At 35.4% G+C, this 142,854-nt stretch overlaps 12 protein-coding genes, 2 long non-coding RNA genes and 1 pseudogene across 22 annotated transcripts in view; 13 read left to right on the forward strand and 2 right to left on the reverse strand.

Annotated features, from left to right (window-relative positions):
- LOC148921554 (uncharacterized) overlaps positions 1–485 on the forward strand; it is a 3,805-nt gene extending 3,320 nt beyond the window's left edge. Inside the window, exons 2-3 of the mRNA XM_089041575.1 lie at positions 1–25; positions 105–485. The exon at positions 1–25 is cut by the window's left edge and continues 38 nt beyond it. The gene's annotated coding sequence lies outside the window, so the exon portion shown is untranslated. The remainder of the gene's footprint in view (positions 26–104) is intronic.
- Positions 486–4,326: 3,841 nt separating this feature from the next.
- LOC103326939 (alkaline/neutral invertase E, chloroplastic) lies at positions 4,327–11,330 on the forward strand. 2 transcript variants are annotated; one of them, XM_008229209.3, is made up of 7 exons: positions 4,327–4,556; positions 4,863–5,713; positions 6,845–7,010; positions 7,147–7,358; positions 8,931–9,424; positions 9,503–9,551; positions 10,481–11,330. In XM_008229209.3, exons 2-7 carry the CDS (start codon positions 4,994–4,996, stop codon positions 10,796–10,798), a joined length of 1,959 nt encoding a protein of 652 aa, XP_008227431.1. In that variant the 5' UTR covers positions 4,327–4,556; positions 4,863–4,993; the 3' UTR covers positions 10,799–11,330. The 2 variants fall into 2 exon arrangements, with proteins under 2 accessions (XP_008227431.1, XP_008227420.1); XM_008229198.3 differs by having other exon boundaries at positions 4,880–5,713.
- A 1,193-nt stretch (positions 11,331–12,523) lies between these two features.
- LOC103326956 (protein-tyrosine phosphatase) lies at positions 12,524–14,889 on the reverse strand. Its single transcript, XM_008229221.3, has 5 exons — positions 14,344–14,889; positions 14,043–14,178; positions 13,807–13,874; positions 13,617–13,703; positions 12,524–12,895 (listed from the first exon to the last, which is right to left on the reverse strand). Exons 1-5 carry the CDS (start codon positions 14,713–14,715, stop codon positions 12,815–12,817), a joined length of 744 nt encoding a protein of 247 aa, XP_008227443.2. The 5' UTR covers positions 14,716–14,889; the 3' UTR covers positions 12,524–12,814.
- Positions 14,890–15,119: 230 nt separating this feature from the next.
- LOC103326966 (serine/threonine-protein kinase D6PKL1-like) lies at positions 15,120–20,132 on the reverse strand. 2 transcript variants are annotated; one of them, XM_008229233.2, is made up of 3 exons: positions 19,793–20,132; positions 16,907–18,849; positions 15,120–16,174 (listed from the first exon to the last, which is right to left on the reverse strand). In XM_008229233.2, exons 2-3 carry the CDS (start codon positions 18,622–18,624, stop codon positions 15,328–15,330), a joined length of 2,565 nt encoding a protein of 854 aa, XP_008227455.2. In that variant the 5' UTR covers positions 18,625–18,849; positions 19,793–20,132; the 3' UTR covers positions 15,120–15,327. The 2 variants fall into 2 exon arrangements, with proteins under 2 accessions (XP_008227455.2, XP_088902719.1); XM_089046593.1 differs by having other exon boundaries at positions 16,907–18,837; positions 19,793–20,130.
- Positions 20,133–33,439: 13,307 nt separating this feature from the next.
- LOC103327779 (protein kinase G11A) lies at positions 33,440–37,883 on the forward strand. The gene is given in 3 exon segments (XM_016793367.2): positions 33,440–34,115; positions 37,050–37,768; positions 37,771–37,883. Coding segments are annotated over 3 exon segments (1,389 nt in total). The 5' UTR covers positions 33,440–33,516; the 3' UTR covers positions 37,842–37,883.
- A 2,044-nt stretch (positions 37,884–39,927) lies between these two features.
- CYP71 (cyclophilin71) lies at positions 39,928–47,916 on the forward strand. Of its 3 annotated transcripts, none has more exons than XR_016127156.1 (14): positions 39,928–40,280; positions 40,658–40,743; positions 41,535–41,623; positions 42,711–42,950; positions 43,074–43,195; positions 43,695–43,770; positions 43,940–44,047; positions 44,162–44,338; positions 44,461–44,678; positions 45,314–45,446; positions 46,513–46,736; positions 46,869–47,022; positions 47,207–47,371; positions 47,542–47,916. XR_016127156.1 is itself a non-coding variant. In XM_089052819.1 (13 exons), exons 1-13 carry the CDS (start codon positions 40,051–40,053, stop codon positions 47,288–47,290), a joined length of 1,941 nt encoding a protein of 646 aa, XP_088908945.1. In that variant the 5' UTR covers positions 39,928–40,050; the 3' UTR covers positions 47,291–47,477. The 3 variants fall into 3 exon arrangements, 1 of the variants encoding a protein (XP_088908945.1); XR_016127157.1 differs by having other exon boundaries at positions 47,773–47,916; XM_089052819.1 differs by lacking the exon at positions 47,542–47,916 and having other exon boundaries at positions 47,207–47,477.
- A 9,423-nt stretch (positions 47,917–57,339) lies between these two features.
- Positions 57,340–61,256, forward strand: LOC103326984 (histidine-containing phosphotransfer protein 2-like). Its single transcript, XM_008229255.2, has 6 exons — positions 57,340–57,732; positions 58,342–58,469; positions 58,567–58,635; positions 60,063–60,134; positions 60,778–60,850; positions 60,995–61,256. Exons 1-6 carry the CDS (start codon positions 57,673–57,675, stop codon positions 61,040–61,042), a joined length of 450 nt encoding a protein of 149 aa, XP_008227477.2. The 5' UTR covers positions 57,340–57,672; the 3' UTR covers positions 61,043–61,256.
- A 5,324-nt stretch (positions 61,257–66,580) lies between these two features.
- On the forward strand, positions 66,581–70,652 carry LOC103326995 (histidine-containing phosphotransfer protein 1-like). Its single transcript, XM_008229266.3, has 6 exons — positions 66,581–66,972; positions 67,588–67,715; positions 67,817–67,885; positions 69,314–69,385; positions 69,957–70,029; positions 70,403–70,652. Exons 1-6 carry the CDS (start codon positions 66,910–66,912, stop codon positions 70,448–70,450), a joined length of 453 nt encoding a protein of 150 aa, XP_008227488.1. The 5' UTR covers positions 66,581–66,909; the 3' UTR covers positions 70,451–70,652.
- A 1,711-nt stretch (positions 70,653–72,363) lies between these two features.
- Positions 72,364–76,643, forward strand: LOC148921555 (uncharacterized; annotated as a pseudogene).
- A 1,130-nt stretch (positions 76,644–77,773) lies between these two features.
- On the forward strand, positions 77,774–80,108 carry LOC103327801 (histidine-containing phosphotransfer protein 2-like). Its single transcript, XM_089043142.1, has 6 exons — positions 77,774–77,921; positions 78,290–78,420; positions 78,530–78,601; positions 79,024–79,095; positions 79,224–79,296; positions 79,538–80,108. The coding sequence occupies exons 1-6, from the start codon at positions 77,859–77,861 to the stop codon at positions 79,583–79,585; spliced, it is 459 nt and encodes a 152-aa protein (XP_088899268.1). The 5' UTR covers positions 77,774–77,858; the 3' UTR covers positions 79,586–80,108.
- Positions 80,109–84,379: 4,271 nt separating this feature from the next.
- Positions 84,380–86,425, forward strand: LOC148921556 (uncharacterized). Its single transcript, XR_016123143.1, has 6 exons — positions 84,380–84,522; positions 84,812–84,942; positions 85,046–85,123; positions 85,703–85,774; positions 85,870–85,942; positions 86,059–86,425. It is a non-coding gene; the product is annotated as an uncharacterized LOC148921556 (long non-coding RNA).
- An 8,762-nt stretch (positions 86,426–95,187) lies between these two features.
- LOC148921557 (uncharacterized) lies at positions 95,188–96,936 on the forward strand. The gene is made up of 6 exons (XR_016122834.1): positions 95,188–95,347; positions 95,463–95,592; positions 95,695–95,763; positions 96,317–96,388; positions 96,479–96,551; positions 96,654–96,936. It is a non-coding gene; the product is annotated as an uncharacterized LOC148921557 (long non-coding RNA).
- Positions 96,937–106,862: 9,926 nt separating this feature from the next.
- LOC148921558 (histidine-containing phosphotransfer protein 5-like) lies at positions 106,863–108,778 on the forward strand. The gene is made up of 6 exons (XM_089043911.1): positions 106,863–107,003; positions 107,311–107,441; positions 107,548–107,625; positions 108,157–108,228; positions 108,325–108,397; positions 108,514–108,778. Exons 1-6 carry the CDS (start codon positions 106,944–106,946, stop codon positions 108,562–108,564), a joined length of 465 nt encoding a protein of 154 aa, XP_088900037.1. The 5' UTR covers positions 106,863–106,943; the 3' UTR covers positions 108,565–108,778.
- Positions 108,779–130,407: 21,629 nt separating this feature from the next.
- On the forward strand, positions 130,408–132,857 carry LOC148921559 (histidine-containing phosphotransfer protein 5-like). 4 transcript variants are annotated; one of them, XR_016122376.1, is made up of 7 exons: positions 130,408–130,545; positions 130,642–130,772; positions 130,883–130,951; positions 131,321–131,392; positions 131,483–131,555; positions 131,817–131,931; positions 132,181–132,854. XR_016122376.1 is itself a non-coding variant. In XM_089042092.1 (6 exons), the coding sequence occupies exons 1-6, from the start codon at positions 130,480–130,482 to the stop codon at positions 132,226–132,228; spliced, it is 459 nt and encodes a 152-aa protein (XP_088898218.1). In that variant the 5' UTR covers positions 130,408–130,479; the 3' UTR covers positions 132,229–132,857. The 4 variants fall into 4 exon arrangements, 2 of the variants coding, with proteins under 2 accessions (XP_088898218.1, XP_088898220.1); XR_016122379.1 differs by having other exon boundaries at positions 132,251–132,851; XM_089042092.1 differs by lacking the exon at positions 131,817–131,931 and having other exon boundaries at positions 132,181–132,857.
- A 2,306-nt stretch (positions 132,858–135,163) lies between these two features.
- LOC103327006 (large ribosomal subunit protein P2B-like) lies at positions 135,164–136,980 on the forward strand. Of its 2 annotated transcripts, none has more exons than XM_008229278.2 (4): positions 135,164–135,313; positions 135,603–135,692; positions 136,416–136,642; positions 136,764–136,980. In XM_008229278.2, the coding sequence occupies exons 2-4, from the start codon at positions 135,605–135,607 to the stop codon at positions 136,788–136,790; spliced, it is 342 nt and encodes a 113-aa protein (XP_008227500.2). In that variant the 5' UTR covers positions 135,164–135,313; positions 135,603–135,604; the 3' UTR covers positions 136,791–136,980. The 2 variants fall into 2 exon arrangements, with proteins under 2 accessions (XP_008227500.2, XP_088911245.1); XM_089055119.1 differs by having other exon boundaries at positions 135,200–135,313; positions 135,571–135,692.
- Positions 136,981–142,854: the final 5,874 nt, after the last annotated feature.

The raw sequence follows: 142,854 nt of genomic DNA on the forward strand, positions 1-142,854 counted from the left end.
GAACATTGCCAACGAAAAACTTGCAGTAAGTGCCACGATTTCAACTATGTTTTCACCAATCAAAATTTTATATCATGGAAACTTCTAATAATTATTTGTTTTAGGTAAGAAGGAGATATGGTGGAGACCAAAGTAGCGGACAACAGAGTATGCAATTAAGGCAAAGGAAACAAGCAAGCAGTTCCCAAGGGCCTTCTTAATCCCAGGCATCTCAAGTAGTTGATGCTTCGCAATCTCAACCATCTCAAGCAGCTGATGCTTCTGAATCCCAACCATCTTAAGCATCTGAACCTGCCAAACTATCTCGAGTACAACAACGTAGAAGGAGAATGAAAGATCAACAGAGGAGTCATTTTGTCAAAGATCTTTTTTTTTCATCCTTGAATGTTGTGGAAGACTTTAATGGTCCAGACATGTTGGGGAAGACTTAAATGTTGTGGAACACTTTTTTTCATCCTTGAACCTATTATAGTTTTGCAACCTGTTTTGGTTTGTGCATATATTCCTAAGGCTATTATGGTTGGAACCTATTTTGGAACCTGTTTTGGTTTGTGCTTATATTCCTAAGGTTGTTATGGTTAGAACCTGCTTTGGAACCTGTTTTGATTTGTGCTTATATTTGATTTATGGGATTATTGATGTTTGTTATGGATAATTGACCATTTGATAATTGACCATTTAGTATGTCACCATTTGTAACCTCTAAACAAGTTACCATTCATATCATAGATCAAACTTAACTATCATTACATTACTTAACTAACTAGCATTACATTCATGTCACCATTTGTAACCTGTAAACAAATTACAATTAACAGACTTAACTAGCATTACATTACATTACACCAAATTACATTACATTACATTACACTAACATAACTACTGCCAAAGTGCCTTACATTATATTAGCATTTGTTCTCAAATTAAATTTGCCCACTAAACTACTGCCAAAGTGCCTTACATTACATTAACAATTGTTCTCAAATTATAGTGCCCACTGAGCTACTGCTAAAGTGCCTAATTCATCTTCATGACAAACACCACCAACCAGGAAAGCAACATAGCAGCCCACAATATTTTTGACTTTGCTCGAATCTTTGCATTTTCCTTCTCAACCCTATCAATCTTCCTCAGCAAACCAGGTATCAAAGACTTTGAACGCTCACACATTTCTGCATAAAACCACTGAAAAAACCTACATCCTTTTTCTCCACTTCCATGTATCAACCAACAACAATGACTGAAAATTTCCTAATAAAATGACTGAAAATTTCATCAATCACTGACAATTTCATCAATAAGAACTCTATCAATTTGTGATGCCCAAAACAATGACTGAAAATTTGATCTTAAACATGCTTACCTTTGACTTTGTGCAGACTAGAAATCTCCGCTCTGGGTTTGAACTGGTCCAAGAAGTCTACATTCGTGCTAACTTCCCACAATGACACCATTGGGCATGCCTTGCTTCTCCTTGCTTCTCTTCTCTTTCCATCAACCCAAATCTTCTACTCCACAATCTCCCAATTTCAAACTCCACCTTAGAGTTTTATAAACCCCTAATTTCTTCTCCAGCTTCTCCCAAAATCGAAGCCAACCTCAAATTTTCACAAACCCTAAGCCCTCTTCTCCAATTTCCCATTCTCACCCAATTTCCCCCTTTGTTAGAACTGAGAAACCCTTATTCGAAGAGGTTAAATGTCAAAACAACGTGGGGCCCAACGTTGGTAACGGAACGTCTAAAAAACTAAAGGAAACGGGTAACGTGAGACAATTTTTAAAAGGTTGGGGGGGCATTTTGAGACATTTGCAAACACATGTGGTAATCTGAGACAAGTTCGAAAGTACAGGGAGCATGTACATAAATAAGTCATTAATTTAACTGGACCATTTTACCCTTATATTTGATGTCAATATTGACAGAATGTAACAGTAGGAGCAAAGCGCCAATTAATAAAGAAGTTGTGGACCATTTGAACGAATAATTTAGTTTATAGACCAAAATGTAAATCAGGCATAAGTTTGAAGACCATTTGAGTAAATAATCCTTTTATTTAATACTATCAAATGTGAATGAATTAGAGATCGGATACTGTCCGTGGGATGGCATGATCACATTTTATACTACGTCCAAGTAAAACTTGCCACCTCCACTAGCAAAACCGCTCCCTCTCCCCAGAGGTTTGTCTTAAGGTTTTGGAGGCCTTCGGCAAACTACAAAAATGTGGCCCTCAACCTTTTTAAATGATTTATTTTTCCTGAAAGAACTTTGAGAAAATATTATATGAACTCAAATTTAAGATAGTAACATAAAAAAGACAACAAACAATATCTAATTTACAGTGTACTCAACAAGAAAGGGATAAACAAACTTAAATTCTTTATCAAATCTCAAATTCTAGTACAATAACACAAATTTGCTTACACATAAGCAAAAAAATTCTTCAAATTTGTGAATCTTCACTGGAAATTTGTAAATTCTATAATAATTTCCCAAAAAACAAAGCATGAAATTCAAAACTAAAAGAAATCATTAATCGCCATACCAGTTAAACGATTCGAACTTCACCTATCATTGAATCATTGAGAAAGAATTGATAAAGCGAAAAAAGTGTTTGTGGTCAGGAAGTTTCTTTTCCATAGTTAAAAATGTGAAATTAGGCTCAATATGTTTTATTTCTTACATTTATTCGAGTTTGGCTTTTCTTAATTTTGAATTAAATAATGAGTAATGCTACACTTACCACATTTATATCCCACATTTTCATACCACATTATGTGGCAGATGAAGTGGATAATCACATCAATTAAAAAGTGTCAATAAATCATAAAAGTTAAGAAAACTTTAAATTAATTTTAATTGATGTGTTGTCCACCTCATCTGCCACATAAGGTGGTATGAGAATGTGGTATACAAATGTGGTAAGAGTAGCATTATAACCTAACATAATTTTTATATATAAATTTGTTTTATACAGTGGCATACTAGGTATATATAGGGATTTATATAATATAAATTAGAGACCTAGGTACCTTGCTTACCTGTGCGCAAGGCCTTATTTCCCGTCAATGTGCGTCAGCGTTCCCAACATTGGCAACTCTCCTTCACCAGCCTCTCCATTTCACAGATTTCTTTCTCTTAATTAACAAGGAAATGACAAGGACTTATAGCTCAAGTGGTAAAAAAGTATTTACCTCTGCGCCTAAGATTCTGTGTTCGAATCTCCCCTATCTCAACATCGCTTGCATCCAAACAATAATAATAATAACTAGAAAATGGCAAATTTGCAACAATTGTTGTTGACAATTGCTAAATGAGTATGTCTATGTCCTGGGAACCATTGTTGGTAACTTTGCTAAAGGAGCATGCCTAAAGAATTCTATGTTTTTCTTTCTTCTTTTTTTATGAAAGAATATGTGAAAACTTTGTAAAACTTGGGAGGCTATGTGAAAATATGAATACTCTCAAGAGAAGATATGTACTTCTAATTTAATAATTGATGTTAAATTTGTTATTTGAGTAATTTTTTAACAAAGCATAAGTTCAGGAAAGATTGAGAGGGTAGGCTTCTTAGTTGGGAGCACTTTTACTCATTACTTTAACCTAAGATGTATGTTCACCACTCTTTTCAACACTTATTACGTGTCTATAAGCATAACCATAATAACATAAATCAAAGTAAAAATTTAACTATGGTTAGGCCTATGGACACGTGTCCTATATTAAGAAATGTGATGAGTATACACCTTGGGTTAAAGTGGTGAGCAAAAATATTTCCCTCCTTATTTAATCCGATGATTGAACCTATATATGTAGAGACTGCTCACCTAATTCCTTGGGCTATGCCCCCATGCTATTTTTGTACTTGTTTTGTTTCAATCCATTTCATCAATAAAGACCATCGGCTTTCTCTAAAAATAATAATAATATTGTATTTAAATAGTATATCCGTGCGGCTATAATGTTGAAATAGTCTATTTACAAGTAAAGCCGCACGGCTATACGTCTATGGTAAAGCCGAACGGCTATACTTTTCAAATATGATGTTTGTACAGTAAAGCCGCCCGGCTATACTCGTAATAATTACAAATTTATAAATAAACCCAATTCTAGACGTGTATTTATAAAAAAACTCAAGCACTATTTAAACATAGAAACATATCCAAAATCAACCTCAAAGTCAACTTTTTGGGTGTGTTTATAAATAAGTTTTGAGTGTATGTAATGATAAATTTTGGGTGTGTTTATATATTTAAATAATACTTGAATTTTTTTATAATTTCAACCCCCGTATTTTAATAAAACCCCCTAATAATAATCAGTATTCAGTGTCTCTTCGTTTGGAAAGCGAGAAAAAAGAAAACGGAAAAAGAAAGAAAATATCTTGCAACATTATTTTACCAAAACATATCTTTGCATATTGACAAATCCGAAGTATATATACCTTCCTCTTTTTTTCTGGAAGAGTGAAGAAGTTATCGTTTCGCTGCGTATGACCGTCGCTGTGGTGAGAAGCTCGACAAAGTCTGCTCTCTTTTGGTGTTTGGTTTCTGAGGTAAGATGGGAAAACAGAAGAAATATATGGAATTCAACAATCCAAATTCTTGTTTTTGCCAAGAAGTTTACTTTCTTTTTCCTCATCAGTCAGTCTATATATTTTTGCTAAGAAGCCTAATTTTTATAAACAGGGTTATGCATGAACTGTTGGTATTGTCAAAATTTTATATTTTCTGCGTTTGATTATGCACAAGTTTGTACAACCTTTTGTAGAACATATATATTTGTAGAAATTTTTAGGTGAAGCAGATTGAATTAGAATTATTGAGCACGTTCATTTCAGTGGTTCATGAGTGAGTTTCAGCTTATGTATTGATGTAGGAGCCTAAGTCAAGACAAGAAAAGGAATTGAATATCAAGTACTTAGTGGGGATTTCATCGTCAGAGGTATTAAATAAAAGGTTTTTGGAGTAATTAATCGTCTGCAACGTCCTAATGGCTACTTCGGAAGCTGTTCGACAAGTACTATCTGGGCCATTACCTCGCCTTGGCTGTTTTGATCTATCTTTAAGCAATGTAAATGGAGTAATCTCAGTTCAGTCTGGTGTAAATAATACACGGAAAAGAAGTTCAGTGTGTGCCCAAGTGCATAAACATTCGAGAATTTCACAGGACCGCTGGAGAATATGTGCGTTCCAGGCTAGAAACAGTGTTTTTCATGGAAAAAATTATGTTAGTAGGTCGAATTCGATGAGTTGCAAATGTCAAAGGGCAGAAAGGCTTACTGGGGCAACTGCAGAAGATCAGCATAGGGACTTGCTAGTAGACGACTCAGATAAAGCAACATCGATTCCTCCTAATGGCATAACTAGTCCAGGTATTAATGAATTTGAGGTGGATCAACAACTGAAACATGAAGAGGGAGGTTTTGGATCAAACGGTAAGCCGGCTACAGCTGGAAAACATAAAGCTTCTACACAGAAGGTTAGGACCAATTCGATTGAGGATGAAGCATGGAAATTACTGAAGAACTCCGTGGTCTATTATTGTAATAATCCTATTGGAACCATTGCTGCTAATAATCCAAACTCTACTAGTACTCTGAACTATGATCAGGTCTTTATTCGTGACTTCATACCTACTGGGATAGCTTTCCTTTTAAAAGGGGAGTATGATATTGTGCGGAATTTCATTCTTCATACCCTTCAGTTGCAGGTAAAGTATTCTCTTCCTTGAGTATCAAATCCATCATTACTAACTGTTGCTTACTTTTGACTTAAGTTCACCTGATTTTCATGTTTAATTATTTGATTTCATGCGGTCGGTGGTTTTGTTCCATTTTCAATCAGTTGATTCATCTATGCATGTGTGGTTGTGTAATATTTAAGATTAGTTTCCAATGTGGATGTTATGACTTAGGGACTCGCTCCCTACATCGACACAAGACTTCAAATGGGTTGGTCATTATTGGAGTTTGTCATAATCACTTGATATGGTCTAAATGGACCCAAAACACAACCAATATGAGACTCAGCACGCACTTGCACACACAGAGTTGGCTGTCATAATATCCCTAACGTACTTGTCATGGCCTACAATCGAAACCTGACATCCTTATCAGAGCCCAATTTTGTTATGTTGCAATGTTTTCGAACCCATGGAGTGGTAAGACTCACCATATCTACAAGAGATCCCAAAAAACTAGTCACCTATGAAGCTCTTTATAATCGCTTTACATGGTTCCAAATTTCAATTCACCCAAATAGACAACCAATGTGGGACTCAGTCCACTACAATATAGGACTCAGCACACTAGCACAACCCACACACAAATAGAATTGGCTATCACAATGGAGGTTTATTCTTTTCTAAAAACTGGCATAGCTGATGAAGTCTTCCTCTTTTCCTTATTTCCTGTAAATAAACTAACATAGGCATTAATATTATGTCTTAACCTAGTTGTTGTATCCACTTTAAATTTTTCATTATTTTTCCCATAACAATGAATTTATTTAAAGTCTGCACACCAGATGTTTTGTCCATTTATATATGCTTTGACTTCTAACATATTGTTACAATATCTGGAAAAGAAAAAAAAAACACATACTAATAACATTTCATGCTTAAAGAGGGGCCCGTTATATGCAATCTCCCTTCACAACATGAATTCTGTTACACATGTTGGCTTTCATTGTACTTAGTTTAATTTGTTTCTGTCATTCTAGTGAATTGCACTCCCTTTTAGCTTAATTTGTTTCTGACAATTTCCATTCTAGTAAATCACACTGCTTTTTAAGTTTAATTTGTTTCTGTTCTTCTAGTGAATCTCCCTCCTTTTTATTACAGAGCTGGGAGAAAACCATGGATTGTTATAGTCCTGGTCAAGGACTAATGCCTGCCAGTTTTAAGGTTCGCACTGTCCCACTCGATGGTGATGATTTTGCAACTGAAGATGTTTTGGATCCGGACTTCGGTGAAGCTGCTATTGGTCGTGTTGCCCCTGTTGACTCTGGTAGGTAGCTCATTGTATTTTATAATTTCTCTTTCAAAATATATTTCCGGTTATGGAGGTATTAACATTTTAATATTTCATAATTCAAGTCTCTCACAATGGTCAATGATTCGACGGATTTTGATCTTTCTGTCAGGGTTATGGTGGATTATATTGTTACGGGCATATGGAAAATGCTCTGGAGATCTTTCAGTCCAGGAACGAGTTGATGTGCAAACAGGGATAAAAATGATTTTGAAGCTGTGTCTTGCTGATGGTTTTGATATGTTTCCAACATTACTGGTCACAGATGGTTCATGCATGATTGATCGCCGCATGGGAATTCATGGCCATCCTTTGGAGATTCAGGTAAGTATTCATTTTATTTTTATGAGTGCCTTTTAAATAAATTCTTTTATCTTCTTGTGTACATGGAGTTTTATTAGAACTCCTCCTTTTTTGCTTATTTCTTGTCAATACTGTTAGAGTAATTCCTATTTGTTTTACATCCCTACTACAACTTTGCTATTCATTGGGGTAACAGGGTGCTTCCCTATCTTCTCTCTATTTTGTTTCTCCATTTGTAAAAAAGTTAGCATGCTTTGCTTTGGGCTTGTCGCATCTGCATGCCTTCTGCATTTGGCCCCTAACATTAAGGATATTCTGGAATTATCAGAGACGCTTAAATTTTCATTTCCTGTAAACTAATAAATTTATTTACTGGTCTAATCATAAGGAGAATTATTTCCAAAGTCACAGAAATTACTTTCAAGTTTCCCCATAAGCGTTGTCTGTTACAACCTCGGGATGCAATATCAAATAAATGGATGTAGTTCTGACCAAAAAATAAGAATAATTAAGTAAATAAGTGGATGTAGTTATATGATTATCATAATGGTATGCAATAATGGATTTCAAACAATTTGGAAAAGCAATAGCTTCGGGTATACATATTGCTGCATAAGATGATAATGGAGATCATTGTATTACCATTGCAATTGCCAGAGTAGGTTTCAAAACATCGTTTGTTGATTACATCACCTATTCTCACACTGGTCGTTGCAGTTATTTAGAGGACTTAGTGCTTGTTTGATAGGGAGGACTAGAGTAGACTAGCAAAATGCCTACATTTCATGTGCATTCAAGGCATAATATGGATATTGTTGGCTAACTTGGAGGATTAAGGAGGACTGTCTATAAGAGGTTGATGTCTAAAACTTATCCCCCTAATGCCCTTGAAATGGTGGGATTAGGAGGGATAAGTTTTAGTCATCAACCTCTTATGAATAGTCCTCCTTAATCCTCCAAGTTAGACAACAATATCCACATTATGCCTTGAATGCACATGAAATGTAGGCATTTTGCTAGTCTACTTTAGTCCTCCCTAGCAAATGAGCCTTGGAGCATCCACAATGGGCTCCCTAACCCACCTCCTTAGACAAATTTTAGGGAGGAATTGGAAAAATACAACTCCAACCATGCTCTCTATCCACCTCCTAAAATATAGAGACCTCTAGGAGCTCCTAAATCTGAGGAGAGAGAAATGACTCCTAGTGGCTTCCTATAATTTAATGTTGCTTTGTTTTATGCATATTTTATACTTTTAATTAATACAAACTTTTTTTTTTTGGGTATAGAGATGGACTAATTTATTGAATTAAAAAATAATTATAGTATCTATTACTCTCTAAACTATGGAGTATGATTGGAATTCAAATTTTATAGAGAGCTCCTAAAATAACTTGTGTGTTTTTAGCTAAATTTTAACTAAAAAATAGGGAGCATGATTGTAGATGCTCTTAGGGTTTAGGCAGAGAGGAAGATTTTATTCGGGTATAGAATCTGATTCTGACCCATGTTTGTTGACATGCATCTTTAAGTTTACAAACTTTGTGGCTGTATTTATATAATGTCGCATGTCACTGTTGCATGTCCTTGTAGGCACTGTTCTACTCAGCACTTCTTTGTGCACGTGAGATGCTTGCTCCAGAGGATGCATCAGCTGACCTTATGCGAGCACTAAATAATCGTCTGGTTGCATTATCATTCCATATCAGGGAATATTACTGGATTGATATGAGAAAACTCAATGAAATTTACCGATACCAGACAGAGGAATACTCATATGATGCTGTTAATAAGTTCAATATCTACCCCGATCAGATTCCATCCTGGCTGGTGGGATTTATGCCAAGTACAGGTGGGTACTTAATTGGCAACCTGCAGCCTGCTCACATGGACTTTCGTTTCTTTTCTCTTGGAAACTTATGGTCTATTGTAAGTAGTCTTGCAACATTGGATCAGTCACATGCTATATTGGATCTTATTGAAGCAAAATGGGATGAATTAGTGGCAGATATGCCGTTTAAAATATGTTATCCTGCTCTTGAAGGCCAGGAATGGCAAATCATCACAGGCAGCGATCCCAAAAACACGTAATGCCTCTACCTTGACTTTTGAAATTTCTTCTATCCTGGTTCCTAACCCCTCCTTTACTTGATTTTATGTTGTAGTCCCTGGTCTTACCATAATGGAGGTTCTTGGCCAACATTGCTCTGGCAGGTAAGTTTTTTATTTGGGTTTGAGTGAAAACTTTTTTCCCCTGTTGCCCTTGATCTTGCTTTGCACTGCTGGATTTTTAACTCCCGATTATGCCTGCTCTATGCCAGTGTTTTTTTTTTTTTTTTTTGGGTCAAAAGTTTGTACCAGTTTAGTATCTGTATTACCTCATACGGCTTTTGTTTTCGACAGATATCATGCCATCATGTAAGAGCATTTCCAATCATACTCCTTAGGACTATAAACTTATTTTAGGAGCTCTTTATAAAATTTCTACTCCAATCACATTCCTTAATATAGGGAGTTATAATGACTCAGAATCGCTAGAAATAAAGTGTTATTTAAAATAATATTAAAATAATCATCATTAATGATGAGGAGCCATTGGAAGACCATTTCTCTCTCCTTTGATTTAGGAGCTCCTACAAGTCTTGTTATTTCATGAGCTGGATAGGGAGTATAATTGGATTCGAATTTTTTTAACTTCTCTCCAAATTTTAACTTAGGAGCTGATTTAGAGAACCCATTGGAGACATCTTATTTTTTGTACTTGCACTCTCCAAGATATGATGTCCTACAAGCAAACCAGGTTTTCAATGCTACCATTTGGCTAGTGCGCCAACTTACAAGGAGGAATCACTTATTAGGGGAAAATACAAAAAATAAAATTTGGAGCCACTATATTTTTCTTTCTAAAATATGAAATTGTTCAGATTCACCATGAAACGCATGGAATGTATACTGTGTAGCCCAATTTGTTAAATCTTATTATGCTTATGCAGAATCCCCATTTGTGTTGACCATAAAGCCAGATAACCATAAGAATCCTTGCTTTTGTTGAAGGGAATGCAAAAGTTCCCTGTTAATTTCCACAAGCATCTAGCAGTGACTGATTATTTATGTTGTTAACATCAATATGGGGCTTGTTTCAGCTTACTGTGGCATGCATAAAGCTTAACAGACCAGAAATTGCAGCAAAGGCGGTCGAGCTTGCTGAGAAGCGCATATCTCTTGACAATTGGCCTGAATATTATGACACTAAGAGAGCAAGATTTATTGGAAAACAGGCACAGCTGTTTCAAACTTGGTCAGCTGCCGGATACCTTGTAGCAAAGCTCCTCCTCGCCAACCCAAGTGCAGCAAAGAACCTTGTGAATGAAGAGGATTCAGAGCTTGCAAATATATTTTCATGCATGATAAGTTCCAGTCCAAGGAGGAAACGTGGTTGGAAAAAACAAATTTTAGTTTGAAGCAGAGAGGGATCTGGTGGAGAATTCAACGCAAACATTTCTGAAGTGAACCATGCAGCCGCGAATGAAGTGAAGTGTGGGACAGAGGTTTAGGATTAGTTCAACTGCAACCAAGGATGAAAATGTCGGCCGATATCCCTATATATCCCTTTTTTCAGGTGTAGATACAGATACAAGGGGGTAAGCCTATTTCTTCCCAGAAATTTGTCTTCAGTTTTGAAAGTAATCATAGGTCCTTGAATCAATATCAAAAACCAAGCTCTAATACATAGTAGCTTCTCCTTTCTTCTCTCCTCAATCATTTCGGCTATCTTTAGCTCTTCCTCTCCTCTCTTTGGTTGGTCGGTTTCTTGTGTGTTTGATTTTATTTTTCACCTAATCTTCTATCTCTCATTTCCTTTATCATTAAGTCTGATTCTTGTAATATAATGTTGGGTTATGTTTGAATAATGTTGTCTTTGTTGTGTTAAGTTTAATTGTATTTATCTTCAGGATTTTCATCGCGCATTATATATACATGTACATTTCATCATATGCATATCTTATACTTAGTATGTTTTGAATTTTATTAGTTCAATACATTCATTGATAATGTGCTTAACATCTATGAAAGTTTCAATTCAAAGTTCCTTGTTTTTAAGCCATTATCTGTCTTTTTTGTCAATTTTTCCCGATACCTAAAACGACATCGATATATCCCCCGAAATATCTGTAAATTGAAGGCCTGATAATATTTGTGTCGCCGATATTTTCATCCTTGACTGCAACAGACGAAGTCATATCAGTATCATTGTACAGTAGCTATAAACGGCCATTTTTGTGAACAAAATTTTAGTTTTCATAATGGGAAGAGTTGTAAAAATGATGATCTTGTGGTCAAGTAATATCCAATATTCCCTTGAATTCATCTTGTTTAGTGTGCCTTCTGATGGATCCAAAGATTGGTTAGATGAAAATGTTGATTATTAGAAACCCTTGATGGAAACATTGGTTTTTGTTTTTTTGTTTTGTTTTGTTTTGGGGCTAATGGAAACAGTGGTTGACTACAGTAAATATACAGAGGGTAGCATGAGCAGAATTAAAGGAAGCTAACAGCTAGAGGGATGAGCAAGAAACAAGGAAGTCCAACGCCAAGAGAGGAAACGTCGAGTTAAAGGTTCCTGTTGACAAACCAATGCCTACCAGATAGCAAAGAAAGCAAACTTAAGCCATCATAGCATGACCAACGTGGCAAGCAACTGAACCCTAAACATTAGAAACAAACTGACGAAAAGGAAAATGCCTAATATCCCAGTTTTCTTTCCCAACTTAGATGGTAGTACAATGTAAGAATGCCACTTAGGAACAAATCAATCTTACACAATGCTAGAGTACAAGCCCTAATGGGAGAACAGAAGTGCTAACATTTTGGAACAACGAGAGACAGTTGTTCCCAATTTATTGCTTCAACATGAGGTAACAAGAACGGAAGCAAAAGACTTGCATGGGAAGTATAACACGCCCTAAAAAGGTTGGATAGAAGATATAGCTGATGCATCTGATTCAGTTTAAGTTAAACAATAAATGTAAAAAGGATAACAAAAAACATAGTCCAATAATTAGCACCACAAGAGAGAGAGAGAGAGAGAGTCAGACATAGATAAACTAGTAATAGAGTAACTTTTCATTTCTTTTTTTGTCGGGTTAAACTACTCGACTCAAAAATTGACAGTGATATTCCATAGATAAACTAGTAATAGAGTAACTTTTCATTTCTTTTTTTGTCGGGTTAAACTACTCGACTCAAAAATTGACAGTGATATTCCAGTTGCATGATTAAATCAAGTTATACACCAATTTTTACAATGACCCAGCGAAGGTAGCAATAAATTCAATTTGAAGCTACCGTTCACTTACAAATGGCAATATCGATCTTATGTAACGGCTTCAGATCACGAGCAAAAAGCTGCTTTACGCAACAAGCATTATGCAAAATGGCAATTTTGCTGATCAATCCAAACCGGCAATGGATTGAGTTCAGGAATCCAAAATGTGTTTGTTCTCAGCCAAGATGCTGTCCAACAATGATTCACATGCATCTTCAAGTAAATCCAAAACCTGCAATATCATGATGTTTCATAATTAGTATCAACTCTAAAAGTACCTGAATAATTAGCATGCGATACCAGTTACGCAGCCGAATTCTCCCTTTCCTCCCCGTTTGCTACCAGTTTCTTCATGTATCTTCTATTCAAAGTAATATAAGCAGAATCCAATGATTGATTGTTCTTTATTGAGTTCTTGGCTGTGACCTGATCTGCTTCGGATTGGGGTTTTACTTTCTTTCTACCTTTCCCTATGGCTTTCTGGGAGTTCTCTAATTCTCCCCTTTTAAGCAATATTATGAAAAAATGAGCCACTGGATTCTAAGTTAAATAAAGTTAAACTGAGATTTGAATTTTGAAGAAAGGAGAGAAAACGAGTGGGAGAAAAAGGAGAGGATCATCTTCCTACTGTTTAATTGACATAAATCCGAAAATTTGGGATGTCTTGCTGAATAACTAAAAAGCCACCCGCTCTATCTCAATTGTATTCTAGTAAATTTAATTTGTACAAGACGCTTAACAAAGTTTGACAGAAAACTTTTAGCAATAGGGTTGCCACTTTAGACAAAGTAATTCTTGACAATTTCACTAAATTCCTCACATGCATTTCACAACAGATAAAACCATTATGATAATTGCTGCCACTTTAGATGTATGCTCTTTGATTTCCATTGCATCAAACATACATCCATGATAAGATCAAGAACAATGGTTAACAGGTATTGATATATTACCTTCTCAAAACCTTGCGGTCCACCATAATAAGGGTCCGGTACTTCAGTTTCATCGTGTTTCTTACAATAAGAACACACTAACCTAACCTGCATGATCAATAACAACATAAGACAAAATAATCAAATTCATATCAATCTACATTGTAGCATCCCCGTTCTAAGTACTAAATAATAAATACAAAGTACAAACCTTTTTATGAGCATCCTCGGGTAGAGGTTCCCTAAATTTCCACCTATTAAACGCCTCTATTATATCATCTATAGCCAATATCAACACCACAAGTTAATAAAACACATCACACATATATAAAGTTATAAACATGTAGGACTATTTGAGTATAAAAACATATAAAGGGCTGAGCCAAATTTCCAAGAAAAACAAAATGCATTTGATGGTTTCTTATATTCCATGTATAATGAACCCACCTCGGTTCTGATTGTCCATTGCAAGGATAAGATCGAAATCTCTAAAATCAGGCAGCCGGATTGGCCTAGATAAAGAAGTTATCTCAATGCCACGCCTTTTAGAGGCTGCCCTCATTCTTGGGTCTGCTTGATTTCCCTTTTAACACCAATAAATACAATCAGAAATTTGGAATTATAATTCACACAAAAAATAAAATGAAATATTTGCAGCCTGGCTTTGTTTGTGACGTCCATTTTCTTTACCTTCCTACGTTTTTTTTCAGCAACTAAAACAGCGGTTATGGTTGAAAATAGCTCCTACCTCATGGTAATCAATGGTTCCAGCAGAGTCAATCTTGAACTTGGAATCCAAACCCCTTTTCTTCACCAAGTCCCTGAAGACCCCTTCAGCAGCTGGGCTTCTGCAGATGTTGCCCAGGCACACAAATAGAACAGAGAAGGGCCTGGTCTCTGCCTCCGTGGATGGGGAAGAAGCCGCCATTGATGCTTTTGTCACAGACCCAGATGAGAAAGAGGTGCTCGATTTGAGGGAATGTGAACGAAAGATTGATTTTTGAAGGGATGGAAATTGGGGAAGATGAAGAAGAAATGGGGTTTTTAGAGAGGGGTGGTTGGAGGAGTGGCAAAATCGTAAATTTGAAGGGGTTGCTACTCTACTGTGCAATACCCTCATTCTCCTAGGACACAGAAAATACTATGGAAATGTGTTGAGTTTCAGCTTGGGTAGATATCATAGAATAAAGAAACGCTTAGCGTAAAAAAGAAAAAAAGAAGAAAAAGAAAAATATAGACCATACAAACATTTTGAAGAAGCTTATGGATGTATTGAATTGTGCACATGCACATCACGAAACAAATGTAACTGGGAAAGAAGAAAAGGATTGAAAATCTTTGGAGCCATGAGAAAGTGGGCCTCTTGAGCCGTTTGGCTAAAAAATGAAAGTATTAAAGGTACGTGTTATAATATGAATGGATTGAATACACTACATCAACATGTTATTGGTGTATCGAACACACAATAACTTCTCGTTTATAGGACAAGATGAAGCTGCAAACATGAGCACACCCTGAGTGATATGATAAAAAGAAAAAAGGAAAATGCTAATCCGATTTCCATTTCTCTCAGCTACTGTATCAGTATCCATATATCATACTCTACAACTAGCCACCAGTATTTTTGAGTTACATTTAATTTACACTATAAGCTATATTATCAGTTAAAAAAAACCGATGAGAAATTTCGGAAAAAGAAGATTTCAACTTTCTTCCCCATATGAAAGTAGAACTAAAACAGCTCAAAGTCTATATGCTCTCCTATACCCTCCAACTCCTTGCCCTCCTGTTTCTGTGAAGCAGAGGGTGCACCAAATCCAACATCACACCACCTGGGAAGCTCGGGCGGTACTGCACACCGAATCAATGCCCAGTTAAGGCCTTCAAAGAAAGGATGCTGCTTAATCTCTGCAGCCCCTTTCACTGATCCTAAACGATTTTCAGGGTCCTTTATTAACAGGCCTCTGATCAGATCTCTTGCATGAAAACTCACTATAGGGGTATTTGGGAACTTGAGACTTTTTGACACAACGTTGGCCAATGTGTCCTCATTTCCTGACCCCTTGAAGGGTGTCCTACCATATAACAGCTCGAACAAGAAGATTCCAAATGTCCACCAATCAACAGCACTCCCATGACCTTCTCCTTTGATGATCTCCGGAGCAAGGTATTCATGGGTTCCAACAAAGGAGTTGGATCGGGCACTAGTTGGCTCCACTACAAGCTGTGGCAGTGGGCTGACCTGGGCAGCAAGCTCGGATTTTATTTTCCGAGATTTTGCAGCAGCAGATAGAAGTCTGGGAGTGAAGCATGAGACTTGCCAGGATGGTTGGAGGCAAAAAGGATCAATGCAGCTAGATTCAATGCAAGGGCTTGACATCTTTTTTGTGCTCTCCAAAACAGGAGACGATGATTTAAGCAGCGTTGGATTGACAGCACATCTGAGTGACAAGTCAAAATCTGTGAGCATGATGTGGCCATCTTCTCGGACCAGGATATTTTCTGGTTTCAAGTCTCGATACACAACTCCTAGCATGTGTAGATACTCCAAGGCAAGGAGGACTTCAGCGACATAAAACCTATAGATACAGGATAAAATGGCTGGAATTAGTTTAATGAACATTTAAAGTGCTGGAGTACAATTATGTTGACGACAATCAATCATGTACTTAATAATAACCAAGAAAACAATGTCAAACAGCTACAAAGTCGGAAAATAAAAATGTCAAACAAACAGTGGTAGGACATTTCTTAGCTCTACCAAGTTAGCTCAAGCTACTAAAAAAACCCTAGCATTTGAGGCTAGTCATAGGATACAATCTTCCTACAGTAATCACCAGAATCTCCATGAATTTGCTAAGGTATGTCAAACTAAGACAAATGATAAGTCCAACGCTGCAAATCTAAAAATCTGTGGGATTTAAAATTAGATCCCAAGATTAAATCCCAGGGAATTAATATAATCTATTTGACATACCAAACATGTGTGCACATGGCCATAGTGTGCCATCAAGCACAAATAACATCTGCCTTAAATATTTTAATCTATTCTGACTGGTCAATATGGAAACTCAATGAGAAAAAGGAAGATAACATAGATCAAGTACTAGGATCAAACAACTATCAAATGAATTTCCCAGATATGGAAGAGCAAGGAAGAAAACAAAGATTTAACCTACTAAATACTAATGTCAAATGCATGCATCTTATCATAGTCAAATTTTGCATTATTTTGCAAACCTTAAAAAAATTTAAAAAGAAAAAAGCACAGGCACAATTAACTAAAACTGGACCTTAAGAAGAAAATGCACCTGGCTGCTTGTTCGCAGAAACTCCTGCCGGGTTGCTTTTGCCGCAGGACATGCAAATCTCCACCCGGACAATACTCCATAACCAAACATGAGAGCTTCTCTGACACACAATGGGCATATAACGTAGGGAGAAACGGATGATCCAGTATTTCCAGTATCTCTCTTTCTGTTTGAGCCCTAATCATTTTCTTCCTGGTAACCAAAAACTCGTTGTCCATCACTTTCAAAGCAAATACGCAATTTGTTCCAGTTAGCTCAGCAAGATAAACAGTCCCAATGTCCCCCGAACCAATCCTCCTAAGCAACTTAAAGTGCCTCAAACCTAAGGTTCCATGCTGCTTCTGAACATGATGGATGGCTTCCCATCTCAAGTCTCTTGACATGTGAGGCCTCTTGCCGCTACGACCAGACCCACTTAGACTGCTTTCCTCACTAGTGCTTGTAGTGCTGCTATAGTCACCAATGCTACTTTTTGAGCTTTGTGAGAAATCCCCCTTTTCTCTTGATCTTGACCTCTCATCGACTTTCGTCACTATAGATTTAGTTCTATTACTGCAATTCGAAGGGAAATCTGGTTTGCTTGTACCTCTATTAACAAGAACTGAATTCATTTCTTTGCTAAGACTTGTACTGCTGGACACCAGAGATTCTTTCTCATTTCCTTCCCTTTCATGCTTTGGGGTACAGTTGTGTGTCTGGTCCTTTAACTTACTAGTACTAGGGCCTAAATCATTATCAACTTTCCGATTATCTGATGTGGAACTACTGGAGCCAGAACTTGAATCCTGCTTGACGTTTTTCTTAACAAAGCTTTTGCTCCCGAGGACCGGCTTGATTAAATGTGAACTACTGGCAGAGGATTTGCTTACCTTACTACCAGTGCTGGAGCAGGATGGAGAAGCAGCAGAGTGCAACCCCTTGTCAGAATTTGAAGTATTAAGTGGAACCTCAGTTGAAATAGAAGCAACTGCACCCATCTGCATAACTTTCTTGCTATGATGAAAGTTAGATGAAGAATCTGTGGATTCCAGTTTTCTATCTTCTCCCTTCAATTTCTCACTTCTAACTTCGGTTGAAAAAGGAGAAATTTGATCTTGTGGTGCTAATCTAGTCAAGCTAGCATCTGGCATCAGTGCATCAGCCAAAGTCGTGGCAGGATGAACCTGTGGCTCTGATTGCATGGATCCAGGATTCTTCTCAGAATTTTTGGATGCTTCTGGTACAAGGGAGACCTCTACATAATTCCCTTTAACTTGATTCATAGGAAGGCCAGACCCATTGGCCTCATCTACCACTGCCCTGTACAACCTTTTGATAGTTCCTGCTTCTGAGACCCCAGATGAACGACCTGGCCTCGACAGTCGCTTCATGGCAGCCATCTCTGATGCCTGAGAGATGCATAATCCTCTCAATGCTTGCTTCAAACTCACAGGTTCTGAAATTCCAATACCCGATGCATTTGATGAACTAACTCTCATTGGCCTTTTCATAGCACTCTTCCGCAAAGCATCTTTGCTAGCCTCATTCGACAGACCTGAGATCCTAGCTGAATTTCTACTGTCAATGGCCTGAAAAAGCTGATTAATATCATCCTCTATGGAATATTTATTTCCTGATTTTAGCATGCAATGCTTTCCACCTTTCTTGTCCGTTTTTGACTGAGAATCTACTTCGTCTCTTGATTCCACAATTTCACATGTAGGGCGCATTGTACTCATATTTGATGGATCAAATGAAATACTGCAGAAGATAGTAATAGCCCTGCAAATTCATACTAACCCAATTCTGACAAAGCAACGTGAAGATATCGGAACACAGAAATAGGAAACAGAGGCACAAATCCTCTGAAATTTGCTAGAGCCATAAGGATGTGCAGACTTATATGGCCCACTAATAACCCTTTACTAAGTCCAAAAGGAAGCATCCAAGGCCTGCCATGATTGCTGCATTTCAGTTTATATCAAAGTTGTCAAATTACATTTTCTAAATGTAGCAGATATTTCTATGCTTTATCTCCACAATACTACAATTAGGATAAATATACCACACAAGCAATTTATATAGGATCAAATGTAAAATCAGAAGGTAAAGCGAAATTTTCACTGATCTCACTCCAACCCCAATTAATTAGAGGTACAAAACCCTCTGTTTAGTTTTATTATTTCAAAATGTCACGAAATCCCCTGCCCTTGGGGGGTGTCCTCGACGAGAAATGTGTACTAGGCTATGGGCGAATGTGTTCAAGATTCCTTCAATTTTAAGGGAAGATCCAAAAGAATAAAACCCAAAAAACAAAAAACAAAAAAAAAAAAAAAATCCAATTTGATCTTCATACACAAGAAGTATGACATATGACACAATCAAAGATTGGAATTCCCAAGAGTTTTGACGATAACAACATTGAATTTCACCTGTGCCCAACATTAATTGGCCGGTTACCGCTTAACAGAAAGAAAAAAAAGTCACTAAGTGCAACTCCCATACTTTGGAAACTACGAAGAATGACAAAGTCACTTAATGATAATACCTTCAGAACAGAAAGCAAACAACAATCTTCCACACACATAAACACAAACCTTAATATCAATCAACCATAATATACACGCAGAAACAGACCTAGACTAAGATAGCCATGTCCTGTCTCTACTTTTGAACATGAAGCACGATTGGTGTAAATTAAAGGCCCTTTTTTTTACACTCAGATCTTTCGAAAGAGAAAATTTATAAATAAAAAATAAAATAAAAACCCATCATTTCAAATAATTCAAAAAACACACGCAACTATCAAAATTATTGGGAATCATACTTCACTGTCAGTAAATCAAAATCATACAAAAAAGTTATATTAAAAAACAAGTATAAAATACAAATAAAAATAAACCATACCTTGAACATGAGCTCCTATGAGGAAGCAGAATGAGGAAGATGATTGTGTATTGCTGTTGATGGAGGTGACGGATTTAGGGTTTGGAACTTGAGACCATTTTTATTGTTGTTGTTTTGATATTTGATTTTATTGGGTGAGTTAATGAAATTAAAGGGTGGGTGGGTGGGTGGGAGGGTTAGGGCACGAGAGGAGCAGTAGGGGCAGTGAATGAGAGAGAGAGAGAGAGAGAGAGAGAGAGCGGAGGAGAAAGAGAAATGGAAATCACGAGAAGTGCCCTGAGGGTGAGGGTGTGAGAGGTTGAGAGAGAAAGCAGAGGAGAGACAGCTTACTGTTTGTTTAAGCTCAATTTTCAAATGGCGGAAAAACACTGTTTATATATATCTTTCCACACCGTACGCATCATGACTTGACAAGGATACAGTACACAAGGAACACATAGATTCGCTACTATTAGTGTGGGACACAGGACTCCTCTGTGGAACCCCCCCGGGAGTTCTGCTACACCTGAGATACCTTTTATTTTTTTTTAAACTCGGCAACTGTTGTTCATAAGATTTAGACTCGTGAAAATGTCACTGGAACACAAACTATTAAAAGTATTTACCTCTAAAGTTCAGTTCATTAATAAATGTAAATTATATTGACGTTGTAATATTTTCTTTAAATCAATAATTTTTTTATTTGAAACAATTATTATATAACACCAATTAATTTTTGGTCTAATAGTATGGTTTTGTCTAATTTTGAAAACCCCTATCCCACGGATTTTTGAAAAAAAAACAACATAATCTAACTTTTGCTAGGACGTGAGCTTAAGGGGGTGTATCCAGTTCTAATTTTTAAAGATTTTTTTGCAGAGTTAAAAAGATATTCAACTGTGACTTTTAAATAATATTTAAAAAGTTAGTGGTATTTAATTGTGACCTTTAAAAAGTAGTTAAAAGTATTTAAAATTGAGATATTTAGTCAAATATCTATTCTTGGCACTAAAACTATAAATAAACCCCACACCATTTAATTTCTATAAACATACCCAAAAAAGGCCTAAAAAATGACAGATTGCCATATTGAATTTAATTTTAATTATTAAATTATTTTGATGCCCTATTAAGTGGTTTAGGCTTTTTTATGAGGTTTTTGGGTTAGGTTTGTTTTAAGAAATCAATGGCAGTTTTGTAATTTAAAAGAAGTTACAACCTTTTTGTTATGTTGTAAATGAGCTTTGACTGTGTTTCTAAAGTCCATTTCATATAGGGCTTTTTTATAATTTGGACTCCTATATTGGGTTTTATAGTTAATCTCCCTTTAAAATTTTGGTGTTATAAAAGCTTATTAAATGGATGACTTTTGCATACTTTTAAGGCTAATTGTTAATAGCAAAAGTCTTGTCAATTTACTAATAACTTTTATCAACTCTATGAAAGTATTTAAGAATTTGTCAACTCTATAAAAATCACTCGCTTAAAAAAAGTCTTTATAAGTATGGATTGGATACACCCCCTAAGTGTTCTACCACTCAAATAGAAGTTTCGTTTTCTGTCTAACGATTATTGCACAATTATTAAGTGCATACTCACCATTTGGCACATACAGACAATACTATAATGAACTTAGTAAGCTTACAATACTAATATATTGGAAGTTGTAGTCAAATGCTTAATACAAGATTACTTATGGGGGTGTATCCAATCCATACTTATATAGATTTTTTTAAATTATTCTATTTTCTCTAACTTTATTTCTACCCCTATATGAAGGACTTAGTTGCAATTTGCCCATGTATATCTCATCATCTTTGTCAAATCATGACTTTTGTTTGCTATTTTGCGACTCTTATTCGCTTGTATGCATAGTTGGATCATTGGAGGTTGATTCTTCCCCGTATATGGCCTTTGTTCTATAGGTTCTTCTTGATTAGATGTGGTCGTTATATGGCAAGGTGACTTCAGTCTGTGGTGTTAGTCATGATTTAGGCTTGTAGTTTAATTTACGGTTTTGTTTGTTTTGGGTTATGTGAATTTTGATACGAGCTATGCTGAATTTTGTTGTTTTTGGTTTTTTTCATTGCTTACCCAGATTTTGTTCGATTTAGTTTTCCCTTTCGAGTTGTTTTCCTTTTTGGTTTATTGCTTTTGTAGACATGTTGAGATTCATGTCTTGTACACAACTTTGATGTATTGCTGAAGTTTTTTTTCAATGAATATCGTTGTTTGATCATTTTTTTTTCAAAAAAATCCTCTCTTTAAATATCATGTGTTTAAAATAATATGTAATATTTGTATCACAAACTTATTGAGGGAAAAATTAATTATCTCAAAACTTGATATCATGAAAAGTTTATGGATACACTAGCATGTTTACGTATCAGTAATGCAGAAACTAAGGAATCGGAGAATTTAGGAATCGGAGAACTACTGAATCGGTATGAGAAGAATCATTCACATTAAGCTGTTTACTAAACATATGGAATTAGCTATGGAATGGGATTGATTCTCATTGTTATTGTTTACTAATTTGCATGAATTAGAATCCAAATTAATTTTAGAATTATGGTAAAGTGATAAGGGTATTTTTGGAAGTTATTAAGAGAAAACAGGAATGGGAATCGTATCGACTACTTCCCCCTAGTTGATCTGATTCCTAGTTTTGAGGGAATGTGATTACGGATTTTGAGGTGGGGCCCACTTATTTTTAATTCCTGATTGCAAGTAAACGCAGGAGAAGTCAGGAATGGAAATCATTCCATTTCCTCCTATACCCATAACTTTTCTGTAAGGCTTTTCAAGCCTTTATTTATAGGGTTATACAGTCTAGAAATATGGAGTACGCATGAAACAATTCAATCTGATTTATACAAATAGATTGAATATAAATTCTTAACAATTTTTAAATTGCACCATTTGGAAGTAGGCCCCAAGCTTGATGGACTAGCCCGAGCTCGGCCTTATTTTTGGGCTATAGGTTGGCCCGACCCGATACTATAGGCGGATTTATCGGATCCTAGTCTATCGTATGAAGGATAAGGTCCAGGCCATGATTTGTAAGTTCATGGGCAGCACAGCCCAACCCAATAATTAAATTAATCAATAATATACTTATAGAATAAACTAATATTAATTACCCTTTCATTCAATTAGTTATGGATGAACTACACACCCATCTCCATTTGCACTAGCATACCCAGAAATTTTTTTAGCGGAGGTATAATATTGACTAAGTATGAAAAATGATTTTTCGGAATAATCATTTTCTCAAGATAATTTTTGGCGGCTTTTATTCCTTACATTTCAAATAAGAAAACTTGATTTTATGAAATTTTAGTATGAAGTATATATTGACTTAATGAGCCATCATTTTTAGCCTAAATCGTATTTTGCACTAAAACCGATTTTTCATATTTTGATTTGGTGGGAATTTGATTTTCTAGTATTTTTATTTGAATCCAAATGGGAGGTACTTCCTTATTTACATTGTAAAATGTTGAAAATGGAAATAAGGTAATTTGTATACCAGTTGAGCAAATGGGCAATTTGAAGCATCTACAATCATTTTTCCAACGAGGGAGGTGCAGCTGCACCTCCTTATGCGCCTTAATAGGTCCACCACTATCCATTTGTATTCTAAAGTTCTCTAGTTCCTCTTTTGGGAGATGCAATTTCTTGTCATACTGTATCCCTAACACAGATGGTTCTAAGGATTCTAAATTGTATTTGTGATGCCCACGGATGCACTTAAAAATACTAGTATTGTCCTCCACTTCTATAATAGCACCAAATAGCAACCAAAACACAGCTCCTAGAGCAGATCCTTGCACATCATTCTCTTTAATTTGGTTATGCATTGTTGTCTATGAATTATTACTTCTTGAAAATTCTTGTACATTCATGTCCTGTTATGCTCACAACTCATCTTCCTACTATGCCTTTAGTTCAGCTTCATGTTGCATTTTCTATACATCAATAGGTCCATTTTCATGTTCATCTTGTTTGTCGTCCGCTTTACTAATCTCAAGAAATTGTGCTTGCATATTCCTCGCATGTTGCATCTTCAATCTTTCCTGTATTATACTAAGAGAAGTATTAAATTCTTTAAAGGGAGTTTCACTAAAACACCCAAAATGGGGGCTGAAATTATAAAAAAAAAAAACAAAACACTTTATAAACACACCCAAAACCCATCATTACACACACTCAAAACCCATTTATAAACACACCCAAAAAATATACAATTGTTGATTTTAGGGTTGATTTTGGGTGTGTTTCTATGTTTAAATAGTGTTTGAGTTTTTTTATAAATACATGTCTAGGATTGGGTTTATTTATAAATTTGTATTCTTTAAATTTATCTGCATAACTAGGCTTAAAGCAACTACTACATATGTTTTAGTTGTCAAACAAAGTAGGGATTCAGTTATATGCTCATATTTTTATTCTTATCCAATATGGAGGTATTTATATAAGGAAGTATAATCCTAAATAAAATATTAAATAAATCTAAATTACAATAGAAAATAAATCTAAATTACAATAGGAAACAAATCTCAATTATAATAAGACTAGACAAATAGGTAAGTAAACAAAACCCTAACATAGTAAGGAACCAAAATCCTAACTAAGTAAGGACTCGCAACCGTAGTTCCACATACCAAGGTTTGATAACTCCACAACGAGTTTTACGCCTTCAACATTTTTTAAGGCTCTCTATTTCATTGTCTGGAAAACCTAATGCCAAATTTTGTTCTCCTATCTCTTGCATGCCCAGTGGTTCTATAAAATTTAACATGAATAGGAGTTTTTCGAGGTGGTGTTTGAACTGCATAACAAGCGTGCCCATGGCTAAATTCACAACATCATACCACCTCGGCTCATGGCATTGGCGGGCCCTTGAGCCCAAAAATTCACGGGCTTTTGGTAGGGCCTAGACTTAGCCTATTTAAGATAAGGTGGGCCTAGCCTAGCCCGTCCAACATTTAGAGCCGAAAAACCTAGTAATTCATTATGATTGCATTTAATTCATTATAATTGGCTTGTTTCATAGGACCATATAAGCTCGGCACATTGGCCCGCTTATAAGCCCGAAAATTCTTGGCCTTTGGGTAGGGAATAGGCTTCTGTTTAAGATAGGGCATGCTTGACCGACTGGTTCAAACTTTAGGGTCGAAAAAGCCCGTAATTGAGTAGGATCTAGGCTAACCTCTCCTAGAGTCGGGTTGGCCCGAGCCACAGTCCATTTTATAGGCCTATTTTGAAGTTACAAGACCAATTAAATTGAATAGATGTCTATTTTAGGATTGTAAAAATGAAAAATTTCTTCTAGTCGGTCCGACTATTATAGCTTTCCCATGAGTGTGGTAACACTTGATTATTACTCATGCCCTACACACTACACACCAAAGTTACAAACCATGCATGCCCTATAGTTATTTCAAATATATACAATATAATGTTTTTTTTTATATAGAAAATTTAAACTTTAATGTCAAATTCAAATCCATCCTTAAAAATTTCAAAATCCAAGCTCTCGAGTTTGGAAGATGTCCCTCTTAATTCGCCTAATAAAAAGAAAAACACTTTCTCCTCTTTCAAAAATATATGTGCGTTGTCAAATCTCATTCAATTTCATCTTTTCTATATTGTCATCATCCATCCTTATTTACTCGCCCACCTATTTTTTTTATCTCATAAAAAAGAACAGTAATTTACTTTTCTTCACCTCTTCCGTTCTTCATACCCTTGAATCTAAAAAAACCAAAGAAAGATTTTGTAGACTTTGACTCTTTTTTTATCGATTTTTTCAATGAGAAGTACGTCTTGTTCATTAACATCTCGGAAATATTCCGCTCCTTGATGATGAATTATAAAATAAACCAAGATTTTACCACTTACATTTCTTTCTGGTTTCTTTTTATGAATACATCAGCTAAAATATTTCCAAAAAGTCAAAAACTATTGAAACACCTGTCTTGTATGTTCTTTCCAGTAGTTTTTTTTTTTTATTTTATAGGAAAAGGAAATGAAACTAAATAATTTAAAGGTGGATGGGTAAATGAGAAGGGGGGAACAACAACACTACTCTTAGCAGTTGTTTTAAAAAAAAAAAAATTTAAAGAACCAGCACTACTCTTAAAATTAATTAAGACAAAAAAAAAAAAAGGAAAAAGTTTAGAAGTTTTTAACGATTAATTAAGAAAAGGGATTTGAGATTTGAGTGGGTGAGTTCTTAATTAGTGGCTGATACTATTAGGCATTTTCAAAAAGAGTAGAGGGCATGTGAAGCAAAACGGTAAAAGCATGAGAGACAGAAGCCCCAATCCAAATGCATCCTGTCATTCTAGTAAAAGAAAGAAGACCTAGATCGATTAACTTAATCCTAATGATAATGGCAACATTGTGGCCAAACAAAGAAGACCCCAATTAACTTTATGGGCTGAAAAGAAACAGGGTAAGTTCATCTTTGCTTTCTTTTTCTCAGTTGGTGGAAGCTTTATTGTTTTTAACCATCATTATGCATGATTTTACCCCCTCTTTGACGGATAAAGTGGGATTAATTATGGGGTTTGAAATTTTGAATGCTGCTAATTCTATAAAGGTTTATTGATCATGTCTGCCCTGTCATCATTATTAGAAGAGGGAAAAAGATGCATGGCTAACAACTAACAAAGCTAAGATCCATGAGGCAATCCTATAGTGAAAATTTCCTCTACGACTACAATGAAAAATCACATGTGAAACGGTCGTCGCTTGAATAACGAAAAAGAACCTTTTCGACATGATTTTATTACTTAAATTGCGTTCGTCCTTAAAATCTTATGGTGTGTTTGAATAAGGGAAAAAAACTTGGGATTTTGACAAAAGTCAGATTTTCTAAAAATATCAAATAAACCAATTTCTGTGTTTGGATAAAAACACAAAGAAATTTAGAAATTCCAAGAGGAAAAAACATGGAATTTGGAGGTCATAAATCCCAACTTTAAATTTTATCTAAATAATCGTCATTTCTAACATTCTAATATGATAAATGTTAAATTTCATGTTTAAATCCGTTAGCCAAACGGTAGGCTAAGGCTAAGTCTAAGGCTCAGGCCCTAGCAACCCAATCGGTATCTAAAGCCCAAAAGGGTGATGAGAACCTACAACAATTAGAGTTGAACACTATTCAATTGGAGATTGATACAGAGACAAGGTTAGCAGGGCTACCCCGTCAATTTCAATGAAACTAATGGATTGGAATGTGCGGGGGCTTGGGAACCCCTACACATTTCATGCTCTAAGACAATTCTTTAGAGCTCAAGACCCCCTTTTTGTGCAAAGACTCTAGCTAACCTTTTGATGATCATTTTGCATGAGATGATTTCTAGTGTTCAAAACGCCTTTGTTCCTATCCAGTCCATTTCTGATAATCTCTTGCTTTTGAGCCCATGCTTTCAGTCAACAAACGATGACGAAAAAGGAGCCAAAGGTTGTTGTGATGCTTGATTTCAATATGGGATATGATCCAGTTGTATTTTCTTGTTGTCTTTGTTCCTAGTTTGTGTCTCATTGTAGTCATGCTAAGTTTGCTCTAGGTAGTGTGTCTTCAAACGCTTGGCTTGAAGGGGGTCCTCTAAGGCCAATGTGTCTCTACTAGTTGACGTTATTATTTTGGTTTTGTTTTGAGTTTTATTTGTAGCCTTTTATGGAGTGTGTGACACTCTTTTTCTTTCGTCTTAGATTTTTTTCCATGATATTTTATAAGGCAAGGTTTTGATGAGGCCACATTTGTTTGCTCAAGTCTGTAACCTTTGACAACTAAATGAAACCTTAATATTTCAACAAAAAAAAAACCTGTTAGCCAAACAAAAACTTCACAAATTTTAGAACATTAATTTCCATCATTTTAAACTAACCTCTCCACACGCGCTTCCGCGCCTGCAAGAGGCTTTTATAAAAAAAATTTAAATTTATTTTAGAATTAAAAATAATAATGGGTAGTTGTGTTTCATAAAAATAGGACATATTATCTAATTTTATTTTAATATGAAAAAAGTGAATTTACCATATTATCCTCATTTAAGTAATAATTTCAATTCTTAATATTTGAATTAACCAATGACATTTTCTGGTATTTTGAATGTTTCATCATTTTCTGCCTTTTACTTTATATATATATATATATATCATTTTAAATTCTAGAGAAATTTGCATAAATACCACATGAACTTTCAGGCATGTGCGTCATTACTACCTGAACTTTTAATTTTTATTTTTAACCACCTGAACTTTGTAAAGTGTTGCAATCCACCACCTACGTCTAACTCCGTTAAAGTTTCAGTTAAATTTAAGGGTATTTTCGTCAATGAACTATAACTAAAAATAATTATATAAAAATACAAAATTAAAAATACAAAAAAAATAAAGTTAACGTCCTTATCTCTCTCTCTCTCTTCTCTCTACTCCATCGTCTTTATTCTACCAAATATCATATCAGATTGCAATGGCCCATAGATTTTGTTTCCCTCCTATATTTCCTTTTTTTTAAAAAAAATTTATAGCCAAAGCCTTCCTGCATTCATTTCATGGCTTGCACTATTTGTTCAAAGGCTTGTCCTTCATTTCAATGGAAGTTTGCATATAGGAAAGAAAGAAAAAAAATTCAGACTACAATTACTCTCTCTCACTCTCAATCCACCAAATTCAAAAAATTTAACATCAAAGCTAGAATTTAAATTTTTGGGAAGGAATCAATTGCATTCCTGGTATATATAAATATCCCAAAAAGGTCCTAAACTTAACAGAAATTTTAACGGAGTTAGATGTAGGTGATGGATTACAACACTTTACAAAGTTCAGGTAGTAATGACGCACATACCTGAAAGTTCAGGTGGTATTTACGCAAATTTCCCTAAATTCTATCATTTTTCTGAGTACTTTTAAATATCCTTATCCAACGCATCGTTTGTTAAGTATCAAAATCCTGAACAAAACATGCATATTGGTCTTGCTTAGGATTGGGCCAGATTATTACATTATTCAATACTGAAATGCCCTCTCCAACCTTGTTTGCGTGCACAGTGAAGATGAGACTGAACATTTACAAGACAGGATCACAACGAAAATGCATTCTCCAACCTCTGGTAAATATTGAATGAGAAATAATAATAAAATAAATAAATAAAACCATTAGCTAGTAAAGATAACTCAACTTTTCTTGACCACTTGGATTGGACTGGATTATTACTCAAAAGTAAATTGAATTTGATTATTATACTAAATTAGAAATAATAAGCTTAGAATTGAGCTTTGTTTAGTGCAACATGATTGGGCTCATTAGACCCAGACTACACGGACCTCCAAACCCAGAAGGGGCCTTGGGCCCAATTAATTCAAGCACTATTTTGTAATTCTGTAGATTCTCAATACAGAATCTACAATACACTCAAAGCTTTATACTCTCACTAGGTTTTTCTTTTAGTTGGTCTATCTCTTTGGAGGGACAAAATACTCACAAAATTTTACCAAAGTAAACAAGGGGCGTATATATAGGCTTTCCTAAAACCCTAAACCACATATGTGTTTCGACCCATTAATTTTGGATATGAATATAATGAAAAGATTTAGAAAATTAATGTGGAATAAAAACCGAAGCCGATCAGCCCAAATAAGAATCTTAGGACCCGTTTGCTATTTCAATTTTTAGTTTTCATTTTTCAGAAAATGAAAACTTATTTGGTAGCTTATTTCATTTTTCAAAAAAAGTGAACAAAAGTTGTTTGGTAACATATTCAGTTTCCAGTTTCCAGTTTTCATTTTTATGTGGAACTTGGAAATGGAATTTAGAATGAAAGTGCATGTTATAAAGAGTTTGTAGTATTTTTTTGGTGAATTTTTTGGAATTAGGATGATTTTTTGGTGAATTTTGGATTTGGAGGTCCCAAGGCAATTGGATTGGATTGGGTCCATGGGCAAACGCAAGAATCGAGCGGCTGGGTCCAAGTTGGGAGGTCCCAAATACCAAATTTTGGTAACTAAAGTGCATTTCATGTGTTGTGATATAAAATTAATGAATAAAAAACGAACGCAAAGAAAATGAAAACAAATACTGAAAATTGAAAACATTTTCAAATTATTTTTAAAAATAAAAGTGATTTTAAAAATGAAAACGAAAAATGTTACGAAATAAAAAATAAAAACGAAATATGTTACGAAATATTATAGGACTAACAAAGAAAACGAAAGGATAAGGCCATGACAGATCCCCTGGGTGTGATGATATATCCTTTTCTGTGTTTCAAATGCGTGGCAGTCGGCAAACAACATTCCATGCAAATTATACAAATTTTGATGTCTAAGTGTGGGAATAAAGCGAAACATGCAGGCAAAATCAAATTATTTTAGTTGACACATGGACTTAGAATTAATGCAATTTAGATCCCACCAGCTCTTTTGCCAATAGATGGTCAGCAGCACCAGGATAGTCCACGACTTCACGTACTATTTGGACTTGGATCTGTGAACCAAAACAACAATGGTGTCAATTATGGCTGCAATGCTGATGCTGTTGGTAGCTTGTCATTAATTTCATAATTTTGAAGTTGGCATGAGTATTTGGACTGACTTTTGGTGGCGATGGTGCAGATCCATATGGTGGTTGAATGGTTGGTTTTAGGGTTTTGATTAAGCACAGTTAAATGTCCCCGTTGTTATAATTCACTTGTCAATTTTGAAAATGGAAAGCACTCTTGCAGAAACAATTTGTACTTATTAAAGCTAAATTTGTTATAGAAAACAGATCATAGTTTAACTCCATGGGGATAATTCAACTCTCACTGACTTCAAAAATGCCAATTTTTCTAGACGTTGGTGGAATTGGTTGGTAGAACGATTGTGGGATGAATTGTAAATTCAGATATTAATCTGCTCCTTGGTTTAATCGTTACACGATGAGTTGTGGTGTCAATTTGTACGATCAGAGTTTGCCTTCTCTTTGGTGTATACACTAACTCCGAAATCACTCGAGAGAGTGCAAAATAGAAGGAGATAATTTATCCTCGATAAAAGAAAAAAGGGTAAAAATAGAACGAATGCGAGATGAATTGGTTTAGGGTTTAGAAAGGACAAATCAAAGTTTGCCAACTTGGAAAATGATGTTGAGAGGAAACTTCCTTTAAACAAGTGCCATTATTACTATCGTTATGTGATTCTGGCGATAAAAGTGGAATACATATTGCAAATAATTATGTCCAATAATTTCGGGATTAAACAAGTTTATGAGTGAATCTAACACATTAAGAAACCTTCTTCTCCATTGGTCGGACAAAATAATATATATATATTTTTTATGTTTTCAATATTTTATTTAATAAACTTTTGGAAACAAATATTTTGTCCCAATCAAATGCCCGCAGAAACTGCTAATAAGTTAAAAAGTGAAAGAGACATTGATGGAAACATAGATAGTTAAATCATGAAGACCAACCAAAAAAATTAGTTAAAACCATAAAGTTTTGGTCACCCAAATTATATTTCTAACCACGAAGTACTTGTCCTCTTGCCTTAAAAAAAAAAAGTAAAAACAAAAAGTAGTTCACAAACAACTTTGTCTCTTAAACACTTGAAAAGCCTGCTCTTTACAAATATTATTCAAAGGAAAAAAAAATACATGCTTTGGCTTATTCATAGTGCAAAGCATGTCTTACAACAACAACATAGATTATGATAAATAAACTTTTGGTGATTGGTTTGGTTTGCACCAATTTTATTTGGCGCGGCGAATATTACTTTAGGCCAAACACTTTGAATTATATAATATGCTTTGAAAAGTTATCCCATGGCGACAGCTCTTACATAATTGTTTTTTTAATGCGAAAAAAGAAGACAACTAGCAGAACTTAGACCAATGGCTAATTAGTTGAAAGCTGGTTGGGCGAGACTTACTTATGAAACTCGACGATACAAGTGAATTTCATTAATAAAAATAAAAAGCTACACATAATCAGGGGACATAATGAGTATTACCCTCAAATACATCTTTATACATAAATAAAAGCGTAACAAAAATTATAAGTAAATACAATGTAATACAAAACAACACTATTAAATATAAAATTTTATCCTACAAAAAGCTTAGAAGTCTTAAATTCTTCAATTATCGCTGCATTATTGATATTATTAACAAATTCTCTTTCATATATGCTAAGTTCATATGTACCTTTTTTTTTTCTCTTCTAAAAATTCTCGGTCGGGGCGGTCGCCTAGCTGAAAAAGGGCTAGATCCACCCCTAATTTAGACCCATGAGATGAGGGCACACAGATCCAAAAAGGTCTAAATAATAAGAGTTTACAACAGGCAAGGGCAACCTACACACCCAAAGTTTAGAAGGAGAAAGAGAATGACCCAGAGCTGGCCCCTGCATAATTATGAACTCTATCATGGATAGTCTTCTTTCTGCACAATATAATTACTATTTTTCTTGTGCACATGCACGCAGCACGTTGCATCCAAGCTTTTGAAGCTAAATAGGAAGGAAGTTCCGGTCTCGAGAAGCACCCCCACCCCGCGTCTCGTGCGGTCGTTGCTTCGTTTACCAAAATAATTTGGACACCGTGCTTCGTAGAAAGCAAATGTATGGGCAAATCACACTTCAACACATGGGGCTTTTCTTTTGTTTTTCATAAAAACATACTCGATCTAGTTTTCTTCTTTTCTTTGGTTGACTCTTGAAGCTTCTCTCTGTTTAGACATGTGCATTTCTTGCGGTTTAAGTGATAGAGGGGGTAAAAGGGCACCAACCTTCTAGCCAATTAGTTAACCTGGCCAACGGGTTATGATTAATCAGTGATCTTAAGTTCTAACATCCATGACACTAAGACAGTGTGTGAGAAAAATTCCTCTCCCTTGTAAATTTAGAAGGAAAAAAAAACCACTTAACCTCGCTCAAATAATATTTTTTCTTTCTATTTTGAAAGGAAGACTTAAATCGAAATTTCATTCTCTTATTGATTAAAAGAAGAAAAAGATTCTAGCAAAATGAAAATCAAAGTTATGCCAATGAAAAGAGTTTCTATACACTAAATTTTTTGCGATAGAAATTCTTTTCATATTGGAATAATTGTTTGGGATATACAAAAATCAACATGGTGCACCATGTTGGACTTTTCTACTAAATTATTTGTAGAATTTTTTTTAAAAAAAAGAAAACGTAACACAATGTATTTAATTACAAATGTCTTTATCTATCATACTCATTTAATCAAAGCAAACAACCAGAATCTATTCACGATAAGTTCTAAGTTATTTTCACTATAAATTGACTAAATGTATAAATGTATAAAAGTAGAGTTGATTTTTAACTATCTCATTTATTCTATTACAATAATTTTTGCCTTGTGAAAAATTAAATGAATTTTTAATAGCATAATGTTCTTTTATGGTTTGTATTGTTATTGTATTTGTATTGTATCCATCCACCATCTAAGTCTTCAATGATGGGATAATAAAAATTTAAAAAGATTAGGCATTGTCCACACAAACAAGGCCCACCTTCAACCCCCAAATTTCCAAACAACCCAAACACACCACAAGGCCCAAACCCAAGCCCAACAACCACCTCTCCCCTCTCCCCCATCCCCTTCAAAACCTCCTCACTCCCTCACACACTCTCTCTCAGACACACCACAATCTCTCTCCTCTCTTACTCCTCCCCTCTCTCTCTCTCTCTCTCTCTCTCTCTCTCTCTCTCTCTACAATGGAGCCGTGGCTCGACGACTTAGCCGACGACCTCCAGAGCCTGAGCTTCACCTCCACCACAACCACCAACACCGTCACTGAAACCAAGCGCAGCACGAGCTCCGCCTCCGAATCCACGCTCACGGCTTCCGCCTCCTCCTCGGCGCGCATAGCCCCCCCGTCCCTCGTCTCCAAGCCCCGACCCGCCAACTCTTCGGACCCTCTCTGGTCCGCCATCCACAAGATCCGATCCGAATCCCCGACCCGGCAGCTCTCCCTCTCTGACCTCAAATTCTCCGACCGCCTTGGCTCCGGCGACATCGGCTCCGTCTACTTAGCCGAGTTGAAGTCCGGCGGTGGGCCCCAAGGCCAGGGCGGGGGCGTATTTGCGGCGAAGGTGATGGACAAGAAGGAGCTGATCAGTCGGAGCAAGGAAGGGCGGGCGAGGACAGAGAGGGAAATATTGGAAATGCTGGACCATCCTTTTTTGCCCACGCTCTACGCGAGTATCGATGCTCCCAACTGGCTTTTCCTACTCACCGAGTTCTGCCCCGGCGGCGACCTCCACGTGCTCCGCCAGCGCCAGCCGCTCAAGCGCTTCGCCGAGCCTGCCGTCAGGTGCGCACGTTAGCACTGGCTCTTCTTCTTCTTCTTTCTTCTTAACTGCATTAATGAACGATCGTTTATTTCCTTTTTAAAATTTTGTTTTTTGATTTTAATTTTTTACTTGGTTTGAAAACAAAAATATAAAAAAACAATTGGAGGGAGGGGATTTGTTTGATTCCATGCGTTTGCACGGTTCAGGCTTTACTGACTCGCTGGGCCCGCACTCTCGTTTTACCTGTCAGTTGGTTGGTGGGGCCCACTGTCGTTCAACCGCGGTTTGGTAGATTTTGGGATTGGATTGAATGAGCAAAAATTTACAGTGTGCTTGACGTACACTGGATTATTGTTTGAGGGCTGGGTAGTTTTCGGCTGCGGCCGAGTACACGTAAGTACGGTAGGCTATTTCCACCCTGAGATGCCAAGTGGCCGATTATGGGGTAAAAGCTTTGATGAAATTTTGACTCTTCTGTGCTTATTTTTTAATATTTATTATTTTTGTGGTCGAAAACACATCTTATGTGCTTGAAAGGCCAATAATTACATGCACGTACAAAAGCTCAGTAAGTTGAAGTCCAAGGCATCTTCCTCTTTTAGCCTTTTCCTTTTTTTTTCTCTGAGAGTACAAGGTATCAGTTGACATGTGACATTTTTTTTGGTTGAAATTAATATGTTACATCTACCGAGCATGTAGCAATAACGAAACATATTAGTTTTAGTGGTAGAATACTTATTTTATATTTACGAGAGCATGTGCCAATAGTACTTAACGCAGCTAAATGGTACGTAAAATATTAAGTATAATAAGTTTGGAAGGTCAACCAACCACTGGTTGGTAAATTATATATAACTACTGTTAGTTGAGTAATAAAAAGGCCTTACATTTAAGGATGACCCTATAATTTGGTAGAATAGTGTTTTCATTTGTAATTAATTTATCATAAAAGTTGCAAATAGACTTTGATAAACCTTAAGCCCTTAAGTTTGAAGACACCATAACCTGGTGCCCAACTAACAGATGAAATGATTAATGTTGGTTATGGTCTAAACTTGATGTCTTCTTCTCACTATTAAGGGACTTAGATGCAGTGTGTGCCCAGTTGCAGTTGGTTGAGCAACAACCGTTGACTTTAAAATCAGAATCACTTTGGTACCTAAAGACTGACCCATAATTTTAAGCCATGATAAGATCAGTGGGGAAGATTTAGTAAATTTTTTATATAATCTTTATAGCAGCAATGACAATGAGGGTGTATATTAAAATCTGAATTCAAGTATTGGGTTCAGTTAACTCCTTGCAGGATTTGTGGCTTCTTTTCCTTCAAGTAAGGATTGCTGAGCTTCTCTTCATCTTTTTTCCCATATTCCAAAAGTACTCCCAACCCAAAGCATATGATATAATTAAGAGCATGGGCCAGGGGACTATGGGATTTAGGAAATAGGAAGGGCAACCAAGTTGTTCAACTCCTAGGTGTCATTTTACAAAGAAAATAATACATAAACAAAGTAGGTGAGGCAATGTGAATATAATAGAATTATTATTTCTGTATGCTTTGCAATTACTTGATGAATATGTGAATATGGAAAGTTGTTGTTGTGTGCCTTGCAATTATTGATGATGTATTTCTCATATGTTTAGACAAATTTGGAAAGAACACAAACCACATGGAGACAAGCACAAAAGTACTAATCTCATCAATCACCATTATGCAATTGCTTTTTACTATCAATTAGTTATATGCAGCATTAGGTGATGGTTGCAAATGCCCTTTTACATCATTGCAATTAATTGCTTGCATGTGTTTTGATAATGTTAGGAAGTGAAATATAAAGGTAAGGAAGAAAGGTGAAATATTTGTTATTTCCTCTCCTTTTTTTCCTTCTTTTCCCCCCTCTGTTATCTATTTTCTTACCAAGAAAAATGATGAGCTTCTCTTCATCTTTTTCCATTCCAAAAGTGTTCCCAATCAATCACATTAAGAGTCTTAATGGGCCAGTGGACTTTTTTTTTAATCTTTTATTTTGTCAAAGGTACCAAGGGGGAGGGGGATTTACTCACACACACTGGTGCATAGGGACTTTGGCATTTATGAAATAGGAAGGGTATGGGTCTGGTCAGTTGGTGCTAAGATAGAAAATTTTTGTATGGTTTGAAATTATTTGATGAACATATGTGAATGTAGAAAGTTGTTGTGTGCCTTGGAATTGAATGATGATCCATTTCTCATATGTTTAGACAAATTTGGAAATGCTACCAAAAGCCACTTACATGTATTATGCACATGCTTTTCCTTATCAGTTAACATCAATTCTATGCAGCAGTTGAGTTGGGCATAGTTGCAAATGCATTTGACTATCATCTGCATTTGCGTGTGTTGTGATAAAAAAACTTTGAGGTTTCAAATTGTTTTCACAAAGCCGTTAGGATGTGTTCGTGTAATTTCACGAAAAACTTCAGGGGTTACACTACGTTTCAACTTTCATTGCTTGCCATTTTATATCAAATAACATTTTGCCAAGCCAAATTCCAGTTAAATGCAGACAACTGAACAAAATGTTGGCTATATGTTGGCAGTATAGGTTACAATAGAGATTATGTGGTTGGTTGTGTGTGCCCTATACCAAATCCCATGATCTATTAGTTGAAGGAAAAGAAGATCCGTCCTTGTGATATTGTTAGAATATCAAAAGTCTTTATTTATTTATTTATATCATTTATTTTTTATTATCATGGAATCAATCATAACGTAGTTGATTACTTTTTCATTAAATAAATTAGGATTAATCATTAAGTTTTCCCCAATGAACAAGTATTAACCATTATAGGATACTTATAATTTATGTCTTTTTTAAGTGCTCCATAATCAACGGATTATGATATAACAAATCATGCGAGTTCATGATTAATTAGTTACATACTAACAGTTATTTTATCTCATGATTTATTAGGTTCTACGCATCAGAGGTGATTGTGGCTCTAGAGTACCTCCACATGATGGGAATTGTGTACCGTGATCTGAAGCCCGAAAACGTGTTAGTTCGATCGGACGGCCACATCATGCTTACGGATTTTGACCTGTCTTTAAAATGCGACGATTCTGCATCAACGGCTCAGATCATCTCTACCCAAAACACCCCAATTGCTGCACCACAGAAAGACTACTCACTTGATCCACCCCCATTTGCCTCATCTTCATGCATTCTTCCAAATTGTATAGTTCCTGCCGTGTCATGTTTCCACCCCAAAAGCAAGCGCAAGAAGAAGCAGGGCCTTCGAAATGGGCCCGAGTTTGTGTCCGAGCCCGTTGATGTCCGGTCCATGTCATTCGTTGGGACCCACGAGTACTTGGCCCCGGAGATTGTGTCCGGTGAGGGCCACGGCAGTGCAGTGGACTGGTGGACATTAGGGATATTTATTTTTGAGCTATTTTATGGCGTGACACCCTTTAAGGGTGTGGACAATGAGCTAACCCTAGCTAACATTGTGGCTCGAGCCCTAGAACTTCCGAAAGAGCCTGCCGTGCCGGCCATGGCCAAGGACCTCATCTCACAACTGTTGGTTAAGGACCCAGCTAGGCGACTGGGATCGTTGATGGGTGCATCGGCAATCAAGCGGCACCCATTTTTTCAAGGGGTTAATTGGGCATTGTTGAGATGTACACCTCCCCCTTTATTCCCCCACCATTTACCAGACGAGTTGTATCTGATCAAACTTGTCCTGAGAAAATGGAATATTATTAGTCACAAAACAAATAAATAAGAGATATATATTGCGCACTTCAACCCCCGTTAAAAAGACTTTTCATCTCGCATGTTGACAAAATAAAAACAAATTTTGCACTTTTCTTTTTTATCAACATTGAGTAAGTCAGCGGTTTGAACTTTGCACATTTTTAACACCCGAAAGAGAAATATCACTAAATTAAGAACACGTTGGTACAAAATTTGACATTATTGCGAGAAATGTTTTCTTGCCCCGACATTCTAGCATTATATGTTTTCAATTGGACAGGTCTTTTTCAATAATAAAAGTTTCATTTTCATCGCTATTATCTCAATAATTGAAAAAAAAAAATGAATTAATAATCCCTATCCAAAAATTTAGCGTAATTTATGTGACTAGTTGTGGTTTGGCAGTTTTTTTCAATAGAACTCTCCTTCAAACCGACATGTACTAAAGTCAGAATATTTCCTAGTCAGTGTTGGAAGAAGCCTCGGATCCCGACAATATGAACTTAAACAAATGATATTGACTTTGGAAGGCTAAATGAATATACGGCTGGCATTGGCTGTCCACAAGATCAAGAGGCCCCCCGGTGGCCGGAGGAGCCATTGGATTTGGAGCGTTTCAGTGCTGGTCATGTGTTGGATGGTGAAATTGGAGGGCTTGATTTGAAGAATTTGTGTGTTTGCTTGTGGAGGCCATGCCCCTTCCCACGTGCAGTGTTTCATTTGGAGGAAGAAGGTAGGGTTGGGGTGGCAAGTTTTTTTGAGAGTTACCTTTGTTGTTTCACTCCTCTTCTTAAGAGGAACCTCACATGATGTTCTTTCGGTTGCTTGCCAAGTTTCAATCCTCACCAATAGTCTTTTATTTCTTCAACATGAGTAATTTCTACTTTTGTTTTGCATCTCCCAATTCTTTTTTTTTCTTTTCCAAATATGATGAGAGATGTGATCAAAGTAAAAATGTAATACTTGATTGGAAAATGACATCTTAACTATACTCCTTCTTTACACCATTAAAAGAATAATAATTTAGTTTGGGATTTGACTTTGTCAGTGTCATATTAATTGGTTTTCCAAAAAAAAAAAAAAAAAAAAAAAAGAAGAAGAAGTAGGAAGAGGCTTGTAACTCAAGTGATTAAGCGATTTACCTCTGCACCTGAGGTCCTAGGTTCAATTAATTCCTGTTTCAAATATCACCTGTATAAAAATTGAAAAAACAACACAAAATGTTTGAAGTTTAGTAATTTATAAATAATAATATGGATACAAAATTGTGTAGATTTTAGGATTGTTTTTAAGTCACAATTTATAATCTTGTATCACGAGCATTTTAGTCACCACATATGTAAAAATGAACTTCTCATAGACTCAAGGGAATCAAGACTAAAGTGTAGAGTTAAGATTTGACTTGAGAGGAAACTAGAGACGCATAGTTATACATAAACGGTTGTATGTAAAAATTACTCAGAGCATCCATAGTGGGGATGTATATGTTAAATATACACACCGAGTCACCGGAATTGTCTCCAATGGGGAGATGTAAATGGATGTAAATATACATTACCACTATGGGGATGTAAAATAAAATGTATATTTACATCTATTTTTACATCCCTTGCAGGCGGGACCCACCCGAGAAAAGAGAAGAAAAATGAAGAAAAGTCAACATAAAAGGTTAGGACTCACGGCTACACCCTGAATTTACACCCTTCCATTAGAGCAAAACATATTTACACCTCCGAAGGTGTAAAGGGATGTAAAAGTGACTTTACACCCCCGAATTTATATCCCCCCACTATGAATGCTCTCATAATTGACGAGACCGAACCATGATAAGCTTTTCGATGTAGGTTAGAGAGTAAAGCTCTTTTTTGGGGCAGAAATAGAGTAAAGCTTTGGGTGTGGCAATCTAAATAAAAATCGATCATGGTGTAGGCTCAAAAGGCCCAATTCTTCCAACCAACTAAAGGGGTAGGCCCACTCTTTAGCCAAACCAGACTACAGGCCCAATAGAATATGCGCTCTAGTCATCGAACCGGCAACAATCCGGTTCGCTTCCCGGTTCGGCGAATTTCGAAAGCTTTCTTCTTTTCACAGATTCGAGCCAATTACGAAAAGCCTGATTTTCACGCGAACAATTCAAAGCTTCGTCTCTTGAAGCTCTACTGTTTCAGTGTGATTGCAGTCTTTCGTCTCGAGCAAAAAACCCTAGGAGCAAGCGAACATGGGGGAAACTGAGAACGGAAAAACCCTAGCAACAGACGTAGAGGAACCCCAGAACGGAAAGCACGTAGCAACAGACGCGGTGGAGCCTCAGAGCGGCAACGCAAGCTCTGCCGTAGCGGAGAGCGAGGAGGAGCCCCTGGTGGGCCCGGGACCAGCCCCTCGCTCTCGGCCCAAGCGGCCTCTTCAGTTCGAGCATGCCTACCTCGACGCCCTTCCCTCTGCTCAAATGTATGCGTTGATTTTAGTCCTCTATGAGTTTATGGATTGTTTTTTTGGTCCAAATTGTAGTTTCAGTTTGGAATTTCAGTGACTGTTGATAGAAAATTATGTTTTAGTTTCAGCATATAGGTTAGAAAATGTACTTGCTTTGATTTGGCTCCATACAATCCCTAAACCCCGTAAACCCTAAGAAACTCAGCTCATGTCAATTAAGAAATCCCATGTTTTATCTGTATTTCTTTTCCTTTAAAAGAACCTAGGAGTTGAAACGAAACGCTGAAACCTATTCTTGACAATGACGTGTCTGCCAAGAGCTTTTGTTAAAACTCAAATTTGGAATTTCAGTGATTGTAAACTCATGTTTATTTTTCTGGCGTGACAAACAGGTATGAGAAAAGTTATATGCACCGTGACGTGGTTACACATGTTGCTGTGTCTTCGGCGGAATTTGTTGTAACTGGAAGTGTTGATGGTAATAATACTAACTTCTAAGATATTGTTTTGCAAGTCCTAAAATCACTTCGTAGTCTGCCCTCTGTATTGTGCATTTTATTTGCTACTTTTTCATTTGTCGCATAGTTTAAAATAATGAATTGGCTAATAGCTATGTGTCATACGTTAATTTTGGAATGGCTTGTTGAGATTCTATCAGGAAGTTCTTTGCTTTCCCAAGGTTTTAATATTCTGGGATAGTTTCCAATTTATTACGGTTGTATATACAAGCCATACTAGTAACATCATTCCTGGTCGCATTCACATTGGTGAGCATGTGGCTACTATAAGGAGTTTTGCATATGTTCTACTAGTAGATATATGTCTCTATAAGAAAGGGAAAGAAGATGCTTTAGCCTATTTCTACTCCTATTATATTAGGTCATTTAAAAAAAATATATTTATAAAGTGGAATGAAAGTCATGCATTGTAGAAGAAGTGTGTATTTCAGTCAGATAGGGTTTGCATAGCTAGCATATTATGTCAATAGTGACATGCTGAGGTATCATGGAATGTAGTCTCCGACTTTCCTAAGCGTGTGATGCATATAAGTTTCCTTCTGCCACAAGAATAGTATTGCAGTGAAGCTCCAATCTGAATTTATATTTATTTCCCTGAAACTAGATGCAATCTAATTTATAATACTACCCACACTGAAAACTTGACGCATATTACTCCTAGGGCATTTTAATTTTGGTTGTCTTCAGTTCGTAATTTGCTTAAATGAGTATGACTCCATTATTTCTCACTTGTTTCATCTTTTGTCACCAGGACATTTGAAGTTTTGGAAGAAAAAGGCTATTGGCATTGAGTTTGCAAAGCATTTTAGGTCCCACCTGGGTCCAATTGAAGGCCTAGCTGTGAGTTCTTCCTTCTTACATTACTACATGTGTACCAATGCCCTATCTTACTTTTAGATTGATTACTGTTTTGGTACTAAATCCAAAATGGGATGATTCTGAACGTGGAATCAAACCTAGTTTGTCCTTATAGAACTGAATGCATATGCTGTGGAATCTTAATTCCGTATAAATTCCTGCCTTGATTCTGAATTATTTTTATTCTGAATGTTGGCACTCATTGGAACACATAAAAGTTGAATATAGATCTCCTGTTGTAGTTTGTGGCTGCAACTTGGGATTTCTGAATTTTCTGTAAAGACATAAGACCTGAATACGTGAATAGGTTGCATCAATCAAAGTTAGCTGAAATGCTAGCTCTCTTAATTGATAAGGTATGGTTTATCTATTTCTAATCCTGCAAGATAGAGGATATGTTGTCACACAGACAAGCTCTGTATGTACAGTCTACAGTGTAGCAAAGTAGTGGTCATCCTTTTATTCCTTGGTTGCTGAATCCAATTTTCTTTTCATTGATAGTTTTTGTGCTAAATAAAATGACTTTTGATGTTGTGTCCTCTAATTTTGGACACTGAGGCCTTGTTTGGTGGCTCGGCCTGGACTGTATTGGAATTGAGTCGAAGCCAGTCCTTATGAGTCCCATCCCTCTAAATGTGACTTGTAAGACACAATATGTTGGACTGTTGTCCAATTTATAAGTCCACTCCCAGGATGTATAAGTTCACAGCCAGGAGATTAGTCCAATTTAATTGAATAGTCCATTCCAGGTCGAGCCGCCAAACGAGGCCTGAAGATATTGAAAAATGTGTGTCCATAACTAATGTTTAGTTCTTCATATATTGTGGACTTGCAAATTTTTCGTGTTGTTCCTAATGTTCATGGCACATACAAGAGATACATCTCAACATGTGTGTGTTGATATGTGAGGATATTTCGGTGTTTTGTATTGATTCAGTTTATTGCACACCTATTTGTTTGGGCGAGGCAACCTACCTTTTTGCACACTTATATGTTTGTGTGTTTTGTATATAGTTGTCAAATCATCCTGTTATTGCAGTCATCAACCATGACTTGTTCAGCTATGCAGGTTAGCGTTGATGGTTTGCTTTGCTGTACAATTTCAAATGACCACTCTGTGAAGATATATGATGTAGTCAATTATGATATGATGGTCATGATTCGAACACGTTTTGTTCCTGGTGCTGTTGACTGGGTCTACAAACAAGGGGATGTCAAAGCCAGGCTTGCCATCAGTGATAGAAACTCGTCATTTGTACACATTTTTGATGCACGAGCTGGTACAAATGAACCTATAATCTCTAGAGAGGTACGTTGCAGCGTTGGAAGGGGCGTTTTTTTTTTTGCAAAGTTCTATTGTTTATTAGAAAAATATGTACGTAGGTTAAATAAGTTGAACCTCCAATTTTATTTTTTATATTCCATTCCTCAGATACACTTGGGCCCAGTGAAAGTTATGAGGTATAATCCTGTATTTGATACAGTGATTTCAGCTGATCAACAGGGAATAATTGAGTATTGGAGTCCTGCTACGCTTGAGTTTCCAGAGGATGGGTATGTGCTCTTTGGCATGTTAATAAAATAATTGTCCTTTATCACCATCTTATAGACAATCTGTAGAAATACATAAACTTTTGTAAGGAAAACTATACGAGGGAGGTTCATATGATTTTTGGCAGCAGCACTCAAAATTTCTGTGTAGCTTGGTTTGGTTAGAAAATTTGGTAACACTAAAGTCCTATAGTTGCAGTCAGAGCAGATAAATTTACCAATTATTGATTACTTTTATCATAGCTGAATATAACTGAGCGCATCTTTTTAGAGAGTAGAGACTACTTGTGCACATTCAACATGTGCTGCTGTTCAGGACATTGGTGGTGATTATTTGTTTCTTGCATGGTTTTGTGCTCCGTTTTCTTTCGTCTTATTAGCATAAAAATAACACCAATCTGATTAGTTATATTCTTGAATGGATCACTATCAGGTATTTAATTTGTCCACTTCCTAATAGACATGGATGTGTAACTGTAGTGCTTTCATGTGGTGCGTGCAGGGTGAAGTTTAGAGTGAAAAGTGACACCAGTCTTTTCGAATTCTTGAAATGCAAAACTACTGTTTCTTCTATTGAGGTACCATATGCAATCCATCTCATAAGCATTTACGCCTAGAAGTTGATTTTTGACTCCTTCAAGCTTTAAATTCTCATGATGAACTCATTCTATTTGTATGATTAGAGAAAGCTTAAACTTGTCTATTGTTTTCTTTCATTTTTGTTAAAATACTTTTTTGGCTCTTCAGGTTAGCCCGGATGGTAAGCAGTTTTCAATTACATCGCCTGATCGCAGGATACGTGTATTTTGGTTTAGCACGGGTAAATTGCGACGAGTCTATGATGAATCTCTTGAGGTAATGTCAATTTGTTACATTGATTGTTTTTTATAATTATTTTAGTTTTTCATGTTTTTGAGAATAATTTGGCTTTTAGACACTGTAATTGATCAAGTATCTTGTGCTGATTAGGTGGCCCAAGATCTCCAAAGAAGTGATGTACCTTTGTACCAACTGGAAGCTATTGACTTTGGGCGAAGAATGGCTGTTGAGAAGGAAATTGAGAAAACAGAATCTGCCCCACAGGCAAATGCAGTTTTTGATGAAAGCTCAAATTTTCTCATATATGCGACTCTCCTTGGGATAAAAGTAAGATAATACTGTCATGTAATTGGGTTGTACTGCACCCCCATCACCTCCCTCTTACTTCTTCATCTTAAAATTAAAAATAAAAACTAATTCATCCTTTTGATTTTGTTGCGAATTTCTAGGTGGTAAATTTACACACTAATAAAGTTGCCCGAATTCTTGGAAAAGTGGAAAATAATGATAGGTTTTTGAGAATTGCCTTATATCAAGGTGACAGAAGCAGTAAAAAAGTTAGAAAAATTCCCGCAGCTGCAGCAAATGTGAATGAAAGCAAAGAGCCTTTGACGGATCCCACTCTCATATGTTGTGCTTTCAAGAAACATAGAATCTATCTGTTCAGGTACTAAATACTTCCAAAAACTTGTAGGACACTTGTGTGGGATTGGTGTTTTCTTTTAAGAATGTATTTTTGGCTTATTTATGTTAAGATTTCAGAGTGATGGACCAGCAGCCCACTACTAATTGGTCTAACATTGATACGGCCCCTAACTTAATCACCTGTATAGTCTGGCATGTATGGGGATTTATACAAAAGGCCACAATGTTAATAGTAGTGGAACCACACACTTATATATTATATTATATTTTTTCAAGTTTCCAATGTGGTATTTTTACAATCTTCAACAATTTAGCTGTTAGCATATTATTTCATGGCTGATGATGATCAGATGCCCAAGTTATTATTGTCTGCACATTATTACATGGCTGAATTTTTGTAGCCTAGATTTGCGCTTGGTAGAAATCATGATGATGGTAGCAGTCTTAAGAATGAAGAAATTGGGTTATGATTTAGGATAATTTGATTGATGTGTTTATGTAGCTACTGTGGGATGCATATTTTGCTCTTTAATGTGATATTTTACCTCAGTAATATCAAGATGACCCTTACAGTTGATTACTTTATACGATGGAGTTGGTTCACTGTGATTCTACATTTTTTATTGGTCCGATCTGACTTCTTTGAGTTCTGATCAGTCAGAGAGAACCAGAGGAGCCTGAAGATGCAACTAAGGGAAGAGATATATTCAATGAAAAGCCTCCTGCCGATGAACTCTTGGCTGCATCAGATATTGGCAAATCAGTCACAACATCTCTTCCTGACAATGTGGTGAGTTTACTTTCTCTTGTGTATCTTGGATGTGATGCTTTTCTCATCCATTTTTCTTAATTTTGCAAAGAATAAAGCTTGAGTTTCTTATAATCTAGTGAAATTTATAAAATTAAAATTAAAATGGTACACTGCATAATAAAATCATAAGAAAAGAACTTGGTAAAGTCCTTTTTGTTTTGTTTTCTTACTATGCTGTTGTCCTCAAATTATAAAGAGAAGGGGCGAGTAAAAGGATAGAAAGAAAAGTGGAAAGATGGGTTTTGCGTGTTTTTTTACTATGCATATTTGATTTTCCCCTTGTTTCTTGACATGATGTCATTCTCAATTTAGAAAAAGAAGGAAAAATAAAAGGAGAGGATAATATCAGACTTATTTGGTTTTGTTCTTTTGCAAGACATACAATAAGGAGTCAACAATGCATTTCAAAACTGCACATTACTTATTGAGAATGACACATTACTTTTTACTACTAGAAAATGCATTTCTTGACTGATTACACATTACTTATTACTACTAAAGAAAACGCATGTTGAAATGTACAGCTAGAATTTCACCTTGATTTTCTTAAGTGGACAAAAATAATGCTCCTCTTTTGAAGAGGAAAGTTCTTCGAAATAAGTAATGCAAGGAGTGTTATTGAATGCATTCTCAATAAGTACACATTACGCATTTCAAAAGAAAACTACATATTACTTGTTTCGAAAAACTTTCCTCTTCAAAAGAGTATTTTTGTCCACTTAAAAAAATCAAGGTGAAATTCTAGTTGTACATTTCAACATGCGTTTTCTTTTTGTTATGGTTCAATTTTATATTAGTTTTTTGAGCTAGAATGTAATTACTAAGTAGATGAACAAGATACCTGAATTATTAGTGGAAGGGCAATTTTGTGTCCTGTTATCTTTTCTAGATATGTGAGTTTTCCATCTTTGTCAATTATTTTAAGTAAAAAAGTATATAAAATCACTGTTTTTTCAAACCTTGTATAAAATGAATAAATTCACGCTTTCTGGTTTGTCATAGGTGCCTAACTTTTCCTTCCCCCCTCTTATTATTATTTTTCCAGATTTTGCATACTACGATGGGTGACATACACATGAAATTGTATCCAGAGGAATGCCCTAAAACTGTGGAGAACTTTACAACACACTGCCGGAATGGCTATTATGATAACCTCATATTTCATCGAGTGATCAAAGGTTTCATGGTACAAACAGGAGATCCTTTAGGAGATGGTACTGGTGGGCAATCTATTTGGGGAAGGGAGTTTGAAGACGAGTTTCACAAAAGGTAATTTTAGCTATATTCATAGACAGAATTATAGCATTACATGAGATAGTAATGAAGTCAAAATTTCTGCTTTCTTGTTATTATAATTCTTTGGCTGAAATATACATTGATGTAATGTCTGTGTTCCTGCAGTTTACGACATGACAGGCCTTTCACCGTATCGATGGCAAATGCGGGAGAGAACACAAATGGATCACAATTTTTTATCACCACGGTGGCTACTCCTTGGCTTGACAACAAGCACACAGTTTTTGGCAGAGTTATCAAGGGAATGGATGTCGTACAGGTATTGTTGAGCTTTAACTTCTGTGTTTTTCATCTGTATGTACTGTCTTTCAATTAAAATGCCTGGAAAATATTTATTGAATATGTCACTATTACGATGATAGCGTTCTGTACCTTAACTCCTCATTCATGGCTAGTATGACGTGCCCCAGTGTGACTAGCATCTGATACTCTTCTGTTGGCAGGCTATAGAGAAAGTGAAGACAGACAGGGGAGACAGGCCCCAAGTAGATGTGAAAATTCTAAATGTTACTGTCCCCAAGTCTTAAGATTCTCCCTTCCGATGATGTTCCGTTGGAAATGGTTGGAGGTCGTTTTGTTGAACCTTGCCTGTAAAAGATTGCATTCAGGTAAAGCCTTGTTTTATTATCCATTTTTCATCTGTGTTTGCCCTCTGGTTATTTTTGGCTGCTTATGCAAACACTCTTAATAATATAAGGGTGGGCTGTTCGTTTACTTGTTTTTACTGCTGCAAATGGTGTTTTCACTGGGATTACTTAGCAAGTTTTTACTTTTTCAGGGGGGAAAAGAAAAGAACCTTCATATGGTCTATGTTTTGGTACGATCGCCTATCAATCATGAAGAAGTTGAGCATGTATTATGTGGGATTGCGTCCAAGTCGGAAAAACATTCTTCTACTTGGTTGTTTGTAACTTCACGTATTCTGAAGTTTGATTAGTTGCTACTGTGTTCCTTGTTAACCCTTGTTTTTGGAGTGACTTTAGCCAATTTGAAGTTTCATCCTTTGTAGATTGTTGATTTCTTTCAACTCAAAGGCTATGCTCCCTTGGACACGTACGCTTTGTGTTTACTCTCAGTCTGTTACGGGTCTTGAATCAGCGACTGTATTTTTAATTTTTTTACTGTAAGCTTAATTATTATTTTTCCCCCTAAATCTCACGTTGGCTCCCCAAACCCAGTTTGTTTTACTTTATTCTTTGAACTTTATTTTTGTGTCATGCTTTGCTAATTTCCGTCAACTCTGTCAAATAATCCGTTAGATTTAGTGTAGGGTTGTCTCACTTTTTTGTTTATGTGTAAACTGCGCCACGTAGACAAAAATAGAAAAAGAAAAAGCATTTTAAATAATGTTAAAAGAAATAAGTTTAAAAATGAGAAATAAAATAAAAACTGAAAACAAATTAGAAAAATAGAAATTACTGGACGGTCGAGGACCAAAACAAATGCGTTCAAATCCCCTCTCAAATTTCAAGCAAGTACTTCTGACAAGATCTGACCCAAATTCTAGTTTGGAATTCAAGCCGAACCCTGTGCGTGTCCGACACTTGGCGAATGTTGGGCACAAATGGCCAAATTACCCTTCTAACTAGAAACCAAATTTCCTTAAGTTTGACTTTTTCCAAAAATTCGGCAGAGTTTTCCCTTTAAATTGATCATTTCTCCAAAATTTTCACTTGTTAAATAAGCATATACATATATAACCCAACTGTTCAGCATGCATTAAATTATATCCAAGAAATCAAACATCATATCATTCTGGCCTCATGCCTCAACCAATCAAATAAATCATTCTGCTAATAAAGTTAATCTCAACTTTCAGAATATCAATAGTACATTAGCAATCTCAAAGACTCCAACTCGTGGCTGCACCTTGTAATATTAGGCTGCCTACGTACTTTTACTAAGGGATCAAGTTACACATAGTTCTTTCCCTTTAATAATGTAATGAATATCTTATTCATTCATCATATTGCCATGTGTTTTGCAAATCAAACTAAATTCTCATGTGTGTGTTATACTCAATCATATTCATAACTCTAAAGCAATACTTTGTAACTTCCCAATACTCGTATCAGTCATATACTGAATATATATGCTATACAATGAACTCCCTCCATTTTAGTTTAAGAACATCTCAAAACTGAAATTCTCTCCACCTAGGTGTACCCCCAATTTTTATCTATCAATTCCATTAATACCGTCAATTCCATCCTCGCAGGCCTCAGAGACACCAAGTCTACTCAAGCCGCAATTCTCGCAGGCCTCGGAGATACCACTTTTATCCGAGCTGCAAATCCTCGCAGGCCTCGGAGATACGACTTCTATCCGAGCCGCAATCCTCGTAGGCCTCAAGGGACCATTGGTCAGCTTGAGCCGCATTCCTTGCACCACACGGTTCAGGAGTCTTTGAAACACGTGAGGCATTATTTATAAATGATACTGTTTCAAAGCAACTAGGGAGGTACCCTTGTGGTGGGTTTGAAAAACCATGATATGATCCTAATAACTCAGTCTTTGATCAGGACCCGTTTACATGGTCGTTCTAACATTTCTCGAAGGATAAAACTACCCCGAAAGACTCATGGTCAACCAAGGGGTCAAACACCTAAACTTGATCAACCGGGCCCGAGAGGCCCACTACCTCCTATCACAAATCCGGGAGTCCCTAAAGGTTCCAATATGCCTAGGACACATGTCTCGAGAGATGGTCGGATTACCCTCGATCGCACAATCGGACAATTATTGTAAACCTAGCCCTAGGGTTGGCATTTCCGTAGTATCTGGGACTCCGTTTTACGATACGTTGAGTCTTATACGATCCTGGAATTATTTAGATTAACATATATGAAATTGACTATGATCTAACAGTTCAAACGTATCGAACCAGGAAATCGCACAATAGGCGAGATTCGTTCGGAGTTCAAACGTTGTCCGAATTGAAATATGAAAGTACCTACACGCTCGTGAGGACTAGGAGATCATTTTGAAACTCTAAGCCGGTCCAAAGCACGGCCACACATTGCCGCACGTCTGGCAGCGCGTGGGTGTCATGAGTAAATTTTGGCTGCCGGAAAAATGCCAAACTGCCGGCCCAAATTCCTATTATAGGTGTAAAACCCCATTTGAAACCACTTTTGTTTTGGACCAACCCCGAAAAATGATTGGAAGTGGCCGGAATTTCAATTTGAAAACCGGCCAAATTTCAATTCATATTTCGAGTTATCTAGGCTACAAATCGATCAAATCCTACCCAACCATCAGCTAGAGCTCGAAAAACAGGTGGAAAAGCATACTTTATTCGACCGGTTTGGTGGCCGGAGGAGGGAGAAACGGCCGGCGAAAGTTTAAGAAAAATCTGTCCAAAACCGCCTGTTTTTGTGGCTGATTCCGCCGACTACGGTTGCGGATCGAGGCGGCGAAGAGTTGGAGCTGGAAGAGGGAAGTGTGGTGGTTCATCTGGGCTCGATCTGGCTTGAAAAGGTGGCCGGGGTTGGGAGAAATCACCATATGAAGTTGGTTAGTCGAGCTGCCCAAATAAAGAAATCCTGGGTTTTAAAAAAAAAACTGAACTTCGGAAGAAACTAAACCCTAACCTATTTCTTTTTTACAACTCCGATTCGAGCCCACTATACCAACGGTCCAAACGGAATTTCCAAATTCCTTCCCGAACTTAAAATGACCTTTTTGCCCCTTTTTATATTAAATAATATCTTTAATTTTCAAAAACCTTAATTAATTCAAAATTATTTTATTTTATTGTTTACTTCAATTTATTTTCTCTTATTTAAATCATTTAATCTCCCCCAAATAAAGTCAACTCTTAAATCATTTCAATATTCTTGGAGTAAAATTGTCTTTTCCTTGAATAATTTAATGTTGAACTATTAATTTTAAGATCGGGTTGTTACTACTTCTCTTTTAAAGTGATCCTATGGCGTTGTTTTAAGTATTTTCATTTTCGTACCCTTTAGAGCAACTCTACCAATTTGCCATTAGCCATGGCAAGAGGGGAGTTAGGGTAGCCACTATTCATGTGAATAGTGGCTGCCCTTGCAAATAGTATTTTATGTTTCCACCCGTTGCCATGGCTAAGGGTAGTTACTATTCATTTTTTTGTTTTATTCACAAATTTTTTTACCTCAATAATTAATTTGGATAATATTTTCGAATAAGATTTTCGGGTTCCTACGTGTCAAGACTATTCATAATCGGATAAAATTTCCGGATAAGATTTTTGGGTTCAAATTTCGGATGAATTTCAAAATTCAAATTTCAGATAAATTTTTGGGTTCAAATTTCGGATGAATTTCAAAATTCAAAATTCAGATAAATTTGGGTTCAAATTTCGGATAAATTTCAAAATTCAAAATTTAGATAAATTTGGGTTCAAATTTTGGAAAAATTTTCATCCAATGAAATTAAGCCACGTGGCATCTCTATCTTGCCAAATTTTTCTATAAAACCAGAGGCTCAGCTCATACCTCTCACACCACATTTTTCTCTATTTTCATTTATTAGAGTTTAGAATTCATTCTCCATTCATTCTCAATGGAAGAATATAGGAGATGCTTGGAGAAGCAAGAGCGAGAAAGAAAAGAGAGAAACCGTAGAGCCGATGAAATCAATGAGTTGCAAAGACAAGTCGATGAACAAGTTCTCATAGCAGTGGCAATGGAAGAGGAAGAAAACCAAGGTCGCCGCCGTGGTTCACAAGTCGGCCGTTGCCGGAATGTGAACAGACATAGGCATTCTCGGGGTAAGAATCTTTTGGAAGATTATTTTATCCCAACTGCTTTGTACTCTGATGTTGATTTTCAAAGGCGATTTAGAATGCAACCCCATTTGTTCAATAAAGTCATGCATGATATTTGCAATTATGATGCATACTTTGTTCAAAAGTGTGATGCTGCTGGGGTTTTGGGGCTTCTTCCCGAGCAAAAGCTTACATTTGTTATACGAATGTTGGCGTATGGAGCATCTGCTGATCAGGTGGATGAGGCTGCCCGAATGGGGAAGTCCACTACGTTGGAGGCTTTGGTAAGATTTTGTGATGCAGTTGAAAATCTGTACACTAGGGACTACTTTGCGTATACCTACTCCCAAGGACCTCCAACGGCTTCTACAAAAAGGCGAAGCTCGAGGATTTCTAGGAATGATTGGTAGCATTGACTGCATGCATTGGCAATGGAAGAACTGCCCAATTGCCTTGCAAGGTGATTACGGAAATAGAAAAGGCCAAAAAAGTATCATCCTAGAAGCCGTTGCTGGCTTCGACACATAGGTTTGGCATGTCTTCTTCGAAGTTGCCAGAGCCCAAAATGACCTCAACGTCCTGGGTCAATCTCCGGTTTTCAACGATGTTTTGAGAGGCCAAGGCCCCAATATTACCTATCAAGTTAACAATACAGTCTACCAGACGGGGTATTATCTAGCTGACGGTATCTACCCAAGGTGGACCACATTTGTCAAATCCGTTCTGAATCCTCGATCCCAGAAGCAAAAATTATTTGCTACCTATCAAGAGGGATTCATGAAAGATGTCGAAAGGTGTTTTGGCATCTCTCAAGCTCGGTGGTTGATTGTTCGAGGTGCGGCCCGTATGTTTGATGAGGAGATCCTCCGAAGCATTATGATGACTTGCATCATCCTTCATAATATGATTGTGGATGATGAGTATGATTATGATGCTGGAGAAGTCTACGAACCGGATCCAATGAACACGGCCTTGACCCGGATTTATGAAAGGCCCATGGGGCCAAGTGGAGAACCGTTTGAGCCGGAACCGTTGGTGAGGGACTATCGTTTCATGACCCGAATGATAGATCGATATACAGAGATGCAATCTTCGTATATTCATGAAAGGCGTCAACTTGACTTGATGGAGCATCTATGGCGGTGAGAGGGAATGATGGAGTATAGATGCTTTGGTTATGTTTTATTTACTTATGGTTTGATTGTGTTGTTTTTATTGCTTATGGTTTGGTTGTGTTGTTTTTTTATTTATTATTGTGCCTTGTTTGTAGTTTTTTTTTTAAATTTTGAACTATGTTTTGTTTGATATATGGAATATGTTGAATAAAATGGTATTTTATTGAATGCTTTGTTTATTAAATAAAGAAATCCAATACAAGTCATTAACAATTACTACTACTAAAATAAAACACATGAAGTACACCAACTTTAATACAAAACATGAAAAATAAAAATACATAAAAGGTATGCCAACTAATTTAATGGTTTTGATCATTTAACCAATCTCTGTTGTTAGGCCCATCATCTTGGAAAAGTCTTCTTCTCATAACATCCCTTCGTTCTAGCTTCCAATATTGTTTTGTTTCAGGGGACATATGGCTTGTATCAATCACCATAGTTTCCCGATCCGTCTTCTCTATATCTTTTTTGCGCAAATACTCCTTTTCTCGTGCACACTCGGCTTGAATTGCCACCTCCATATCTTGGCGTTTCTGCTCCATTTCAATTCTTATGGCGTTTTGCCTTGAAATTTCCTCCAAAAACTTTGAATTATGATTGCTTGAATTAGCCGCTTTCTTTGCCTTCGTAGCCTTTCGGCCAATAGGTCTCAGTTCCTTTTGGATGGGTGAGTCTTCACTCATAGGGGAATCGAGAGGTGAATCCAATGTCGTTGAATCACGGAGAGGCGTCTCGTTTATCACAACAGCGGGACCCGTGGGAATAATTATGAAGTGTTTACAATATTTCACCACCTCCCAACATTCATGATGGGTGAAACTTTTTTTGCCACCCCCGGTTGCACCGAACCACATCTGTGCTTGAATCAGCTATTTAACAAAAAAATGGAAATGTAAGAAATATTTAAAATATATTGGATATGCAAGTAACAAAAAAAAAATAATGGAAATGCAATTAACCTTACAAATAAATTGGAAGTGCAAGAAATATGAAGAAACAATTGGAAATGCAATAAATATTAACAACATATTGAAAATGCAAGAAATATGAAGAAACAATTGGAAATGCAAGAAATATTAACAAAATATTTAAAATGTAAGAAATATTAACAAAATATTAAAAATGCAATAAATATTAACAACATATATATATTAGGACATTAAACTTAATAAAACGAAAATTACAAAATACTTACCTCGTTAGTACGATTTTCTCCACTTCTATACAAGTTCATCGCTTTTGCCAATGCATCTCTCCATTTGGCCATCTCTTTGTTGAGAAGTTTCCACCTACTCGATAATGCCATTTCCGTATGAGGCGACTCCAGAATTTTTTCGCAAAATTCGGCATGAATTTTTTTCCACATATGGAAAAATTTCATCTCATTGCCTGTCACGGGACGATGACAAACTCGGAGCCAAGCCTCACACAAAGAAACATCTTCCATGGTGCTCCATGCCCCTCCGGTTTCGATAGAAGAAGCCATAAAAATAAGAAATAAAAATACAAGGTGAAAGAGATGAAAATGTTGAGTGAAGAGTGAATAAAATGTTGAGTAATAGTAGAAGTAGAATAAAATGTATGAGAATTTGTGTTGAAAGTGAAGGGTATTGATAGGTATTTATAGGAAAAAAATCAGATTTTAAAAGTATTTTTTAGTATTTTTTTAAAAAAATTTCAATTTTTTTCGTAATTTTATTGTTGGAAAAACGACCATTGGATGAAGGCTCAGTAGAACCAAATCGGAGCGCTGAGGCGTGACACGTGTCTTCCAGTGGCTTTGTAAATTCATATCCAGACTATCAAATTCATTGCAACAACAGCTAAGAGCCACTCCAGCGGTGAAGCCCAGCCCGAGGTTGGGGGAAAAAAAAATAGCCAGTTTGAACTTTTATTTCACCCAAAGCTGTCTTCAATCAGAAAAATATCAGAGGACTTGAACATTATCAAAATATGTTTTGAACTGATTGGAAGATAAGTGGTTTTCTAGGAGAATGCCACAGGCAAATTTTTTTTGTGCCGTTTAGGAGTTCGTTGCAATTTCAATCAGGGTTTAAAAGCATGTCCTCTATAATGGAGAGTTAAAATAATTCTTTAGATTTATGTAAATTTTAGAGACTCACTTATATATGTACTTTATTTTGTCAAGTTTTCAATGTAATTTTTTACGTTCTTCAAAATTTCTTACATTAGTTTGGTAAATTGCCAAAATCTAAGGGGAAATGATATGCAAGAGGCATGAAGCTTAGGTGGTTAACAATAATTAACTCTGCACTCGAAATACTGTGTTCAAATTCTCTTCCCATAATATCGCTTGTATAAAAAAAAAAAAAAACCAATATATATCTAAGGTAGTGGAGTTTGAAGATCATGCATGATATATTTAACTTAATTGATGCTATCTCCATCCAGTCACGCTCCGTCACGTGGAATCCTTATCACACGTGGCAAAATGTGATTAGTTGAGAATAACAAAACAATACTATCCCTGATATACAAGGGTAGCTGATTTTCCCACTCCCCATTTCTCCATCTACACCCCTTTTGCTTTTTAATACTTTTTAATCAATTTTTTTTTTTTGTTCTTTCACTTTCCTATTCTACTCTTACCTTACATTAATTTCTTTTTACTTCACTTTTATATTATTTCTTTTTCCTTAGACATGGTGGACAATTGAGTGCAAGGGCGGATCCATTACTAGGTTGGAGTGGGCTCCAGCCTAGGGGAAGATTTTTAAATATGAAATATAGTTAAGTTTATTCTTAATCCAATAAATATTAGCCCACTACACCAAATAAATATAATAAACCAATAATAGTCCAATTTAAGTAAAGTAAATTATAGCTTTATTTAAAATAAGCCCACTCCTAAAGCATAAACATCAATCCAAACCTATATAAATTTGATTAGAAGTAGAACTCACGCTAAGGCTCTACCAACTTGACCTATTCTAATCGTACTGATATTGGGTTACACCCACAGAGAGCAAACATCAAAAAAATTCTTCTAGCCACCCAAAATGCCATATTTGAACCTTGAGAGCCTAGAGGAAATAGCTCTCCTCCTCTAAAAAATTGTACCCACCTATCTTCAGTGGGTTCTTCAATCTTGGTAAGTTTTTTTCTTTTTTATATGTATTTAATTTCCAATTTTAATTGTTGTTGTTAAGTTTTATGATTTAGGGTCTCGGTGAATGTTTTAGGAGATTGTTGATATATGTTTTATTTTTGCAACTTGAATTATTAATTAGCATATATGATTTTTGGTGTCTGTTATTTCTTGTTAGGATATCATGTCACATGATGATAGACTGGCAAAGAGAGGAAAAACTATTTATTCATTCTTCAAAAAAAGTGGTAATGATAATAAGGACACCTTCTGCATCTAATGTTGACACTTCAATTCCTGAGAAACTTTCTGAACTCGGATCTCACGTAGTTCAACCTAAAGAATTTGATTTTGCTTCTTTAGAAAGAGTTTGATATTTGCTTCTTTAGTACTTTTTTGTGTTATATTTGCTTGTAATGTGATTTTGTTTGATTTATAAAATTTTATTTACATTATTGTTTCATGAGAAAAAAGGCTTATAATATATCTCCTCTAAAAAAAAAAAAATATTTAGCCTAGCCCTATAAAAATTCCTAGGTCCACCATTGTTTGAGTGGGATGACAAAGTTTAGTAATCCTTCTAATTCTCAAGATATATTATGCATGGTACGTTTAATTTCTTACTTAATATAACTTTATCAATTATTAGCCGTGTTTCTACTAAGATTTTTGCTTAATAGGCATTTTTCAGGTAGTAGTGGAACTTTAGGTTGTCAAAATAAGAATGGGAAAATTCTTGAGAGTTTATGTTTTGTTTTTGTTTATGGGTCAGTATTTGTGTTGGGTAATGGGCAATGACGGAGCCATCATGGGGTCTTGGAAGCCATGAAAATGGCTGTAGATGTAGTGGTGAGCTGTTGTTGCGACCCCTTCGAGGAGCCTACCACCTTGACCATCTCTGTATTTTATTGTCTTTTGCCTTAAAATTTGTTCCCTTTAAATATTTTTTATAAAAAAAAACTATGCTTGAAAGGTTTATTCCCGGGGCATGAGTTTTTGCAATAGGTGGATCATATAATTTTGCTTTAGACAAATATGTAGTGTTAATTATTTCTTAGTCGATTAAAGGAAAAAAAAAATACTGAAAATGGATTGCAAGTTGGAAATTAAGTATAAAGAAAAAAAAATATAAAATTGAAGTAAAAGGAAATTAATGTAGGGTAAGGGTAGAATAGGAAAGAGAAAGAAAAAAGAAAAAGGGTTGACTTTGGTAAAGACCAAAGGAGAGAGAAAATTTTTAAAAGAAGCAAAATGGACAAAATTGCCTTATTTATTTTTGAATTTCCTAAAGAATCCTTTACTTTTGCATATCTTTAGTTTGAAAGTTGAGAAGTTTTTATATCTTTTTTGAAAAAGTTTTGGCTTTTTCCAAAAGTGATTTTTTGTGTGTGGCTAAAACCTACTAAAAAAGAATCCTTGGCATTGGCCTTGGCCTTGGGTTGGAACAGCGCGTGTTACAAGTGCGCTTCATTGGCGCGGGTGGGCAACATCAATCTGTCACAGCAGAGCTGTCTTACATAAGCTCAAAAGGTGCATGTAGGAGGAGTTAATGGGATGAAGCAAAAGGTGCAGGTAAGGCAACACAGCCAAAGCAGGAGAAGGAAACCGCCAGTTTAGATTGTTGTGAAATATGATGGAGTTGAGTTGGCAATCATGAATACCATGCCATCCTCTCCACTAAAAACCCTATGAACCAACAAATCTCTCTCTCTCTCTGCAGTCTGCACTCATAAACAAGTTTATATGCAAACCAACACTCAAAACTCACTCTCAGTCAGACCAGAGTTTCTATAAAGCCAGAGCAGATTAGCCTTTGGTTTCTCAGACACTCCACTTCATCTCTATCTCTCTCTCTCTGGGAAGGAAGAAATGTCCGGGACAAGACTGGAGCAGCAGCTCAAGAGCTTCATCCACTCCTTGCGTGAGCAGGTGAGAACTCACTTCATCTTTAATTAATTTAATGCTTTTTTCTCCCTTTTTCTCAATATGCTTGTTTAATTTGGATTGTTTTTTAAATTTCTTTTAAGGGGCTCCTATTTGGATTTTGGTGAGCTTTTAGATGTTAATGGTCTCTCTCTCTCTCTCTCTCTCTCTCTCTCTCTCTCTCTCTCTCTATATATATATATATATATATTTTTTTTTTCATTTCTCAAAGAAGATGCATTTAGAAATAATGGGTTTATTTGGTTAAACTCTAGTGTGGACTTCATTCACTGCTAGCACAAAATGAACATGTTTTTGATTGATTGGCATGTAATGCTGATAAGGTTGAGTGTTCCAAATCTGTTTGTTTGATGGGAAAGGAATGTGATTAGTTTAGAGGGGAAAGATAAAACAAAGAAGAGCCAAGGAACAAATAAACTTGATCTTCTGTGCAACAAAATAAACAGAAAAAATGCTAATTTCTTATATATAGCTGATTTTAATTATGAAATTTTCAGATAATCTCTGTTTAGATGTCATATCTGTTTTTTTTTCTTCACAGACAAAGAATGATCACATAAATTACAGACTAACTAATCACCATGTTTCTGGCAGGGCATTTTGGACCACCGCTTTAATCAAATGAAAGAGTTAGAAAATGAAACTCCTGGTCTGGTTATGGAAGTGATTACCCTGGTCCTTCGCGATGGTGACACTGGCATAGAAGAACTCACAAGAAATCTGTAATTTTCTTCAGAGCTTTCAAGTAATTGGTTTTTTAGTATAATAATTAATTATTATTACATATATATTGACTGGTTTTGGAGAATTGGATTTTAGGAGAGAACGTGATATCAACTATCCTAAGGTGGCAGATCTTGCCCACAAGCTCAAGGGAATTGGCTCCAGGTAACATTGCCAATCACATTTAGGTTGCACACAACCCACTCAAAATATTTTATGATTGTTATGCCTGGTAAGGCCAAAATAATATCAAGGAACAAACAACCATTTCTAAGATTTTATTACCAAGATATTTTTCTGTATGACAAGAGATTCTGGTTACATATCCAGAAGAAATTCTTTAGATATTTTCTTTTGCGTAGACTTATAAGTATGGGTGTAGTATTTGTTGCATGGGTTTAAACATTTAGAAGATGTATTGTTGGTTAGGAAGTTTCCAAAATGGGTGTAAAAGTACATGGCATGTAGATCACATTTGTTAGCAATCATTAACTAAAGATGTCAGTGTCACGTGCGCTACACGTTTAAAACATTTGGAAGGTAGCGTTGACTAGGAAATTTTTCGATTTGGACGTAAATGAACATGGTATGGAGATCAACTTGTGAGCAATCATTAACTAAACAAAATCAACCGTAAGCAATAATTAGTTAAAAGATTCTCCATTTTTGGTTTTTTTATGAAGACATGTCCAAAAAAATTTGAGTAATAAGGTGCTAACGCGTGACAGATGATGGAGAAGTCAATGTCACGCCCATGCTAGCGCGTGACAGATGATGTTTCATTTGATTTACCCATGCTCATGTGTGGCATATGCAGATTCATATGATTCATCCAACTAAATGAAAAGCTTAGATCAGATTGTCACAACCTAGGCATTGCTCATCTCTTTCTACCCTGTCTGTAAATTGGGGGAAAAAGTGTGCAAACAGAGAAATAGGGTGGTTGCCACCACTCTGCTGTCTGATCCAGTACATTACTTCCATTCAATAACCAATTCCCTGTCATCATATGTTCTATCTGGAAAATCACTTGGATCCTAACCTGCCTGAATCTATGGTAGTACCTATCACATTGAATGTTGAAAGTGCTGGCTCATTGCCAACAGATAATTCTAGGGTTCTCATTACTAACCTCACAAATACTCTTAAATTCTATATCTTAGTGTCTTATAAGTTTATGATTTTGGGCCTTTGAGGACTTATTTTCCTTCAAGCTATAGTTGAATTCAAGTTTCGACTTTTGAGTCTCGAAATGTCTTTTATTGAGACTGCACATTTAGTCTGTTTCTAATCGGGGGTCAAAAAGCGTACACAAACTTTAATTAAACAGCAAAATTAACAAGAGAAAAATTGCTAGTCAAGTTTTAAATGTGACAGAGGAAAAGGAAAAGGCAAAGGCTGCTGGGGGTCTAGTTTATTTCCTGTTGTAGAAAATATTACTGCCATCTATAGATAATTTCTTTATTACAAATGCTCAGCTTTTTATGCATCTTGTATCTCTATGAGCTTCGAAGGATGCAAATATGCTTCTTTGTACACCCTTTTACACTGGTAAGGGAATAATGATCCATTTGCTGCATTTGGAATTACAGTGTTGGTGGTTGCCGGGTTTCTGCTGCTTGTGTTGAGCTCCGACAAGCAAGTAATGCGAAAAACAAACAAAGGTAATAATTTTTTCTCTCATCATCAAGCTTCTAACGATGGAATAACATGTGTCCACATCATACAGTCAGGTATATTTCATATATTTTATGGCACACATTATGCTATCAATATTGTGGAAAACATTTTAGTTTCACAATTCCACAACTATAAATTTCCAAATGATTTATTTTTCAGAATTATAGTTCTAGAGTAGTAGAATCTTTTAGGCCCTCATTGTCGGAGACAATTCTTTGACGAAAAATACTACATTCTCTTCGCAAAACTGATCATTATCTTGAATTTATTTGAGGGATGATCTAGGTAAGTGGTACATAATAAAAAAGGATGTGGATATTTATAAGAACTAACTATGCTAAAAAAAGTTGAACGTCATTCCTTGTTTACGGTAGGATGATTAGATTCAAATCTTAACTCTGGTCTACCATGTGCCAGGTTAAGAGTTCTTAATAACCCTACCTATATAGCCTTGCAATATATTTAGAATATAAGGTATTGAATATCATAGATCTAAAAGGCTACATGTATATAGTGTATCAGAGAAAATATTTTAGCCACTTCACTCAGACGTATAGAAATTATCTCATGGAATCTATCCTAGAGACCTCTTATCAACACTCTTTAACCAAATGCTATGCCTTTTAGGTGCCTTGCGGACTTTGACGCAGTCAAACGTGAATATCTTGTCTTGCGGGAAAGTTTGAATCACATTCTTCAGGTAAATGTTCTGGAACGAAAATACTATATTAGTGAACACTTTCTGTGGTGGTTCTTCTCGGTTGCAAATGTTCTAATATTCTTACTTCTCTTTCTGTTCTTTTTTTTTTAATAATAAAAACTTGGGAAATATACTGGAGTATAGATGGAACGCACAATCAATGCTGAAGAGCCCAAAAGGCGACATGAGTAAAGAGCTGGTTCGTTCAGCCTTCTAGGAACTCTGTCTCCAGAAGATCAGATGGCTCTTTATATTGGCTATGTAATAAGTTTATTGCAGCTGAGCTTAGTATCTTTTATAGGCATTGCATTTGGTATTCCAATAAGTTCACTAGTACTGTTAAGTGAACATAGTGTCTTGTTATCTCTGAGACTGCTTTTGTCTGTCTAATGTTTCGAAATCAAGTTTGGACTTAATTTGGTGTTGTCTTTAACGTATGCTATCTTATGAACAAATTAGACTGCTACTGGATAAAATGCTTCTGGGACAACTTTTGGTTCTAGACAGAATAATAATGAGACGTCATATAGTTATGAAAACATAAGAAAAGTCACGAAACAGAAATCCTACAGGGACGACGGTTGTGCGGAGAAGGAGATATTCGGGTCTTGATTGCAAGTCTCTTCAAGTCACGGCCTTTTGGGTTTGTGGGGGGGCGGGGGGCGCCGCAAACACAAATAAAACAAACATACTAACCCAGCCCTTTTTTTTTGAAAACCTTAGCCCCAAAGCCATGCATAACGCGTGCCTGATTTAAAAACCTGTTTGATCTCAAAAACTCTTTTATACAAATAAATGCACGCACACCCATAGTTATGTACCAGAAGAAAACAATCCAACGATGGGATTGTTTTACTAGACCACATGGCAGGATCCTCAATGCACATATGGCTAGGGAATGAGCAGTCCAACTGGGGAACCATTGCTCCCCAGACACGCACAGTAATCCTCAATACATGTGGGGTTGAAATATGTCATACGCGCGCTGACAACCTGTCAAAGCCTTCGGTACACCTAAATAGGGGTGCTCGGTTCCCAACACGCCTTAGAAGAGTTACCGCGTGTCAAAAATAAATAACTATAGCAACCGTAATAGGGGAGGTACACAATATGGTAAGCATATACAACAATCAAACCACCAATAATATATATATATATATATACACACACACATCGCATGCACAATTCATTTTTACTTCAGATAGTGCCACAAGATCTCTTATAATTTCTGCATGCAATATGTATCAATTTCCAATATTTACCATTTCCAAGTAAAAGAAATATACATTAATAAACCCCTTTTAATGCATGAAATTTATACTTTAAAAAAAATGCTTATTTAAAACAAAGTCCACTTGCAGAAAATCCAAGCTAGTATGACCCGGTGGGGTCCCGCTTTGGCTAGCAGGAGTTTGAGTGCTAGTTTGGCATTGCTTATTTGGGGTGATAAGTGATTTTTAAAATTTTTTGGGAAGCCCAGCCCGTTTGGTAAACTATGAGAAAATCACTTATTGTTAAAAATTGCTGTGAGAGAAAGTTATAAGGGAAAACAACTAATGATGTGCTTTCATTTTCTGATTATCCAGGAATCAGTTTCGAAGAGGCTATGTGTTAATGATTATGCGGCAATCATTTTCTGATTATGCGGGAATTAGTACCAATAACACTTTTAACACAAAGTTTACCAAACGCCAAACTACTTTCTCTCACAGCAAATCTGACAGAATTATTTTCACAGCACAGCAATGTCAAACTGGCCCTGAATACCTATTGAAGAAACATCGAGATATGTTAACAATTGTATTTCAAACCCGAACTTTAAATTAGAAAGAAAATCCTAATTCCTGGGATTTAAATGTGTAGTTTTTTGTTAAGACGGTTTCGCTTGGTTTGTGGTCGACAGTTTGGTCAACTTTTCCTTTTTGGTCAATCCGGGCCCATGGGGCCTAGGATCTCTGATTTCCAAACCGAAAGTTCTCAAAGGTCCAACTCAAAACAAATAACCAGTCCCAAGGATTTGGTCTTGATCGAGCTATCAGATTACTCTCGATCGCACAATCAGACTACTTTCGATCGCACAATCGGATGGTTATTGGTTACCCAACCTTAAACTCCTTGAATCAAAGTATTTGGGACTCCGATTCCGGATCCACGAATTCCTACTCGATCATAGAGATACGAGAAACAATATACTTGGAATTGGAGTCAATCCAATAGTCCGAACTTATCGAACCCAGATATCGCCTAATAGGCGTAACTCCGTTCGACCGTCAAATGATAACCAAAATTGAATCCGAGCATATTGTTGTGCTCAAGATGACAAGGGGATCAAAACAGAATACAATGGGCCACCACACCATGACCACACGCCGGTAGGGTGTGGGTGGCTTGAGAAAATTATATCGTCGGAAGTATCTCAAATCATCCAACAATATATATACCTATGTGATCAGGGAAACTAAAGGAGCAACTTTTATAACTGGGCCGACCTCCAATTTGGCCGGGAAGTGGTCGGAAAACATTGCCAAAGGCGGACAAAACCTATGTTTCTAATCGAACACTCACGGCTTCAAATTGATCCAAACCAACTATCAAAGCAGCTAGAACACGAAAAATGGATGAAGAAGCATGCCATACTCCTTGGATTCCGTTGTTGGAATCGTCAAAAATGGTTACGAAAAAGTCGCATTTTTTCCTCTCGCTCCACCGCTTCACAGCCGAAATCAGATATGGAAAATCAATGGGTTGTGTAGAGGAGGTGGAGAGGAGTATTTTGCAAGTTGTTGCGTCGAGTTTGGTGGCTGGACAACGCCGGAATAGCCATCGAAAGAGGCGATGTCGCGCTGGAGAGAGAGAGAAGAGAGAAGGCGGGAAGGAGAGAGAGAGAGAGTGTGCGTGAGGATGCGAGTGTGCCACCGCACTTTTGTTGATCATAATTTCTTTTTTAAAACTCCAATTTGGGCCCACTACGTGTCTACGGACTCGTGAGAGCGAGCTCTACATAATGAAGCAACTCAATTCCCAAAAATGCTTTCCAAATTAAAAATGATCAATTTACCCTCACCCTTAAGGGTAAAAATGTAATTTCACAATTAAATTTTTAATTGAATAATTATTTTAGATTGAGATTTTACATTCAGCATACATAAACTAAACACTGAAATTATTAAGAGTGCTGCTAAACGAACCCTAAAATTAACTGAGTACACCTTACTATAAAAGTATATATTGAATTACTGATTTACCCTAATATAAAATGACCAAAAAAGATATATGGAATTGTGAAACAAATATAATTTTAAGGGTAAACTACAGTAAACCCCCCAACCTATATGGTCATTCACGAGTCCATACCCAATTTTGGGGACATTTATGAGTACATACTCAATATCGTGGAAAACCTACAGATTGCCCCTTCCGTTAGCGAGTTCGTCAAGAAATCTGTTATCTGCCTACGTGGCATTTGTGGGACCCATTTTTAATTGACGTGGAGTTCCACGTGGAAAAAAAAAATTTCAAAAAATTTTTAAATCATTAAAATTATTTTAAAATTGATTATAAAAAAATTTTAAAAAAAACAAAAAACAACCCAGAAGAACCCACCACTCTCCCCCGTCGCAACCTTCCCTCAACACCCACCCATGGCAGCCCAACATAAACAAAAAAATCCATCTTCTCCGATATCCCCCTCCATTCTCAACCGTCATCCTTTCTTTCCTCCTACCACCTTCTTTAACCCAATCCAACCCACAATATGAATTCCGACTAAATCCCTCAGCCATCACCAACTCCACCCGAAAAAGCACTGCGCTTCCCATCCTCAACCGCTATCTTTTTCACCAAAGAGAAGCTTGAGGAAGAACCCAGATGCATCAGCTAAGAACCCAGATTGACCAACTCAAATTATGCAACATCCCGATTGAGTCTAGAGGTGCCTCCAGAAGATTCGAAGACAAATTTAGCTCTTCAAGCTTCTCTAATCTAGCTATTGAATCAGGAATTACCTGTTCAAAATTGATTTTTTTTCCTTAATTCAATATTAACAAGTTAATTAAATCAAATCAAACCAAATGAAAAGAAATCTAACCTGAAGTTCATTATTGGAAAGATCGAGCATAAGCAAATCGTGAATCAGGCCAAAGGCCTCGGGCAAGAACCTGCAACCGCCGACCAGAGAGGTTGACCTTGTCCACTCGATTCGGAGGCCTCTGAGAATCCCAACCACCTCTTCATGGACTTGGTCACTGGTGAAACCCTCCTCCTTCACCTTCTCATCTTCGACGACGACGCCGAGGGCGGGGCGGGGTGAGAGAATGAGCTCCTCTAGCTTCTTTGCCAAATTGGAATCGACGGCGAGCCTAGCCTTGGAAATGTGGACGGCCTCGTGGTCGGGCGGCGAGGGTTTTGAGAACGGAGCAGGACTGGGAGACGTCGGATATGGCATGAGGGAGGTGATGGGTTGGGTGGAACAAGAGAGGTGTTAAGGTGGGATAGGTAGCCTGAGTAAGCTTGGGTGGGTGGTGGGGGCTATGAGAGAGAGAGAGAGAGAGAGAGAGAGAGAGAGAGAGAGAATTTGGGTATGGTTTTTAATTTTTAATTTTTTAATTTTTAATTTTTTTAATTTATCAAAATTATTTTTAATTTATTATTTTTTCCACGTGGAAGTCCACATCAATTAAAAATGGGTCCCACAAATGCCACGTAGGCAGATAAATGATTTTCACGGACTCGCTAACGGAGGGGGCAATCTGTAGGTTTTCCGCGACATTTAGTATGTACTCATAAATGTCCCCAAAATCCGGTATGGACTCGTAAATGACCCTATAGATTGGGGGGTTTACTGTAGTTTATCCTAATTTTAATAAGTACACCCTACTAACCATATTCAACCTTAATTAAGAGATTGCTTGTCCTATTGTGTTTTTAACGAAAGAGGTGGCGATTGCAAGAACTTGGAATTGCAAAAAAAAGTGTCAACAGTTTTAGTAGAAGCATAAATCCATATGAAAAGTCAACGATTTATAAACACTATTAAAAAAATCAAGCTGAAAATCAACTATAAAATAATGCTACAAGTATTAGGGTGTACTAGGGGTATTTTTGGTAGTTCTATAGGGTGTACTTAGTTAATTTTATATTTTAATTAAAATATTAGGGTGTACTTAGATCATAGAGTATATTCAGTTAATTTTAGGGTTTGTTTAATAACACTTAATTATTAATTGTCATACATTTAAACGATGGAGATCTAAATTTTGTCATTTAAGAATTCTATGTAATTTTCAAATCCTTTATCCAAACGGAAGGGGCAGGAGCAGACCAAGGCGGCGGCTGAGGTTTTTGTTAAAGGACCAAAATAGAATTCATGTATAAATTTAGGAACCATTCTGATTGAACACTCTTTTTTTTGTTATTGTCAAAAGTCCTATTCACCTTTAAAAAACTATAGCATGTGCCAACTTGTCATGAAATAGAGAGTTGGAGAACCAAAATTCAATCGGGATAAATTCAGGCACTATTTCGGTCGAAAACCCCAAATTACAAAATTACAAACTTATTCTAGGGAGGGAACGAGAATGGCAAAGCCCCAGCCTACTCGTATTTCATTGTGGGGTGGGTCCCACTCCGACGGCAACATGAGGAAAACCTTGTTGTGGGCCCCGGCACTTGAATTGGGGGGCGCGTGAGCTACATAAAAATGTATCTCAGAGAGAGAGAGAGAGAGAGAGAGAGTCAGAGTTGCGTTGGTGACCCCTTGGACTAATGAGTAATGGGGATACCAAATGAAGCAGAAGGCGCAGGTAATACTTCCAAAGCAGGACGAAACCGCCAGTTTAGAATTTTGCGAAAATGATGATGCAGTTGGCAATCATGCCACCCTCCCTCTCTCACTAAACCCTATCTGACCTGAGAACAAACAAGGCTCTCTCTCCTCTCTTCATCCTCCGCGTTCATTAAAACCCAGAGAGAGACAGAAGAGAGGAGGGAGGGGCCTTGTTGGTTTCTGAGACACAGTAGCAGCTCTCTCCTCAATTTTATCCCTGCAGAGGAGAAAGAAAATGCCTGGAGCGACTCTGCTCACCCAACAACTCAACAACTTCATCCGCTCCTTGCGGGAGCAGGTCACCTCATCATCATCACCCCCATTTGATTGCTTTGCTTTGCTTCTCTCTTTTTTTCTTCTTTCTTTCTGTTTTTCAATACAATCATTGTTTTGTTTTGTTTTTTTAAGTTTTGGTTTTATTTGAGGAGTTTTATAAGTTTTTGTTTTTGTGAGGAAGATAAGTAAAAAGGAATTGGGTTTTCTTCACTGAGTATTGCTAGCGCAGAAAGGAGATATGTTTCTAATTGGCATGTAATGCTGATGAATTTGGTGCTTCCAATCAGTTTTGGTTAGTGAAAAAGGAAGGAAATGTGGAGGTGGGGAAGGGGAAAGAAAACAAAAATGGCGGCGTTGGTTCTGCTAATTTTTGTAGTATGATATCGATGATGTTGTGTCTGCACTCTGCAGCTAAGAAAGATGATATCTTTCCAGGGAACAAAATATACTTTTATCTCTGTGCCACCAAGCATACCCCAATTTAGTCAGTTTCTGTAATTTAAGATAATCTCTGTTCAGTTTTAGATCATTTTTCAACCTTTATCATAGGGTTAATATTTGGGTTGCCTGGTTTTCTTTAACAGACAAAGAATGGTCATATAGATTAGAGACTAATTAATGACCACGTTTCTGGCAGGGAATACTGGACTTCCACTTTGAAGAACTGAAAGAGTTAGAAAGCGACACTCCTTGCTTAGTTGTGGAAGCAATAACCATGTTCCTTCGCGACGCTGACTTTTCTATAGCAGAACTTCTAAGAATTCTGTAATGCCTTCAATGATTTCAAGCAATTGCCTTTTTTATAATAGTTATTATGTATGTATATGTATATTTCCACTGACTGATTTTGGAGAATTCGATTTTAGGGGTGCACCTCTTATCAACTACACTAGGGTGACAGAAATTGCCTTCCAGCTCAAAGGAAGTAGCTCAAGGTAATATTGCCTATTACTTTTTGGGTTTCTGCCCATTTACATGCAATTTACTAAATTTTTTTTATGATTGTGATGTATCTGTGTGGTTTGGCAAATTTACTATATGAAGCATTGCTAAAATTTTCTTATCAAGCAGTTATTGTGTATGACATGATATGTTGATTACATATCCCAAAGGAAGTCTGAACCATTTGCACAGGACTCTTTGCATGTTTAAAACATTCAGAAGATACTGTTGGTTAGGAATTTTCCAATTTGGATGTAAATCTGCAGGACATATATACTTCATGTTTGTGATCATTAAATGAAACAATCTATTGTAAGAATGAGTTAAAAGATCTCTGAATTTGGTTCTTTATGCAAGTGTGCATATCTTATCCAAAATATTTGGAAGTGATATAACTACAAAATCCAGTGAAGACACTGATGCCACTCGTGTTGCATGTTTAAGATTGCATGTTTAAGATATCCAGAAGATATCTGTTGGTTAGGAATTTTCCAGTTTGGACGTAAATGTGCGTGGCATATAGATCACAGTTGTAAGCATTCATTAACTAAAGCAATTGATCTTAGCCAATCATCATTAGTAAAAAAAAACATTTCCATGTTTTGGATTATTTATGGAAACAACAAATATCTTATCCAATAAAACTCGGAAGCGACAGTGAAGATGTGAATGTTCACGCGCTCTGCTTTTTAAAACATTCCGAAGATGGTATTGGTAAGGAATCTTTCATTTTAGACGCTAATGTACATGGCATGGAGATCCCGTTTGGAATGGATCATTAATGAAAGCAATTAATCATTACCAATCACTGTTTAAAACATTTCCAGTTGTTGGATACTGATGAAGACATAATTATCTTATCCATAGAAGTTGGAAGGAAGTGCTAACTAAGAAATCTAGTAGACTAGTACTGTAGGCAATGCCACGCATATGCTAGTGCGTGGCGTATGCAGTTTCAAAATTATTTTTGGAAGATAGTGCTAACTTAAATCTAGTGCTGAAGTAGTCAACACCACGCGAATGCTAGCGCGTGGCGTATGCAGTTTCAAAATGCTTTTTGGAAGCAAGTGCTAACTCAGAAATCTAGTACTTAAGTAGTCATTCGCGTGGTGTATGCAGTTTCAAAATGCTTTTTATTGTGACGCCATAGTGATTATACCCCACCTAGTCTGTTTCTAACCTGGGGCTAACCAGTGTACACATACTTTTATTAAATGGTTATTATTGATAAAGATAAATTGCATCCAAAGACACTATATAAGGCTTACTTACTACTTATATTTATTGGTTATGGATTTTCAGTTTTGATCCCTCTGAATTTGTGTATTGCATATTATATGAGCCCAAATGATGCTTCTCTGTTTTATCCTTTTACTTTGGTAAAAGAATATTGATGCCATTCAGTGCATTTGGCATTGCAGTGTTGGTGGTTGCCGGATGGCCCAAGCCTGTTGTGAGCTTCGAGATGCAAGTGAAGCATATTCCAAAGAAAGGTACAAAACTGTCCTCTTACCTTCACCAAGCTGGCTTTAACGATGAAGCATATATTTTACAGCACCACATGTATTATCAATTTTGAGGAAATCATGCTAATTTTACAATTCTGCAACCACCAAAATTTGAAGGTTCTTTCTTTCTTTAGAGTTTAGAGGATTCATCTCTTAGACAATTCTTTGACAAAGGTTAGGCCAAAAGGAACATAAGCAAGGGAGGATATTATAAAATTAATTGCTCAAAAATTTGAACATCATTCCTTGTTTATGACTTCTGTACATATGGTTAGGTTCAAATTCTAACCCTGACATTAGCATGTGTCACAGTAAGTTTTAAAGATAGCCCTACCTATATGAAGCTTTGCAAAATACTTAACGGCTTAAGGTATTAAAACTTACAGATTCAAATATCTTAGAAACATTCTGGTGAAGAGAAAGAATACCATTGAACAACCTTGGAATTAGTGCTAGTTGGGACAATACACGTTTCAACATGACAAGGAATTTTTAGCTGTGTCCTAATGCCCCTTTTCTTACTGAAACTCTTTCTTTGGAAAATGCTATCTTTTAGGTCCCTTTCAGGCTTTGACAGGGTCAGACGTGAGTATCTTGTCTTGCGGGAGAATCTGAATCAAATTCTTCAGGTAATACTTATTCTGAACTTTGATCTTTCTCAGCTTCACTTTGTAGATATGTTTCTTTGTCTTTTTTCACATACTGTAGCAAATATATAGATGTATACAGAGGTCATGTATGTTAAACAATAAAGAGTACATGCTAACAAAAGAATGACCGAGGTTTTGGACTTTCTAACACCTTATGAAGATGCCATATTTTTGTTGTTGTACTGACTGCAGAAGGAAAAAAATGGATTGATCATTTCTAGAACAAAAACCCTTATAGTAGAATACTTTCTGCGGTGATTTTCCTTCATTTGAAATGCTCTAGTATGCAGATTTGTGCCCAACTTTTTTTTTTTCTTCTCAAAAACTATTCTGAAAACATACTGGGTTACAGATGGAACATGCAATTAACGCGTTTGAGCCCAGAAGGCGCCGTCAGTAGAGAGATTGTTTGTTCAGTCTGCTAGCTTTTCTCCAGAGGATCAGATCATGTGGTATATTAGCTGTATACTAGTGTTTATTACAAGAACTTGGTATCTTTTGTAGACCGGTTTATGACTAGTTTTGTGGTGTATGAAGTGAATATAGTTGAGACTGACTGTCTGTTTCATGTTGTGATATAAAGTTGGGACTTCATTAGTTCATTTGGTATCGCCTTAAAGTAGCTCTCTTATAAATACATTTGACTGCTAGTGTATAAGAAAAATACTTACTGCAAAAATTCTAGTATTTATTTACCATTAAGTTCCATATATATATATATATATATATATATATTTGTGATATTTAATTTTGTTTTCAAAATCGATGACAGAGATGAAGCTGTCATTATTTTATAAAGGGAAAAAGAGTGTTGAATATATATGATGATTTTATTACTCCCATTTTCACTGTAGACGAAAGGGACCATCAGCTTATTTCACTATCGAAATTACCGAAAGGAGAAAACATTGGTAGGAACTTCCCTCCAAACGAACATTCAAATATTTCTTTATTTTTTTTTCTGAAATCCAAATATTTTCTGTTTTTGGTCCGAAAAAGAAATTTATCTTCTTTTTAAAATGTTGGGGGAGGGGGAAATGGAACCTAAGACCTAAGATGTAGGGACTAATGCTTTTAATCACTTGAGCTATAGGCCCATAGCGATACGTTGATTCTTTAATAAAGGCTTAATTATGTACATGCTCCCTATGCTTTCTAACTTATCTCAGATTACCACCTGTGTTTGCAAACGGCTCAAAATACTTCAACGCGTTTAAAAACCGTCTCACGTTACCCTTTCCGTTAGTTTTTGAAGTTCCATTCTGACGTTCTTATTCATCCCCCAAAATTCCGAACAGCAGCCCATCCCCTTTGTTATTGTTCATCGCTTATTTACCCTCCAAAACTCAGAAATTTCTCATAACCAACACAACTAGCAGCAAGAACAGCTCGAGAGGTTGAAAAACCATACCTGGATCGAAGCAAATGGTGCTCGGAATCGCCCGAACGAGCGATGAAGATTTCGTAAAATCGGCCAATTTCTTGCTTTTTTCGGCAATCCAGACGGCAGTTGGTAGCGGATGAGATGTGAGGGTGGTAGAGGACAACGTGTTGGTTCTTTTGATACCCATGTCGTCGCTTGAGGTGGCAGAGGAGGAGATGACAGCCCAAAACTGGTCGGATGAACAATAACAAAGGGATGGGTTGCTATTCTGGAATTTTGGGGGATGAACAAGAACGTCAGAACGGAACTTCAAAAAACTGAAAAGGGTAACGTGAGACGGTTTTTAAACGCGTTAGTACTTTGAGCTGTTTACAAACACAAGTGGTAATCTGAGATAAGTTGGAAAGCATGTACATAATTAAGCCTTTAATATTAAATGGTACAATTAGTTAGGAGTGAAATTGACAAGGATTTGGTGGAAAATTCAAGCCCAACACGACGCCCTTAGTTCAGGTTCAAGTCCTTCTATAGTGAGGCCTTATATGACGTCCAACAATTAAAAGATAGAGCCTCATTCACTATGGAATTATCAGTTCAGGTTCGGCATTTGAAATTATAACTTGATTAGAATTAAACAACTCAACTCAGAAGTCAACTAAATCCCAATATATTTGGGATTGAGTGATTAGCCAAATTATATGTAATTGATTGTACATGATTTGCTTTCCTTTATTAGTCTCTTGATTGTAGGAAACTTGGGTATAGATACCCTTGACACTGTAAAGAGAAAATTATCAAGTAATCAAATATTCTTCCTTTGATTACAATTTTACATGGTATCAGAGCAAGGGAAAACCTAGCTCTTGTTTTTTTCTCTTTACCATAAAAAATCCCAGCTTCCTCATTCTTTGTTTATGTTAGCTTTTGCCATGGCTAATGACAAAGAAGTTGAAACTTCTTCCAAGGATGGAAACAAGTCTGAAGTTTCCAACCCTTTTTTCATTCATCACTCTGACCATCCTGGCATGGTTCTTGTATCCAAACCGTTGAATGGAGACAACTATGGGACATGGTGTCGTTCCATGCGAATCTCCTTGAGTGCCAAGAACAAACTTGGTTTTGTTGATGGCACTGTCAAGAAGCCTTCAAAGACAATCGATCCTGATGAGTTTTCTCTTTGGCAACGTTGCAATGATATGATCCTATCTTGGATCTTGAATTCCCTTGATCAAGACATAGCTGATAGCGTTATCTACTCTGACACTGCTCAAGATATATGGGAAGATTTGAAGGAGCGTTTCTCTCAAAGCAACGTTCCTTGAATTTTCCAGATCCAACGTGACATTGCTTCCCTTACTCAAGACCAAATGTCGGTTGCTGCTTAATACACAAGACTTAAGGGGCTATGGGATGAGTTGGCATCATATAATGATGTGCCGACCTGTACCTATGGTGCCATGAAAGATCACGCTAAACGTGATGAGAGGATTAAGGTGATGCAATTTCTCATGGGTCTGAATGATTCATATGCTGCTGCTAGTGGACAGATTCTTCTTATGCAGCCCCTACCATCCATATGCAACATCTATTCCTTAATTTCCCAAGAGGAGAAGCAACGACAATTGGGGACTTCTCATACTACCTTGGAACCTACTGCAATGGCTGTTTGCCAACACCAGGGACCTTCGAATTCTAATCGCAAGCCTCTTCACTGCACTCACTGCAATCGAGATCATCACACAATTGATACCTGTTATAAACTTCATGGTTATCCTCCCGAGCATCGACTGCACAAATCCAACCGAAACAAGAAAGGCTCAAGTTCCTCTGCCAATCACGTGCAAAACAATCCCACTATGCAAGAATTGAAGTCTGCCATGCCTAACCTATCTGGCAGTGAGTATCAACAGATTCTTACCATGATGAATGATAAGAAAGAGCCACAAGCAAACTCTGCAGGTTTGTCATATATTATCCTTTACCTTTACACCGCTGGCTGATTGATAGTGGCGCAACAGATTATATTACATCCACCTCACATTCTTTTACGTCCACAAATAACAACCCTTCCATTCCACCAGTTGTATTGCCTAGCGGTGAAAAGGCTTCTATTATTTCCGTTGGGAATACTTCTCTCAACTCATCTCTTTCTTTAAACAATGTCTTATATGTGCCTAGCTTCAAAGTTAATTTGATGTAAATAAGCAAACTTACACAAGGACTTCATTGTTCCATCTCCTTTTTTCCTAATTGGTGCATTTTGCAGGACTTGGCTACAAGAAAGACGATTGGTATGGGTAAACAGCAAAGAGGTCTTTACTACCTGGTTTCTTTGGCGTCAGACAAGCCTTCCCTTCTCCCACCATCATGCAACCATGCTCATGAACTCACCTCTGGCACAACCGTTTAGGCCATCCATCATCTTCTCGTTTACAATTTTTAGTTAAGAATGTTTTAAATTTCCCTTTTTCAAATAATGCTTGCGAGGTTTGTCCCTTGGCAAAGCAAACTCGATTACCTTTTAATTTAAGTTCTATTTCTTATTCTAAACCATTCTCTCTTATTCAATGCGACATTTGGGGGCCACATAAAATTGCATCTTTTTCAGGGGCTCGTTATTTTCTAACTATTGTGGATGATTTTACTAGGTTCACATGGTTATTTCTCATGCAAAATAAATCTGAAACACAAAACCTGCTTAAATCATTTTTTGCCTTTGTCCAAACACAATTCAATACTCAAGTACAACAAATACGCGTCGATAATGAAGGTGAATTTTCTTCCATGCGTCGTTTCTTTCACGAACATGGGGTTATCTATCAACATACTTGCGTCTACACACCACAACAAAATGGTGTTGTAGAGCGCAAGCACCGACATATCATAGAGATGGCTAGGGCTTTATGTTTTCAGGCACATCTCCCTATTTCATTTTGGGGAGAGTGTGTTCTCACCGCCACTTACTTGATCAATCGTCTACCCACTGCCCTTTTATCCAAGATATCCCCATATGAGAAGCTGTACCATAAACCTCCTTCTTATACCCACCTCCGCATTTTTGGTTGTTTAGCTTATGCCACCATTGTCTAACCTTCCCATAAATTTGATCCTAGAGCCAAACGATGTGTTTTTCTTAGTTACCCTTTCGGTCAAAAAGCCTACAAATTATTTGATCTTACCACCAAATTTTTTTTTTACTAGTCGCGATGTCGTTTTTCATGAGAGTTACTTTCATTTCCAAACTCTACCTTCTTCCTCTTCCACGAAACCTCCACCTCCTGTTTTACCTTTTCCTTTATCTGATTTGTCATCTCCTTCATGTATATCTCCTGACTTACCCTCACCACTTCCTCCATCTCCTTCTACCCCACTCCATCTCACGGCTTCTTTCGACGCCGCTGTTCCCATTTTTCCCTCCGACACCACTGCCATACCATCCCCATCACAACCTTCCTCTCCTTCTGTACCACCAGCCCCCATCCGCCACTCTCTTCTCCACAAGGTTAAACCAACCCATCTCCACGATTATGTTTGCTCACAGGTTACTTTACCCACGCTTGACCAATCATCGGACTCCTTGCCATGTCGCACCAAAGGTACTCATTATCCCTTTCTAATTTTCTTTCTTATCACCGTTACTCACCATCACACTTTACTTTCATTGCTAATATTAGTCGGCCAGTGGAACCCAACACTTTTGCAGAGGCTGTTTCTAATCCACACTGGCAAGAGGCCATGCAATCTGAACTTGCAGCTTTGGAATCCAATCAGACTTGGTCCCTCACTTCTCTTCCACATGGGAAGCAACCCATTGGATGCAAATGGGTCTATAAAATCAAGCATCGTTCTGATTGCACCATTGAGTGCTATAAGGCTCGTCTCTTGGCCAAAAGATACACTCAAACTGAAGGTCTTGACTACCATGACACATTTTATGCTTCGGTGTGTTCTTGCTCTTGCCGCCGCCCATAACTGGTCTTTGCATCAGCTTGATGTCCACAATGCATTCTCCATGGCGATTTACATGAGGAAATCTTTATGTCACCTCCTCCTGGTCTTCAGTGACAGGGGGAGTATTTGGTATGTGGCCTTCACAAATCCTTGTACGGATTGAAGCAAGTATCTCGCCAATGGTTTTCTAAGTTCACTGAAGCCATACAAGCTACTAGTTTCACTCAGTCCAAAGCCGATTATTCTATTTTTACCTGCAAAAATGAAAGTCTTTCACCGCTCTTTTGATGTACGTTGATGACATCTTGATTGCATGAAATAATTTACCTGCCATTGATGCTCTCAAGCAATTTCTTAATACTCGTTTTAAGATCAAAGACCTTGGTGATCTTAAATATTTTTTGGGCATTGAGGTCTCATGTTCCAAGAAAGGTATTTCTATTTGTCAAAGGAAATATGCACCGGATATTATTAAAGATGGAGGAGATTTGGGAGCACGTCCAGTAAGCTTTCCCATGGAACAAAATTCCAAAATTTCTTCTGATACAGGTGAGATACTTCATGATCCAGCAAAGTATAGACGATTGGTGGGACGTCTGATTTATCTCACCATAACAAGACCTGATATTACGTATTCAGTAATATACTCAGTAGATTCATGCATGAGCCTCGCAAGCCACACTTAGATGCCGCCATGAGAGTTTTGAGGTATCTGAAAAGTACACCAGGACAAGGACTCTTCTTTCATGCTAGAAATGAGATGAAGTTGACGGCATACTGTGAGTCAGATTGGGCGGGATGTTCAACCACACGAAGGTCAACAAGTGGCTATTACGTGTTTCTTGGAAATTCTTTGATCTCATGGAGAACAAAGAGACAAAAAACAATATCTCTTTCTTCAGCAGAGGCTGAATATCGTGCAATGACAAGTGCTTGCTGTGAAATTACTTGGTTGTGTTATCTATTGCAAGACCTACAACTCCCAGACCCAGGACCAGCTACTTTACACTGTGATAACCAAGCTGCGCTGCACATATATGCCAATCCAGTGTTCCATGACAGAACTAGACACATTGAAATCGACTGTCATTTTATTCGGGATCATATTCTGGACAGAACAGTGGTTACAAGATATATTTCATCTCAACAACAAGTAGCAGACGTGTTTACGGAGGCCTTGGGAAAAGAATATTTTTCGGCTATGGTGTTGAAGCAGAGAAAATTAAAAGAACAATATTACCTGGAAAATTTGTTGTGAAGCTGTGAACGATTCTTGGGATGAGTCGCATACAAAGTCGCTCTCTTTAAGACGTTTCGCTGCTCTGCCCAATTTGTGCAAGCAATTCAGAAAAGGCCACTACGTCCCCAGGATAAAACAGCCCCAGAATCTTCTCTGTCTAGGTCTTCCTTGCACTAAGGAAGGACCCGAATACAAACACCTTTCTATGTTGCTCAGAAACCTTAGTTTAGAAAATAAGAAAAAGATATGAAGAGAAGGAAGGCAGCAGCTATGGTCTGTTTTTTTTCCCTCCTAGCTATATCAAATATATATACAAGATTTATCACAAAGAGATGTTGTGGGCATCAATGCATCAGTTGAAAAAAGATTCAGCCCATATTAATAGAAAATTATCACAAAGAGACGTTGTGGGCATCAATGCATCAGTTGGAAAAAAAAGATTCAGCCCATATTAATAGAAAATAACTCCTATTAATAAAGACAATTTAAGGCAATTATTGAATTATTGAAAAGATATATTTTTAAAAATAAAAAATAAACATATATACCAATTTCAACAGTGTGCAAGTTGGGAGTTCACAACATTCACTCTCCAACTTGAAGGGGAGTGTTGAGAAGTCAACTAAATCCCAATATATTTGGGATTGAGTGATTAGCCAAATTATATGTAATTGATTGTACATGATTTGCTTTCCTTTATTAGTCTCTTGATTGTAGGAAACTTGGGTATAGATACCCTTGACACTGTAAAGAGAAAATTATCAAGTAATCAAATATTCTTCCTTTGATTACAATTTTACAGGATTGCCCAAATTGAACAAGTTGGGCTAGAAGAAGTTTTAACCTTAACCTGTACATGTAAGGCGTTTAAGCCCCCAACTTCAACCCACAAGCTCAATCCCCAATAAAACCGAAAAGGAAAAACAAATGACTTTGAGAAATGTAAATAAGTTAGGCTGCATGCGTACAGTCAAACAGTAAAACATGAAGGAGCCAAGCGAAAATCATGAAGTTCATGCTGAAGTTATGAAGAAACAAAGTACATGCAAAGCTCATGCCAGTTAAAGACTCATAGACATGTTATAACATATATGTAGCATGAAAACAACACACAGTACAGTATACTATATATAACCATGCATGCATATTCCATCCAGAGGTTCATTTCTCTGTTTTGCAATTGCCTTTCTTCCTCGTTTCGCTTTGATCTCTCTCTCTCTCTCTCTGAGGAAAATGGCTGGGAGGACGGACATTGCCGAACAGCTCAAGGAACTCATCTCCTCCTTGAAAGAACAGGTCAACTCACCCCCATTAATATCTTTGTTCATCAGTTTATTGCTTTGCTTATATTTATCTTAATTTCCTCTCTTCAAATTCTTGTTTTTTTGAAGTTTTTTTTTGGAGGACTTATGTTTGGAGAAAAAATAAGGCTGAAATTTCAGATAATCTTTGTTTCTCAGAGTATATAGATCATTTCTTCCTCCCTCTTCTCTTTTATTAGTTACCTTGATCATGGGGTTATTTTATATGGCTGGTCTACTTTCTTAGTATTAGTTAATGTCAACATTTCAACTTTTGATAACAAATAAAATCTGATCAAGTAAATTAATATTTCAGCTAATTAATTAAATTATCAAACTATATATATATATGTTTCCTGGCAGGGCATTCTAGATGAGAAGTTTGATGAAGTGATGAGACGGTTGAAAGATGAACGAAACCCTCGCTTTGCTGTTGAAATCATAAACCACTTCTACGGTGATGCTGAAAATAACCTAGAAGAACTTACAGACCTGTAAGTAATAATTTTCTTCACTGTTTTCGTTAAGTAATTATTGGGGTTTTCACATACATAATGTGTGTGTCTGTGTATATGTATTGATTTTTGGAGAATTCAATTGCAGGAGTGTTCTTCCTATCATGGACTATCCTCAGCTGACAAATCTCGCCCTCAGTCTCAAGGACGCTTGCTCAAGGTAATTGTAGATCATTTTTTAGATGCCTATTTACTGTGCATATATACTTAGAAGAAAAGTATGATTTTGATGCACCTGTGTTGTATATGCTGTACATTGCCAAAATAATATGTGTGAACACCATATCAGCTTGAAGAACATAAAAGAGAACAAAATATCATATATTATTGCTAATAATTTCTTATAAAGTATCCAAAAAAGATATATTTTAGTGTATAGAATTTTTTAAAAAAATTTCTGCTGTACACCGTTAAAAATTCTATTTCTTGTCAAATCATATTCTTAATTTAACGATGTGCTTACTAACATGGAATGGGAATGCGAAGATTGGGAAGTTACTCCCATTCAAGGCCATTTCAGTGTTTACTAACACGACTATACACACACATAGCATTGGTCATGAATCATGATTGGAATTACAGTTTTGGTTGCAGCCGGATGGCCATTGCCTGCGGCGAGCTCCGAGATGCAAGTGAAGCAAAGAACAAAGAAGGGTAATAAGATTTTTAACTTGTTCTCTCATTATCACCAAGTAATGGTAATTTCAATATATCTTTGTGTTTTTTCTTTATATATTTTTTGTGGAAAATTTTAGCTGCTTCACTTATTTATTTTTCTCTAGGTGCCTTATGGTTCTTGAACATATCCGCCGTGAATACGCTGTCCTGCAGAAGAATCTGAATCAAATTGCTCAGGTAATATTTCTTATAATAAACAAATATATAGAGCATGTAGAGACTTATTAATTATGACTATGCATTGATGAATAAACGTGCTTAAAAAGAAATAAATTGATTGATAATTTCTTGACCCGAAAAAAGAACACAGAAATAGACACAATTTCAACGGTGATTATGCTCCCACAGGTGCACTAATATTCTTATTTTTATTTCCTTCACAAAAATCAAAAATTTCTGGAAACATAACGCGGCGCAGCTGGACCGAGCAATTTATGAAAATGCGATTAGAGGACGCTATTATTAAGTAGAGAGCTGCTATGTTTGATCTGTTCGGTCTCTCCAGAAGATCATATTATATGTTCTTGAATAAGTTTGATATTATAACTTTTGAATAAGTTCACAGTGATCAAAGGAACATTCCCCGTTTAAGACTTAGTTTTGGATATCCTTTGGTGTCTTTATGTTATCTTTTAATTTGGCTACTATTGGATTATAATCTCCACCATTTGATTGTCACATTTGTGCTTTTCATTCCATTTCTTTTGGTAGGACAAAAAAACCAGTCAACCGATAAAACTGACTAATCGGCCGATTTGATTCAAATTTTGACTGGAATAAAAGTTAAACGGAGCAGTATTCGGTTTAGTTATGCCTAGCTACGGTTTTTAAAACCTACAAACCGTTCCAATCGGATATTTTAGGAAGTGCAAGTAATTGATTATTGATGGGTATCCCTCTTTTGGTCGAGGAGGGAGAGAGAAAAATATGGTTGGTTGTGAGATAACAAAAGGAAAAGAATCCTTTGATAAAACTGAATTTTTAATAGCCGCATCAATTTCATTAATAAAAGGGCATTACAAGAACATAGCCCCCATATTTAATAAGGGTGCATTTTTGCTCACCACCTTAACTTTAGGTGTACCCTCACCACCCCTGCCAAAAGTTGACACATGTCCATGAGTTTAACTATAGTTAATTCTTTATTTTTTATTTATTTGATAACATTATTATGAGAGAGAAACAATACTTCAATAAAACATTTCCTGATTTACCCTTATTAACCTAGCAAACTTTCCACTTTTCTAAATTAATTAACAACTACCCAAATAAATAATTGGCAATTGGCTTTATATCTCGTGCTTTAATATGAATATCAATTCACAGGCTTCAATACTTTGAAGAACACACCCAGATACTTTGAATCTCAATTGGCTTTAGTTAACTCCTTTTATACACGCCCAAAAGTTACACTGCTCTTCAATATATTATTACGTTGCAATTTCTCAATATCCTTGAACCTGTTTTCTTTCTTCAACCAATGAGTTAATTATGATGTTGCAAGTTTCCAACCAATTAATTTTAACGTTGCAAGTTCTGGACTAATTAATTCTGGTTTTATTATTCTGAATAAAGCTTACTCCATAGGAGCAAAATATATTGGAGTTGCAGAAATTCCAAAAACGTTGAAGGAACCAAGCTCTGCAATAATACCCTTCATTGTCTCATTCCTCTGGCTCTGCAGTACGGTTCATTCTATCATTCATTTCTGTGCTAGTCTTGATCCACCAGTAAAGACGATACCAACATCATGGACTAAAAAAACTAAATAACGCAGAGCAATCACGAAAGTATAAAAAATAATCAAGCAATACAAAGTACTACCAAAAAAAAAAAAGCAGCATAGATTATTACCTATCTTTCATTGAACAAATGGAGGAAGCTTGCAATTGAAGAGCAGCATAGATTATTATTTGGGTAGTTAATTAATTTAGAAAAGTGGAAAGTTTGCTAGGTTAATAAGGGTATATCAGGAAAAATCTTATTGAAGTATTGTTTCTCTCTCATAATAATGTTATCAAATAAATAAAAAATAAGAATTAACTATAGTTAAACTCATGGACATGTGTCAACTTTTGGGAGAGGTGGTGAGGGTACACCTAGGGTTAAGGTGGTGAGCAAAAATGCACCCTATTTAATAAGAATGTTTTGTTGATATTCATAATATATGCTTTCCAAAATATGGATCTTCACAATTCAGTTTATAGTATAGCAGAAAAGCTACCCAGAGCAAATCATGTCCATGCCTAGTTATATAAATTGACCTACGGTTGTGCGGTTGGACTGAAAACACCAAAAACCGCCTGTAACCGACCGTCAATGGATTAAATTTTGATATGAATTTGATTTAATAAATAGGATATGGATTGACACTTTCAACCTCATAATCTGATATCCCGTTAACTTAGCAAATAAACTATGTGTTATAAATGATTTGACCAGAAAATAGTTCTGGAAATTTTATATGGATGTGTACGTAACGGCAACTTGAGTCTTTAGACACTGAAAATGTAAGTGTAACAACCCCTTCCTGGAAATTCCTTTATGTTATTTAAATCCAAGCTACTTAGACCATTTTACCCTTAGGAATTTAAGTTTTGTTTTCGGGGGTCTAGTTTTCAGATTTTTCTTTGTAGTTGGACGTAGAGCTCCATCCAACAAAGGCGTAGGCGGAAACAAATCTAGAATTGGAGTTGAAACAGAAAAGTTACACGGCTTTAAAGTTCAAGGGTTGCAAGAAAAAATGAACTCTAAAACTGCACCCAAGTGTGTGCCACATGGCATGCCTAGATTTTATATATATATAGGGAACTTCAGTTTAGGAATCCCTCAAATTTGAGGGACATCTTTGCAGGTCCCATTCTGTATTATATCTCACTAATACAAACCGTCTATTTTGTAGATAGTCATTCAAAGATCTCTCTACAAAAAACTCACTTGAATCCGATATCATCTGACCACTCAATTAAAATATTGAAATTTTAGTATTTTCTTAAAGTATCGTGTTCATTGATTTTGTAGGACATAATTGGATGTTGAAATGGTTTCCAATTTGTCTAATTATTTTGCAAGGATGATCTATGAATGTAGACTTAAAAACATATGGTTTGGATCGTTGAAAAAAAATTCACGACCATGCTCATCGTCCGACCACCATTGGTTGCTTCACTTGTCGGAAAATGTTCATGATCAACCGACCATTGTAACCAACCAAAGATCCGACCCAAATTGACGTCGTACGCCACGGATATTGAGTGAGAAGTGGGGTGTGCCAGCAACTGACAACCAAAAGATTCCCGCCTCCGCCATTTCTGATCAATTTTCCAGCCAATCATGACAAAAATTACGTAGGCCTATATATGAAAGTTGCTCCTCTCAGTGTTGTCTTTAATTTGGCTAGGTGGCAATCGACAATTTTAGAGGTGACCTATTTTTACCCCAGTGTGATGTCCTAGTTGTCCCAAGCATTATTGTTTGCATTGATTCGATCATTTGCCCGATGATCAGAGACTTCACCTATTATGGATCGTTTGATAAGAGATGATCGGACCGTTGGATCATCTCCAAATTTTAGTATGTGGTTCCTGATGTTGCTAGAAGTGTGTAGAAACTTATTGAACAAAAGTCCGAGGTTCGCATGTCACATCTCGGGATCGGCTCCGCCATAACACGATATTGTCCGCTTTGGGTCCCCCTCTCTGCCCTCACGGTTTTGTTTCTGGTAACTCACGAGCAACTTCCCAGTGGGTCACCCATCCTCGGATTGCTCTAGCCCCCAACTCGCTTAACTTCGGAGTTCCCATAATTCCAAAGCCAGTGAGCTCCCAAAAGGCCTCGTGCTAGATGGAAGCAGGCATGTACATATAAGGCACATCACCCCCTCTCCGTTGGTCGATGTGGGATATTACATCGCATTCGCATGTCTCAAATTGTCTCGATTTACACGAATCAATCGTCGTCTATACTATCTACAAAGATCCAATCGTTGGATCGAGGCTAAATTGATAGGTTGTGGTTGGATGACTATCCTTGACCTATTGGAAATCACGAATTAGGAATCCGGTTTTGATTAATTTAGCATCAGACCTTTTGTGAGTGGACTTTTATTTTGAAATAAGGACAACGATCTTTTAAATTGAAAACCCTTTGCACATCAATGGTTCTGAATGAAACTCGATTTAATTATCGTCACTAGCTTATGATGTTACCAACATTGTTTTAATATGTTTTTCCTTGAGATTTTGTGGTTACATTGATAGAATTGAGATTTTTCGAAAATTTTCATTGTCATTTTGATTTCTCGATTATACTATGACTTTATATGGCTATATATTGAGATTGAGAAAGTGGTTTTTTAAAAGACCTTATGAGTACCCTCCCCTAGTTAACAATATAATGAGATACAATTAGGCATTTGGAACCCATCAAGACACAGGTATCTACTTTGAGCGAATGAATAAAATAAAAGAACGAATTTGTTGATGAGATTTTAATTTTTTAGGTCTTAAAATAAATCCAATATTTTTCCAATACAATCGAATTTGTTGATAAAAGAACCATATTGATGCTTATTGGATAAGAATTGATAAGTTCAATTAATTATTCAAATACAAACTAATAAATCAAGGGTGCTGCTAAACGAACCCTAAAATTAACTGAGTACACCCTATGATCTAAGTACACCCTAATATTTTAATCAAAATGTAAAATTAACTAAGTACATCCTATTTAACTACCAAAAATACCCTTAGTACACCCTAATACACTCTATTACACAACAACCTAATACCAATCCTAAACAAAGTTTCTCTTTTTCTGAGTGTTATACTTTTCCAGCTCTTACTTGTTGCAATTTCTACACTCATGAATCTCAATGGCTACAATTTATTTAAATTTTTTACTTTGGCCGGAAAGCAAGGGCATAGAAGACTTTCCGGCCATACAAACAATCTGACTATAAAAGGATTTGGGCTAAGGCGATACAATCTAAATCAAATATTGGGTTGGGCTCGGGGCGGGTCTGGTTGCAGCCATCCAATTTGCATTCCTATACTACAATTAGTAAAACATGAACAAAAAGCCAAGCACAAATAAACAGACCATCGTGAAGCTCATGAAGGTATGGAATGAAAAGCCAGACCAGAGACACGCAAAGCTCATGCCTCTTGAGTCTTAACGCACATTCTATGCAGCATGAAAATAACATCCACACAACCTATATATATAAATAAAACCATGCATCTGTCTCTATTGCCTTCTCTTCAGTCATTTCATCACTTTCATCTCTGTACTCTCTCTCTCTCTCTCTCTCTCAAAACAAAACAAAAAAAGAAGAAGAAAAAAATGTCTGGGAAGGAACTTGACCAAGAGCTCAAGGAACTCGTCAGCTCCTTGCAAGACCAAGTCCTTCTCTAATCTTTTTACTTTTGGAGTTTATTGCTTTGCTTTCTCCTCTCTAATTTTTTTTTTTTGAAAGTTTTATTTATTCATCTTAACTTATTTTATTTTATTTTGTTTGTTTATTGTGTAATTATATAATTTCTGTTTCTTCTCTCTCTTTTTTTTACCCTGATCAAAGGATTACTATTTAATGTCAATATTTTATATTTTAATAATATATAACAAAAAGATGATCAAGTTAAATTAATATAGCAGCTAATTAACTACTATATATACGGACGTTTCCTGGCAGGGAATTTTGGACGAGCAATTTGATCAAATGAAAGCAGTTCAGGATGAACAAAATCCTTGCTTTGTTGTGAATTTGATCACCACATTCCTTGGTGATGCTGAAAATATTTTGGCACAACTCAGGACGTATCTGTAATTTTCTTCACTGTTTTAATTTACTATTTTGTTTTTACATATAAATTATTTATATTATATATATATATATATGTATTGATTTTGGAAAATTCAATTTTAGGAGTGCTGAGGATCCTGATGAAGTCAACTATCCCCAAGTGGCAACTCTTGCCCTCACGCTCAAGTGAAGTAGCTCAAGGTATAATAAATTGAATGCCACAGTTTATTTTAATTTTAAATGCTAAACCTTTTTGTTTTAGGTTTTGTTGCTAAATGAAAATTCAAAGCAATTTTGCACAAAATTGTAAATTTAACAGAATGTTGTGACCTAAACTAAAGTAGCCGGATCCGAAATAGCTCAAGATAAACTAGAATGTCAGCTAATTTTTTGACCAAGAAATAGTGACAACCGTATTTATATTGAGTTGAGTTCAACTAAATGTTCTGTTTTTTTCTTGTTGACCGTATTTTAATTAAATGAAAAAAGTGACGTGTAAGGATGTGAAGAATTGTTACACATCGAAATTTTTTAAAAACCTGCAAGGATTTACAAAAAGTTGGATTACTCCCCACCCTCTCCCCCATAAAAAAAAAAAGAAGTAATAAATTAATTTTTTCACGCTTACTATATACATAAAGACTAACCATGGTTTTAAGTTTTTAATGTTGAATGATATATGTATAGAAAATAAGCCCAAATTATTCTTTCTTGTACATCCTTTTGTCACACTAAAGAATTTAATGACATTGATCCTCTCTGCTGAATTTGGACTTACAGTGTTGGTGGTTGTCGGATGGCGTTAGCCTGTAGCCAGCTCCGAGATGCAAGCGATGCAAATGACCATGAAGAGTAAGAATTGGATACTATTAGAACCCTTATTTGATCTACATGGATAAAGACCTCTCTTATGAAAACTGTTTTTGACGCAAATCTTATGCTTGCAGGTGCATTATTGTTCTTGACCTTGTTAACCAACAGTTTCTCGTCTTGCGGGAGAATCTGAATCACATTGTTCAGGTACCGGAAATTCTTAGTTTTAACATGCATTTTTTACTTCATATTTTGCTCTTGTTTTGTTCTAATATTCTTTTTTTTTCCCCCCAACAAAAATCTGGAAACATAATGGAGTGCAGATGGAACGCGCAATCCATGAAAATGAGGTCATCAAAAGGCGCAATATGTAGAGAGAGCTGGTTTGTTCACTTTGTTAGGAGACCTTCTCCAGAAGCTCATTGGTTTCTTTATTATGTTGTTGGCTATGGAATAAAAGTTCATTACTGAACTTACTATCTTTTATTACAGACACATATATATTATGGGTGAAATACTAGTTTCATGATAGATTACAGAGATAACATGCGAAAATAAACTATTTTGAACAAACTCTTGGAAGAATCTTTTCACAAAAAATATGAACACAAATTTTAATTGATATGTACTTTGAATTTCTTTTTACTTTTTTGGTTACATCAAAATATTTTACAAAAACAAAAACCAGCGACATGCCTATTTTATTCACATAGAAAAAAAATTCGTAGATGCCAAGATGTTAGTATTGATTTTTTTTTTCCTTATCAAGAACACAAACATTCATTAAACAATCCAAAACCAATTAATTACAATTGACAGAACTTGTGTGGTAAAGAGTGGCGTTATTAAAACATTGCCTTATAAACCAAAAAAGAGGAAAATCCAGTCAATGAATTACGATATGATTGAATTGCATTCACACTCCCCTGTCTCAATAAAGATATACCACAATAAGTTAAATATATGAGTTTTCGACTAAAATGGTCTTTCAACTTGTATCCGAGCTGTATCTTAGTTCTCCAACTAAATTATTCACTCAAGTCATCCTCTAAATCTCTATTTCAGCACAAATTGGTCTCATTGTAACATTTATCGTCAGGTTGTGCAGACTAGTTCCATCGTACCATTTGACAACCTAATTTTTTTTTTTTCACTAAAACACCCAAAATGGGAGTTGAAATTATAAAAAAACCCAAGCACCTATTTAAACATATAAACACACCCAAAACCCATCATTACACACACTCAAAACTCTATAAACACACCCAAAAAGTTACTTTGGGGTTGATTTTGGGTGTGTTTCTATGTATAGCCGTGCTTGTTTTTATAAATACATGTCTATTTATGAATTTGTATACATACAATAAACCCAATCCTAGACATGATTTATAAAAAAACCCAAACACTATTGTAGCAACATAGCCAAAATCAACCCCAAAATCAATAACATGGTATATTTTTTGGGTGTAACGTTCCAGCTATAAATGGGTTCCTCTGAGTGTGCGTAGGGTAATGATGGGTTTATGGGTGTGTGCTTATCTGTTTTAGGTGTATTGGTTTTTTTATAATTTCAATATTTAAATAGGTTGTTTTAGTGAAACTCCCTTTTTTTTTAGGTACCATTTAAAATATTCTATTTATAGAGTATAGCCGTACGGCTATACTATTTAAATACATCCTTACAATAAAATTATATGGATTTCATCCTGTACCAAAGTGGAGCCTTGAAATAATGAATCAATTTAACATGGTATGTGTTAATACGTCAAGCTTTGTTCCTTTGTAGACGCTTTAGGGTTGAGGGAAAATTTATGCCTTGTTTGTGTGATTATTGCTTATCTTTTTAGATGCCCTTTGTCATATTTCCTTAAATATATTCGAATATTTAAATAGTATAGTTGTGCTGCTATAAAGATATATATATATATATATAATGTTTTAATTATTATTTCATGTAAAAATTTAAAAACAAAGTCCACAAAATAATTCAAAATAATTAATTACTATTCATTAAGTAATTTATGAAATTAGTAAAATATTTAAATATTCACTAGAGAAATAATAATTAAAATATAATTACTAATTAAAGTAATTAAAAAAGGCTAAGATACAACTTAATTTCATACCATAAATTAAAGAAGTTGGCCAAAAAATAAAAGTAAAGAAAATTAATTTTATATTTTTAAAATTAAAAAATAACACGCAAAAAACCTCCCGACGACAAGTCGTCGGCAAGGGTCTACATCGACAAATATTACTGGATTAGACTTCCCTCGAAGAAAGTGACCTCCGCCAACACATTTTCGTCGAGAGAGGCCTAATCCGGCAAATATCGTCTGGATAGACATGTTTAGCAATTAAATAATATCTTAGTCTTATTTAATTACTTTCATTGGATAATTCTATTTTAATTATTATTTCCTTAGTCAATAATTAGTACTAAATATTTTAATTAACTTCATAAATTGGTAAAAAACCAGTATAGCCACTCGGCTATACGATTTCTTTTTAAAAATTTGGAAAAACCAGAGTCTAGCGGGCGGCTATACTATCTCTTTTAAAAAATTAGAACAAACTGAGTATAGCCACGCGGTTATACTATTTCTTTTAAATGGTATAGCCGCTTGAATATCCTACTTAAGAAAAAAAAAATTATGAAAAAAGGACCCTCCTAGGTGCATTAGTTTATACTTTATTGATATTAATTTGCTATAGCCGCGTGGCTATACGAATAAAATATGTACGTCTTTTACTCAGAAAACTTTTGGCAAATTACACCTTAAAAGTTTGGCCACTATATAATAATTTAATATATATTATTTGTATTCAATAATATGTGATAATTATGTGTATAATACATGAATTTTATGTGTATTATTGAAACTTTTGTAAATAATATGTGTATTAAACATGAAAAATATGCCGAGTAAAGCCTCATAACTATACTTTTTTTTTAAAAAAAAAAAAAAAAAAACTGAGTATAGCCGATCGGCTATACTATTTCCTTTTTTAAAAAATTGGAAAAAAAACAAGGTACAGCCAATCGGCTATACTATTTCTTTTAAAAATTTAGAAAAAAACCGAGACAGCGGCCCGGCTATACTATTTAAAAAAAAACACCATAGTTTAGCCGATCGGTTATACCATTTAAATAAAAAAGATTATGCAAAAAAGGACCTTCCTAGTTGCATTAGTTTATACTTTATAGATACTAATTTTTGATAGCCGCGCAGCTATACGAATAAAATAAGTACGTATTTTATTCGGAAAATTTTTGGCAAATTACAACTTAAAAGTTTGGCCACTATATAATATTTTAATATAATTTATTTAAAATTTTCAATATATATTATTTGTATTCAATAACATGTGATAATTATGTGTATAATATGTGGATTTCGTGTGTACTATTGAAAATTTTGTAGAAAATATGCACGTACAAGTTCAATAGGAGTATTGTACATTTGCTTTTTAAAAAATGTGAAGTTTATAAAGTCTTTTAAGACATTTACAAAACATAGATGTATTATTGAAATCAGTCCCGATCTCTTGACTACAGGGGTCCTAAGAGATTTGTGTCACTCACCGTTGGATATAAATTCAACGGTTCACTCACTCTTGCACTCCTTTTAAGAAATTTTTTTTGAACCATTAGATTAGCATCCAACGATAGGTGACCACAATCTCTTGGTGGTCAAGAGATGAGGCTGTTATTGAAATATAGGCATGTACGTGCATAATACAGTATTATTAAAATATAGGGAAGTAAAAAATCAAAAGGGGACAATAGAGACTCGGTAATAGCCTAATAGTAATGGATAATGCTCTAAACTACCCTTATTGATAAACGAAAATCAAGGAAAATATATATATATATATATATAAAAGAGGATCCTAGTATATATATAGATGTAAAGAATATAGCTGCTCGACTATACTATTTATTTATTAAAAAAAGCTGAGTAATACTGCACAACTATACTATTGTTTAAAAACAATTTTAAAACATGGGTATACCATATATCCCCATCTTCCATAACCAGAAGGAAGAGAAATGAGGTGTTGATGGCAGACTTATGGAGGTGGTAGTGAGATTGCATGAAGTAGCTTCGCTTCCGGATCTCTTATACAATGAAATTGTTATATATATATGCTTCAGTATCCTATACTATGTCATTTGAAAACAATGGGGAAAATTGAGTATAGTAATAATGGAAATGTAAAAAATGAAAAGGGAACAATACAGATATGGCCTAATAGTGATGGATAATGATCTAAATTAATCTTATTGATAAACTAAAATTGTTAAAAAAATATCGATAAAAGAAAAAGAGGATTCGAGATATATATATATAGATATATATCCATCACTATTAGGCCTATTTAAAAAAAAGGGCTAAATAAAGCAGGACAACTATACTATTTTAAAAAAAAAAAATTAGAGAAAGAAACCCAAGTATAGTCGAGCGGCTATCCTATTTTTTTTTAAAGTTAAAAAAATGAGTATTGCTGCTCAGCTATGCTATTTCTTTCGAAAAACATTGGCAAAATCAATTATAGCTTCTTTGAAAAAAAAAATTGAAAAAAACCGAGTACAGCCGACCGGCTATACTATTTCTTTAAAAAGAAATGGAGCACAACGAGTATAGCCGCGTGGCTAGACGATTTCTTTTGAAATAGATTGGCATGACCGTGTATAGCCGTGCGGCTATACGATTTATTTTTTTTTATAAAGGACAAAACCGAGTATAGCCGCCTGGTTATACTATATCTTGTGATATCTTTTAAAAAATTGAAAAAAATAGCTGCGGTATCTATTTTTAAAAAATTGAAAAACCTAGTATAGCTGGGGGGCTATACTATTTATTTTTAAACAAAATTAGAAAATACCGAGTATAGTGATGCGGCAATACGATTTCTTTTTAAAAAATTTAAAAAAACCGAGTATAGCCTGGTCAACGATACTATTTCTTTTAAAAAAAATTTAAAACGAGTATAGCCGTGCGGCTATACTGGAATTTTGTGTGTATTATTAAAAATGTTGTAAAAAATACATGTATTAAACCTAACAATAAAAATATAAAGTAACATAAAAATACACATTGCGTTATAATTTATATTCTATAAACCTAACAAATACCAATATAAGAGTAACGTAAAAATAGACACTGTGTTGCCTGTTTATATTTTATAAAACAAAAAAAAAAAACTAATATAAGAGTAACGTAAAAGTACACACTGTGTTGCAGTTTTTATTTTATAAACCGAAAAAAATACAAATATAAGAGTCACATAATAATATGCAATGTGTTGCAATTTATATTCTATAAACCTATAAAAATACCAAGATAAGAGTAACATAAAAGTACACACTATATTGCAATTTCTATTCTACAAACACTATAAGATGAAAACGATCCTTGCTTTGTCCATGAATGTATCTTCCTTCGTGAAGCTCAAGATTACAGAGCAGAACTCACAACAAATCTGTAATTAATTTCCTTCACTATTCCCATGAACTAATAATTTTTTGTTTTCTCTCATGATTGCCAAATAAAAATAAAATAACAAATCAATTCTTTTTGTTTTCAACCACATATTATCCATTTGAAGGAAACTATTGTGCTTGTAGGTGCCTTGTGGGTCTAGACAATGTCAAACGTGAATATCTTGTCACTCAAGAGAATTTGAATCGCATTGCTGAGGTAAAATACTTAGAGGAATGCTAGCAAATTTATCTCTAACCTTCTCTTTTGGATCTTCTTCCTTTTTTGCTTGACATGTGTCGTTCTCTTTGTACTTAAACAATGTCATTAATATATTATACAAGCTAACTTTTGCTTTTCAAATTTACCCTTCATTAAATGTATTCAATTTATCCTAAAAAAAGTTCACAACTTTCTTACCATTTTATTAATTTTTTGTCTAACATCAATTATTTTTTTTAAAGAAAATATATGCTTTTACAAGGAAATGTCCCCCCCCCCCTCCTTTTTTTAACACAAAGGGTTTAGATATTAAAAAAAAAAATCCTTTGTATTTATTATTTAAAAAAAACGGACATTTCCTCTTTTTTGAAAAAAGTAGACATTTTCTTTAAAAAAATAATTGACATTTAAAAAAAAAATTAATAAGATGGTAAGAAAGTTGGGAAATTTTTTTGGATAAATTGAATACATTTAATAAGGGTAAACATGGAAAGCAAAAGTTAACTTTATAATATATTAATGATATTGTTTTAAGTGTAAGGAGAATGACACATGTCAAGCAAAAAAAGGAGAAGGTCCAAAGAGAAGGTTAGAGAAAAGGTTACTAGCATTCCCCAAATACTTATTGGAAACATTTAATCCCTTATCAGCTTCAATTTGCATGCTTTTACATTGTATTTTCCCCTTTCTTTTCTCGTATATGTCGTCTATATGCCATATGATAAACATATACATAGAGAAAATAGATAGAGGCTTTTGACTATACATACATGAATACTAAAAAGGACATTCTACGAATAAACAAAGGCCTCAGCTTTATCGCTTCAAAGAAGACTAGCCCTTTTGCACAATGTTAATGGTTTTTTTTTTTTTTTTTTTAAATAATTTTTTTTTATAATTAAGAAAGATAAAATGGGTAGTTGTGTTGTGTTCCATAAAAATAAGGTCCATTATCTGATTTTATTTTTATTTTATTATTATATTATTATAAATATGATATAAATTTACCATATTATCTTCATTTACTTATAATTTCAATTCTTAATGTTTGCATTAATCACAGGGGCATTTTCTGTTATTTTGAATGTTTCACAACTCTCTCTCTCTCTCTCTCTCTCTCTCTCTCTCTCTCTCTATATATATATATATATATATATATATATCATGCATTTGATTGTCGATTGAAAATAACTAAGGGCTCGTTTGGCTGCTTCTATAGGAAGTATTTCTGCTCATAAGCGTTTCTAACAAAAGCGCTTTTATTATAAAAATCTTGAATTTAAATAAAAAAAAATCAAAGTGCTTTGTGGAAAAGCACTTGGGAGTGCTTCCTGAAGAAGTACATAGCAAGTGCTTCTCCAGGAAGCACTTTTATGACCCAAAAGAGCTTCTAAACTTTTCTGCCAAATGCTGTCAGAAGCGCTTTTGGTTATTAGAAAGTTCTTTTAGCCCTTCTAGAAGCACTCCCAAATAGACCCTAAGTACATTGATTGATCATTCTAGATGCGAAGCGAAGCAATATAGAAATAAACATGACAGCTGCATTGATTATTGTTCTCCCATAAATTTCCTAATACTCAGAAGTTCATTTTCTGTACAGATGGAGTGCGCAATTTATGAAAATGAGGTTGGACCAAAAGCAACTTAAGTTCTCTATGAAGTGAACATTATGTCTATTTAAGAGTTGATTTTCTATTTATTTTTTAAGCTTAGACCACCGTAATATATCATATCTAACATTTACTTATATTTTCTTATTATGAAATGTACGATTGGATTAAAAAAAAAAAAGATTCTTGCCTAACTAATCTTGGAGCACAAATTCTAATCTCCACCATTATTGTCACATATGTGTTAATCATTCTTATAGCTAATTTTCTTACTTTTCATAGTCGATGCCAGATGTAAACTTTATGTTAGAAAGTGGGAAATTACCCATAGAATTACACTTTCATATAAGGGAGAAGGATGGAATATGTTGAATACTACCCTATAAAATTATTAGTCGCGTGAGTTACTGCACTAAATATACAAAAATGTTCAAGACACAACATTACTTCACAAAGTCCCTTCCGTTGATTTTTGGTCCACATATTGATGATTTATATATATTATATATATATATATAAATTCGTCAAATGACAAAGTTAGCCTTTAAGATTAAATTACTCATACATGTATTGAGGTTAATTTTGTCATTTGCGTAAGTTTTTTTTAATAATTGAAATCATCATTTGTGGACAAACAATCAACGAAAAATAGGTTTTTAAAAAAAAAAAAAATTTGAAACTTTAGGGGGTATTAATGTAATTTTTGAAACCACAAGGAATTTTGTGAAAACACACAAAGCCTCATAAGGTATTAGTGTAAGTAATTCTAGTTAGTATTACGCATAAAATTTCACTACCCATAAAAGAGATAGTAAAGGGATATGTTGAATAATACCCACAAAATTATTACTGGCATGTAGGGGTGGACATCAATCCAGTCAAACTGATGAAACCATTCGATCCAAACCGTAATTATTGATTTGGTCTCGTTTGATTTTGACCAATAAAAAGTTAAATGGTTTAAAAACCGAATTGGACCATATATCATTTAGTTTGGTTTGATTTTGAGCATTTGTAAATTTGCCTAAACCGAACTGGGGCGTCTACTTGTATATTTATTTATATTTTATTTTACATGTACTATAATTAGATAATAACTTTATGTGGATGTTGAATTTGAAGTTTGGCGGACCTTTGGAGTTATTGATATTTGAGTTGTAGCTATATTAGTTATTGAAATTTAAAGTTTTATATCATGTTGAGTTTTAGGAAGGTTTGATACTCTAGAAAATGAAAAAAGTATGCAGCAAGTTGAGAAGTTTTTGTTGTAATTGGACTAACGGTGTTGAAAAAATGCAAAAGGAAAGAGAATTGGACTTAGGCCCAAACCTACCGAACCAAATTGTTATATTATAATTGGTTTGGCCGTGGTTTTGAGGTGAAACAGACCGAATATGGACTGTGCCCACCCCTACTGGCATGAGGACCTGCCGAGTGTCTAAAAAAAGGTTCCTTTTGACCAAAAACAAAAACAAAAGGTTCCTATTTTTTGTGGATCCAGATATAGTAATATAGTCATGGACCCAAACCGTTGGTTCTAGTTAGGGATCATCATTTAGCTTGCGGCTCATGAGCCGAACTGGGTAGCCTGAGGTTCAATGGGCCAAAACCTAGCATATTCTTGAATTGGATAGGGCTTGGACTTAGGTTTTGAAACCTTCTGCCTGCCCATGGTCTAGCCCGACCCATTCTTCAATTGGGTAAGGCTTGAACTTAGGATTTGAAACCCTCAACCCACCTAGGCATGTCTAGGCCTTTGAAAAAAAAAGATTAATTGGTGCTCCCTTAGCTCATTTTAGACTTCATTAAAATAATATAATATATAGGATGAATTATCTAATGAGATCAGGCGGGCTGGGTTTAAATTTAGCTCAAAGATTTGCCCAAATGATAATTTATCAACCCAAAGTCAACATACCTACATATTAATTAAAGCATGAATAAAGGAGCCAAGCAATATAGAAAGACCAGCGTGAAGCTCATGATGAAGTTATGAAACCAGAGACATGCAAAGCTCATGCTACTTCGCACTGCATACTGCTAGCAACATACGCATGCTATGTGTCATGAAAAACAACATATATACAGGCTATAAAACCATGCATATATACAAAGGTTTTGTTCATTAATTGATCTTATATTGCCTTCTCTTTTCTCATTTCACTTCAATTTCATATATATATATATATATATATATATATATATATCTCTCTCTCTCAACGAAGAAAATGGCTGCGAAAGGGAAGGATCTTAGCCAACAGCTCGAGGAACTCATCAGCTCCTTGCAAGAACAAGTCAGTTCACCCCCATTATATTGCTTTGCTTATAAATATATCTTGCCTTCTCTTTTACGTTTTTACAAGATTAATATGGTAAGCTTTATGAAATATGGTATATGTTTCCTGGCAGGGCATTTTGACCGACTACTTTGACGACATAAAAGATTTACAAGATGAAATCAACCCTCGCTTCGTTGACGAAATTATCACCATTTCCTTCGTGTAGCTGAAGATTACAGAGCCGAACTCACAAGAAATCTGTAATTAATTTCCTTCACTATTTCCATGAACTAATTGCAGTTTACATATATATATATATATATAGATACTAATTTTGGAGAATTCAATTTTAATTTAATTAGGAGTGAGCCTGATGTCAACTATCCTGAGGTGAAAAAACTCGCAATCAGGTTTAAAAGTAGTAGCACGAGGTAATTGCCAATTATTTTCTTTTGCTGGTCATAATTGTCAATTGGATACTTTTTTAGAATATGCTCCCTAATTACTAATATATTACATAAAGGAGAATTATGATTTTGACGCATTTGTGATGTATGCTGTAACATAGAGCGGAACCACCCTTAGACTAGAATGGGCTGAGCCCATTCGAAATAATTAGATAAATAAGAATTTAGTGTTGCTTTTAAAAAATTCAGCATATTTAGTGAAAACTAACGCACTACATTCCACAAAAAATTAGTCTACTCCATCCTAGTAGCTCCTTAAACGTAACAAGATAAATTTATATCTCACCCATATGAAAGTTCTTGGTTCGCCCTTGCAAAAATAATATGCGAAGAAACCATTTCAGCTCAAAATAAAAGAATAAAGGACATCATTGCTAAGAATTTCTTTTAAAATTTACTGGTCTCCTCTGGATCTTTGTATTGTATATTTTGAGCTCAAATGGATTTTTGTATTGTATAATTTGTTGCACATCCTGGTCTTCTTAATTTCTTAATTTACTGCATTTTGGAATTACAGTAATGCCTGTGGCCTGGTTGCCCTTGCCTGTCAAGAGCTCGTTGAAGCAAGTGAAGCAAAGAACAAAGAAGGGTAAGATTTTATTTGTTCTCTCATGATCGCCAAATAATCTACTAACAAAATTTGTGAATAATACTTATATGTATGGTTCTGTGCTTGTAGGTGCCTTGTGGCTCTTGACAATGTCAACCGTGAATATCTTGTCGCCAAAGAGAATTTGAATCGCATTGTTGGGGTAACATTTATTTTGAATCCTTAATCATTTCTCAGTTTTAATTTGCATGTTGTAATTTGCATGTTGCATGTTCTAATATATTCAGAATTTTCTTTTCTATAGATGGAACGTGAAATTTATGACATGAGGCTGTGCTGAAAGCAACCTGAGTAGAGAGAGTTCTTATTATGTAAGAATCATCGACTCCGGAAAATCGTGATGTTTTCTTCATGTTGGCCCTGTAATAAGTTTATTACTTTTATGTTATAGACTTATTTATAACTTGTTTTAGGACAAGGTTTTGGTATTTGAAACTTTTGAATAAGTTCAGTATAAAGTGAACATTATGTGTTTAAGACTTGATTTTCTATCCATTTTATAAGTGGACCGTGTTCTTAGTTTTCTATCCATTGTCACAAATTAATCATTCTTTACTAATATATTATTCTTACTTTTCATAGTGGATGCCAATTGTAAACTTTATGTTAGAAAGTAGGAAATTACCCATAAAATGGGAGAAGGAAGGAATATGTTGAATAATAATAAAATATTATCCCCATTAGTTACTTCACTAAATATGAAAAATGTTCAACATATTCTTTAACAAAGATTTACCAACGATGTGTTTGGATGTGGAAGTATTGAGGAATTTAAAATGATGTAAATTAAATTTTAAAATGTAAAGAGAGTTAAAATTAGATAGGAACGGTAACTCCAACTTCCTATGTGAAGACAAATCTGCAAGAGAGTGAGGCTTATTCATAACCTTGTTGGATGGATTGATGATAATATACTTACTGGCTATGGCTCCGCTGCTTAATTCATGGAATTTAATATTTTAGAACTCTATTTCTCTTGGAATTTTAGAAATGATAATTATTTAGATAGAATTTAAAGTTGGTATTTATGACCTCCAAATTCCATATTTTTTTTCATTTACAATTTCTAATTTTTTTTTTTTAATCCAAACACGGGAATTGATGTATGTCTATTTGGAAGTTCTAACTTTTGTCCAAATCTCAAGTTTATTTCACCTATCCAAACACATCGTAACTGTCAAATTGCCACATAAGCTTTGGTAGTGTCTTTATGTTATCTTTAAATTTGGCTACTATTGGATTATAATCTCCACCATTATATTTATTTAATTTTTCTAATATCCACCATTTGATTGTCACATTTGTACTTTTCATTAATTTCTTTTGGTTGGACGAGAAAAACCAGTCAGCCGATAACGGAGCAGTCTTCAATTTAGTTATGCCTAGCTACCGTTTTTAAAACCTACAAACAGTTCTAATCGAATATTTCAGGAAGTGCAAGTAATTGATTATTGATGGGTATCCCTCTTTTGGTCGAGGAGGGAGAAGAGAAAAGTATGGTTAGTTGAAATGTAATAAAAGGAAAAGAATCCTTCGATAAAACTGAATTTTTTTATTTATAGCCGCATCAATTTCATTAATAAAAGGGCATTACAAGGACATAGCTCTATTACAAGAACGTAGCCCCATATTTAATAATAATATTTTGTTGATATTATTATAATATATGCTTTCCAAAATATGGATCTTCACAGTTCAGTTTATAGTATAGCAGAAAAGCTACCCAGAACAAATCATGTCCATGCCTAGCTATATGAATTGACCAGTCAACGGATCAAATTTTAATATGAATTTGATTTAATTAATAGGATATGGATTGAGACTTTCAACCTCATAATCCGATATCCCATTAACTTAGCAAATGAACTATGTGTTATAGATGATTCGACCCAAAAATAGTTCGATGATTTGAATTAATATAATACATCATTTATCTTTTATATTCTTTTATAAATTTTATATGGCTTGAGTCTTTAGACACTGAAAATGTACTTAAGTGCAACAACCCTTCCCGGAAATTCCTTTGTGTTATTTAAATCCAAGCTACTTTGACCATTTTAGCCTTAGGAATTTAAGTTTTGTTTCAGGAGTCTAGTTTTTGGATTTTACTTTGTACTAGGGGCGGGCATCTTAAACCGAAATACCGAAATCGTACCTTAACCGCACCGTACCATACCGATTTCATACCGTTTCATTTGGTATGAGGAGATATTCGGTACCGTACCGTACCATACCAATAAAATATGGTATGATAGCGGTATCAAGATTTTGGTACCGGTCAATACCATACCGTACCGAATAGTATAACTTTATGTTTTTGTCATTTATGTTTGGATTGTGTTTGTATTTTTGTAAGCCATAAAGCATAATTTTAACTATTTTGATTTGTAAGCCATAAGACATGAGTTTTAATCATTTGGGTTTGATGAATTTGTTGATAGATAAATATTGATTTGGTTGATTTGATTTGTTGATTAAGATTTGGATATTGAATATATTGAATCTTTGAATTTGTAACTTAGGCATCACTTATTTTGGTGTTGAATATTGAATTGGTTCCTTTTTTAGTTGTATCATTTTGGTACCGAAATGATACTGATACCGTACCGATACCGATTTGTACGATACGGTACCAGTTTTGGCAAACCATAATCCCATATCATACCATACCGATTTAAATTTCGGTATCGGTAGCGGTATGGGCTCAATACCGTACCATACCGTACTGTGCCCACCCTTACTTTGTACTTGGACGTAGAGCTCTATTCAACAAATGTGTAGGCGGAAACAAATCCTGAATTGGAGTTAAAACAGAGAAGTTACACAGTTTTGAGGTTCAATGGCAAGGGCATTTTCGCAAGAAAAAATGAACCCTAAAACCCCTAAACCAAGTGTGTGCCACATGTTATGCCTAGATTATATATGTGTGTATATATATATATATTGATATATATTGTATTTCACTAATCCAAACCATATTGTATTTCACTAATCCAAATCGTCTATTTTGTAAATACTCATTCAAATATCATCTCTACAAAAAATCACTTGAATTCGATATCATTTGACTACTCAATTGAATTATTGAAATTTTAGTACTTTCTTGAATCACTATGTTCATTGATAGCGGAAAGATTCCAGCCTCCACCATTTCTAATAAATTTTTCGGCCAATCCTGACTAAAATTCACGTAAGCATGTATAGTTGTTGCCGAAAAATGCTCAAGCTACCCACCGACGGTGACAACATGTGGTGGCTCATGTGGGCACCAAAGGTGACATATTTTGAAGTGTGATGTCCTAGTTGTCCCAAGCATTATTGTTTGCATAGATTAAATCATTTGCCCAATGATTGAAGATTTCACTTATTATGGACTGTTTGATAAGAGATGATCGGACCGTTGCATCATCTCCAAATTTTAGTATGCAATTCTTGATGTTGCTAGAAGTGTGGAGAAACTTACAAAACAAAAATATGAGGTACACATGTCTCAAATTGTCTCGATTTACACGAATCGATCATCGTCTGGTTGTACTATGTACAAAGATCCGATCGTTGGATCGAGGCTAAATCTCGAATTGGATGACTATCCTTGCCCAATTGGAAATCAAGAATTGTAAATCCGGTTTTGATTAATTTAGCATTAGACCTTTTGTGAGTGGACTTTTGTTTTGAAATAAGTACAAAAATCTTTTAAATTGTAAACCCTTTGCATATCGACGGTTTTGAAGGAAACTTGATTTAGTTATCGTTTCTAGCTTATGATGTTACCAACATTGTTTTAATATGTTTTTTCTTGAGATTTTGTGGTGAGATTTTTCAAAAAATTTCATTGCCATTTTGATTTCTCGATTAGACTTTGACTTTATATGGTTATATATATTGAGATTGAGAAAGTGGTTTTTAAAAGACCCTATGAATACCCTCCCCACTACCAAAGAATAATCCCAAAAGCCCATCACCGTCCACTACCTCATCTGGCCCGACTGGCTATTTCTCACCCTTAAAAAAAAAAGTAAAAAGATTTTAAAGAATAGCGAATAGCGAATAGCCGCACGCCTATACTATTTACTATACATATAAAAAAAAAAAAAAAAAAGAGAACAAACGCACAGCCCTTTGGCGCCTACGTGTAAAATAGTATAGTATAGCCGTGCGGCTGTACTATTTTTAAAAAGAGGACCCTCTAGAGACACGTGTCAAAAAAAATTATAAAAAGTTTGTAGTATAGCCGCCCGGCTATACTATTTAAATACTCACCTACCTGCAACCGCAAAGAAGCCGACGTATCAAGAATGCCGACCGAGATATGCGGTTTCTTATACCAACAACAATCTGCATCCAAAAAATGCGGTATACCTCACCGACCGCAATATATAACTAACAACCTTTACATGAATCCCTCAGCCTCCAAACCTCAGCCTCTCTTCCACCTCAACTCAATCTCTCTCACTCTCCGTCAGTCTCTCTCTTTCTCGACTCGACCAAACCCCAGCCTCTCTCTGCTATATCTATCTCTGCCTCTGTCTCAGTAACAGCCACCTCCTGCGAAGAAGTGAGAGAGAGGGAAAAAAAAAACAAAAAGAGGAGAGAGAGAGAGAAGGGAGAGACGCAGAAAAAATGGATACAGAAGAGAAGAGAAAAGAGATAGTTGGGATTGATGCTAAAAATAATAAATATCCAAACCCCACCAAAACCAATTTCTTTTTAAAGATTATTATACTCATAAATAATTTTTTAATAGCAACCAACGACCTTTTTTTCAAAACTTCACCGAAAGCAACCATTTTTTATTTTATTTTATAAAATTATTATACCCATAAATATTTTTTTAATACTTATCCCTTGGTGTTCCCAAGGGATTCCTTTCACTGTAAACACAAAAATACGAGTCGTCACTTATCTTCTTCTTCCCCTCTCTTTTCCTTCTCTGTTTGATCTGTGGTTTTTACTCTTCACATCTTTGTTCTCAGTTTTTTTTTTTGCAAATTTGGTATATCGCAAAATCCGACCGCACTTCATGGTAACCGTCACCCTGGTAACCGCGATTATGCTGTTCGGCGATGGTTCATATTTTGGCTATACCGCAATCATTCGGTCGGTTTGCGGTTGTATGAAAAACTCGCGGTTTCCGAAACACAACCCCCCTAGTTTCAACATATCCAAAGTAGATATTAATCGGCCACAATATAATATTGTAATATAATTTTTATAATATATATTATTCTTATTCAATAGTATTTGAGAATTATATGTATAATACGTAAATTTTGTGTGTTTTACTGCAAATTTTGTAAAAACTACGTGTATTAAAAATTAGAAAAATGTATGTACATATACAATACGACTATTCCACATTTACTTTTCCAAAAATGTGAGACGTGTATAGATATAAAAGACTATAGCCACTCGTCTATACTATTTATTGAAGACAATTTTTAAAAAAAAGTAAAGCCGTCCGGCAATACTATTTTTTTTTTAAACATTTAACAAAATTGAGTATAGCCGAACGGCTATACTATTTACTAACTATATATATATATATATATACATATAAAACAGACGCACAGAGACATTTGGCGCCTACATGTAAAATAGTACAGCCGTGCGGCTATACTGGCTATATATATAACAGACCCACCGGCTATACTATTTATACATATTAATTTGCTAGTTTCAACATATCCAAAGTAGATATTAATCGGCCACTGTATAATATTGTAATATAAATTTTATAACATATATTATTCTTATTCAATAGTATGTGAGAATTATTTGTATAATATGTGAATTTTTTGTGTCTTACTGCAAATTTTGTAAAAACTAAGTGTATTAAACATTAGAAATACAAATGTAGATGTACACAGGGGCGGAGCCACAGAGGCGCAAGGAGGTGCAGGTGCACCTCCTCTCGCAGGAAAATCGTTGGAGATGCAGGAATTTGCCCCTTTGCTTGTGCCCTCCAAGTGTTCGATTAAAAGCCTCAAAGATGCTGTTTTGTTGCTGCTGTGTGAGACCCTGAATATTTACCTTAGATTGTTGAGCTCGATCTCACGATCACGTAGGAGAAAACGGTTCATCAATTGGACCTCCACAACCAAAGTTATAGATTTTAGAAGATTTTGAAATTTTTCACTTAAGTTGCAGACACAACCAGCCGAAGAAGAAGATGACTTGTGTTTGTAGTTAGAATCTTGTGCTTCTCAACTTGCATTCCTTTTTAATGTGGTCCACTATCAGGGCGCCATGTGTCAAATTTTAATTAGACCAAATTTAGAAATTCATTAAAAATTCATATGTTCTCCAAAAAATTCACCGAAAAATACCCCAAACTCATAATCACATCTACTTTTATCTTGTGACCTCCAAATCACATGTACTTTGGGTTAGATTAATTGGTATTGATTTTGGTTAGATTAATGGATGATTTCATATGAATTTTGATAGACTAATTGTGTAATTGACATACATTTTGTTCATATTTGATATTAATTTTGGTAAATAATTGTGTAACATGAATTTTGTGCATTTAATTTATATAGAAAATAGATTATAGTCAATTAGGCTTAGACGTCTTATTTATTTTAATTATGGATAATATTAGTGTTGTTTAAATTGTAAGGCTATTTGGTTATTATTATTATTTTTTCGGATGTTTTAGCCTTTTAACATTGCCCATTCCCTGAAAAATTCCTAGATCCGCCACTGGATGTACAATACGACTATTCCACATTTACTTTTTAAAAAACGTGAGACGTGTATAGATATAAAAGACTATAGCCACTCGTCTATACTATTTATTGAAGACAACTTTTTTTTAATTTAAAAACGTTAAAGCCGGCCGGCTATACTGTTTTTAAAAGACATTTTAAAAAATCGAGTATCGCGCACGGCTATACGATTTACTATATATATATATAATGAGAACAGATGCACAGCCCTTTGGAGCCCACGTGTAAAATAGTATAGCCATGCAGCACTATACTAGAAAAATTAAAAAAATGAGTCTAGCTGTGCGGCTATACTATTTTTTTTATATAAAAATGACCCCACCGATTAGCCGCTATGTGTCAAAATTAGTCTATTTTTTCAAAAAAATGAAAAACATGGCGTATAGCCGTTCGGCTGTACTATTTTTTTGAAAAAGGAGGACCCTCTAGCGCCACGTGTCAAAAGGAACTGCCTAATTGCATTAGTTTGTACTTTATACATATTAATTTGCTAGTTTCAACATATCCAAAGTGGATATTAATCGACCACTATATAATATTATAATATAATTTTTATAACATATATCATTCTTATTGAATTGTACAACAATCTTTGAAATTGTAAACCCTTTGTATATCGATGGTTTTGAATGAAACTCGATTTAATTATCATCTCTAGCTTATGATGTTACCAAGATTGTTTTAATATGTTTTTTCTTGAGATTTTGTGGTTACATTGATAGAATTGGAATTTTTCAAAAAATATCATTGTCATTTTGACTTCTCGATTAGACTATGACTTTATATGGCTATATATATATATTGAGATTGAGGAAGTGGTTTTTAAAAGACCTCGTGAATACCTTCCCCTAGTTAACAACAATACAATGAGATACCTAACACCATCAAGGCACACATATATGCTTTGGACAGATGAATAAAATAAAAAAGAATTTGTTGATGAGATTTTAATTTTGTAGGTCTTGAAATAAATCCGATGCTTTTCCAACCATACTGATGCTATTTTTTGTTAAAATCGGAGAAATCCTTGATGGTTGATGTCGATTAATCCCTGGAATAGGTAGAGGAGGACGAGAGGAACATTTTTCATGAATAGTCACTACTGCTATAGTGACTGTTACAAATTCCAGAGGAGGAAGGAGAAGAAGTGGTTGGGGAGAAGGAGAAGATAAAGAGAATTGGCCATGTACTATAGTAACGGATCTGTTAGCTCTGATAACAAATTTAAAAATTTCCTTTACGTCATTTTCATTTTCAGACCTGTCTTCCTTCGTTACAACTCAGAATTGGGTGTCCGCATGTCTGCAAACTCGTATCGACGAGCTATATGCAATGGTGCCACTCATTTCTCCAAAATCCTTCCGGATCAAAAAGTGACCAAAGTGACCCTGCATCCCAAGGGCAAAATTTTAATTTCACAATTACATAAATTGAACAAAACGATTAAATTGGGTCAGGGGTGTTACAGAGAAAGTGGTTATTAAAAGACCTTATGAGTACCCTCTCCCCAAGTTAGTAATACAATGAGATACAGTTAGGTATTTGGGACCCATCAAGGCACATATCTATGCTTTGAGCAGATGAATAAAATATAAGAACGAATTTGTTGATGAGTGTAGGGGGCTTTTTCGTTCCCGCAGCTACTAATGGGTTGGGTTGCTATAAAGAGCCAAATGTGTGAAATTGCCCCTTGAGTCTGAGTTCAAGGATTAGACCTCAATAGTGTTTTGAAAGGGTAGCTGAGCCTTAAGAAACACCTTAGTCTTCTTTACCAATGAAACCAACAGTTATTTACAGATAAATTCTTGGGCTTGGCATGAGAAGCTTGTGGCATGGGAGCTGAGCATTCATGAGTTTAGCATGAGAGAGAGAAGGCATGAGTTTCCTATGAGGAACAAAGGCTTGAAGTAATGATTTCGTGAGGATTTGCTAAGAGAGAGAGAGAGAGAGAGAGAGAGAGAGAGAGAGAAGAGAAGTGGGTGGTTCGAGCAATTTTCCAGCACTGACAAAAGCTTGGTCAGACTCTGTAATGGCTTGACATGGGAGAAAAAGAGAAGCAATAGAAGAACATGGCTTGAAATTGAAGGGTTCCAAGGATGAGAGGTGAAGCTTGCTATCTCTGGATGTGTTTATCGGAAAGAGAGGAAGAAGATAAAAGCATGGATGACTTTAGCAGATTTCCAACAGCTTGACAAAAGCTCAGTCAGGCTCTGGGTTGCGACATAAGAGAAAGTGGGAAGCGATGGAGAAGTAAGGCTCGAAATTGCAGGGGTTTCAGGGATGAGAGATGATGTTTGCTCTCTGGATGTGTATTTATGGAAAGAGAGGAAGAAGATGGAAGAACAAAGCATGAAATTGAAGGGTTTCAGAGGGGATGCTTGCCTTCGATGAGTTGATCTGGTTGCTCGGAGGCTTGCAGCAACCAAGGTCTGTTTTGAGATCATATCTCATGTGCTTTGCTGGGTAGAAAGTGCTTCCCTTTTAGGTGCTGAAAAACTTAATTTTGTCAAGCCACCCTCTCTCATTTTCCTTCGCTTTCTTCCATTCCACCTTATTTAGTAAAACTTTCCTAGCCTGAGCATGGAGGCATGAAGTTTTTTAGAGTTCCAAGACCTTTACACAACTGGACTTCTCCATGTGGGTGAGGAGCCACCCATTTTTTCTTCTTGTTTTCTCACCAGAGCTTGTAGAGGAAAGAATGGGTAAGGGTGCTTGGTCAAACGTGATCAACAAATGGGTTTTCTTGGTTTTGGTGGTTTGGCTGCGATTTGGTTTTAATAGAGATGTACGACATTGGATATTTTATAAGGTGCTGGGCTGGGCTGTTTTGTTTCCCGTGGCTTGAGAGTTCCCTTTGATTTTGTCAAACTACTGGAAGCTTTGGCTGATGTGGGATTTTCTCACGTGTTATGGGCTATTAGGTTTTCTTAAGGTGATGGGCTACTAGGTTTTCTCTCATGCTTACCCATATGTTTGGACTCAAGGAATGGACTTGAGTTTTGGTGCTCCCAAATAGCCCAAAACTTCCACTCCTTGGACCATCAATGGCCTCGTGAAACCATCCATACCACAACCCACTCAGCAGGCCCCAAGCATTCACATGGCTTAGGCCCACTTAAGCTTGTAGCGTGGCGTGTTGCTTATTTGCTTGGCGTGGCATGTGTGCCAGCGCATATGACTAACTTTCGTGTGCCCAAATTGGGTTTCTTCTTGGTACAGTATTGCATTGGGTCAGGAATATATTTGGCCTAGCCTTGAATTTTTTTAGGTCTCAACAATGAGATTTTAATTTTTTAGGTCTTAAAAATAAATCCGATAGTTTTCCAACCATATTGATGCTTATTGGATAAGAATTGACAAGTTAAGCTCATTTAATTATTCAAATACGAACTAATAAATCAAACAATCTGACTATAAAAGGATTTGGGCTAAGGCAATACAATCGAAATCAAATATTGGGTTGGGCTAGGGGCGGGTCTGGTTGCACTCATCCAATTTGCATCCGTATACTAGAATTAGTAAAACATGAACAAAAATCCAAGCACAAATAAACAGACCCTCGTGAAGCTCATGAAGTTATGGAATGAAAAGCCAGACCAGAGACATGCAAAGCTCATGCCTCTTGAGTCTTAACGCACATTCTATGCAGCACGAAAATAACATCCACACAGCCTATATATATAAATAAAACCATGCATCTGTCTCTATTGCCTTCTCTTCAGTCATTTCATCACTTTCATCTCTGTACTCTCTCTCTCTCTCTCTCTCTCTCAAAACAAAACAAAAAAAGAAGAAGAAAAAAAATGTCTGGAAAGGAACTTGACCAAGAGCTCAAGGAACTCGTCAGCTCCTTGCAAGACCAAGTCCTTCTCTAATCTTTTTACTTTTGGAGTTTATTGCTTTGCTTTCTCTTCTCTAATTCTTGTTTTTGAAGTTTTATTTATGCATCTTAACTTATTTTATTTTATTTTGTTTGTTTAATAGCTGATTTTATTGTGTAATTATATAATTTCTCTTTCTCTCTCTCTCTCTTTTTTTTTTTTACCCTGATCAAAGGGTTACTATTTAATGTCAATATTTTATATTTTAATAATATATAACAAAAAGATGATCAAGTTAAATTAATATAGCAGCTAATTAACTACTATATATACGTACGTTTCCTGGCAGGGAATTTTAGACGAGCAATTTGATCAAATGAAAGCAGTTCAGAATGAACAAAATCCTTGCTTTGTTGCGAATTTGATCACCACATTCCTTGGTGATGCTGAAAATATTTTGGCACAACTCAGCACATATCTGTAATTTTCTTCACTGTTTTAATTTACTATTTTGTTTTTACATATAAATTATTTATATATATATATATATATATGTATGTATTGATTTTGGAAAATTCAATTTTAGGAGTGCTGAGGATCCTGATGAAGTCAACTATCCCCAAGTGGCAACTCTTGCCCTCACGCTCAAGGGAAGTAGCTCAAGGTATAATAAATTGAATGCCACACTTTATTTTAATTTTAAATGTTAAACCTTTTTATTTTAGGCATGAACAAAATTGTAAATTTAACATAATGTTGTGACCTAAACTAAAGTAGTCGGATCTCAAGATAAACTAAAATGTCAACTAATTTTTTGCCCAAGAAATAGTGACAACCGTATTTACATTGAGTTGAGTTCAGCTAAATGTTTTTTTTCCCTCTTGTTAACTGTATTTTAACTAAATGAAAAAGTGACACATGTAAGGATGTGAAGAATTGTTACATATCGAAATTTTTTAAAACCTGCAAGGATAAACAAAGAATTGGATTACTCCCCCCTCTCCCCCATACAAAAAGAAGTAACAAATTAATTTTTTCACGCCTACTATATACATAAAGACTAACCATTTTAAGTTTTTAGTGTTGAATAACATACGTATAGAAAATAAGCCCAAATTATTCTTTCTTGTACATCCTTTTGTCACACTAAAGAATTTAATTACATTGATCCTCTCTGCTGAATTTGGACTTACAGTGTTGGTGGTTGCCGGATGGCGTTAGCCTGTAGCCAGCTCCGAGATGCAAGCGATGCAAATGACCATGAAGAGTAAGAATTGGATACTATTAGAACCCTTATTTGATCTACATGGATAAAGACCTCTCTTATGAAAACTGTTTTTAGACGCAAATCTTATGCTTGTAGGTGCATTATTGTTCTTGACCTTGTTAACCAACAGTTTCTCGTCTTGCGGGAGAATCTGAATCACATTGTTCAGGTACCGGAAATTTTAGTTTTAACATGCATTTTTTACTTCATATTTTCCTCTTGTTTTGTTCTAATATTCTTTTTTTTTTCCCCCCAACAAAAATCTGGAAACATAATGGAGTGCAGATGGAACGCGCAATCCATGAAAATGAGGTCATCAAAAGGCGCAATATGTAGAGAGAGCTGGTTTGTTCACTTTGTTAGGAGACCTTCTACAGAAGCTCATTGGTTTCTTTACTGAAATTACTATCTGTTTTTGGAAAAATTAAGGTCCATGGGTGAAATGCTTGTTTCATTGTATATTACAGAGATAACATGTGAAAATAAACTATTTTGAACAAACTCTTGGAAGAATCTTTTCACAAAAAATATGAACACAAATTTTAATTGATATATACTTTGAATTTCTTTTTACTTTTTTGGTTACATCAAAATATTTTACAAAAGCAAGTTTATTAAAAGTTTATACAAGTTTATTAAAAATCCGGGTAAAACCTATAGGAGTTATACAATTCTAGGAAATCTGTCACTTAAAAAAAATCTTTCATAATCTTATACAATCCTAATTGAATACACCCCCCTAAATTATTCACTCAAGTCATCCTCTAAATCTCTACTTCGGCACAAATTGGTCTCATTGTAACATTTACCATCAGTTTATGCAGACTAGTCCCATTGTGCCATTTGACAACCCAATTTTTTTTTTCCCTGAAATAGTCCCTGAAAGCCCAAGTTTCATTTTGGTCCTCCAACAAAAATGCATCCACCACCCTGATCTGCCCCTCCGATTTCTCCCTCACCAACCTCCTAAGCACTAGCGCATCCAAGCACCCACCCAATTTCATCCCGTCAAGCACCCAATTTTGTATTTGAACCCACCAATCCAAATTTGATCCCTATAACATAGATAGACAAAGAGAAACAGAGAGAGAGAGAGAGAGAGATGATTGATTGATTGATTGGTATATGTGATGGGTGCCGAGGGAAATGGAAATGCCATATATTCGTGGCGTGGGATGATGAGTAGGGGCAAGTTTGAGACCGGGTATGGCAATACTATGTCCTCGTCTCCGCCCTTATCCCCGGTAAAAGCAGCTTAGTGAATCCTCATCCCCATACCCATTGCGGAGCTACCTCCCAAATCCGTCCCATACCCGTCGCATGGCTACCTCACATATCATACATTATAACACTTAAAGTTCATCTTAAATTATCATTTAACTCAATTACATTCAATTGAATTTTTAAATTCAACTCCACAACTCAAAATAATCTCAAATCAATTTGAGAAACTAAATAAATATTATATTACATCATAATCTTACATGGCAATATTATATAATATATTAAATAAAAATATATATAATACTTATTGGGCCGTGCATGGGGATGGAGGATAACAATACTATCCCCGGCTCGTCCCCAACATGTAATTTTTAAAATTTGGAGATCCTTGCTTCTCCCCTTATTTGGGTCGAGGATCCAATGAGTTTACTATTAAAAAAAATCTTATTAAAGTAAACAAATAAACTACAATTATAGTTTTCTATTATTTCACCTTATTCTTTTGCATTTTTATTTCAATTTTTATATTTCTTAGTTTTCTTGGCAATTGATTTCATGTCATGACTAATGTATCAATTCATTATATTTTCTTGGAAAAAACACAACAAAAGTTAGCATTTAACTTAAAATACATATTGTGTTGCAAATTCTATTCTATAAACCTAAAAACACAAATATAAGGATAACATAAAAATACACACTGTCTTGCAGTTTGAATCTATAAAACTAAAAATACCAATATAAGAATAACATAAAAATAGTAACCTATACATGTGAGAACAAATATTTAGGCTTCCAATCACAAGACGCCATGTGGACAAGAAGAATGTCTCATAGGTCAATTAATGGAGCCCTATAAATACATGGCTTCATTCAACACACAAGGTAATTCGAAACTCAGTTCCTAAACCCTAGAAAAATAACCAAAACTCCTTTCTCCCTCTCTCCTAGTTGATGACATCCTTAGCCGCCGGCCCTCCATTTTGTCTCTCCACACGGCTCTCAATTGAACTAACACATCAGAGGGCCTTTACACATGACTTTCTTTAAAGGAGGGGCAATATTTAAAAGTCTAAAGCTAAAAAACCAAAAACCTTTATTTCATAAAAACCTATTATATTGATTGATTATGGGCTAAAATGGTAATCTTCTATTATATTTTTCGACCAAAATAAAATATTATATTATATTGAGAATAGGCAACATTTTGATTTTAACCCGTATTGTTGTTTCTGACAATATGATTTTATATTTGGGTAGTGGGCCCATTATTTTGTTTCGCTTAGATTCAATTGAACTAACTAAGGCATCAGAGGGCCTTTGGCCAACACTTCTTGGGTGTGGTTTTTTACTCCAATTTGATTTTATAGGGATCAAGGCTATACTTTTAAAATATTCTATTTATAGAATATAGTCGCACAACTATACTTTTAACTTATTCTATTTAGAGTGTATAGTCGCGCGGCTATACTTGTAAAATATTCTATTTATAGAGTATCGCCGTGCAGTGATACTTTTAAATATTATATTTATATATTATGGTTGTGCGACTATACTCTTTAAATATACACCAACAATTAAAATATGGATTTCTTTATAGCAAAGTTGAGCCTTGAGATAATGGATCAATTAGACATGGTATGTGTTTACGTTCCAGCTTTATTCCTCTATGTGCACTTAGTTGAGGGAAAATTTATGCCCTTTTTGTGTGTTGTTGCTTATCTTTTTAGGTGCCCTTTGTTATATGTCCTTAAATATATTCAAATATTTAAATAGTATATTCGCATGGCTATACTCTTTAAATATAGTATGTTTTAATTATTATTTAATATTAAAAGACAAAAAACAAAGTCCACAAAATAATTTAAAATTATTATTACTATTCATTAAGTAATTTATGAAATCAGTTAAATATTTGAATATTCACTAAAGAAATAATAATTAAAACATAATTACTAATTAAAGTAATTAAAAAAGCTAAGATATTACTTAATTACATATCATAAATTAAAGAAGTTGGCCGAAAAATAAAAGTAAAGAAACCAAAGTTTGCTAAACTAAACCTTTAATCTAAGGAACAATAAAGAGCAAAGTTCATACTCTTAAACTTATAGCAACGATTTTGACCACAAAAACATCTAGGGACGAAGAAGATCCTTTGTTGGTGGTGGTGTTGTTAGATTTGGATCGCTAGACTCCAATATAAATGGTTGCGGTGAACGCTCTCTGATTTCAACTTGAACGCGTCTTTCTTGATTCCCAGGATTGTTGGCCCTTTTTGCCTCCTCTTCTTGAGCTTTGGTTGGCAAGAAAGTGTGGTAGTTAGTGGTCTTCATGTTGTCAGCCATGAGAATCGAATGGTTTTTCTTTTGGTTTGTCTTTTGGAGTGGATGAAGAAATTTGATAGATGAAAATTAGGGTTTTGGTTCGGGTTTTATAATGATGCATGGATGCAGTGTAATAGGAAAGTTGGATGACGGTTTACATGGAGGGAGTGTAAATGGAAATTTTATTTATTTATGAAATAATAATGAAATCTTGGCACACGCATACTGTATTAATAATAAAATAAAAACTTTTAAGACACATGGAGCATGCTGCACACGTGATAATAAAACTACATCATTGCGTATATAGAGGGTAGCTTAGCTATTAATAAGTGTCCCTAATGATCACACCCTTGAGATTAATCCAACGACATGTAGTCTATGTGATTCGTTAGTGCGACTTCATGTTTCCCTAATTTTATTGTTCTAAACTGAATTATTTACCCCAAAAGAGCTTCTGCTTGATTTCCTAGGTGCCAATCTATATACACTACTACATTTTACACTTTGCGCGACGAAAAATATTGATCGCTCAAAGTGACTTTGAGCGACGAAAAATATTAGTCCGGCAAAGTTTTGCGTGAAAAAAAATAATATTCCCGCGTCCCATTTTTGGTACTCGCCCAAATTTTTAGAGTTTTGCGCGACGAATACTAATGTAGCCCAAATATTTGCGCAACGAAATATTTTGGTTTTTGACTTTTTATTTTATTATTTCTTTAATATTAATTTAATTATATTAATTATTTCAAATTTTTACTTTTTAAATTTAATTTAATTGTATGATATTTTTTAATTACTTTAATTTAAATTGACATATTCAAAATGAAATTACATATGAAAAATAGTGATCAAATTATCCAATAAATATATATATATAATATTCAAAATGTACACATAAATTAACAAAGTACAATAATAAAATCCTAATACAAGCGTATTGTGGTGGTAGTGGTGGAGGATATGTTTTGATAGCTTCATAATCCTCAACTTTAGCCGTCAAAGTCTCGATGATTCCCTACAAAAAAAAAGGTCAAATAACCACACAAAAAAAGGGATAATCTCCCCTAAAATTGTTATACTACAAATCCAACCCAAACTCCAATCCCTACCCTTTACTCAAGTCCAAACCCCACACAAACTCAAAACTAACTCCAAAAATACATATTAATGAAAAAAATTTAAAATTTGGAGAGAATATACCTTTTGGCAAGATTGAGAGAGTGAGAATGAGAGAGAGAGTGAGTGAGAGAATTAGAGAAGATAGTGATAGAGAGATGAGAGAGTGAGTGAGAGTGAGAGATAGTGAAAAGAGATGAGAGAGTGAGTGAGAGTGAGAGATAGTGAAGAGAGAGATGATGAGAGATTAAGTGAGAGGAGTGAGTGTGAGAGAAATTGTGGGATTTGGGGAGAGGGAAAGAGAGAGGAGAGGTAAGAGTAGAGAAAGATATTGGTCGCACAAAGTGAAAAAAAAAAATCCCGCTTCCCATTTATGGTACCACCAAATTTTGAAATTTTGTGCGATGAAAAATACATATTGGTCGCAAAGTCTAAAAAATTCTCGCGTCCCATTTTTGGTACCTGCCCAAATTTTTAGGCGACAAAAATTATATATATTGGTCGCGCAAAGTTTTGAGCGACACAAAATATTGGTCACGCAAAGTCTAATTTTTTTTTTTTTAATCCCTCGTCCCATTTTTTGTATCCGCCGAAATTTTTAGAGTTTTGCGCGACGAACTATTGGTCGCTCAAACTTTTGAGAGACGAAAAATTGGTTCGTAGCACGATATTTATAAAAATAATTGCTAAGAATAATAAAAAATAAAATTATTTTATTTTATGATTTAAAATATAAATAAGGTTAAAGCTACTTAATAAATGTATATACTATTTAATTTCTTAATTGTTATACGTACAAAATAAATAAATTTAAAGCTACTCAATAAGTAAATAAATAAATATATATATATATATATATATGCACACCATTCAACGATCCAACCGTCAGACTTGTTTGTATATACTTTAAGATCATATACCCCCAAAATCGCAAAAAACAAACATTCAGAGATCTAGTACCGGGACAAAAAATTTCAACGGTTATAAATGAAAATCACGATTTAAAGGTTATTTTAACTTCGATTTTGATGATTTTTTACAGCTACACTCCTTGACCCTATATGAATACAATGAACTAATTCGATCGTCAATTTAAAATATTTACACTAGTGAATACCACAAAATCTTATGTTATATTTAACAAAAGTATAAATAAACTCTTAATTGTTAGTGAATATATTGTTTTGATGGCATACGCATTCTACGAAACTAGTTTCAACGATCCAACCGTCAAACTTGTTTGTTTATACTTTGAGATCATATACGCCAAAAATCGGAAAAAATAAATGTTCAGAGATCAAGTAACTGGACAAAACTTTTCGACAGTTATAAAAGAAAAATCATGATTTAACGGTTATTTTAACTCCAATTTTGATAATTTTTTACCGCTACACTCTTTTACCCTATATGAATATAATGATTGAATTTGATCTTCAATTAAAATATTTACACTAGTAGATACCACAAAATCTTATGTTATATTTAACAAAAGTATAAATAAACTCTTAATTGTTAGTGAATATATTGTTTTGATGGCATATGCATTCTACGAAACTAGTTTCAATGATCCAACCGTCAAACTTGTTTGTTTATACTTCAAAATCATATATGCCAAAAATCGAAAAAAATAAACATTCAAAGATCAAGTAATGGGACAAAACTTTTCGACGGTTATAAATAAAAAATCACGATTTAACGGTTATTTTAACTCCGATTTTGATGATTTTTTACAGCTACACTCTTTGACCCTATATGAATACAATGAGCTTATTTGATCGTCAATTTAAAAAATATATTTTCTAACAAAAACCCAATCCGAACAACAACAATATATTTTTCTAACAAAAATCCGATCCGATATAAAATAATAAATTTAAAGCTACTTAATAAAAATATATGTACCGTTTAATTTCTTAAGTGTTATGCATACAAAATAAAAAACAAAACTAAATTGGTTTAGGCAACGAAATGTTTGGATTACGCCATGCAAAGATTTTAAAAAAGAATTTTATTTTTATAAGGACTTTGCGCGACGAAATTTATTGTTTTGTCACTCAAAGTCACTTTGTGCGACGAAAAACAATTCGTTGCGCGACGAATTATTTTTCGTCGCACAAAGTGTTGTAATATCTATTATCATTTTAAAAACTAATTGGTGTAGGACACCTCTTCGTTCCTTTCGGCTTTTTTGACTTTATTATCATTTTAATTTTTCATATTTTGAAGATTATTTCACTGTTTAAAGATTTGTTGATTTCGGTATTCTTGAAAAGGCATATATTTGTTGTTTGTGAAAAACAAAACATGTTTTTGGGCATGACACCAAAAAAAAAAAACCCAAGTTTGTATGACGGTAACATTTATATATATATATATATATATATATATTCAAAGCCAATTTGTATGACAAAAGAAAGTTTTCACTAGTAAAAGATAACCATTGCGAGACCAAATTTTGCGCGACGAAAAATTATTCGTCGCTCAAAGTCACTTTGTGACGAAACTCAAAACTTCGTCGCTCAAAAACTTGCGACAAAATTTTGCAACGAATTGCTTTTCTTTGCACAAAGTGACTTCGCTCAAAATTTGGTCGCGCAAGACTTTGAGCGACGAAAAACAATTCGTCGGGCAAAATTTTGTCGCACAAGGTTTTGAGCGACGAAGTTTTGAGTTTCGTCGCGCAAGGGTGATTTTTTACTAGTGAAAATTTAGCTTTATTTTGTCATACAAATTGGCTTTGAATACATATATATATAAATGTTACCATCATACAAACTTAGTTTTTTTTTTTTTTGGTGTCATACCCAAAAACATGTTTTGTTTTTCAAAAACAACAAATATATGCCTTTTCAAGAATACTGAAATCAACAAATCTTTAAACAGTGAAATAATCTTTAAAATATGAAAAATTAAAATGAAAATAAAGTCAAAAAAGCCGAAAGGAACGAAGAGTTGTCCTTCACCGATTAGTTTTTAATAGATATTACAACAGATTGGGAAGGGGCCGGCGCCAGTTCCACAGCGAACCTTTGCTGTGGCACCACCCTATGCATGGCATACAATTTGTAAGTGTTGAAGATCGAAGCTTCTAGAAGATTCCAGATTCTGCAGCCCAGCATTTTAACTAATTTCTTAGTTAACCTCTCTGTTAAGTTGTTAAGTAGCATAGAGGTCGATAAAGTCACTTACTAAACTTTTAAAGGAGCCAACAAAAAACACAGAAAGACTAACGTGAAGTTAATCATGAAGTTATGAAAAACCAGACACATGGAAAACTCATGTTACTGAACACTGCATAGCAACATATACATGCTATACATGTGTCATGAAAAACAACACTCATAAAGGCTATAAAACCATTCATGTATATGCAGAGGTTTTGTTCATGAGACACTGCATTTGATCTCTCTCTCTCTCTCTCTCTCTCTCTCTCTTGCCTTCCCCTTTTGCCATTTCACTCTAATTTCATCTCTCTCTCTTTGAACGAAGAAAATGGCTGGGAATGGGAAGGAACTTGGCCAACAGCTGATGCGGTTCTCCGTGTGAGTCTTGTTTTTTTTAATTTTTTATTATGCATTAAGGGAGCTTGGGAATGGAGTTATCGAAAAGAGAATGCATATTAGTAATATACAATGCAATTGGGAGTTGCATAAGTAATAGGTAATAATTTAATTGTCCTTTTCTTTTTCCTTGGATTTGTAGGAATTGGAGTTGAACTTAGATTGATAAGTTTTAAACACTTGTGGTTTTAGAAGTTGATACTGAAATTTTGGAATAAGTTAGCGGTTAATAATGTGTTGTTGCAAATTTTCTATATTTTTTAATGTGCAATTGCTTAACTAATTAAATCACTTTGTTTGATTTTTCTCAAAACTTAGGTGGGACCTTACGACGGATGAAGTATGGCTGCTTCTTGGAAATGAAAGATAAGATTTACAAATGCATATATATAAACTTTAGTTATTCATCCCCTTAAATATCAGTTGTCGTTTTTTAGTATCAGAGTTTGTATCAGACTTCCTATGTTTTGGGATTGTATTTGAGATTGTGATAATATATTATTTGAAATTTGATATGTATGTGTTATGATGTCTGAATGAATTTTTAGGCAAGGAATCCAATGGTGGTACTAAACTGAATGTATGTTGATACATTGAAACTATTAAGGAATTTTTTATAGAAGAAAAAAACAGAACCAAAAGGAAAAAAGTAAATTTAGGTTTTAGTCATAAAATTTTTTTCACTTTTGGAAAAAGTCAAAGCTTTTTTTAAAAGGACAAAAAAACCTCTCAACTTTCAAATCAAAGACATGCAAGTGTAAATGATTTCTTAGGAAATTCAAAAATAAATCAAGGCAAATTTGTCCATTTTGGCTTCTTTTACAAAATTTCTCTCTCCTTTGGGTTTTTCCAAAGTCTCCCAAGGAAAAACTAATTTGTATAATTTTTTTATTTTTAAAAAACATATAATGAAAAAGCATGTTGTCAAAAGCATATATCTACTGCAACGTATTGCATTGCGTATTGTCGTAAAACTTTTAACAACGTGCGTCGCATGTTGTCAAAAGCATATATCTACTACAACGTGCATTGCATACTGTCGTAAAGCATTTAACAACGCGTGCTACATGTTGTTGAAAGTTAAAACCTTTTAACGACATGGGCTTCTACAACGTGCTCTGTGCATTGTTGAAACCCTTCAACAACGCACATTGCATGTTGTTAAAAGGGTTTTTCTTTGTAGTACATTGCATGAAATATATTTTAATATTATCATTATTTAATAATGGAATATGTATTTATTATTTGGTATGATTCACCAAAACTTACCAAGCAAGGACGAAATTGACGATTCTTCAATTCAATGCAATCAAATTTTGTTTAGGAAGTCGGTTTCACATTCCAACTTGAACTTCTTATAATTAAAACCGGAAACCAATCTAAACTTTCCTTTTCTTTTCTTTTTTCGGATAAATCTTTCTTCACTATAATACTCCGTTTGTCATAATATATCAAGATAATTATTTACTTGATTAGGAAAATATTTTCTTTTATTATTTATCTTTCCAAAATAGATTAGGGTTTTGACGCTATTAACTATATGCAAACAGATTGTTAGTTTAATTCCCAAGGCACGATATCTACACATGAAAATAATTTTAGAATAATTGTTGTCAAAGATCCGCGGATAACTCCTGTTCTTGTTGGGAAATCATATATTCCTTTGGTAAATAGGTTTGTTTTTCCTGTTGTTCCAGGGAAAGTCGAATGTCTTTATAAAATAGTCCTTTGACGGTGAAAGAAAATCGTAACTTTGAGGGTGTGTGAAGTGAAAAACCCTATCTAGCCACAGAGTAGCCTCACTACGCTCACCCTGCTGCCCTCCTCACTGTTCTCTCAATTTCTTCACTTCTTCTCCCTATAAACTTCCGGCTCACACTAGGTAAACCTCTTGCCTTCGTTTAATTGTTGATCTCTTCTTCCAATAATTTTCGATTTGTTTTCTGTATCTGAATTTCTGATTCATGTTTTACGCAGAGTGAAGGTTCGGCTTGGGGTTTGGTTCCTTTGTTTGTCGTTGTGTTTTAATAATAATTTCATTAGTGTACTTTGGTAATTTGGTTATTTCTGGTATTGGTTGACGGTTTGGTCATGATTATTTCGGTGCAAATTGCAAATTAGTTTTTTTTTCTTTTTCTTACCAGTATGGATAGGGAAGGATCTGCTTCAGGAAGTGGTAGTGCGCCACCGTTTCTTGATTTGAATGCTCTATTTACAAAGACGAGGTGTACGCTGGATAAGTTCTTAGAGACAGAGAATCCCTTTGATTGTTAGAATTCATGGATTCAGCAGCTCATTTGTGGTATTTTGGATGTTTTGGGAGAGAGGAAGAAAAATGAGAGAACGTTTCTCTGAAGGAGAAGAAAAAATGGAAGCTGAAAAAGTGTGTACTGTTTATTCATTCAACTCAGCAAAAAATACCAGTTGAGGAGAGAGAGAGAAAAGAGATTCTTCTCTAATTGCCTTTACACAAGATCTGATCCTAGCCATTAAAACTACATCCTATGAGATGATGACATCTGTCACAATCTAACACAACACTTAAGAAGCCACTTGGACTATGATCCAACGGCTCATATTACAACCAGAATTTAAACTAGAAACAGGACAATTCAAATACAAAGAGAACTTTGGCGCCAAGGATTTCAGCTCAAAGGGTTATACATCAACACTCCCTTCTAACCCTTTGGCTGACTTTACTCCAAGTAGATCTCTGAGATGCACAAAACGATCCTTGGATAAAGCCTTGGTTAGAATGTCTACAATTTGATCTTCAGTTTTGCAGTAGATTAGCTCAATCTCCTTTGCTTGGATAGCTTCTCGGATGAAATGAAACTATCTGCTAATATGCCTAGATTTCTGATGAAAAACAGGGTTCTTTGCCATTGCTATGGCAGAGGTGTTATCACATAAGATTGGTGTGCCTTCCACTTGCTCCTCTCCAAAGTCTTCAAGCACAAACCTTAGCCATTTAGCCTGTGATGTTGCTTCAGCAGCACTCACATATTCTGCCTCTGCAGTAGACAGAACTATTGTGTTTTATTTAATTGAAGCCCATGAGAACATACCAGACCCAAGAGTGAATGCATACCCTGAGGTACTCCTTCTGTCATCTTCACTTCTTGCCCAGTCATTGTCACAATACCCTATTAAGGTAGTTGTCTTCCCCTTTTTAAATTCAATTCCATAATCCAGTGTACCCTGAATGTATCTCAAGACTCTTTTGGCTGTTCCCATGTGTTTCTTAGTAGGGTTGTGCATGAATCTAGCAAGCAAACTAGAGGCAAACATTATGTCTGGTCTAATAGCTGTCAGATATAGCAGGCTGCCTACAATATGCCTATATTCACTCTCATCTGCCATCTCACTTCCATCTTCCTTGCACAACCTTTCACTTGCAACCAATGGAGTTACCACATATTTACAACCTTTCAAACCAAATTTTTCAATCACTTTCATTGCATATTTCTTCTGATGAAGAAATATATGCTTATCTGTTTGTACTACTCCCATGCCAAGAAAATGGTAGAGTAGTCCAAGATCAGTCATCTCATAATGTTTCATCATGTCATTTTTGAATTCTTCAAGTAGCTTTGCACAACTTCCAGTATAAACAATATCATCCACATAAAGAGAGACAATAAGAATACCTGAACCTTCATCAGTTTTGATATAAAGTGTAGCTTCACTAGGACTTTTCTTGAATCCTGCTTTGTTGAAGTAGGAGTCAATCTCATCATACCAGGCCCTTAGGGCTTGTTTTAGTCCATACAAAGCCTTGTTCAGCTTATACACCTTGATTTCTTCATTCTCCTTCACAAAACCCTGTGGCTGCTCCACATATACCTCTTCCTTTAAGACTCCATTCAAAAAAGTAGATTTGACATCCAGTTGGTACATATTCCATTCCTTCTGTGCAGCAAGAGCAATCAAGGTTCTAATGGTATCTAACCTTGCCACTGGGGCAAAGGTTTCATTGTAATCAATCCCAGGCTTTTGTGAGTAGCCTTTAGCCACTAATCAAGCCTTATTCTTCTGCACAGTACCATTTAGATTAAGCTTGGTCTTATAGACCCATTTGACACCAATGACAGGTTTGTTAAAAGGTCTTTCAACAAGCTGCCAAGTGTTATTCTTCTCTATCATTTCCAACTCAGCTTCCATTGCCTTTCTCCAAGACTCATCTAGATCAGCCTCTTCAAAATTCTCGGGTTCCACAATGCACATATTGCACTGAGCCATAATGTCATTAATACTTCTCCATTTCTTTGGTGTATGATCAATAGTTTGAGAGCTTCCTCCAAGGCTTTCATCCTGCAAAGTAGCATCTTCATCTTGAGTTTGTGCATCCAAGCTTTGACTTGGTTCAGCTTGCAAGGTGGTTTCTTCTTCCACTTGCAGTGGTGTATCCAAGTTTTGGCTTGGATTACAGTCTTGATTTTCAATAGGCACAAGAACTGTCATTTCTCCTTCTCTAGCATTCTCCCATTTCCATAAACCATTCTCATCAAACTGCACATCTCTGGACAGAATAACTTTTCTAGTACTTAGATCAAACAACCTATATCCTTTTTCACAGAGACCATAGCCTACAAAAATACACTTGTGACTGTTTTCTTCAAGCTTATGCCTCAAAGCTGAAGGAATAAGCACGTGACAAGGAGATCCAAATATTTTTAAGTGTGCAATTCCTGGTTTTCTGCCAGTATAGGCTTCAAATGGTGTTACCTTCTTGAGAGCCTTGGTGGGACATCTATTCAGCAAATAAACTGCAGTATTTACAGCTTCTGCCCAAAACTCATAAGGAATAGCTTTCTCATGCAACATTGATTTAGCCATTTCCACTATTCTGTTCTTCCTCTCAGCTACTCCATTTTCTTTGAGGAGTAGTATCGCTTTGAATGCCTCTTCACAGAACTTGTTAAATTCTCCAGACAAGAATTCTCCACCCCTGTCACTTCTCAAACTTTTTATCTTGAACCCACTTTGCAGCTCAGTCATAGCCTTGAATTTCAAAAAACACTCAAATGCACTTGATTTGTTTCTAATGAAATACACCCATGACATTCTAGTATAGTCATATGTAAAAAGCAGAAAATACCTGTTTCCAGATAGTGATTCTGATTTCATTGGTCCATAGATATCTATGTGAATCAATTCCAAAGGATTTGTTGCTCTCCAACTAGATTCCAAAGAAAAAGAGTCTCTATGCTGCTTTCCTTGCATACAACCATCACACACCACTGAAATCTGCTCCAAATGAGGTAAACCATGAACCATGCCTTGATTTTCAAGCAATTTTATGCTTCTTTCATTTAAGTGTCCCAACCTCTTATGCCATGTGTGCAAGCAGTGTGAAACACTCGTTTTCAAAGCTATATCCCTTGCAGGCATCATTGTAAGTGGAAAACATCTGTTGTGTGTCATTTGCACTCTCACAATCAGATTTTCCAGTGACTGATCATCATAGGCATTCACCATATTTCCTCCAAACACAAGATGATATCCATGCTCCATCATTTGCCCAACACTAAGCAAGTTCTCTTCAAGACCAGGTACAAGCATAACTTCATGAATGTACTTCTTGCCAAGCTTGGTTTTGATCACCAGAGTTCCTTTTCCAGCAAATGGAACTACTTCTCCAGTTCCCATCTTCACCTTAGAGGTCAAATCCCTTTGAATATTCACTAAGAGTCCCTCATCTCCTGTCATGTGGTTACTACAACCACTGTCAATATACCAAGAGTGATTTACCTTCACATCAGTTGCAGCATTACACACATAAAACAAAGTACCAGTTTCTTCCATCTCATTTGCATAATTCACCCTATGTGCATTCTTATTTCCATTGCAGTCTCGGACCATATGTCCAAATTTTCCACATCCATGACATTTAGGCTTGCCTTCATACCAGCATTTGCCATAATGTAACCTATCACAATGCTTACAAACTGCTTTGTTTCCATCATTAGACTTCCAATTTTTCTGAAAACTCGATTTCCGGAAAACTTTTCTGAAAACTCGATTTCCAGAAAAACTCTCTATCTTAGGCTTCTTTTCTTCAATATTCAGACTAGCAAAGGCCCTTTTTGAAGAGTTCTCAGTGTGCCTATCCAATCTGAGCTCAAAGCTCTTCAAAGAAGCAACCACCTCTTGAACTTCCAGAGTTTCAAGATCCTTAGAGTGTTCTATCACAGAACATATAGAATCATATGATTTTGGCAGACTAAACAATAGTTTTTGCACAACTCTCTCCCTAGATAATTCCTCACCATAACTCTTCATTTGATTCAAGATATCAAACAATCTAACAAGGTAGACAGATAGAGATTCACTATCCTTCATGCGAGTATATTCAAATTCCCTACGCAACCCTTGCAATTTAACATTTCTTACCTGTTTATCTCCTCTGAATTCCAACTTCAGAATATCCCAGGCACCCTTTAAGGTCTCCTCATTCACAATCCTGGGGAACAATGATCTGAAACTGCACTTTGGATCGATCCAAGTGCACGGGCATCCTTAATCAGAATCTGAACCATCATAGACTTCTCAGTGTCCTTAGCCTCCTCTTTCTCCTTCTTCAAATCTTAGTCATTGAACCCATTCTTGACCATATCCCACAATCCATGAGATTTCAGAATGGTTTTCATCCTAATACTCCAAAACTCATAGTTTTCTCCATTGAAAACTGGTGTGCGAAGCTCAGCTCCTCCAGATCCTACCATATTAGACATTGGGTCCAAGAAATCACAACTTCAATCTTCAGACTAGCTCAAAATAGCTCGAAAAACGAGTTTGATTTACTGTTCACAGATACACACCCAGCTCAAACAATCGAACCTGGCTCTAAGGCCATGTTAGAATTCATGTATTCAGCAGCTCATTTGTGGTATTTTGGATGTTTTGGGAGAGAGGAAGAAAAATGAGAGAACGTTGCTCTGAAGGAGAAGAAAAAATAGAAGCTGAAAAAGTGTGTACTGTTTATTCATTCAACTCAGCAAAAAATACACATTGAGGAGAGAGAGAGAAAAGAGATTCTTCTCTAACTGCCTTTACACAAGATCTGATCCTAGCCATTAAAACTATCATCCTATGAGATGATGACATCTGTCACAATCTAACACAACACTTAAGAAGCCACTTGGACTATGATCCAACGGCTCATATTACAACCAGAATTTAAACTAAAAACAGAACAATTCAAATACGAAGAGAACTTTGGCGCCAAGGATTTCAGCTCAAAGGGTTATACATCAACATTGATAATGATAAAATCACTCGCATTTATCAGAGAATTTTTAGGTCAGTTTATTTTATTTTATTTATCAGAAAGGCATGCGTATATATTATTAACTGTGTGTGTGGGTGTTTTTTTATACTCCAGATCTCTCATTGGGGTTATTTCTGTGATCGAGTCAAGAGGGATCACTCGTGGTTACCTGCAGCCCCATGAAATCATAGTTGGTGGTGGCCGTGATGTTGAGTTTAAGAAGGCTTGGCTGTTAAATAGACCAGAGGAGGACAATCCGACCGCGCCTACCTACAGAGAGCAGTTTGATTCCTTGGTGCGGATGATCCTTGGTGAACGAGATGCCCCGAACTTGGAGTTGGATCATTTTCTCCACATCACAGCTTTTGCTCCTTCTGAACAACAGCGTTTGTAAGCAAGCTATTTAATAACCTTTTTCTTCTATTTTATTTAAATTTGTTCATATAGGAGCATGCACTAGGTAGGCCAAAGCACACACAAAGACAGACGAAATAAATAAACCCGAAAAAATGATACGTAATTCACCTTCATGCATGAATTTTAATGAATCACAATTTCCTTTATGGTATCATACGCCTCCTGTTCGATCCTCTCTAACTTTTATTCCAAACAGTGATTTTCCCATCAACCAAACAGTTTTCGTCCGCTCCAATTCTCTTATAATCGCCTTCAAAATGCTCAAGTATTCAACAAAACTAAGAATCGACAAAATCAAAATGAATAAATGCGTAGGCAAAATCAAGCATTAAACCCGAAAATCGAATAAAATCTTATGCAAAGAATCTAATCAACGAAATTGAAAAAGAGAAGACCAAATCAGAACACAACAATCATGTGAACTACTTGAGCCAATTAATGTAAGTTGGGAAGGGTGAAATTGGGCATATGTATCACTCTTTTTAGAAGTATTATTTTCATTAACTGCAGATTCGATTTTAAGCAACTCCAACGGCATCCACTACTGTTATCATCCACTGAAATGCCCCATTTAGTATTCCATGTGTTTTTTCGTCTCAACATGGAGGAAACATCAAGTTGGAAAAATGACTTCAGACAGATGATACAGAGGAATGTTGAGGTTAGGGACACAGTTCTTGGGGTGGATTACTTCTCAGATGTTTACAACTCGAAAGGACCCCAGTACTACGAAGAGAATGCACTGGGGGCATTCCTGTATTCTGCAGATGCCATTTTGGATGTGAATGGTTATATCCGGAAGGCCTTCACGCAATATAACGGTATACGAATATTACTTTGTATAATGCACTTAGTTTGTTTAATTTATTTTTATAATATTAATTGTTATTATTCAATCATTGCAGAAAGATGAGGAAAAAGGGGAGAAACTTATGGTATTAACATAAACCTATAAATTTATTTGTTTTTTTTAATTTATATAAATAAAATTATATATTAATGTTTACTAATATTAGCCTAACATGTGCTTTTATTCATTTTTTTTGCAGACAGTAGAGCAAATATTTGATGTGCTTATTTCCTTCTTCCCGCACATGCTTATTGATGTGTATGATTTCCTTGTAAAGAAGGGCATTCTAGTTGAAATTGCATTTTGGGGCAAAGATTAATGTAAACTTAAAATCAGAGGTTCTTCTGTAAACATTGTTTTTTAAAATCAAAGGAAATGTGGAGACCCATGGCTATTATGGTAATTATATTGGGCAAAAGCGTGAGATGTGGAATTTTTTATAAGTTTCACTAAAACACCCAAAATGGGCAAAAGTTGCGTGAGTGCTTGGATGTCTGTGGATTTGTATTTTTTATAAGCACGACATGTGTGCAAATCGATTCCTTTTTCCAGTCCAAAATGTATGAATCACATGCTTTTTAACATGAAAAATAGGAAACAATCAAAATCGGGGCTGGATATTAACAAGGCCTAGTCCAATTGCAGGGATGAATACTCAAGTAAGTAAAGTGGTTGATTTAGCCAATTCGTTGGGTAGTGGACTGGGGAGTTGGCGTTTGAAATACTTGGGGCTTAGTGTTCAGCAACAAGCTCTCGAATTAGGGTATATCAGGGATATTTTTTGTAGTTAAATAAGGTGTACTTAATTAATTTTACATTATTGATTTAAATATTAGGGTGTACTCATTTAATTTTAGAGTTCATTTAACACCCATACTATTATTGAGATTAGGGAACTTGATTTTGGAGGGCACTCAGCTCCGCTTTGCTATCAAGAATCTTTTACTATTCAAGCATTGTATATCCGTACCTAACAGTGGAACATCTCAAGACTTCCCACTCCATTCGACTTTTAGTATGCACGCATGTAGTTTCCCTTGCTTGTCAAATTAAGCTTGGTGGTTAAAGACCTGTACTACATAGAATGGGAGACTGACGGATCAACCTTAGAGACCAGGGACAAACCTTTCGTTTTCTTCCTCTTCTTGAAACTATATCTAAAGAATTTTGAAGCCAAGATTGGTATAGATGACCAGGAATGATTGTTTGTTCAAAATCCATTGCAGAGGCTTGCCTTCCTTTTGTTTTCCTTCTTACAGGCCCCTGTCTCTCTTGAACCTGCTCCATTGCCACTCTTTAAATTGATTAGTTTGTAATTCTTTTATCCACTTTCAGAAGATGATTTACATGGCAAACATAAGATTTATTATGCTACACCTGTCTAAATTCGTGGCATTCCTCTGGCTGTATTATTAAAAGGGTTTTGTTAAATGGTGAAATATAAATCATAGTTGTAAAAAGGCGCACATAATAGCAGCGGAGGGAGAGGAGAAGACAAGTATATATGAATAGGCATAGGTACCACAAGTTTTATAAAAAGAACAGAGCAGCTTCTTTTCGAGTCCTTCCAGCAGTTAGGTGGTCCAGGCATTTAAGTACAAGGATAAAATGCAATCATGCAACCAAAACTGAAAGTCACTTATGGACCAGGCAATGCCACATATCTTAAGGACAAAACATACCTTCTAATGGAATTAGTTGTTTTGTCAAGAGCCTGATCGTTGATTGGTTTTAGGGTTTGCGTTGGTCCAGTTTCCACAAAGAATTCTACAAAAATAGTCATGCTAGCTGGTGATTGAAATCCTACTCAAACATATCTTAAGGACTAAACCCCTAGGTTTAGCAACTGTAAATGATTGGTAAGTCATATACCTGGCTCTGATGTTGGGCCATGTTCATGTAACCTTGACAACTCGAAATTAACATCACGGTGATTCACCTCAAATACGGGTTCAAAGCATTCAGGATAAGCAAAAAAGCTCTAATTGCATTTGACATGTCAAGACCAGAGGGATATTATTCCAAAGAAAGAATTTATAATAAAATATATTGTTTTTCCATCTTAGTATATTTTGGTTGATAGAAATTTTTTGCTAAACAGCCCTGATCAGTTAGGCTTTGATCTTGTGTTTTTTTTTTTTGTTGCTAACAGTCCATTCAACTTTGAGTTAGTATGCTTGGTGGTTAAACTTCACCTGAACTAAATAGACTGGGAGGATCAACCTTAGATACCACGGACATACTTTCGTTTTCTTTCTCTTCTCGAAATCGGAACTATATCTGAAGAATTTTGAAGCCAAGATTGGTATAAATGACCATGAATGATTATTTGTTCAGAATCCATTGCCGAGGCTTGCGTTCTTCCTGTTTTCCTTCATATAGGCCCGTCTCTCCTGAACCTGCTTCATCCCCATTTTCTAAATTGATTAGTGTGTGTAGTTCTTTTATCCACTTCCAAAAGATGATTATATATGGCAGACATAAGATTAATTTTTCTACCTGTCTAAATTCCTGGCATTAAGTCCTCTCCATGATGGTCATCTTGGATTGTATATCGGCTGTAGAAGGCCTTGATATTATTAGCAATGCATATATGAAAAAACCTTTCACCTAATTTCTATACATACGGTGGAATATTTCTTTCTCAAGTAAGAAACTGAAAAAAGTAACAAAATGCAGGCACCTAGTTGATAGGCACTAAAAGAACCATTTAAAGTGGATGAATAACAGAATCATGTGAAAAGTATCTAATTCAATTGCATTCCCATAATACGAAATACTACTAGAATGATAAGGAGGTATTAGTGTAGCACTCATGTTCACACAAGATGAAGTTATAAAATAAGGGACAAGAATTTCATGTTTGCAATTATGTAACTTGCACTAACCTGATTACGCATATAGACATTTAAAACGGCAAGGAAAAGTAAAAAGATTCAAGCGGCGCAGGAGGTATGTGAATCTGTGTGTGCTCTTCTCACGTGAAGTTCAACTGTGTCTACTCGTCCCCTTCAATCTCAAATCTGCCATTTACATAGAATACACAAATAGGACCATGACTACAAAAGCATGGGGTTTTGCTATTAAGAAAAAAAAAAGCATAGGGTTTTGTTGTATAGGAGGAATGAAACACAACTCATCTCTCCAAGCAACTGTATGTACAGGTATATCCATCAGACTGACATGAGTCAAAACGGTCAGGTAAGGTGATATTCTCGGCATCAGCTGAATAAGAGGATGACATAGCTAGGTTAGCGCGGGTAAGTTGTAAGATTTAGAAATATGTGGTCAAAAGACTCAAAGCTTAGAGTATGACAAAAGCAGATTAAAAGAATGATAGAACCTTGATGGAACTGCTGAGGTGGATCTTCCTCCCCTGCATTATTGTTGTTAACAGACTGTTCGTCCACATGATCAAGTTGCTACAACGACAGTAGAAAATAGCTAAATGAGTAATTGTAGAGGATTCCATCAATTTAGAAATTTCTGTATGTGCAGTTCATACCTAGGTATATTCCTACCTACAATGTATGAAAACTCCAAGGCATAACAGTGGAAACATATATAATTTGCCCTTTCCAAAGTAACTATATTAACATGAGGCCGAGGCTAGCCTTGGGGCATCAGAATGGTAACAAAAACTTCAACCAGGTGTCATCAATGGCGGTATAACCTCCATCGAACAGAAAGTACATTTCTCCCTAGAATGTGACATCATCACTCAGGTAGCAGGGCTAGAAACACAAATTATTAACCGTGCCTTGGTTATGAAGGAGAAATGCTTGTATGAACTTATTTTCTTCCCTAAAGAATCCACAGTTAAATCATAAATAAAAGACAAACAATGAAAAATATGAGTACCAAATTACTCAATTTTATACATGGGATGGGATGGGGTTAGCTCACTAACAAAAAAATATGAGTACCAAATTACTAGACAAAGAGAAGAGAATTGAGGGCCAGTTTCATCTAAAACAATCGAGCCTTTGCCTAGAAAATGAGGTTATTCCGCCCAACTCTGAAAGTAATTATTAACTTGTTGCAACCATGAAATCATGACACCTTGAAGGTGAAAGTATTAACAGAAATACACAACACACTTGAGGATAAATGTAGGGGTGGGCATCAATCTGGTTGAACTGATGAAACCAGTCAATTCAAATCGTAATTATCAGTTTGGTTTGATTTTGAGTAAGAAAAAGTCAAACGGTTTAAAAACCAAATCGAACTGTATGTCATTTGGTTTGGTTTGATTTTGAGTATTTGTAAACCCACCTAAACCAAACCAGGCCGTCTACTCGTATATTTATTTATTTATATTATATTTTACATGTACTCTAATTAGATGATAACTATATATGGATGTTGAATTTGAAGTTTGATGGACCTTTGGAGTTATTGATATTTGAATTGTAGCTATATTAGTTTTTGAAATTTGAAGTTTTATGTCATGTTGAGTTTTAGGAAGGTTTGATACTCTAATAAATGAAAAATTATATATGTAGCAAGTTGAGAATTTGTTTGTTGTAATTGGTCTAACCAAACCATTATATTGTAATTAGTTCGGCTATCATTTTGAGATGAAACCGATTGAATCTGGATTGTGCCCACCCTACTGCATGAGGACCTACATGTGTCTGAAAAAAGGTTCTTTTTGACAAAAAACAAAAACAAAAGGTTCCTTCACTTTTTTTTTTATTTAAAATATCCAGATATAGTAATATAGTCATGGACCCAAACCGTTGGTTCTAGTCATGGATCATCATCATTTGGTCCGCGGCCTATGGGCCGAAGTGGGTAGCATGAGGCTCGGCCCATTCTTTTAATTGGATAGGGCCTGGACTCATGATTTGAAACCCTCTATCTACCCACAAGTCTAAGTCGACTCGTTATTTAGGCCTGCTCAGCTCGACTTGTTCTTCAATTAAGTAGGTTCTAGGCTTAGAATTTGAAACCCTTGGCCCGCCTACGATCCAACCCTTCTAAGCCCATTTAGGCTCGACCTGGCCCACCTAGGCCCTATTTTTAATAGATATACACTTTCTAACTTCATTTTAGACTTAATTAAAATAATGTAATTTATAGGATGAATTATCTAATGAGACGTCTTGCGGGTTGTGTTTAAATTTAGCGAAGTTTTCGAGCTCAAAGATTACCCAAATAATAATTTATCAACCCAAAGTCAACATGTACCTACATATTAATTAAAGCATCCATAAAGGAGCCAAGGAAATATTGAAAGACCACCATGAAGCTCATGATGAAGTTATGAAACCAGAGACATGCAAAGCTCATGCTACTTCACACTGCATACTGCTAGCAACATATGCATGCTATGTGTCATGAAAAACAACATATATAGAGGCTATAAAACCATGCATATATACAGAGGTTTTGTTTATTAATTGATCTCTCTATTGCCTTCTCTTTTCTTATTTCACTTCGTTTTTATCTCTCTCTCTCTCTCTCTCAACGAAGAAAATGGCTGCGAAAGGGAAGGATCTTAGCCAACAGCTCGAGGAACTCATCAGCTCCTTGCAAGAACAAGTCAGTCCACCCCCATTATATTGCTTTGCTTATAAATAAATCTTGCTTTCTCTTTTAAGTTTTTGCGAGATTAATATGGTATATGTTTCCTGGCAGGGCATTTTGACCGACTACTTTAATGAACTGAAAGGGTTACAAGATGAAAACAACCCTCGCTTGGTTGACGAAATTATCACCATCTTCCTTCGTGTAGCTGAGGATTACAGAGCCGAACTCACAAGAAATTTGTAATTAATTTCCTTCACTATTTCCATGAACTAATTGGAGTTTTACACACACACAAACACACATATATATATATATTAATTTTGCCGAATTCAATTTTAATTTTAATTAGGAGTGAGCCCGATGTCAACTATTCTGAGGTGCATAAACTCGCAGTCTGGTTTAAAGGCAGTACCACAAGGTAATTGTCAATTATTATCTTTTTTTTGTCATAATTGTCAATTGGATAATTTTTTAGAATATGCGTTACTTTTAGCTCAAATAATTAGATAAATAAAAAATTTGTGTTACTTTTAGCTCTTTAAACTTAAAAGGAAAAATTTATATCTCACCCGTATAAAAGTTCTTGGTTCCGCCCTTGCAAAAATAATATGTGAATGAACCATTTGAGGTCAAAATAAAAGAATAAAGGACATCATTGCTAAGAATTTCTTTTCATATCTATTGGTCTTCTCTGGATTTTTGCATTGTATATTATGAGCTCAAATGGATGCTTCCTAATTTGTTGCACATCCTGGTCTTCTTAATTTACTGCATTTTGGACTTACAGTAATGCCTGTGGCCGGGTTGCCCTTGCCTGTCAAGAGCTCGTTGATGCCAGTGAAGCACAGAACAAAGAAGGGTAAGATTTTATGTGTTCTCTCATGATCCCCAAATAATCTACTAACAAAATTTATGAATAATACATATATGTGTGGTTCTGTGCTTGTAGGTGCCTTGTGGCTCTTGACAATGTCAACCGTGAATATCTTGTCGCCAAAGAGAATTTGAATCGCATTCTTGGGGTAACAGTTATTTTGAATCTTTAATTCCTTTCTCAGTTTTAATTTGCATGTTGCATGTTTTTACATTGTATCACTTCCAAAACCTTATGAAGATGTCATATGTATTTAATTATCGTGCATTTGATTGCTGATTGCAGATTGAAAATAAATGAACACATTGATTTTATAATTAGAGACAAAAAACAATATATGAATAAAAACTTGCCTTGGTAAATTGTCCTCACACAAATGTTCTAATATTCAGAATTTTCTTTTATATAGATGGAACGTGAAATTTATAACATGAGGCTGCCGAAAGCAACATAAGTAGAGAGAGTTCTTATTATATTAGATCATCGATTTCAGAAGATCGTGATGTTTTCTTCATGTTGGCCATGTAATAAGTTTATTACTTCTATGTTTTAGGACAAGGTTTTGGTATTTGGAACTTTTGAATAAGTTCACTGTAAGGTGAACATTATGTGTGTTTAAGACTTTATTTTCTATCCATTTTATAAGTGGACCTTGTTCTTAGTTTTCTATCCATTGTTGCTTGCCTAACTAATCTTTGTGTACAAGTTCTAATCTCCACCATTATTGTCACATATTAATCATTCTTTACTAATATTGTTCTTATTTTTCGTAGTGGATGCCAATTGTAAACTTTATGTTAGAAAGCAGGAAATTACCCTGACGATACTATAAAATCAATGTAGATGGGGCACTCAAATCTGACGATACTAGTCGTGGGGTTGGAGTGATCGTCAGAAATGAGAGGGGTGAGTTTATGGCGGCATGTGTTAAGCGGATTCAAGCTAGCTATGGGGCTAGGCAAACGGAGCTTATGGCTGCAATTGAAGGATTGCGGTTTGCTATTGATATGGGTTTCACTGATGCTATTTTAGAGATGGACGCACAGGATTGCATCAATGGGATTCTTTCAGCAAAGGAGTGCAGTGGAACAGATGGTCTCTTATTTCAGGAGGTGAAATGTCTACTGAATAATTTTCGAGCAGTCTTATGCCAATGGACCCCAAGAAGCAGTAATAAAGTGGCACATTCCTTGGCTCAGTTTGCAATTAGTTGTAGTGAATTTGTTTCTTGGATTGAGGAAGCACCGATATGGTTGCTTCCTGTGCTTGAGGCAGATGTACCCTCTTTTGAACGTTGAATGAAATCTCGTTTCTCAAAAAAAAAAAAAAAAAAGATTTACCAAAAATGTGTTTGGATGTGGAATTACTGAGGAATTTAATGATGTAAATTAATATTCTAGAATTTGTAAAGTTTTTTGTTTGGCTAATGGATTTAACCATAGAATTCAATATTTTAGAACTCCATTTCTCTGGAATTTTAGAAATGACAATTATTTAGATAGAATTTAAAGTTGATATTTATGACCTCCAAATTCCATATTTTTTCCATGTACAATTTATAAATTTCTTTGTTTTTATTTATTTATTTATTTATTTATATAAACACAAGAATTGGTGTATGTCAATTTAGAAATTCTGACTTTTATCCAAATCCCAAGTTTATTTCACCCATCCAAACGCACCGATAGTGTCCAAAGAAAGAGTTAATGTAATCATGGACCCAAATGGTTGGTTCATGCTTGGCAAGGGCAATGAGCACTAGTCCTCCAACAACTACTACGTAAGTGCCCAAGAGCGTCTCCAAGGGAGATATTAAATACAAAATGTTAAATTTGGATTTGGTGACTTATATGGCAATTTGACAATTAGTAAAAATTTAACTCCATCCGAAATGTCAAATATCATATTACCTCATTATATATTTTTAAAATAAATAGGACCTCTATAATTAATATATGCTATATAGAAAAATATTTTTTTTGTTAATTAATAGAGAGGATGTGGGAGCGATTTTCGTCCCACAGGAATATTCGTCTAAGATTCCGTCTTCCCCTTCGTTGTCTCTTTCTTCCCGCAAAATAAATCGGAATAAGAGGACCATACTCGAGTGGGTGTTGGCCAAAGACCCTCCGATGCCTAAGTTAGTTTAAGTGTTTGTAGGAAAACAATAGCTAACGGAAATGGTATAGAGTTGTATGTATGGTGTGAACCGGGTGGCCGGAGCCGTATGTGGTAGCCGGAGCCTTGTGTGAGAGAGAGAAAGAGTATGACAACTAGGGTTTGTGAAAGATAATTTCTACAGAGTTTCAGAGAGGAATTTAGATGTAGGTTTAGAATTACCTCAAGCTTTGGTGTAACCATGTATTTATAGGAGCCTCAAAGGCTAGGGTTTCGGAAGAATAATTCCACATATGAAAAGGAATTATTCTTCCCCAATTTGGAGAGATTGACGTAATTAGGGTAAGAATCAAATAATTGCCAATTGAATCAAATAACTCCCAATTAGGCCCAATAATCCCCAAATGGAAGGAAATATTTGACCTAAGATTTAGCTAAAATTCGGTTCCCACAGAGGACATGCTACCAAAATGGGGGAGAAAAAAAAGAGATTTTGGACTTTCAAACAACTTTTGAAACTGGAAAATTTTATTCTTGTAATTGTCCGACAGGAAGAACATATTGGTTATTTCTAGACTTAAGGTGTATAGGTAAATGATTTTTAACCACTTGAGTTACGAGCCTTTTTTATTCTTCTTATTTCTTGGGAAATGCTATAATATGTTTATTTATTTTCCCTTTATTTTCCTAATAAATACTTATGGAACATATTATATACAGTGTATATATAGAACACGCAAGTAATGTCATTGAGCCCAGAAGGGATCGTCAGTAGAGAGCTAGTTGTGGTTCGGTAATTTAGCTAATTTTCCTGAGAAGATCATATGTTTTCATTATAGAGAACAAACCTTTTCTTCCAACTAAACTGAGAAACTCACAAAGTTGTTTCAAAATTCCACTCTTGTTCATTCTACTATATTGTATAGTGTGTTTGATTTTAATTCATATGATCAAATTTTGCAATTTTGTTGTTGTTTGTTTGTTAAAAAGATCAAATTTATCAGAAAATAAAATTAACACGGAGAAAAATTAATAAAAATTAATTTGAGGTTAAAACAATTGTTATAATGAATAAAATCGGGTTGTAAATTTTATAATTTTTTTATTTATAAAAAGAGTTTAGGGAGAAATTTGCTACCTTCATCACCAGCGCTAGAGCATACCCACAACTTTAAGCCGGGAGGAAAAACCTTGTGTGTCGTTAAATAGTTGTATGGGAGTTTCACTAAAACACCCAAAATGGAGGTTGAAATTATAAAAAAACCCAACACCCAAAACACTTTATAAACACACTCAAAACTCATCATTACACACACTCAACACTCATTTATAAACACACCCAAAAAGTTGACTTTGGAGTTGATTTTGGGTGTATTTCTATGTTTAAATAGTACTTGGATTTTTTTATAAATACATGTTTAGGATTGGGTTTATTTATAAATTTGTATAGTTGTATTTGAGAGTACAAAATTTGGATTTTGGAGCTTTTGGGTGGGAGAGCCCTAAATGGTACACTGGGCAAAAAGAGGGAAAAGTCGGCCCAATTTTACACCTTTAAACCCAAACCGGTTGTGGGCTAGGTTCATATAAACCGAAACAATAAAATATAAATTAATATAAATTAAAAAAATCGATGTACAGGTTTTAACCTAATCTCGCGTGTTCTTATTTCCCCTCAAACTCTCTTTCGGCCGCCACTCTCTTGTTTCCGTCTCACACTCAGTCGTCATTGCTCTCATCTGCCATTGAGGCTTTGCTGCAGAAGCTCTCTTTATTCAGTCTTGGACGGTAATTTCTCTTCTCTCTCTCTCTCTCTCAAACTCTCTCTCTCTCTCTATTCATATGGGTATGCTTCAATTTCTTCTCAATTTCAGCCAATCATATAGTTGATTGAATGTGGATGTTTTTAGTGCATATCTTTGAATTGTGCTATCAGTTCTTGTAAATTGAGACAAGTTTTATGGACCTTGGTTATGAATTTTATGTCTTACAGATAAATCCTATCTTCCTTGTTTAGTTCAATTTTTTCTTCTGTTTATTTGTAGCTGGTTAAGTGTGATATATATTGTTTGGACAGAGATGAAGGTGGTCGCTGCATATTTGCTCGCTGTTTTGGGAGGGAAGACCAGCCCCTCAGCTGCTGATTTGAAGGACATTCTCGGATCAGGTGACTTTTATTTTGAAAACCTTTTTTTCTTTTCATGTATGACTCAAAGTTGCATTATTACTGATTTCGTTCAATAGTTTTTGTTGAATTTGGATTGCCATTTGTGGGTTTGCTTTGCTTTTGATATTTTAAATTGGCTTTGTGATGCGTTTGTAATTATTTTAATCGCGTCTGATGATATTAGTCTATGTAGTCTTTTATATATGGATTAACTGCTGAACCATATTTTAGGGTCTCTCAGATTGAGATGGTTTAATTGTCTAATTTTGATGGGGGCAGCTCCAGTGCTAGAGCACCTGACATCTAAGGAAAGAGTTAGAGTCTTGCGCTCTCGCTCCTTTGAATATTGTGCAATACTATGTCCCTCTGTTAGTCCTTGTTAATTTTCTCTTGGGTTGGCATTGTGGCAGTATTCTTACAATCTATAGGCCTGTTTATAATTGAATTTTCTATATCATCGAAATGGAGATGATTTTTCATTGACATCTGGTCATTCATTAGTCAAAAATTCAAAAAGCTCATGGTTTCCTGTTTAACTAGTACAGAAGAACCTCATATGTGATACATTTAACATTTTGTGTAAAGTCAAGTAATGGTTGCACAAAAAGATGCTTAACATCCTGTTGTCCATAGGAATTTTTAAGAACAAAACCGGTGCATAATTATTTGTTGCGCCAACATTTTTGCACTTGCACATTAAATTAAGTTTTGGTTTGTTTACAGTTGGAGCTGAGGCCGATGGTGACAGGATTGAGTTGCTGTTGTCTGAAGTCAAGGGCAAAGATATTACAGAACTAATTGCTTCTGGAAGGGAGAAGTTGGCGTCTGTTCCATCTGGTGGTGGTGCAGTTGCTTATTCAGCACCTGCAGGTGATGCTGGTGCTGCAGCTCCTGCCGCTGCTGAGCAGAAGAAGGAAGAGAAGGTCGAAGAGAAGGAAGACACAGATGATGTAAGTTCTGTTTAAAATTCTGCTGTAGTTTGTGCCTATATTGCTTCTTTGTTTGCATGTTTGCATGATCTAATTACAATGTTGCTGTTTTGAATGTCTATACTTAAATTTCTTGTTGCAGGATATGGGATTCAGCCTTTTCGACTAAGAGACTTTCATCTGGTGCTTTGCCTGTATCAGAACTTCTCATTTTCATTAATACTTTCATATCGGTGTTATGTTATTAAGTTTCCATTTTGTAGTTGGATTCTCAAAAAATTTTGGTTAGATATGCAAGGGATCAAAGAGATTGCGTCAGATAATTTTTGAATTTTATCTATTTGAGTTGAATTATGGTTGCTTGCCTGTGGTTTATGTTATCGTAGAGTTCATTTCTTGCTTATTTGTGTGGGTCTGTAGATCCGGTTGCCCTTTGCCTCCCGTAGGTTGAGTTTGCCTCCTTTGAGCAAAAGAAGCATCTATGGTTAGGTTGCAAATTTCTTGGATCTTTACATCCTTCTTTGTGCCCTTGAACCAAATCACTACTTTTGTGTCAACCTTTCTGTCACACCATTGTTTGAGCAATTTCAGACCTCAAAGTGACCTTCATTTTCTTCGGTTTTGTTTTTATTCCGAAAATGGCTAGAAAATTCATTATGGTTAAAGTGGCCAACTCATTGCAATATTTGAATAGTTTTTCCTTCCCAAAAATGTGTGACCATGTTTCATTGCTAGCCTTAAGTAGTCACGTTCCCCTTCGACAGATTGAAGAGCTCCTACAGGTTGAATTGTTTTGTTTTGACTAAGAAGCTCACCCTTTAGCAAGTCCTTTGAAATGATAATTATTTCCCCCCAAATGATCGAAATATCACCGTGCGCATATCATTGATACCAATTTTGCTTACCCTCACCACAGAACGACTCTGGTGGTATACCATGAGGCAATAGTTAGGATTCTAGGTTGAGTCGGATGTGGGGGCGCGGGCTTCAAGTCGAATTTTGGCCGAGGCTTTTGTGCCCAACATTTTCCTTCGTGTTTTTTCTTTCTTTAAGTTTGGCACGAATGTTACCATGACAATAATTTTTGAGGACCTTTCCTATTAAAAGGGGCGATAGTATATTAAACTAACACACACAAAACGGATGTTAGGACTCAAACCCAGGACTTTGTCTGAGGGAGTAAATACTCCAAACCGCTACACTAGTGGGTCCTTTGCATGACAATAATTTTTTGTAAAGAAGGAATTTGAGGAAAACTCCTTCGTATAAGTACATAATAATCATACTTACTAAAACACTACTATAGAAAGTTGAAAAACCTTGCAAGGATTTTATAAGGAGTTCGTTCACACTGCCAATTACCAAATAATTTTGGTGTTGAAACCTCAACTTCCTTAGAAAACCTGTAAATTTTTGCATTTTTGATTGGTGCCAACTATGTGAAAAATAAAGTTTTGGGCTGGTGAAAGATTGGAGTTTTTAGTAACTCTTTGCATATTAAGTTGAATCATTTGGAGGTTATTTTAATTTATTGGAAGTATTAAAATATATATATATATATATATATATATATATATATATTGAGCTCAAAGTGGTGAAAAATGGGAGTTTTTAGTGACTTTGAAATGTTTTGGAAATTAAGTTGAATTATTTGGAGGTTATAATTTATTGGAAGTGTTAGAAAAATATTTGGAAACTCTTTTAGGTCATTGGGTGAAATTGGGTCTATATCATTTTTCGGGACATAATAGAAAATATCGTATCATAGCATTTTTAAAGATTTTCAAAACCAATCTTTGAAAGTAAAACGTTCTTCGGAAAATTCAATCTTAAGATGTGTTAAAATCCTCAATTTATTTGAATTTCCTTCTTAAGTTTTAGATCTCGATCATTACATTCCTTGTAACTCCTCTTCTGGGCATTCTCTACTTTCATCTGAATTTCCTTCTAAAGGTTTGTTGTTCTAGAAATTCTTGAAAGTCATATGTTCGAACTACTCATTGAGTCTTACCTTATATTTTAGTTCCTCTTTTTTTTTTTTTTGGTCGAATATATTTTAGTTCCTCAATTGTAAACAAGATGAATCCTTGCCGATAAACATGTGTTCAACCAAGCAACAATCAAATCATTTCGCAACATTTGGTTGTGATTGTGGAAGTTACAATGGTTATGATGGAAGGGAATAAGAATGCTGGTAATCAATAACTTGGAAACCAGCAAAGTGAGCAAGGGAAGAACAATAGTGTGAGGGTCGATATTTGGACCGATTTATGAAACTGAGGAGATGTAATGACAGTTCTTAGGCATAGGTTTGGATTAAGCATAAACAAACCAACTTGGAATATCAATTCTCCACTGAAGTATCATGTCTAGTTAGCGACCCATGTTAGATTTTCTTTATAAGTTCATGATGTTTCACACATCCTGAAATATATAAAAGATGTCCCTCGCGTCATCTTCCTTGAGTACACGATATCTGGATTCATCCAATTACAACAGCAGCGGAACGAGTAAAAGACACCAACGACTTAAGACTTCTCTCTCTCTCTCTCTCTCTCTCTCTCTCTCTCTCTCTCTCTCTATAATGAGATTAGGGTTAGAGAACATATTTGACGAGAGTAGGGTCTTAAGCTTATATATGGCTAGGTCAAGTCGTCTCTACTCATCACCAAGGACCGACTTGACTAACGTTCTAAGCCCATTAAGCAACGGTTCACGCAAAAGGGAATAAATAGGACCCCTTTAATTGGCTTCAATACTTTCCTTATGTCACAAAGTTTTGGGCCTTAAGGTATAACCTAATTTAAACTCTTATCGAACTTAATATAACTTAATATCTAGTGCACTGACCTAAATAAGAGTATAACAACCCACACGTGGGAGGATGAAATTGACAAATGGTGGGACTAGGACATCGTGAAACACCATAAGGGTGAAGTTGCAAACATGATGATCTAGGAACAATTTGAGCAATTACAATCAGTACTTTCCTATCGAGCAGAACAAGCTATTTGGAAACCGCGGTTTTACACATGTAAGAGATAATCAGTACCGCTTTGAGTAGTTTATGGCTTGAGTAAATCTCAAGGGGGAGTTCATAGCAAATTTTAGGGTGTGGCAATTTCTGTATGCCAAGTTAAAAGTGACATAAATAGTAATATTGTATCTAATTGGGACTATAGTGGGAGAAGCAACTTAATTCTATGTTGGAGCCATGCTAGAGTTGACACTACTGTTGTATATAGATATACTAATACAAGCTATTAAGAAACACAACACCATACACAAAATGAAACCCTTTTTCTTTTTCTTTTTTTTTTTGGTGCTGGAATGAAGCTACAATCAACATCATCTTTATAAGTTACAAAAAACAAAAACCTACATCAGGTAGCATACTAACCAAAAAAAAAAAAACTAAACACTAAGTGAAGCCTATTGGAGCTAAGCCAAAATTGACACATCGTTACATGCGGTGGAGCCAAGAGTGGTAGGTAAAGTCTAGAATAGGTCTCGCTAGAGGAAACCTTCACCAGAGAAGTTTTAACAAAATGCCTAACGTCAGAGAGAGTGAAGCCTCTTGTTTTTCCAAATTGTCCTTTTAGAATCTTCAGTTTCGTCTATAAATTGACTTAAACATACCTTGTTGGTACGTGTGCAAAGCTGCCGCAAGCTATCCAAGACTTCACTTCCATAGAAAGAGACGATGTTGAATTCATCAAATAGATCTAAAATCCAAGAAAATGATTAAGAACGAAACGTTTGTGACAATTGAGACTGAAGATAGGATTAAGTAAAACTTAGTGTAGAAATTTGCACCGTTGATCATTGTGTTAGCCGAGGCTAAGGCCCAACTTATCTTAAGGCTGAAAATCATCTTAGAGATAACTGTGAGGATTCCAATTATCAGAGATCAACTTCTGATCATTTGGAGTCATTAAGGGTTCTAAGCATATTAAAGGAAAATATTTATCCAGTTGTCATTGAAGAGTTCGTGTTTTAGAGATTGGTCATTCAACGATTATGTGTACGAGATGAAACTTGATCGAGACCGACATTTTCAATTAAGAGGAGTTAATAGATACGTAATCGAGCAGAACAAGCTATTTGGAAATTGGAATTTTACAAGTGTAAGAGATGATCAACAACCCCTTGAGTAGTTTATGTCTTGAGTAAATCTCAATGCAAGCTCATAGCAAATTTCAGGGCGTGACAATTACTATATGTCAAGCTAAAAGTGACATAAATAGTAATATTGTGTCTAATTGGGACTATAATGGGAGAAGCAACTTAATTCTATGTTGGAGTCATGCTAGAGTTGACACTACTATTGTACATATGGGTGGTTGTGGTTCGGTAACCGCGAATTTTTCTCCAAACCGCAAACCGACTGACTATTTGCGGTATGGTGATTTTTGAAATCGCAAAAAGTAGTCGGTTACCGTGAATTAGCGGTTTAAAACCGCAAGTTCTTTTTGTGTCATAAAAATCCAATCTTCCACATTTTAGACCTAATTTTGATGCTTCTTTTGAAGCCTTTTGATTTAAAGCATACTTTAACCCAAAAATATAAATTCACAACCTCAACTTCTCAAACATATATAAATTCACAACCTCCTCAACTTCTCAAGCATTCACAACCTAAAGAAAATTAAAGTTACAATTCAAAGCATTCCAATTAAAGTTAAACTTCTCAAGCATTCACAACCTCAACTTCTCAAGCATTCCAATTCCAAATCCTTTAAAGTTACAAACCAAAAGGAAAATGCAATGCAAAATGAATTAAAGTTACAACCCAAAGGAAAACTCCAATTCAAAGTTAATTAAAGTTACAAACTAAAAGGAAAATGCAATGCACCAATGTTACAAATTAAAGTTACAAACTCAAGTGTTGGTGGTGATGAGTGGATTTGAAAGACCCCGTTGTATTGTTTGAGCACCAATGCTATCTACAAAATGCAATTTAAAAATATATATATATATATAGTCGCGGTTTGCGGTAACCGTAAGTTTTGAAAATCAAATACCGTAATCGCAACTGCAAATGCGGTTCGTTCTTCATACTGCAAATGAGGTTCGGTTTCCCGCGATTGCAGTTCCATTATGTAAATTGTCGGTTGGTTTTTGCGGTTTTTCAATTTTTTGGTCTAAAATGCCACCCCTAGTTTTACATAGATATACCAATACAAGCTATTAAGATACATAGCACCATACACAAAGAGAAACCCTTTCTTTCTTTTTTCTTTTTCTTTATTTATTTTTTTATGTCACTAAGGCTAGAATCAACATCATCTTTATAAGTTAAAAACAAAAAACACAAAAACCTACATCTGGTAAGATACAAAAATATAAATAAATAAAAATTACCAAATGCTGAGTGAAGCCTATTTGAGCTAAGCCAAAATTAACACATCATTACATGCAAAAAGGGTGGAGCCAAGAGCCCCTTCACGTCCAAAACAGGTCTTGGTGGAGGAAACCTGCGCCATATAAGTTTTACCAAAACGCCTAATGTCAGAGGGAGTGAAGCCCCTTGTTTTTCCAAATTGTCCTAGAATCTTCAGTTTCATCTATAAATTGACTTAAACATACCTTGCTGATATGTGTGCAAAACTGCAACAAGCGGGTTACTATTGGGTATTATAGAGATTGCGTAAGATGATTTTTGAATTTTATCTATTTGAGTTGAATTATGATTGCTTGCCAGTGGTTTATGTTATGGTAGAGTTCATTTCTTGCTTATTTGTGTGGATCTGTAGATCCGGTTGCTCTTTGCCTCCCGTAGGTTGAGTTTGCCTTCTTTGAGCAAAAGAAGTATCTATGGTTAGGTTGCGATAAATTTGTTGGATCTTTACATCCTTCTTTGTACCCTTGAACCAAATCACTACTTTTGTGTCAACCTTTCTGTCACACCATTGTTTGAGCAATTTCAGACTTCAAAGTGACTCTTCATTTTCTTAGGTTTTGTTTTTATACCGAAAATGGCTAGAAAATTCATTATGGTTAAAGTGGCCAACTCAGTGCAATATTTGAATAGTTTTTCCTTCCCAAAAATGTGTAACTATTTTTTTTTTTTTGCTAGCCTTAAGTAGTCACGTTCCCCTTCGACCGATTGAAGAGCTCCTACAGGTTGAACTGTTTTGTTTTGACTAAGAAGCTCACCCTTTAGCAAGTCCTTTGAAATGATAATTATTTCCCCCCAAATGATCGAAATATCACCGTGCGCATATCATTGA

The sequence above is a fragment of the Prunus mume genome, linkage group LG1, assembly GCF_029339155.1.
Source record: "Prunus mume cultivar Tortuosa linkage group LG1, ASM2933915v1, whole genome shotgun sequence".
Lineage (NCBI taxonomy): Eukaryota > Viridiplantae > Streptophyta > Magnoliopsida > Rosales > Rosaceae > Prunus > Prunus mume.

Excerpts from the sequence above, each read along its gene's own strand:
- LOC103327801 (XM_089043142.1), top strand. The coding sequence starts at position 77,859 with ATGGCTGGGAGGACGGACATTGCCGAACAGCTCAAGGAACTCATCTCC. Across the intron at positions 78,421-78,529 it reads CTAGAAGAACTTACAGACCT|GAGTGTTCTTCCTATCATGG; the intron begins GTAAGTAATAAT and ends ATTCAATTGCAG. Across the intron at positions 78,602-79,023 it reads CTCAAGGACGCTTGCTCAAG|TTTTGGTTGCAGCCGGATGG; the intron begins GTAATTGTAGAT and ends TTGGAATTACAG.
- LOC103326966 (XM_008229233.2), bottom strand. The coding sequence starts at position 18,624 with ATGAGTACAATGCGCCCTACATGTGAAATTGTGGAATCAAGAGACGAA. Across the intron at positions 16,175-16,906 it reads TTCTGCGAACAAGCAGCCAG|GTTTTATGTCGCTGAAGTCC; the intron begins GTGCATTTTCTT and ends CTGTATCTATAG.
- LOC103327006 (XM_008229278.2), top strand. The coding sequence starts at position 135,605 with ATGAAGGTGGTCGCTGCATATTTGCTCGCTGTTTTGGGAGGGAAGACC. Across the intron at positions 135,693-136,415 it reads GAAGGACATTCTCGGATCAG|TTGGAGCTGAGGCCGATGGT; the intron begins GTGACTTTTATT and ends GTTTGTTTACAG. Across the intron at positions 136,643-136,763 it reads AGAAGGAAGACACAGATGAT|GATATGGGATTCAGCCTTTT; the intron begins GTAAGTTCTGTT and ends TTCTTGTTGCAG.
- CYP71 (XM_089052819.1), top strand. The coding sequence starts at position 40,051 with ATGGGGGAAACTGAGAACGGAAAAACCCTAGCAACAGACGTAGAGGAA. Across the intron at positions 40,281-40,657 it reads GCCCTTCCCTCTGCTCAAAT|GTATGAGAAAAGTTATATGC; the intron begins GTATGCGTTGAT and ends CGTGACAAACAG. Across the intron at positions 41,624-42,710 it reads GTCCAATTGAAGGCCTAGCT|GTTAGCGTTGATGGTTTGCT; the intron begins GTGAGTTCTTCC and ends TCAGCTATGCAG.
- LOC103326939 (XM_008229209.3), top strand. The coding sequence starts at position 4,994 with ATGGCTACTTCGGAAGCTGTTCGACAAGTACTATCTGGGCCATTACCT. Across the intron at positions 5,714-6,844 it reads TTCATACCCTTCAGTTGCAG|AGCTGGGAGAAAACCATGGA; the intron begins GTAAAGTATTCT and ends TTTTTATTACAG. Across the intron at positions 9,552-10,480 it reads GGCCAACATTGCTCTGGCAG|CTTACTGTGGCATGCATAAA; the intron begins GTAAGTTTTTTA and ends GGCTTGTTTCAG.
- LOC103326956 (XM_008229221.3), bottom strand. The coding sequence starts at position 14,715 with ATGAGGGTATTGCACAGTAGAGTAGCAACCCCTTCAAATTTACGATTT. Across the intron at positions 14,179-14,343 it reads GAACCATTGATTACCATGAG|GGAAATCAAGCAGACCCAAG; the intron begins GTAGGAGCTATT and ends TGGTGTTAAAAG. Across the intron at positions 13,875-14,042 it reads AATGGACAATCAGAACCGAG|ATGATATAATAGAGGCGTTT; the intron begins GTGGGTTCATTA and ends TATTGGCTATAG.
- LOC148921558 (XM_089043911.1), top strand. The coding sequence starts at position 106,944 with ATGTCTGGAAAGGAACTTGACCAAGAGCTCAAGGAACTCGTCAGCTCC. Across the intron at positions 107,004-107,310 it reads TCAGCTCCTTGCAAGACCAA|GGAATTTTAGACGAGCAATT; the intron begins GTCCTTCTCTAA and ends GTTTCCTGGCAG. Across the intron at positions 108,229-108,324 it reads GATGCAAATGACCATGAAGA|GTGCATTATTGTTCTTGACC; the intron begins GTAAGAATTGGA and ends TTATGCTTGTAG.
- LOC103326995 (XM_008229266.3), top strand. The coding sequence starts at position 66,910 with ATGCCTGGAGCGACTCTGCTCACCCAACAACTCAACAACTTCATCCGC. Across the intron at positions 67,716-67,816 it reads GCAGAACTTCTAAGAATTCT|GGGTGCACCTCTTATCAACT; the intron begins GTAATGCCTTCA and ends ATTCGATTTTAG. Across the intron at positions 69,386-69,956 it reads GAAGCATATTCCAAAGAAAG|GTCCCTTTCAGGCTTTGACA; the intron begins GTACAAAACTGT and ends GCTATCTTTTAG.
- LOC148921559 (XM_089042092.1), top strand. The coding sequence starts at position 130,480 with ATGGCTGCGAAAGGGAAGGATCTTAGCCAACAGCTCGAGGAACTCATC. Across the intron at positions 130,546-130,641 it reads TCAGCTCCTTGCAAGAACAA|GGCATTTTGACCGACTACTT; the intron begins GTCAGTCCACCC and ends GTTTCCTGGCAG. Across the intron at positions 130,952-131,320 it reads TTTAAAGGCAGTACCACAAG|TAATGCCTGTGGCCGGGTTG; the intron begins GTAATTGTCAAT and ends TTGGACTTACAG.
- LOC103326984 (XM_008229255.2), top strand. The coding sequence starts at position 57,673 with ATGTCCGGGACAAGACTGGAGCAGCAGCTCAAGAGCTTCATCCACTCC. Across the intron at positions 58,470-58,566 it reads GAAGAACTCACAAGAAATCT|GAGAGAACGTGATATCAACT; the intron begins GTAATTTTCTTC and ends ATTGGATTTTAG. Across the intron at positions 58,636-60,062 it reads CTCAAGGGAATTGGCTCCAG|TGTTGGTGGTTGCCGGGTTT; the intron begins GTAACATTGCCA and ends TTGGAATTACAG.